Source organism: Pantherophis guttatus, chromosome 2 (assembly GCF_059756535.1).
Source record: "Pantherophis guttatus breed Tessera chromosome 2, ASM5975653v1, whole genome shotgun sequence".
In the NCBI taxonomy this organism is placed as follows: domain Eukaryota; kingdom Metazoa; phylum Chordata; class Lepidosauria; order Squamata; family Colubridae; genus Pantherophis; species Pantherophis guttatus.
The window spans coordinates 276,686,652-276,795,827 of NC_142064.1; the positions used below are offsets into that span (position 1 = coordinate 276,686,652).

A 109,176-nucleotide genomic window follows, 5' to 3' on the forward strand; every position below is an offset into this window, starting at 1 on the left:
TGAAAGGAAAAATGGTTTGCTACAAACCATGGTTAAATGTGTGTTAGATGATGCTGGCTTAAACCAGTCATTCTGGGCTGAAGCCCTTACTTATTCCAATTACACTATAAATCGCTTATGGTCCAGTACAATCAACAAGACCCCATACGAACTCATGTATGGAAGGAAACCAAAAATTGGGCATTTGCACGTATTTGGTGTATCTGCTGATGTATATGTGCCCTCACAGTTAAGGCGCAAAGGAGAGAAAGTATCCAAAAGACTGATATTTATGGGGTACGAATCAGGAACCAAGGGATATCGCTTCATTGATAAAAATAACCACTTCATTGTATCCAGATCTGCCGTGTTTCATGAACACATGAACTGGTCAAAATTACATCTCAATGAAATTTACCCAGAATCAAAAAATATTACACACACGCACGCAAAACATCACACATCAGATACGAACCCCAAATCCACGTCTACAAACAGAATCAAATGCCCAGTAATAGTTAATGATGAATGGAAAAAAGGACACCCCACTTTGAAGGTAGATCAATTAACCGAAAAAGAAGCTAAGTATATGCATAGCGATGAACATCCCCAGAATAGGCCCATTAGATCCAATAGGGGCATAATCCCTAAAAGATTAGATGATTACGTACTGTCTATCCAAGCTAAACACCTGACTCCTAACACATATGACGACATACTTAAGCTACCCCTAGAAGAAAAAAGTAAGTGGGAGGAAGCAATGAAAAAAGAGATGGACAGTTTGAGAGAACTAAATGTATATACACCAACAGACCTGCCCACTGAGAAATCCCCTATTGGCACTAGGTGGATCTATAAAATCAAGGAGCTAGAGGATGGTAAATTCCTATACAAAGCCAGGTTAGTGGCTCAAGGCTTTGCCCAAAGATTTCCGGATGACTATGAAGACACTTACTCCCCAACCGTTAGATCAGAAAGTGTGAAAACAGCACTAGTGTTAGCTTCTATCTTAAATCTGGAAGTATATCAATTTGACGTGCAGACAGCCTATCTGCACGCTGATCTAGATAAAGAAATTTATGTGAAAGCACCCCCAGGAAAGGATACAAAAAAGGGAGAAATTTGGCTATTAAATAAGAGCCTTTATGGACTAAAACAGTCCGGTAAGCGGTGGTATGAGTGCTTATCAAAGATACTTAAAAATATAGGCTTTGTGGCTACTTCATCTGATTTTTGCTTTTTCACGAAAAAAAATTCCTCTGGAAAAGGGAGGATGTAGACCATACGGTTTGCCACTTGTGGAATGCCCTCTAGAATCATCGTCTTCTATTGTTCAAGTTTTGCATTTAATCCCTCTCTTTTTTTTACTGTAAAAGTTTTTTATTTTCTAAGACAAACAAACATTTCATACATCAATCATCCCTCCCCTGTGGCATCTCGGGGTATCTTCTTCCATTCTTTTTGTTCTTCTTCTTCCAGAAGTTTCTTCTATCTTAATCGTCATCCAAACTACTATAACCGTTCATTCCTATAACCATATTCTTATCATTGAATTTTTACACCTAATTATAAAATTAATCATTTATATCTCTTTTCCAACCAACAATAAAAATAATTGTATAATAAGTAGGGGGTTGGACTAGATGACCTCCAAGGTCCTGTTATTCTGTAAGAGCCAACAATAACACAGGTCCCTAGGCAACACACACACATACACACACACACACACACTGCTCACACTTTTCCACAGCTCCTCCCACCTGCATTCCTCATTGTGAGTTCTGCTACAGAAAAACACCCCTTTCTAACCGCTTTACTTCCACACAAAAATACACACCTTCTTTCCCCACACCCTCAGTTCTTCCACAGCACAACTTTTACTGGCCATTTCGTTGTACTCTTCCTGGGGAGAGGCCTTGAAGAGACAGGACGAAAACACACAACGTAGCAACGTTCTGGACAGACGCCTCTCTCTCACCCACAGCCCTTAAGGTCCCAAAGTGATGCCTGCATTTGCAGCCTCTTTTCAGTGGTTCGTGAAATCCTTGTGCAGCTTCAGCAGCTCCTCGGCTCAAGGAAGGAGAAAGCGATTCAGCATGTTGAATCCCGTCGTGTTCCCATTGTTCTCTATTTACGTTGCCTCCAAAGTGAAAATTCAGAAAAAAGAAAAATGTTATCTTAAAATCAACTACGTCCCTTATTAATCAGTGGTGGTCTTTGGAAGGTGGAAGGAAGGAAGATAGCAGCACTCTTTGCCTCCTTAACTGAAAAGATAAATATGGAATTTATTTTATTTATTTATTTTATTTAATTAAATTTTTATACTTGACTATACCTACTGGACTCAGGGCGGTGAACAGCCAAGAATAAAAACTTCCCATACAAAATTTAAAATTTTTAAAAGAATTAAACAAATTTTGGCCCAATAAATTTAACTAAAATCAACTAAAATCAATTTACAATTAAAATATCTAAGGGAGGGTTACGCCAGCCCAGCTTGATGAATGGGAGACAATATATACCTTCTTGGCTATGAAAGCAATGCCAGGTCTTTCTTTATCATCTCCCAAATAATAAAATTGTGTGTTCTTTTCAACACAGTTGAATAAAAATAATAACATTACGGCCTCAACCTTTTACTTTTCCAAAGTTAATACGTATTAGCCAAAGGCTGTCCTGAGCTGCTTCGGCCTGTCTCCTGGCATTTGGCTCCTTTCCAAAATCCTGGCTCAGGAAGCAGCCCAGAGTCTCTTTTGCCAGGGATTCTCCAGACCCACAAAGGCCGGATTCACACAGCGGATGTAACTGGGTCAGTCATGCATCTGAGAGATTTGTTTCCATGACCTTCTCACATTGGGTTTCCTGCAACCTTGGTGAATTTTCCCTTCAGGGACTTGTGTGCATTGTGTGTGGATCCCATTTGCATGAGATGCTGCACCATAAACCGACCAGTCAGTTAAAACAGAGGAAGGTTACGCCTGCTGTGGACCCAGAGAGAAAAGGGAGGATCTGAAGGGGAGGCTCATCCTGCAGACGGCCGGTTTCCAGGGACTCACCAGGAATTGGAATCTCCCTCTAATGGCCTCGGCCTTCTTCATCAGTAGAGATACAGACGGGTGAAAGGAAGGCAGAAGGTCCCTCGGTTAGCCGGAGCCTCCATTGGGTTCTGTTTTCCCTGCAAGGTTGGCCAAGAAGTGAGGCTGGAACGAGGGAGGCAACTTTCATCTGTTTATGTCTGCAGAAATGGAGAGCCTGATCTTTGGGACAAAAGTCCAAATCTAGCATGTTGTGTAAAATACGGCTCAGATATTCACACAGAAAGTTTCTTATTTGCAAGCAATCAATGGGAATTCTTTCACAGGATTAGTGTTCACATCTGCTCAATTACATCTGTCCTTTTGGGTACAGGATTACATGTGTTGTACTTAATACAAGAGAACAAAACCTTCCTATCCTATCATCGTCAGGAATTGCCTGTCGCAGGTCTGTACTTTGTCTGTCTGTCTGTCTCACAAAGAGAAAGGGAGTTTACACAATCCAGCAGCTAATTTGATCAGTTCCATCTTTCGCTGGCTTGTTTCTATGTAATTTGATTAATTTCTGGCTGGCTTGGTGCTTAAAACAGTATTTGAGACTTTTCTTCTGATGGGATGGTTTTTCCTTCCCTCCCACTTTGCTAATTGAGAGGAGAAACTGCAAAGCCTCAAGCCAGCAGGGGGCGCCATTCTCCACCTCATCCATGTTTCCGGAAATTCTTAGGGCCCGCCTTGCTGAGACTCTCCAGATTTGAAAGATTTTTCAAAGATTTATATTCTTTTATGTTCCATATTTGATATTTTATATTCTTGAACTATCAAGCTATCCCCTCCTCTTTTCCACAAACAGGGCCTAATTTCCACTCTGTACATGCTCAGTGGAAAGGTGACTGCAGAAGAAACGAGATGATTCAAACCCTGAAAGGACCATTGGATGTTTCTCATACTATGTTCATCGTAGGAAATGTAAAATCAGCTGAATTTGGGGATCATAATAACAACCGTAATCGGAAGAGGGATTTATTATTTTAGTCCAAGGAGTCTCCAGAAGAACCGCCAAAGGAGAGAGCAGCCATCTTAGTTTATTGTGGGAAAAGAGAAGAGTTTGAAGCTTCCTAAAGATTCATGGCTTCACCAGAGAAGGAAAAGAAACGGAATTTATATACTGTATTTGATACCTTTGGCATTTTCCCATAGAAAGAAATATCTTTGCCTTGAAGATGCCACAAAAAAACCTTTCTCTTGAGGTTCCCTCTGTTGATGCAGCCCAGGACTGCACTGGCCTTTTTGGCAGCTCCACCTGATCCCCTCCCCTCGACTGCGCCCCTCCCCCCAGGCTTAGAGAGCCCCCCCTCTTTTCCGACTCCCGCAGCTCTGCCCCTCCCCCAAGAGGCGGAATGCCTGGAAGGGGATTTCCTGATGGAACTTTCGCTTTCCTTTCCCCTCCTCTCTGGCTGGTTGTGCCTGGCCATCTGCCTAGCAACAATGACGACCTGGGGATATCTTTTTTCTACTGGTTGAGCTTGTCCAATCGCCGGCTTGCTCTGGGTTGTTGCGTTGTTGATCGCCCAGGCAGCGTCTTTCTCTGCCTGCGACTTCAGAAGCCCTGAGCTGAGGTTCGCGGTCAGGATGGCTCTGCGCTCCCTGTCCCTTGTGGTGGTGATGGTGGTGGTCGTTCTGCGGGAGAGCTGCTTCGGTGAGTCCCTTTGGGGGCATCTGGGGTTCCGGCCCCTTTTTCTACTGTTGGGAATCCATCCAGGCAATCTCTCTCTCTCTCCCAAAAAGTTTCTTCCCAGAAAGAGAATCCTGATTCGGTCCTTTTCCTAATCCGCTTCCCCATCCCCCCCTCTGGCCACTCTCAGAAGGGATGGATGGGACTCTGCTGCCTATTCCCCCCCAGGAGAGCCCCCCCTGGAGCAGGACAAGGGTAGCCCCTCCAGATCTCAGTCCAGTCTACCTGGGCACCCCCAAGCACAGTTCTTTCCCAATTTCAAAGTGGAGGTTGTGGGAAAGCGGCGTTTCCACGGGATCAGGACAATTCACGAACCTCCTGGCTGCCTTCGCCCAACCCCTCCGCCTGGGTCGCCTCTCCTGTCTTCTGGGGGGCTTGGTGGCTCTTGGTGGCTTCTGGTGCTTCTGGGAGGACCCGGCTTGTTTCCGGAAGCTGTTTGGTGTATTGGCTGATGCCGAGGCTGGTGGCATTGAATAAGGCTGCCCTGTGAACGCAGCAGGAGAAGAGCCTCGAGAGAAACACTCCTTGAATAATGTTTCTGCCTTTAGGACGTTCACTTTCTCCTCCATCCTAAACCCCAACATCCCTAGGAACTTTTCTCTAGGCCAGGCAGGGATTTTACCACCCAAAATCCTCCTCGTTCCATTCCAGGATTGCTCAGCATGGGTCAGTTTGCAGAATCCAAAGTATTTAAAATGTACTATTGTTCCTTAGGAATCAGGAAGGGGCCTTGGGGTGTCCCTAGTTGTTTGCTCTGAGAAGGGAGCAGCATTTCCGAAGGCATTAAAAAAGCTGTCAGGATCTTAAGGATGAAAAAGGCTGGGTTGGAGGCAGAAGAAGAAAAGAACCTCTGGAGGGAGACCATGAATTGAATCGCTTGCTTGGACACAGACAGGCCCAAACTCACCAGCCGTTCCTGACTGGAGGCACATTCACCATTGTGAGGATGCCAAACCTATGCACACCTGTGTTATAGTCACACCTGTCATTTCTGACATGAAGAGGATTCGTGGCTGTGAGGATGCCCAACATTCACACATTTCTCCTCTCAGGCAGACTTCAGACTTCCTCATTGCTCAGCCCCACAAGGGAAAGAAGCAGGTTCTGGATCACGGAGAGTCCGATCCCCCCTCCTTCTCTTAGAGAAAAGCTCTGATCCCTTTGGATCAGATGTGATCTCCCCAGAGCAGGAAGTGGATCTGGGCCTCCCTCTCCCCAAAAGCTCTGAGAAGCCCCTGGGATTGTGGGAGGAGCAGGAAGAGGGAGGCCCAGGCCTTTCATTTCCGTGGTGTCTAAGTGCCTGGAGGCGGTACGGGTCTGGATGAGTAGAAACAGGCTCAGACTCAACCCCTCCAAGACTGAGTGGCTGTGGATACCAGCATCGCCTGATCTAGCTACCCCATCACTTTTGATGGGAGGGGAGCTACTTACTCCCTCTGAAAAGGCTCGCAATCTTGGCGTCCTCCTTGATCCACAGCTGTCCTTGGTGGACCATCTATCGGCCGCAACAAGGGGGGCCTTTGCGCAGGTTCGCCTAGTGCGCCAGTTGCGGCCTTTCCTAGACGGGGATGCCCTCCATACAGTCACTCAAGCTCTCATTGTCTCTCGGTTGGATTACTGCAATGCCCTCTACATGGGGCTGCCCTTGTGGTGCACCCGGAGGCTCCAGCTAGTCCAGAATGCGGCCGCGCGGGTTGTTACGGGAGCTTCCCGTTACTCTCGTGCAACATCTCTCCTGCGTGAGCTGCACTGGCTGTGGGTGGCCTTCCGGATCAGCTTCAAGGTGCTGGTATTGACCTCTAAAGCCCTACATGGAATGGGCCCGGGGTACTTGCAGGACCTCCTCTTACCGGCCTCCCACTGCCCTGTGCGTTCACATAGAGCTGCCCTCCTCCGGGTGCCGTCGGCCAGACAGTGTTGGCTGGCGGCTCCCAGGATGAGGGCGTTCTCTGTGGCCGCACCGACCCTTTAGAATGGGTTACCCACCGAGCTCTGGATGGCTCCCGAGCTTCACACTTTCCGCGCTGGCGTGAAGACATGGCTGTTCCAGCAAACGAGGTTTTAAATCTGGGGATTTTAATTTTGGATTGGTTTTAGATTTTATTGTTATTGTTTTTTATTTATGTGAGCCGCCCCGAGTCCTTTGGGAGACGGGCGGCATATAAATTTTAATAATAAATAAATAAATAAATAAATAAATAAATAAATAAATAAATAAATAAATAAATAAATTTGGACTGGGAAGGGCTGGGAGACCATACTGGAGGAAATGGGCAGTAGGACCACAGGTAGTCCTCGATTTACAACAATTCATTTAATGACCGTTCAAAGTTTCAATGTCATTGAAAACTTTTCACACTTATGACCATTTTAGCATCCTCATGGTCACGTGACCGAGATTTGGATGCTTGGCAATTGGTTCATATTTATGACGGTTGCAGTGTCCCCGTATCACCTGATCCCCTTTTGCAACGTTCTGACAATCAAAGTCAATGGAGAAGCCAGATTCACTTAACCAGGTTATTAATTTAACAACTCAATGATTCATTTAACAACTGTGGCAAGAAAAGTTGTAAAATGGAGCAAAAAACTCACATAACAAATGTCTCACTTAGCAACAAAAAATGTGGGCTCATTTATGGTCATAAGTCGAGGACTACCTGTATTTATTTCTCTGGGCTTTGGAGGTTCTGCCCTTTTGTATGCAGACCCAGGTTCTGCCCAAATAAGTCCCATGAACGATCCTGAAAATGATCTTCAAAATCTTTGGCGCCCTGAAATAATTTCTGATCTGAAGAGCTTTCAGAATAGACACAAACAAGGGGCCTTAGAGGTTTTCCAGTTTAATCTTATTTTCTTTTAATTCTTTTAATCCACGAATAAGATTGTTGCAATATTTTCAGGATCAGACTCAATAAATTTAGTAAGAGTTAAGAGTTCAAATATATCTCTCTTTATTTACACAAGGCATTCTATATTCACTGAATATTCACAGATAGAAGCAAAGAAAAGGGTGTATACAGCTCCTTATATATACAATGGGTGGAGCTAAGTATGGGAGTGGTGAATTATGAATACATTAAGAAGTGAAGAATAAATTAACCCCTGATACCCCGTTCATATACTATTTACACATTAGAGAATAAGGCATTTACATGTGACAAATCCCCCTCTAAATGCCGATTCGTTAAGCTACACCAATTACATTCAGATTCAGGACAATACAGGACATATAACTTGGAAGTCAAGTATTTATGCTGCTTAGAAGGTAGAGGCTTTGTCAGTATGGCAGCTAATTGTTCTGATGTTTCACAATGCACTGCTCTGATAAATCCATCTTGAGATAATTGTCTCACATGTTTAAATTTTATATCTATATGTCTGGACCTTTGTCCAATGGCGTCAGATCTAGATATTTCAATAGCTGCTTTATTGTCTTCATGCATAACAAAAGGTAAAGCAGTTTTTTTCCAAACATCTGAAATTAAATCATTAAACCATACAAGGTTATTTGCAGCTTTAGATAAACAAACATATTCTGCCTCTGTTGTTGAAGTGGCCACTAATTCTTGTTTGCCAGTGTACCAGTAAACTGGACAATCATTTAGGAGGAATACATAACCGGATGTACTTTTTCTACATGAGGTGTCTCCAGCCCAATCCGCATCTGCGTAACATGTGAGGTTTGGTTCCTTAACATTATTAGGTTCTAACATCAAACAAAAGTCTAATGTATTTTTCAAATATCTTAATATCCTTTTAACAGCTTCCCAATGGTACATTGTTGGTTTGCTGACATGTCTGGATAATAAATTGAGAGGTAAAGCGATATCAGGTCTTGTCCAGTTGGAAATATAAAGAAGTGAACCTATGACTGATCTATAAAACGTGTTATCTTTGAATTCAGGGGATGATTCATCAGCATTTCTTAGGAAGTCAGTTTGCATAGGAGTGTCACAAGGTTTGGCATCACTTAGATTACATTTGTTTAAGAGCTCTATGATCTTATCTCTCTGAGTAAGTTTGAATCCTCTTTTTGTCTTATTAATTTGAACACCAAGATACTTATTTACTTTGCCTAAAGATTTCAATGAGAAATGTTCATTTAGCTTAGTTACAAATGTTTCTCTTCTCTCTTTATGTTTACCTATGTATAAAATGTCATCCACATAGATCAATACAAATTCTATATAATCATCACCTTTTTTAACAAAGAAACAGTTATCAGCAGTAGTAGCATTGAAATCCATAGTTTTAAGTACTTTTACTAAACAATCATACCATCGTTTACCAGATTGTTTTAACCCGTATAAACTCTTGTTTAACAACCAAGTCTCATTCTTGTTTGTGTATTGACTGTGAGGTGCTCTTACATATATTTCCTTATCTAGTTTTGCGTGTAGATACGCAGTCTGTATGTCATATTGGAATACATCGAGATTGAGTGCTGATGCTACTACTACAGCTGTTTTGACACTCTCAGTTCTTACTGTGGGGGAATATGTGTCAGTATAGTCCTCCGGATATTTCTGTGCATAACCTTGTGCAACTAGTCTAGCTTTGTATAATGTATTGCCTCCCTCTAAGTTTTTAATTTTATATATCCACCTAGTACCAATAATTGTTTTGTCTTTTGGTGCAATTGCAGGTGTAAATACATTTAATCCTTGTAAACTTTCCATCTCTTTTTTCATTGCTAATTCCCATTTTTCTTTTTCTTTACGAGGAAGTTTTAACACTTCCTCATATGTATTAGGTGTCGTTGATTCACCATCCATATGCATTATGTAATCCTTGTATTTATTTGGCATTTGATTTCTGGTGCTTCTAATTGTTTTTTCAGGTTTACTATTATTATCATGCAAATATCTTGCTTCCTTTTTTGTTAGTGTGTCTGTCTTTATTTTGTGTTGGCTATTTGTCCATGTTTTGGTTTTGCTTCTATGTTTGTTGTCATTTTGCTTTTCTATAATCCCTTTTTCTTGGGATTTTGTATCTTTGTTGTTACTTGGAAATATTTCATTAAGATGTATTTTAGACCAGTTGGCCTGCTCATGGAACACAGCTGTTCTGGAAACTATAAATTTGTTATTATTATCAATGAATCTGTATCCTTTAGTGCCTGTCTCATATCCCATAAATCTGAGCCTTCTGGACACATTTTCTCCCTTTCTTCTTAATTGTTTAGGTATGTGTACGTCTGCAGTGACTCCAAATATGTGCATGTGTGCTAATTTTGGTTTCCTATTATACATCACTTCATATGGTGTCTTATTTACAATGCTGGACCAGGTTCTATTCTGTGTGTAATTGGAATAATGTAGGGCTTCTGACCAGAATTGTTTGCTTAAGCCAGCATCTTCCAATGTGCATCTAATCATGGTTTGTAACGTTGAGTTCTTCCTCTCTGCAATTCCGTTCTGAAACGCAGAAAATGGGCTAGATGTGTAATGTAACATTCCTTTGTCCTTCAGCCATTGGGAGAATTCTTTAGACATGAATTCACATCCCCTATCTGTCATGATTTGTTTTATTTTGGTATTGTGTTGTGTTTCTACGCGCTTATAAAATTCTTTAAATTTCTGAAAAGTCTCATCTTTGTGTTTTAATGTATAAACAAACCCATAGTGACTGTAATCGTCCACTATGGTCAAGAAGTAACGTTTTCTATAAGTGATTGATGGAGTTAGTGGACCAACTAAGTCCATGTGTACTAAATCAAAAATTTTGTTGGTTGACCTAGTTGATTTCCTTGGTCTGGGGCTAGTTTTTAGTTTTGTAGATTTACATACTGAGCATTCCAAATAGTTTTCACAATTTTTTATTTTAACACCTTCTGCGTGTTCAGTCATTTTTTGTACTACAGGAAAACTGGCATGTCCTAACTTCCTATGTAAAATATGAGCACACTCATCATGAATTGGCTTACCTATTTTTGGTTTTTTTTCATTATGTGCATCTTTGTGATCATGAGCTATTTTACATTCATCATTGTCACTATTGCTAATGTTTTCATCATCTACTTCAATACAATCTTCCATATTTGAATCAATGTTATGTAACCATTTTTCTTTTGTTATTAAATAAGGTAGACCCCCTTTAATCATCACAGTACCTATATCTGTTTTATTTTTCTCCAAGGTCGCTTTTCCTTTAGAAAAGACAATGTTAATATCAGAATCCCTGCTTAGTTTTATGGCACTTAGTATGTTATGAGGTATTTCGGGTATTAGTAATACCCCCTCTATTTTTCCTAGGCCAGGTAAGGTTTAGTTTAGTTTAGTTTAGTTTATTAGATTTGTATACCGCCCTACTCCCGAAGGACTCAGGGCGGTGAACAGCCATGAAATAAAACATATCAATACAAAATTTAAAATAGAAATAAAACAAGTTAGATAAATTTGGCTGAACCATATTTAAAACCCCAATAATTTAAAACCAAATTTAAAATTCCCATTTAAAAGAGGAGAAGTTTAGGTCAGGCCGGCTTGCTGGAATAGGAACGTCTTCAGCGTGCGACGGAAGGTACGCAGATCCGGAATCCTCCGTATCTCGGGGGGGAGCTCGTTCCAGATAGTAGGTGCCCCCACAGAGAAGGCTCTCCCCCTGGGGGCCGCCAGTCGACATTGTTTGGCCGACGGCACCCGGAGGAGCCCCTCTCTATGGGAGCGTACTGGTTGGTGGGAGGCTATTGGTGGTAGCAGGCGGTCCCGTAGATAACCAGGTCCTGAGCCATGGAGCGCTCTAAAGGTGATGACCAAAACCTTGAAGCGCACTCGGAAGACCACCGGGAGCCAGTGCAGCTCGCGCAGGAGAGGCGTTACATGGGAGCGCCACGTCGCTCCCATCACCACCCGCGCGGCCGCACTCTGCGCCAGTTGGAGCCTCCGAGTGCTCCTCAAGGGGAGCCCCATGTAGGTTATATTCCCTCTACCTAATACTTGAACTTTTTCTTGGTTAGCTACCTTTATTACAAATTTATCTTCTACAAATGAAGATAGTATATTTTTGTTATTGGTGGTGTGATTAGTTGCTCCAGAATCAATAAGCCAATTATTGTTCTCAGATTGTTGTATGTTAGTGTTGTCTTGTTTATTTAATCCATTCAGTGAACCAGATTTTCTATCCTTTGAATTATCTCTGCCCCCTCTATTCTCTTTGTAATTTGGCGGGCTTCTATATCTATGTCTATCAATGGAAGACTGTCTGTAATTGTATTTGTTTCTGTATTCTGACCTATGTCTTTCTTTTGAAATTTTGGGGCAATCTCTTCTATTGTGTTCCCTAGATCCACAGTTGTGGCATCTAAATGTTTCATTATATTTTTCTTGAAAAGCTACTTTTCTATATGGTTTGTGTTCTATGTGATTGTTAGAGCGACTCCTCCTTGAATTGTCTTCAGCTATTAACTTATTGGATAGACTTTCTATGGATAAGTATCCTAGATTGATTGTGTCTAAATGTGACATATAATTATCCCATGATGGGTCAAGTGAGTTGATGATAACACTTTTCATTGTTTGATCTGAAATCACCTCCCCCCTTAAATGCAGTTCAGCTCTTATTTTGTTTAAAGATATTAAGTGCTCACTTATGGAAACCCCTGGCTTTATCCTAGATGAAAAGAAATCTTTAGACATCCTTGTGGTAGTAGCTACACTGTCACTGTGAAATAGATTGAACATGCATTGAATAATTTCTGAAACAGTCAGATTTTGCTTAATGCTGTGGTACATAGCAGGAGATACACTAGAAATTAATAAGAAAAATGCTCTATGGTGTAAACAGTCTAATTTTAGAGTCCAAGGTCTTTTTGGGGGACTAGTGATAAAAAACAGTAAGTTTTCTTTCATAAAGACAACCTGGAGCTGCTGATACCATTCTTGTAAATTAATGCCATCTATCCTCAGCTTTGGGAAGTCACTGGGCAAATTTCCGACATTATTAGGTCCATTACTTACAACCTGAGGTAGTCCGTGGTCTCGTAAATGCAAAAAGTTACAAAACGGCGTGGGGATGCTCGCAACGAGCCTGCACGGTCTTCTCAGCAATTCATGTCTTCCTGGGCCGTTTGCGTAGTCTCGCGCATGCGCGTTGTCCATTTCGTCCCTGGAGTCGTCGTGAGAGGTTCTCGTCGTTGCGGCTCGCTCGTTCTGCTCTTCCTCAGACGAATCGGTCTCTGGCTCGATCTTGGGAGTCCTGACGATGTCGGCTGTCCTTTTTCTTCTTTTGAGAGCGTTGGTGCTTGCATCGGTCTGTGGCGTGGGGCGGTATCGGCAGGGCTCTCTGGGTTCGGGCGTCGTCGCTCTCGTATTCAGGATGGGAGCGGGTAGATTTTGAGGCATTGGCTTGCTCGCTTGCTTCTTAGTTAGCTTTTTGGTAATTTTTAGTTTTGGCCCAAATGCAGCAAAAAGCGTTTTCATTGCAGATTTTATCTGATTATCTGTTGAATCACTTTCACTTTCCGATTCTGATTCTTCTGAGGTGTTTGAATTTTCTTTTTCGTTTTCGTTGTCTGGTAATGTTTTTCGCGCCAGAAATTTTGAATCGAGCTTTCTGATTGGCTCTGCTTCGCTCACCCTGGAGGTCTGTTGAAACCAAGATGGCTGCCATTCAAAATTTCGCGCGGGGTCACCGTTTTTCTTCTTCATAGTATTTTTTTCTGCAGTCATATCACTCACTATTTTTGGGTCTTTTGGTTTTTCAGTAGTGATGTGCTTCTCTCTCGCTGCTCCGCTGTTTTTCAGCATATCTTGGAGGTTCGCGATGAGGCTTTCATCATTCTTCTGGCTCTTTAATAGTTTTAATATCTCTGACCTGAGTTCGTTGTTTTCTATTTTGATTTCCTCCCGATCATCATTTTCATCTATTATTTCTTCGTCTTCAGTGGTGTATTCTTCAGATTCTCTCGAAATCGCGTTTGTGGATTCGTCAATTATTTCTTGATCCGTTTCCATTTCTTTGCTGTATGCCCTGGTGTTGGGCCTATCTCTCTTAGACATTTTTTTTAATAGATTTTTTTTTTATTGAGTCAATTAACCATCCTCTGCTACCAGCTTGTTGCAATATTTTCAGGATCAGACTCAATAAATTTAGTAAGAGTTAAGAGTTCAAATATATCTCTCTTTATTTACACAAGGCATTCTATATTCACTGAATATTCACAGATAGAAGCAAAGAAAAGGGTGTATACAGCTCCTTATATATACAATGGGTGGAGCTAAGTATGGGAGTGGTGAATTATGAATACATTAAGAAGTGAAGAATAAATTAACCCCTGATACCCCGTTCATATACTATTTACACATTAGAGAATAAGGCATTTACATGTGACAAAGATGTTGTTTTTCTGTTCATTGGGCAGCCTTAGAGTCTCTTCCGTGTTTCTATTTTGACGATAAGAACTAAACAGTGACTTAATGTGATTTTTTTGGTCATTGTTAGTAAAGTTTAGCATAGTTTTATGTCTTGTGAATTGAGCCTGTCCTCCAAAGAAGGGCTGAAAAAACTTTGATGCTCCTCATTCCGGAGTTTGCATGATAGAAACTGACATAATTTTGTATCTTTATCTTGGATTCCCCAGAGGGGCTTTAAAGATGACAGGACCCTCCAGACAGAGAGTCTGAATTTAGGGAGAGGACCCCAGCTGAGCCCCCTCCCCGAAATATGGGTGATGGCAGCAGAAACTCCCACCATCCTCCTTGGGGGCAGGGGGTGGGGCCAGGGTGGAGGGGCCAATGGTTTTCTGGGGGTGAGGAGAATTCTGGGAGTTGAAGTCCAAGTGTTGGAGTCTGAGAAACTCTTAATTTAGGCCTTTACGTTGAGAGTAACACTGATCATGTGAAGAGTTGGGTAGCCAGGATCTCAGTCCCCTCCAAGGTGGCTGAGGGGCATTTCTGCCTTTCTTTGTGCTGACCAAGTGCAGGATCAGCCCCAGAGGAGGAGAAGGGTCAGAGCAGCTTCTGGGGAAAGTGAAGGGGGAGATTCAGAGGAAATCTGGTGCATTGCAAAGGTCTTTGAAGGAGAGTTTGAGGGCCCTAATTGGGTTGCTGAAAGGAAGAAATCTTGGTTTAATCAGACTGAGATATTCTGTGGAAGGAGGAGGAGCCCCTCTGAGTCCTGGGTTCAAAAGCCGATTCTTGCTCAGATGGCTGAACTCTGGGAGGGGAGGGGGGATTTTCCAGCCAGGAAGGGGGGGGGAAACAGGGATGAGGAGGAAGATCTGGGGGGCTAAGTCACTTCATTGCTGCTCCCTTCCCTCCCCCCTTTGCCCTTCCCCATTTGGGTTTCCCCCAAAGGATCCCATGGCCTCTGGTCTCACCCGGATTCCCCCTCCCCCATTTTATGAAATCCCTCCTCAAATCTGCACCTATTAACAGTCCAGGTTGGCCTTCAGTGAAGTCAGAATGGGGTTTTTTTCCCCTGTGAATGGAAAGGAGGGGGGACCAGGGGGGGTTTCCTGCTGCTTTTGAGCTTCTGGGAGGGTGGAATCCCCCCTTTTACCTGTGCAGCCATTGCAGCTTCCTTGGGGCAGAGGCTGAGCAACCCAGAAGGGGGTTTGAGGGAGGCCTTGCTGGAAGGGGGGAGGGCACAATTGGGGCAGGTAAAGTTTGGGGGACCCTCCCCTCCCCTCCCCTCTCACCCCCCACCTTCCCTTCCCTCCAACCCTTCAGGCCCTCCAGAAAATGCTTTTTTTCCCTCTCAGTCGCTCCCTCATTTCCATCTCCTGCCTCTTCTTCCACCATCTCCCCCTTCCTTCCCCCCTTCCTCCTCTGCCCCCCAACTCTCCTCCTCCTCTTCCTCTTCTTCCTTGTTCCTCCCCAGAGCCTCAGATGGGAGCCTCCATGGGATCAGGGTCCTTGGCTGAAGCCCCCTAACTTTTCCCCTCTGGCTCCCTTCCAGGCGCCTCCTCCCACTCCATGAAGTTTTTCTCCACCGGCATCTCGGACCCCAGTCAGGGGCAGCCCCACTTTGTCATTGTGGGGTACGTGGACGGTCAGGTCTTTGTTCACTACGACAGCCACACCCGGAAAGTGCAGCCTCGAGTCTCCTGGATGGAGAAGGTGGGGAAGGAGGATCCCCAGTACTGGGACAGAGAGAGTCGGAAACAATGGAATGTTGAGGAGACGTTAAGAGAAAACCTGGAGAACCTGAGGAGTCGCTACAATCAGAGCGAAGGTGAGTGATGGGTCTGGTGGCTCCTCCGGCCCCATAATCCCCTCCCCAGGAACCAGAGGGGGGAGAAATGGGTCCCTTCAAAGGGAAAGGCTGCCTCCACACCTTTTAAAAAGTCTTTTTTTATATGTTTATTCTTTTTTAAAAAAATCAATGAAAGATTCTCCTTCCCTCCATAGCTGACATTTTCTGCCAAGTGCAGTTAATAAAAAGATGTTTAAATTTATCCTTCTGTCTTTCTGAACGTTGATATGGATATTGATATAAACTGAGGTAAAAAGAGACCGAAATCTCCCCTCCCCCCATGAAAGATGGAGGATCTGGTCTTGGGGGATCTCCTGCTGTGGGGGAGGAAGGGAATCACAGATCCCCCCCACAAAAAAAAACAGGCAGGTGGATCCTAAGGAGATCCTGGGGGAAGCAGGTCCTCGTCCTTCTGTCTGTTTCCACCCCAGAGAAATGAGGGATCGAGTGCAGATCCACCTGGGGAGACTAGATCCCTTTCCTTCTCCCCCTTTTTGGAGGGGCGAGTGGGGCCCAAATGCCAGGAGCTTCTTCTCACCCTCCAGTTGGAAGAAGAGGCCAGGAGGACCAAATGGGGGGCTGGGGGGCTTTTGTGGGGGGGGGGATCTCAGGGCCAGGATCCTCCCAATCTTCATGGGGAAGAGACGGAAAAGAAAGAAACCTCCATTTGGGGCCCTTCCAGAGTCTCTCGGAGCCTTCATGGCTTCCCATCCTTGGTCCCTCAGGCTGAACTCCTGCACAGCCCTCTTGGTGGGGCTGCCCTGGAGGGGGGGAGACTCTTTCTTCAGCAGCCCCCCCTTCTGCCATCTTTGGGGGACAAGATTCACCTCCAAGGAACCTTATTTGGGGAGGGTCTGCAAGCAAATGTGTGTGTAAAGAGAGGCTGCTTTTGGCTGAAGAAAAGCTTCTCCACAAACAGGAGCCATTTTCCCTCCTTTCATCCCAAGGAGCTGCAGCCCCCCAATTCTTCCACCCTTTCCTTGCCCCTCCCCCTCTACAGGTGACCCCCCCAGAGCTCTGCCAGTTCTGCCCCTGATCCCTGAGGGTCTCCCCAGATCCCTCCAGGCCCCCTGCTGGCCTCCCAGGGGAGCAGAGCTGGACCCAGAGGGCTCCCCCTGGTGGAGGAAGGAGGAAGGAGACCGGCCAGAGTGGAGGGGAGCCTCCTTTCCAGGCTCAACAGCCCCAAATGTCCCCACCTTTCCTCAAAGGGAGGCTGCTTCCTCCCTCCCATCACCTGAGTCGCCTCCTCTGGACCTTCCCCGGCTCCCTCCTCTCCTTTCGGAGGTCTTTTGACCAGAAACTGCTCACAATATTCCAGATGTGGCTGCACCCTTGATTTTTTTTTTTAATTTGATTTATATGCAGCTCTTCTCCGGAGACTCAGGGCAGCTTACAAGGCGTTAAGAAATAGCCTTCATACTTTTGTATATTTATACAAAGTCAACTTATTGGCCCCACAAACTGGGTCCTCAATTTACCTACCTTAGAAAGGATGGAAGGCTGAGTCAACCTTGAGCCTGGTGAGATTCGAACTTACAGTAATTGCAGACAGCTGGTGTTAATCACAATGCTATCAGTCTGCTGAGCCACCAGGCCCGTTTGCTCTAAGGCTTTGTGATATTAGCCTGTGTTTTCAATACCATTTTAATGATCGCTGACATCCTGTTGGTCTTTTTAATTTTTTAATATAATTTGTATTAAACCTTCTAAACAAAAGATAAAAACTAATAGAAGGTAACATAAGGTAAAGATGATAAAGAAATCAAAGAAAAATAAAAAAAAGTACAAGAAAAAAAAACAATTGAAGAAAATAAAGAAAAAAGACATAAAGAAGTAGCTTCTGATATTCTTCACAGCGGTTCTAAATATTACTACATTTTAGCCCCTCTAAAGCAGCTTTTCTTAATCTTTTGGTCCTGAAGGAACCCTTGAACTATTTTTCAGATCTCAGGAAACCCCTGAAGATCCAGGCTCAGAGATCGGCTGAAATTGTTTCATGCATAGACCTTTGAGGTGCATTAATAGTGTTCTTACACTAACAATAAAAAAATGAAACTTGCCTTTTCAATGTGATCCCTGTGCTTTCTTTTTACTGCACAAATATTCAGTTCTGTACCAAACTTGAAATAAGAACACATTTCATCTTCAAGTGAAATAAGACAATTTCTGTCTTAGCTTTTGATGCTTCTGAAGTACGACAGAGCTTGTTCTCAGAAGTTGAAAACTGCTGCCACATGTTCAGGGCCTTCCTGTGAATGGCAGGAGATTAATCTTGGGCAGAAATCCAGAACTATTTTTCCCACGGGGAGATCAGGGAATCTCCTCTCGAGAGCAGGATCAGATTGCAGCTCACGAGGTTCTTCCTCTTCCTCCAGAGGGAAGTTTTCTGGCTGAGCAGAAGATGCAGAGAAAGGATCCTTCACCCATCATTCCTGGGTGTGGAAAGGGAGGGAAAGGACTGGTCAGTTTAGTTCAACTGTCCTTACAGGAGGTTTTCCATTAGATTTGAGAATTCCTGGCATCCTTCCTCCCTCTCAAGCCCAGACAGGAGTAGAAACATTTCAAGATTTCCTTTTGGTTTTTTCAAACATTCAGTTTTCGTTTAAATCCAAGAATCTGTTCACTCGAAGTTGAAATATCTTCTCCAGGGCCTTGCAGACAATATAAACTTCAAGCTCATTTCCAAGCTCAATAACCCTTTGGGTGTCCAGATGAGGCTGGGCCACTTGCTGCTGTTGCTAAGAAAAATATTCCTTTGTGGCCCTTTGAGGCTTCATTCCCACATTGCACTAAACCATGGTTTGTTTCTGGTTAGCCCAAAGTGGGAACCAGCCTTTGTGACTTGGTGCTATTTGTGAACGTACACCAAGATTTATGGTCACAGGGATCCCTGCAAGCTTTTATGTAGATCAATCAGATTCTCTTTGAGGCCATGAGATTCTCAGTCCCTCTTTGCAGCCGCAGATTCAGGCAACTGTTCCCTCTCTGGGATCCCTTCCTTTCCGCCCCCCCCCCCCCCCGAGAAATGGTAGAAGGAAAGATGGAAGGGATTTCTGTCCCTCCGTTTCTTCTGTGACTCCTTCTTTTCTCGGTCTCCCTTGGGATCCTCTGCTGGCTTCTCCAGCTTTGCTTTTTCCTGGGGAGGTTCAGGGGCTCCATCCTGGGAGGGAAAATGTAGGGAGGTGGGTTGAGGGAGGGGAGAAGGGTGGGTAGTGATGGGGGCTTTCTTTCCCTTGATTGTTAGGGAGGAAATGGGGGAATCAGTGCCTCCCTCCAGTGTCAAAGTCCCTGCAGGGAGGGAGATCTCTGTTTATCTTGAGGACTCCCCAAACCATCATCTTGTCTTTTATTTCAGGCTTTCACACATGGCAGTGGATGTATGGCTGTGAGTTCCAGCGAGAGGGAAGCAAAAGAGGGTTTGCGCAGTATGGATATGATGGGAGGACCTTCATCACCTTCGACAAGGAGACCCCCACCTGGGTAGCTCCCGATCCCCTGGCCCAAATCACCCAGAGGAAATGGAATGATATTCCAGGAGAGAATGAGAGGTTTAAGTCCTACCTCGAGAATATCTGCATTGAGTGGCTGGAGAAGTACCTGTCCTATGGGAATGAGACCCTGCTCAGGAGAGGTGAGTATCTCAATCCAGGCTACACTTTCCACCTTTACGGTTGGATTTCTTGTGCACATTCAGCCCTTTTGGGTCCCTTGTGCGGAGTCTGTTTGCCCTGGTGGGAATCCTCCTCCTCCCCCCCAGCACCTCTCCAGGACATGGGAAGAACTGATTGGTTCCTATTGCCAGGCAGCCGTTCAATGCACCAGGAAATGCAGCCTCTGCCTTGCAGGCATCTATATGGATCAGGCAGAAAAGGATTTAAGGGTATCCTGTTCACTGCCCACAGTGAGGCCACCATTTGGGGTTCTTCAATGAAATAACCCAAACTGTAGCCAAGAGTGGTGGGCAACCTTAATTTCCTCCCACTAACTCTCCTTCCCCCCACATCTCACAGAAGGCTCCCTCCCAGTCTCGTCCCTGATGGTGCACCTCCCACGCCCATCACTGGGGGGCTCCACTTCTACCATTAATAAGACACTAGCAGTGCCCCCACTTGGGCAAAAAGGCCCATGAATGAGGGGTTCTTTTCTTTCTGAGGGAGGAGCAAAGTTTCTGTCAATCTTTCTCTTAAACCTCAAACAGGTTCCCACAATTCTTAGTCCGCCTTTCCTAAAAACAACCCCCTCCCCACCTTCAGGAGCACTGCCTCACCCCACAGGGGGGCTCACATTATAATCTTTTCCTAGAAATTTTTATTAATGTACCATCTAGAACACCCCTCTCACCTAGATCTACCCCTTCCCCTCTGGGACCCTTGATCCCTCCAGGATCAGCTGGATGACATTAGGATCAGTGGGGAACTCCACACACACCCCACTGATGATTGCCAACAGGCAGCTCCTCCCTTCCCAGGGAGGACCTTCTCTCTCTTCCATTGGCATCACCTCTCTCTGCCCCCCCCTTTCAGAGATCAAATCTCTTTTCCAAATTGATCAGTGTGAGATTCCCTTTGAGCTCTCTTCCTCTTAAAATTGTGGTTGTGTTGCTTGGAAAGAGGCCTGGAGCAGCCTCAGATTCAGGGGAGCAGAAGAGGATGCAAAAAGTAGGGTGAAACTTCTGTGTTGTTGTTGTTTTGAAAGGGAACTTAAAAGAGCATCTCCACTATCCCACCCCTGAAGGGAGCAGCCCAAGATCAGTCAGAGTTCAAAACAATCAGAGTGAAATTTTCTTGGACCTTCAATTTGCTGCTGGAGGTTTTTCAGGCTGAGTCTCTGGGAAGGACTCAAAATCAGGAGTTCTTGTGGTTGAGGATTTTTGAGATTGAGAGCATTTCCCAAAACTCTTGGAGATGCAGCATGTGTGGAGTGGGAAGTAGTGGGAGATTTTCCTGCCCCTCCAGGTTTCCCATCCACCTTCCAGGCTCTGGAGGGGCTCAGAGTTAATTCCTGTGTTTCTGCAGAGCCTCCGATGGTGACGATGAGCAGCAGATCAGAGACTGAGGATGGGATGGAGACGCATGTCTGCCGTGTGGATGGCTTCTACCCAAGGGAGATCGATGCTTCCTGGAAGAGGGACGGGGAGGAATGGCTGGTTGACACCCACCATGGGTTTCTGGCCCCCAACGCGGATGGGACCTACCACTACTGGCTCAGCATCCAGATCGATCCCAAAGAGAGGGACCGCTATCGGTGCCACGTGGAGCACGACAGCCTGCAGGAACCTCTGGACTTGGAACTGAAGGGTGAGAGGCTGCAGGGAGGGAAAGGCTGGGCTCTTTGGCAGCCTGGAGGGTTGTGGGAGAGAAATCTGGCCCCAGCTGTATCCGGATATGAACAAACCTGAATTTTAAGCCATTGGTTTTTCCAGTGTTTGAGGTTGGTGAAGCTACAGAGACCCAATCATAGAACTGACTTCAGGTGATGGAAACTACAGAATCCCATCACAATACTTGGCCGATCCTGATGAAATGTCCTTAGATCCTCTCTGAGGCCTTCCCTGTTTCTTGCCCACAGCAGAAAAGCAGCAGTTATGCCGAGCACCAGAAAGAGATTTGGTTTTCAAAGTAAAAGAATCAGGAGGAGTCTGGTAGCCCCTTTTCTGAAGGCAAATTCTGATTAAACCGGATGAACTGCAGCTGAGTTCAGGAAATGCAGAGAGTAGCTGGACTGATGCTTCAGGAGTCAGAAAAGAAAGTACCAAAGTCTGAGTTTTTTTTCCCATTAGAGAGTAACAGGATTTCTTGCTTTAAAGGTCAAAAGGTCACCCTGTGTTGTTGCTCTAAGAAAGAAGTTGTACATTATTTTATGACATGATATGTGAATTCCCGAGGCTCAGCATAAAACCCAAGGAAAAAAATCCCGCTCTCAAAGAGTTCTGCATATGCTCATAAGTGTCCCTAATGTTTTTTACATGGACATCCAAATTTGCAAAATTAAAATTCTAATTTTTTTTATTGATGATTGTCAGTATGATACAAGAAATATTCAAATGTAATTGTTATGCTGATATCCCAGGGAAAATAAAATATTTGTTTTATTTTTCTGGTTGTTTATAGCAAACATCAATTCACAAGTGGCATGATTGCTATTCAATGGGAATCCTGAATTTTGTGCAAGAGAAATTTAAATTTGAAGTTCCCTCCTCAAACCTGCCCCCCCTCCCCCTCCAAGCAATACCAATTTATGATGCTTTGCTAAGACCATACTTGGAATTCTTCATCCAGTTTTGGTCGCCACAATATAGAAAAGATGTGGAGACTCTGGAAAGAGTGCAGAGAAGAGCAAGAAAGAGGATTAGGAGCCTGGAGGCTAAAATATATGAAGAGCAGTTGCAGGAATTGGGCATTTCTATGAAAATTCATGAAAAGAAGGACTAGGGGAGACATGATACGTTCCAATATCTCAGGGGCTGCCCCAAAGAAGAGGGAGTCAAGCTATTCTCCAAAGCACCTGAGGGCAGGACAAGAAGCAGTGGGTGGAAACTAAACAAGGAGAGAAGCAACCTAGAACTGAGGAGAAATTTCCTGACAGGGAGAACAATTCATCGGTGGAATGGCTTCCCTTCAGAAGTTGTGGCTGCTCCATCACCAGAAACGTTTCAGAAGAGACTGGAGAGCCACTTGTCTGGGGCCTCTGGAATGAGCAGGGGGTTGGACTGGAAGACCTCCAAGGTCCCTTCCAACTCTGTGACTCCGTTGTTCTATTTCTGCCATTTGTGGGACCATCCAGAAGTCGGATATCACCATATTCCATTTTTCATGCTAAAGTTCTGGAAGCACAAATTATAATTTTTTGTTATTCCTGGACTGGCCAAGGAAAATGAAAGTATATATTTTTTAAAAAAAGTCTAGGAGATATGAACTATTTTACTTTAAATAATAAAATGCAAACACTCAAACTGAAGAAAAAAGCATACAGAGCTGCCCATTTCCACTCAGAATCATGGCTTATTGGAGCAGCCTATAAAAACAACAAAAATGTTTTTGTTTTAACAAATTTTGTTTATATTATTGTGTTGGTGACGTTTTTGTTTTGTAACCTGCAAAGAGTCACAAGGTGGCAAACGGCTGTTTTTGAGTGGAAAAACCAAAGATGAATTCAGTTGCCTTCATGCTGGGCTGGGGTGAGAAGGAGGCAGCGTCATGAGGACACGTCCTCTAACAACGGTTAGCAAGGCGCCTTCGTGTTACCTTGAGAAGGACAGAAAAATGAGCCCATGGAGTTTTGAATTTGGGGAAATTCCAGCTTTCACTTCTTTAGGTCTCTTCTGTGATTGGGAGGATTGTTTGGGGTTCTCCGTCAATGATCTGCTCTTTCTCCCAATTTAGAACCAACCAATTCAAAATCCAATCTCGGGCTCATCATCGGCTGCGTTGTGGCTGCTCTTGTCCTGGTGGGTGTGATTGCTGGGATCCTGGTATTCTTCAGTAAGTATCATTTTGGGGGAGGAGGGGTGATGGAAGGAAGATGGGGAGATTCCCCCCTAAGTCTCTCCCTTTGGGGAGCTTCTTCTGGGCTTCCTTCTGTTTTCTCAGCCCTCTTGGGGAGCATCTGAGATCTCAGCCTCTTGCTGGGACTCCAGTCATTTGTATTTTGAAGATCATTCTCTTTTTATAAATGGGAAAAAAGTGTCTGTGAAATATCTCCTGGGGTTCTTCCTCCTACAGAGGGAGAAATTGGGTGATCTCTCGTGGATTCTGTTGAACTTTCACTGATTTTTATCTTTGCAGGAAGACGTCAAGATGACTACAATGCAGCACCAAGTGAGTGAATTGTCCTCTTTCCATGTAATTTCTAACTTAGAACAGGCTTCAGAGGCATCATCACTTGAGGATTGTTTGTGTGTGTGTGTGTGTGTGTGTGTGTGTGTGTGTGTGTGTGTGTGTGTGTTTAAAAACAAAAGAAACTCATGAAGCTGCAGAGTTGTGCTATTTCCTCCTCAGAACTAAGCTGGGGAAGGAGGCCCCCTTTTCATAACAGCCAGGCTGTTCTTGGGAGTGAAGATCTAGGACAAGAAACCCTCAAGAGGATGAGAAGATCCATGTGGGTGAAATATTTCCTCTGAGTGAGAAGCTGCTGTTTTCCAAGTAGGAGGAACTTACAAAATTCAATTTACTTGCACTGGTTTGTTCCTGCGGAGGAGAAGGGAAACTCTCCCTGTTGGATTTCCAGGCACTTTCATTCAGGCAGGGAAGGCAGCCCACAGTCTGCGTGGTGGAGCCTGGCCCCCTTTGGAGGAAAGAGCCCTTCACTCCTTAGGGAAATAGGAAAACCTCCACAATGCCGTGATCCCCAGTGGTTGGAGACTCTTCTGGTGGGATAGCTGAGACCTGGCTGAATCTGGAAAGGAGGATGTTCTCCTCTCAGAGACATGTCCAGCTGGGTTTAGGTTTGGCACCAGCTGATACCCCAGGACGCAGCGCAGGTGGGATGGTAGTGGTCATCTGAGAATCTCCTTTGGCTTTCAAGGGGCCTTGTGCCCCAAATTTCTGGTTGTTACTCCCTGTTTTGGAGCTAAGTTCATGAAATCAGTTGGGCTTGTTCCTACTGTACCAGCCTCCCTACCTGAGTGCTGTAGATTATTTGGGGTTGGCAGTGGAGTTCCCCAGGATCATGGTCTTGCGAGAGGGGTCCTTGGTGCTCTCTGAGCTTGCTTGACTAGCACTGAGGATGTTACCTAGTTATGGTAATGAAACATCTGCAAGAAAACAAACAAGCTCACAGAACATCAAGGACCCCTCATTTCAACCCTGAGCTACAAATATTCTCCTTTATTGGTCTTGGGAGACTGCAATCTGCCATCCTTGGTTTTGGCCTTGGAAGCAGCCCAGGATTTCATGGCCGCCCTGTTGGCCATGGGCCTCCCCCAGATCATCTTGGACCTGACCCAAGGCAATAGTCAATCAACACCGGATATGATCTTCTTTTTTTCAAGTTTTAAAAAGTTTTTATTAAATATAAAAAAATCCATTTCTACATAAATAGTGTGTTGTCTAAGTACAATTAATTTTGAGAAATAGTAATAATAATAACAATAATATTCATAATATTGATCACATATTTGCTTATCCATTTTGATAAACCTTCCTTGTGTAATTAATCATCCTCTTATGCTTCAAAATTTCTTAATTCTGTTTCTGCTAGTTAGCCATAGATAAAATAAGTCCCATGTTAAAAAGTATTCAGTTTCTTCCTTCTCCTTCATTTTAAGTGTTAATCTATCCACTTCTGCGCATTCTAGTATTTTTTTAATTACATTTTCCACTGCAGGGATCTCTTCACTTTTCCAATGTTGTGCAAACACGATTCTAGCTGCTGTTAAGACATGTAAAATTAAGTATATGTTCTCTTTATTGTATTTTTCTAGTAAAATGCCCAAAAAGAATATTTCTGGTTTTAGATCTATATGTTGCTTTACCATTTTTTCTAACCATGTATGTATTTTTGTCCTTTTTTTATTTGCCTTTGGGCATGTCCACCACATATGATAATACGAACCCGGTGCCTGATTACATTTCCAACATTTAGTGGACATGTCCTTAAATATGTTTGCCAATCTTGTCAGCGAAAAGTGCCATGTATAAAACATTTTACATAGATTTGCTTTGTATGCAGTTGATATTGTTAATTTATAATTCCTATCCCACAATTTCTGCCATTTATCTAACTCTATAGTATAACCAACATTTTTAGCCCATACTGTCGTTGTTTCCTTTACTTGATCTTCTTCCATTTTAATACTCAGTAAATAGCTATATAGATTTTTAATTCCTTTTTCATCCGTCCCTGTTAATATCTGATCTAGTTCTGTTGATTCTTTATAAAAGCCATACATTTTAGCATCTTTCTCATATCATGAGTCCCTTGGGAGTTGGGCGGCATAGAAATGTGATAAATTAAATTAAATTAAATCATGAGATGATCTTTTCGTTGAAGTAAATGTCAACGTGATCTGGTGGGTAAAATCTGGCTTTTAATTTATTATTTTAAATGGCATTTTATTGTAAGCTTCCTAGGGTTACCTTGAACAGATGGATGGCATAGAAGTTTAATAATAAATAAATAAATAAATAGGCTGGTCTCCTCTGGGAGGTTCATGAAGCTGCAGAGGTTTAATGGTGAAGAGAGAGAAGATTAGGACAAAGCTATTCCTGTCCCTGTCCCTGTCCCTGTCCCTGTCCCTGTCCCTGTCCCTGTCCCTGTCCCTATCCTATCCTATCCTATCCTATCCTATCCTATCCTATCCTATCCTATCCTATCCTATCCTCTCACTCTGTGTCTCTCTCCAATGCAGGGAGGAACCAGGCCATTTAGCAGCCTCCTCGCAGGTGAGTGGCCCCACGGGGGTCTGTGTGGGGAGGAGGGAGGGAGGGAAAGGAGGGCTTTGAGGGGAATGATGAAGGTGCTTTGGGAAATCCCTCTTCTCTCTCCTATTCATCTCAAAGGCTGGAAGGGAAGGAATTTGGGGGAGATCCAGAGGGGCTCTGGGAAGGGGGGGGCTCTGCCTGCCCCCAAACTCTTCTCCTGCAAGGCCAGACTGTGGCTCCTTTGGGGATCTGACTGTCTTGGATCAGGAGGCTCAGAGAGCTGCAGAGAGGAGATTTGTCAAGGAAGGACGTAGCAGCTGTCCAGCTGAAGTCAAAAGACACTGAGACAAACTTGTAGGTTAGATATATAAAAGTATTTAACATTTATAGTTGCAGCAGACAAGATAGTCAGGAAGACAGGAACATCTTGAGGTAAATCAAAAGGCACACAGAACACACAGACGAAAAAGGCGGGAAAAAGGGAAACTCCCCCTTTATACCCACAGCAACCAATCACAGCATGGATTGCTTCATGCAGAAGCCAGCTCAACCAATCAACTACTGCCCATTGTACACTTACCTGTTCCAGCTCCTAAATTTAATATCCTAACAGGACTGGGGGGTCCCCAGTGCAGGAGGGAAATAGGGGCAGATGAGGGGCTTCTTGTGGGTCTTGCAGTCATGGATGGAGAAGGGGCTTCTCTCCACTCCTTCCAGCCCTCTGGGGATCCCTCCCTCCAGATGCTGAAGGAAGACATAGGGGGAAGATAAGGATCCATAGGTCTCCGGGAGCAACACAGACTAGTATTGGATTCCTATATTTGAGGGGGGACATTAATTTTATGTAACTTGTGGGGCAGGTTCTCAGCCGCCTCAGGAGCCAGTCCCAGCCCTGCCTCTCCCTTCTTTCTACCTTGGAAAATCCCACCCAGCAGATCCCTCTTGAGGAAGCAGCAGTTCTCAGGAGTGGGATCAGATGGGCAGATTGGTGCTGATCCCTCAGCCTGGGTGGTGGGATTCTTCCTCTGGGCTCCCTCCCAGACTGACCCTGCCTGCTTCTTCCCTCTCTTTGCAGCACGAGTGGACAGTCCCAGCATGAGGAGAGAGGAGAGAAGATGGGACCAACCTTCTCCTGAATTAGGCCGGACTCTCAGGCCCATCCTGCATGCTTGGAACCAGGATGCATTTGGGGTCTTTTATCATCGCTTTTATCATTGGATCAGTAACCTTTTGTATTAGGATTGAGAGACGGAGGAGAAAAGAACATCTTACGTGTTTATAATTGTGGAATCAAAAGGATTCAAACTGGAATTAGTAGATATTATTTTATTTTTTATTTATTTGTATCCTGCTGAAGGCATTGAAGATATCTAACACACTTTCTCCTCCTATTTCCCCCACAACAACCACCCTGGGAAGTGGGTTGGGATGAGAGAGAATGACTGGCCCACCCAAGCCGTCTTTCGTGGCTAAGGCGGGATTTAAACTCACAGTCTCTTTCTAGCCTGGTAACCACTACAGCAAATTGTCTTGTGTAGCTTGTAAATAGCTTTGTAATATAGCTTTTAGCAACTACGTTGTTATTTTTGGTGACCTTTAATAAGCTTCTGCTGATTAACAGGTTTTAGAGAAGGGCCCATAGCGAATGGAGTGAGGAATAGAATGCAGAGGTTTACTTTAAGGAAGAGTGATAAACTGTTAATCTCCATCATAATTGCTTGGATTTAAAGTGGAGGTTTTTTTCTCTCTCTTATTGTTCTTTGTATAAGTTGTATAATGAATAGTATGTACCATGTACTGCCATTTATGGATTTTCACAGTTTAGGAAAATGAAACAGAAACCTTCCCCCATCAGGATGTGCTGAACGGACATAATTTTTTACTGCTGCCAACGAACAGCTGATTTTGCCACCAAAACTGGTTATTTGGTGGCTTTGCTCCCTGTTTTTTAAAGGGGTGACTAGGAGCAACCCAAGATGATCTTCGGACAATCATGCACAGACAGAGAAGAGAGGGGGCTGGATGCCTGCAGTTCTTGGTAAGGAGTGAACAGAAGGTCTAATCTCTTGCCATCCTTTCCCTTCAGCTGCTCAGCTTTCTTAAGCGCACCTGGGTTTTAACTGCACCTTCTGAAGCTTTACAATCTCTTGATTTATGACTAGTTCACTTCTGACCCTTTTTTACAACCTGGACTTTTACAACTTTTTTTTTCTCCTCTTTCATTGTTTACCATTAAATTCAAATTATTATTTTTTTAATAGTAAGAAAGTTGCAATGGACTTTAGGCTTACATTTACACAGTATTATACTATAAACCTTGCTCTTTCTAGCTTTTTTCTTTCTTTCTTTTTAAGAGCCTCGATATTTAACTCTTAATTTTTTATGGAAAAATTCCCTCCTTTTTAACCCTGGGGGGTGGGAATCCTTTTCCCCTGTGGAAGCTGTTGCTTATCTGCTTCTCTTGTCCTTGGAGAGAAAACAAAAAGTGTTTTTCATGTCTTCCAAAGGTGATAAATTATTTGAGGGGACACCGGAAAAAAGAATGCTCTCCAACGTACAGATTTTATTTGAAAATATAAACACAAAAAATTCCAGGGGTCAAAAACGGTTGTGGAAAATCAAGGCGATATGCAAAAGCAGGAAATATCAGCTGGACCTGATTTGCAATTTGAAGAATTGGTGTTTAATTGGTCACTGTCACCCCCAAAGAAGTACTTGGTTTGTCAGAAAAGATAAAAAACATTATGAATAGAAGAAACTCTTGAGATAACAGATATGACGAAGGATGGACTGGATTTTCCTGGCAAGAGGAATGCTGTGTTGTTGAGGAGAATTATTTAACAATGAATCTGGCAGAGATAGTTGCAACAGAGACTTATGAACTGCAATTGTTGGTAAAGTTTCTAATTAAAAACCTAAGGAAAAGTTTCACAATTAAGAACCAAAACACAAGTATTTAACACTGGACTCAGAGATAACGATGGAAGCGGTTTGTGAGAAATAAGAAATTGGGTAGACTTTCTATGAATAAATTATAATAACAGACTGTTAAGAGAGTGCTTTGAATTTTAACTTTGCTGTTGTTCAACTGTTAACTATTTTTCCTTTCACATATGTAATCTACGACAGGTCAGTTAGGCTGCAAATAGATCTACAAGATTATAAATTTTGGACCTCTTTTGCAAGGCGGGGAAGCTATTATTGTTGCAATAGATTTCTCAGCGTTCAACTGGGGGGGGGCATAATATGTCTTCCTGTTTTTTCATTAATTTTTTTCCATGTTTTTGTTTAGTTTTGTTCTGTCTCTGTTCAATCCTTTTCTTTTGGATTTTAATCTTTTACACAAAATACAGTAAAATAAAATGGTCAATTCTAAGAGAAATGGAACAGGAGATTCACAATTTGGCCTGGCTCCTTTCCCCCTAACTGGTGCACATATACTATAAGAATACAAAAATAGTTTGCTGAAAATAAATGGTTTTGCCTTCTTCTTACCTGAGTTGCTTCCTATTATTGGAAGTTGGAAATAACAAGGATTTTCTCCTCCTGGCTGTTCAGAGACCCTGAGTTCCCTTTGAGTGGCAGGAAGGGGAGGAACCAAGGCAAAAACTGGGGGGCTCCTGGGGGCTCCTTGGGGAGGAGGCAGCCATTTTGCTCCTGTGTCCAGATGTTTCTCTTCCCTCAGGCTGTTGGCCAAGTGGCTGGACTCTGAGCCTCATCTGTGTCTGCCTTGTTGGGTTGCAGAACTTATGGGAAAGATGGGCCCCATATTACAGATACTCCTCATTTGATGATTATAATTGAGCCCAAAATTTATGTTCCTAAGTGAGAAATTTATTAAGTGGGTTTTGCCCCCTTTTACGACCATTCTTACCACAATTGTTAAGTTAATAACACAGTTATTAAATGAGTCTGGCTTCCCCATTGACTTTGTTTCGCAAAAGGTCGCAAAAGGGGACCACATGACCCTGGGACTCTGCAACCGTCATAAATATGAGGCAGTTGCCAAGCGTCCTAATGTAAATCACATGAGCCATGAAGATGCTGAAACGGTCATAAGTGTGAAAAATGGTCATATCTCCTTTTTTCAGTACCGTAACTTTGAAAGGTCAATAAATGAACTGTTGTAAGTCGAGGACTACCTGTATAGTGGACGCTTTTTGGGAGAGGAGTGAAAAGGGGGGGTCTTTCACCCCAATTCCTTTTGGGCTCCCCAGATGCCCTCGAGCTCCCATCTTTGACAGCCTAAAAAGGGGACAGTTTCCACCTGCAACACAAGAGTCACATTCAGCCTTGGGCAGCTAATAATGTAACCCACCAAACTCTTAATATTATAATAAACAATGTAAAAAAATAATAGAAGGGTTTACTGACTATATTATCTAATTTATATGCAGCCCAAGAGAATCCCTTTTCACTCAGTGCTGCCCAGGGAAGCCAAAAGGTTGGACATGGCTGCTTTAAAGCATTTGGTGAGAATTCAATCCGTATTTCAGCATCTTCTACCAATTCAAAGGTTTTAGAAACGTATTTATTCATTAGACTCCTCTGACTGACCAGCTCTGTCTTGAAAATGCCACTAGAGCTTTTGAGCATTTTCATCCTCAGCGAAGATCAGTCGGAGTTTCTGACCTGCAACACAGAATTGTATGGCCGGGAGGGACCTCAGAGGTCTTCTAGTCCAACCTCTGTCTTAAGGCAGGAGAGCTTATAGCATCCTGGTCCAAAGGTTGTCCTGTCTGTTTTTGAAAACCTCCAGTGATGGAGCAGCCACAACTCCAAGAGGCAAACTATTCCTTTGAGTAAACGTTTTCACTGTTAGAAATTTTCTCCTTACTTCTAGGTTGGATCTCTCTTTAAGAAGCTTCCACCCTTTTTTTTCTTTTGTCCTGCCCTCTGCAGCTTTGGAGAAGAAGCCGATCCCCTCTTCTTTGTGGCAGCCCCCCCCCTAAGTACTGGAAGGCAGTTATCATGCCTCCCCTCCTCCTCCTCTGCCAGAGGTTAGAAATCCCTCCCTCCTTCAGTCTCTTCACCATACAAGATTTGGCCTCCAGATCCTTTATGATCTTTTGTTGCTCTTCTCTGCACAGGCTCTTCCCTTTCTAGGGTCTCACTCTCAGCGTCCTTTTCGTATGGTGGACATTATCGCTTCTCCTGATCTTGATCTTCTCCCTCTGTTGATGCAGCCCAAGACTTCCTTGGCTTTTTTGGCAGCTCCCCCTGATCCCCGGCTGGGAGGGGCTGTGCGGGGTCTCCCCTCCCCCTCCGCTACGCCCCTCCCTCCCAGGCCCAGAGGATAGCGCCTGGACGTCTGCCTAGCAACAATGACGACACGGGGAGGCTGTTTTTCTACTGGTTGAGTTCGCCCAATCGCCAGCGGGCTGTACATTGCTGCGCTGTTCACCCCCCCACCCCAGCTGAAGAATACTAAGATCCCGAGACTGCGCAATGACTGACTGAGGCGAGACCACCGCACAACTGGTCAGTTTATTCTAGTCAACTGTTAACCATACATAGCAACAACGGGGAACTCCTTTTATACTCGCTGTCAACGTCTTAACCAATCAGAACTGTTAGAACTTTGCTGCCCTCCACTAGGGGGAGCAGACCGCGGGTAGAACTTAGTACACAACAGCAGCTCCTCTCGGTTTGCGCGAGGCTTCAGGAGAGGTTGAGGATCGGGGCCAGGATGGCTCTACGCTCTGCGCCCTTCCTGCTCCTGGTGTTGGTGGCGGTCGCCCTACGAGAGAGCTGCTTCGGTGAGTCCCTTTGGGGGCCTTGGGGGGAGTGTTCTCCCTTTTTATCTGCCAGGGAATCTCTCTCTCTCCTCCCCCCCAAAATATTTATTCCCAAAAGGAGAATCCTCTGGGATTAGGTCCCCCTCCAGGACAGCCCCTTTGGGAACAGGACAAGGGTGGACCCTCCAGATGTCAGTCAAGTCTACCTGGGCGCCCCCAAGCGCAGTTCTTTCCCTCCCCCAAAGTGGAGGTTGTCGGAAAGCGGCCTTTGCACGTAACCAGGTCAATTCCCAAACTTCCAGGCTGCCTCCGCCTGGGTGGTCTTTCCTGCCTTTGGCGAGGGGCTTTTTTGCTCTTTCTGGTGCTGGTGAGGACCGTCCCGTTTCTCCACTTGGTTCCACGGGGTATTTTCCACAGGGACGCAGTGCTATTGAGCGATTGGGGTAAAGCTGCCGATTGAATGGAGCAGGAGGATTGTCTACATTAGAGAAAGGCTCCTTTCCTCCTTGATTGTCACTTTCTCCTCCCTCCCCATCCCCACCCCCATCCTAAACCACAATATCCCCAGAATATCAAGATCAGGAGAAGCCATAATGTCGGTTTATATTGTACTAGCGAAGCCACCCTTGGAATCCTGGGTACAACTCTGGTGACCACGATACGAAAAAGGAGCTGAGATCCTAGAAAGTGGGCAGAGAAGAGCAAGAAAAGATGACAAAGGATCTGGAGGCCAAATCTTATATGGTGAAGAGAGTGAAGGAGGGAGGGGTCTCTAGCCTCTGGCAGAGAAGAATGGGGGGGGGCATGAAAATTGCCTTCCATACTTAGATATTTAGTACTTTTTTTCTAGGACAGGCAGGAGTTTTTCCACCCAAAATCTTCCTCCTTTCATTTCAGAAGCCCCCAGGAATGGGACAGTTTGCAGGATCCAAAATATTTAAAAGTTCCTATTATTCCTTAGTGATCAGATAGGGGTGTTCCTGGCTGTTCCTCAGAGAAAATGTCAGTGCAGCAGCTTTTCAGAAGGCATCAAAAAAGCTGTCAGGATCTTAAGGATTAAATCGGCTGGGTTGGAGGCGGAAGAAGAGAAGAAGCTCTGGATGGGCGACCATGAAATGAAATGAAAGGCTTGTTTGGACACAGACAGTCCTGACTTGAGGAGGATTCACGATTGTGAGGACACCCAACCTGTGTTAGATTCACACGTTTCTCCTCTCAGGCAGCCTTCAGACTTCCTCATTGCTCATTGCAAAGAAGCGGCTTCTGGATCACAGAGAATCCGATTCCCCCCTCCTTCCATTGGAGGAAAGCTCTGATCCCTTTGGATTCTGAAATCTCCCCAGAGCAGGAAATGGATCTGGGGCTCCGTCTCCCCCAAAGCTCTGAGAAACCCCTGGGATTGTGGGGAGGATCAAGAAAAAGGAGGCCGAGGCCTTTGCCTTGGGACTGGGAAGGACTGGGAAACCATACTGGAGGGAATGGGCAGTGGGGCTATTTCTTTCTCTGGGCTGTGCAGGTCCTGCCCTTTTCTGTGTAGACGTAGGTTCTGCCCAAATAAATTCTGTGAATGATGCTGAAAATGATCTTTAAAATCTTTGGTGCCCTGGAAGAATTTCTGATCTGAAGAGCTTTCACAATGGACACCCACAAGGGGCCTTGGAGATTTTCCAGCTTAATCTATTTCCCTGGAAGATTTTCTTTTCTTTTGTGGATTCTTTTAATCCACTTACAAACTGGTTTTTTTTTTCCCCTGTTCACTGGGCAGCCTTAGAATCTGTCCCGTGTTTGTATTTTGACGATTAAAACTAAACAGTGACTCCTGCTCAGATACCTGAACTCTGGGACCGGAGAGGGAATTTCCCAGCCTTTTGGGGGGGGGGGCTATGTGGCTTCATTGCTGCTCCTTTCCCCCACCCCCACCCTTTCCCTTCCCACATCTCCCAGGCAAGCAGTCTGGGTTTCCCCTAAGGATCCCATGGCCTCTGGTCTCACCCTGGTTCCCCCTTCCTTCCCCTCCCCCATTTTATAAAAACTGCAGCTATGAACCATCCATGTTGGCCCCCAGTGAAGTTAGAATGGGTTTTTTCCCCTGAGAATGGAGACTTGGAGGGACCAGGTGGGGTTTCCTGATGGTTTTGAGCTTCTGGGGTGGAATCCTCTCTTCTTCCTGTTATAAACAGTACAAGTTCACATATAGAACTACTGGAGACAGTAACTTGAAAGCAACTAAAGAATTTATTCACGTATTTGCAAACAAGGGTGGACAAACAAAATGTTTATTCACCTTTTTATTTATATATTTATAATATATATACATATATACATAATACAAATTATATATTTATAAATAAATATTTTGTATAGATTATTTATATCAACTTTTTATTCCCTTACACAAGCTCAACCTCCCCCCTCCCCTTGTTAAAAATACCTCCCTAATATGGTCTATATTTCCCTTCCCCTTCTAAGAAGCCCCCTCACCTATGTCGTCTCTTAACCACGACTAGCATTTGCTAGCATAGCATAAGCCTCATTTTTTTGTACTTCCTCTGCCTGTGAATTCAGCTGATATTTAGGTATTATCTGCCTACCTGTCAGAACAGCTCAGAAATTTCCATTTAGCAAATACGTTAAATATGTTTACCTTTTCTTTAGAAACAATAGCAACTCCATTTTTATAAATGACATTCCTGTGTGGCCACTGAAACTTCCTTGGGGCAGAGACTGAGCCATCCAGAAGAAGGTTGGACGGAGGCCTTGCTGGAAGTCGGGAGGGCACAATTGGAGGGGACCACAAAACTTTTGGGGATCCTGCTCTCTCTTTGCCCTTGCTTTCCCTTCCCTTCCTCTCTCTCCCCTAACCTCTCTGCCCTCCAAGTCTTCAGGCCCTCCAGAAGATGCCGCTTTGTCTCTCGGTCATTTCACCTTCCGCTCCTCTTCCATTATCTCCCCTTTCATTTCCTCCTTCCTCCTCTGCCCCCCAGGTTCCTCTTTTCCCTTCCAGACCTGAAAAGGGGGGCAGCTGTTCCCCATAGCACCAGGGTCCCCCAGCAGAAGCCCCCTAAGTCTGTCCTTCTGGGTTGCTTCCAGGTTTCTCCTCCCACTCCCTGAAGTATTTCTCCACCGCCATCTCAAAGCCCAGTCAGGGGCTGCCCCAGTATATCACTCTGGGGTTTGTGGACAGTCAGGTCTTCCTTCACTACGACTGCAAGAGCCGGAAGATGCAACCTCGAGTCTCCTGGATAGAGAAGGTGGGGAAAGAGGACCCCCAGTACTGGGACAGAAAGACCCACAGAGAACGTGGCCATGAGGAGGCCTTCAGAAATCACCTGGAGTTTCTGAGGACTCTCTACAATCAGAGCGAAGGTGAGTGATGGGTCGGGTTGCTCCTCCGGCCCCATATTCTCCTCTCCGTAAGTGACGTTTTGTGCCAATTGCAGTTAATAAAAGTTACAGATAGTAAATCTATCTGTCCGTATATTGATAGGATGTCGATATTGATATAAATTGAGTAAAAAGACAACGAAATCTCCCCCCCGCCCCTCAATGAAAGGGCTTTCATTGCGGGGGGAGGGTTTCTGACCTTGGTGGACCTCCTGTTGTGTGGGAGGAAGGATCAACCCCCGCTTCCTGCCTTTTCCTTGCCCCCCCTCCAGGCAGATCCCAGAGCTCTGCCAGTTCTGCCCCTGATCCTCCAGGGTCTCCCCAGAACCCTCCAGGGGAGCAGAGCTGGACCCAGAGGGCTCCCCCTGGTGGAGAAAGGAGGAAGGAGACCGGCCAGAGTGGAGGGGAGCCTCCTTTCCAGGCTCAACAGCCCCAAATGTCCCAACCTTTCCTCAAAGGGAGGCTGCTTCCACCCTCCCATTGCCTGAGTCGCCTCCTCTGGACCTTCTCCAGCTCCCTCCGGTCCTTTCGGAGGTCTGGTGACCCGAAACGTCTCACAATATTGTGTGCATGTGGTTGCTCTACCTTGATTTATGTCACAAGGCTTTGTGACAGCAGCCTCTCTGTGTTTTCAATACCATTTTAATGATCGCTGACATCCTGTTGGCCTTTTTAATTTTTTACATGAAGAGAAAAATGCATAGAAAGTAATAAAAACTAAAGGAGAGAAGGGAAATAAATCAAAATAAAATGAAAAAGTACAAGAAAAGAAAAGCGGTGGAAGAAAATTAGTAAAGAAAGAAGATATTAAAAAATGGCTTCTGATATTCTTCACGGCAGTTCTAAAGATAAACAGATTTCAGCCTCTCTAAAGCAGCCTTTCTTAACCTTTTGACCCTGGAGGAACCCTTGAACTATTATTATTCAGACCTCAGGAAACCCCTGAAGATCCAAGCTCAGAGAGAGGCCACGAGTCTTTCATGCCGAGACCTGTGGAGATGCATTAACACTGTTCCGACGCTAATAATGAAAAATGAAACTTTTCAGTGTGATCCCTCTGCTTATTTTTTGCTGCACACACAGCCAGTCGGTGCCAAACCTGAGATAAGAACACACAGATTCAACTGAAATAAGACAATTTCTGTCTTAGCTTTTGAGGCTTGAGCGATAAGACAGAGCTTGTTCTCATCTGTCAGAAGTCAAAAAGTGCAGCCCAATCAGTGGTGGGTTCCTCCCGGTTTGGCCCGGTTCTCCCGAGCTGGTAGCGGTGATGATATGACATCACCGAACCGGTTCTGCCCCCCGCCCCTGCGCCCACCCCCCCACCCCCCCACCCCCCCACCCCCGAGTTATTCTTACCTTTTATTTGGCCCCACCCCCAATCTATGGCTGCTTCCTGAGTCCCAGCTGATGGCTAGAGGGAAAAAACCTGTTTAAACTCTTGCCGCGGGGCTTCAAAGGGCCGCCCTACAGCTGATCAGTGTTAAAAGAAAACAAATGAGTAGACCGGTGCCTGCAAAAATAAATGGGTAGACCAGTGCCTGCAAAAAATAAATGGGTAGCTCGGTACAGCTCTGCAAGCAGTTAAAAGCCTGGTAGACCAGTACCTCTGCTAAATCCTAAATAATTGTCACATGACCATCAAGCCACACCCACAAAATAAGCCACACCCACAGGACCGGTAGTAAAAATTTTAGAACCCACCCCTGAGCCCAATGTTCAGGGCTGAGCAGAAGATGCAGAGAAAGAGAACCTGTCATTCATGGGTGTGGAAAGGGAGGGAAAACACTGGTGAATTTAGTTTTGCAAGTGGTTTTCCATTAGATTTGAGACTTCCTGGCCTCCTTCCTCCCTCTCAAGCCCAAACAGGAGTAGAAACATTTCAGGATTTCCTTTTGGTTTCTTCAAACATTCCGTTTTCTTTGAAATCCAAGAATTTGGATTTCATGAAGTTGAAACATCTTCTCCAGGGCCTTCCAGAGCCTGTGAACTTCAAACTCATTTCAAAGGTCAATAATCCTTTGAGTGTCCAGATCAGACTGGGCCTCTTGCTCCTGTTGCTAAGGATTCCTTCGTGGCCCTTCAAGGCTTCATTCCCACATTGGACTAAACCATCGTTTGTTTCTGGTTAGCCCAAGGCGGGAACCATTCCTTTTGACCTGGTGATATTTCTGAATGTAGATCAAGATTTATGTTCACAGGGATCCCTGCATACTTCTTTGCAGATCAACCGGATCCTCTTTGTGGCCACGAGGTTCTCAATCCCTTTTTGGAAATGCAGATTCAGGCAACTTTTCCAATGGTGGGATTAAAAATTTTTTACTACCGGTTCTGTGGGCATGGCTTGGTGGGCGTGGCTTGGTGGGAGGTCATGTGACTGAGTGGGAGGCACTTTGCTGTGAGTGGCATCAAGTTGGCCACACCCACTCAATCACATGACCGCCCCCCCCCCATACACACCAAGCCACACACATCAAGCAACGCCCACAGAACCGGCAGAAAAGTTCAGCCACCTCTTCTAGCTGGCTGCTTCTCTCCTCCTTCTCGGCCTCATACACATAAAACAAACAGGCACACATCTCACGGTGCCGGAGGGACTCCCCCATGCGCCGTCTCCTCGCAGAAAGTCCCAGCGCCGTGAGATGTGCGCACGCTCTGTGTATATGCCCGAGAAGGAGGAGAAGACTTGGCCGAACTTTTCTGCCTCCCTTCGCAGCAGAGCTGCTGGGGAGGCAGTTCCTGCAGCCTGTTCCTGTCCCTTTATGGTCCCAACCTCCCCTCCGCATTGAAGTACCTTAAAGGGACAGACTGCGGTGACTGCCTTCCAAGCAGCTCCAAGCCTCCACTGCGAAGGGAGGCAGAAAAGTTCTACTCCCTGAGTCTCGCCGTTCTCCTCACCCCCCCCTTCAAGCGGCAGCAGGCTCTGTGGGACAACAGGGCCTCTCGCATTGTACACTTGCTACCTCTGCTTATCTGCTTGCAAGCGGCGATCTTCTCTGCTTCTCTCAGGACGTAGGTGAGGGCAGCATGCATCGCTTCTCAGGGCCAAGCGGCGAAGCCTCTGTCACGCCACTCCCCCAGCTCAAGGGGGGGGCGCAGCAAGCTCCGGGGATGGTGGGGGGCTAGGGTGACTCTCAGGCTTACCGGTAAGCAGGCAGATCAGACTGCTCAGTTGTGGGGGGGTGCAGGCACCGGATGGGAAGGCAGTTTAGGAAGGTAAGCCACAGAACAGAGATTGTGCGAATGCGCAAGTGAGGATCCAGTGTGCTACATAGGTGAGGAGTGACTGGACGGAATGACTGGCGGGACTGGGCCAACCAGAGGTGGTATTTACTGGTTTTCCGAACCAGGTCAAATTTCCGCTACCGATTCTCCTGAAATGTCCAAACCGGCTGAATACCACTGTCAGCCTCCGCCTTTATATTACTTGCTTGCTCGGCTGCCATTGTAACGGGGGGAGGGGGAGCTGTCTGGATATTTGGGAGGGGGGAATTAAGCTGGTGGAGTAAATTGGAGAAAGTTTTCCTCAGCGTTTCTCAGCAGCTGATAACGAGTCAAGGTCAACCGTCGTGGCATACCAGGAGGATGGAGCCATCGGAAGCTGCACCCCACATGATCCCTTGGGGGAATGTGGATTGGATAATCCTGACTGGACCATTGGGGGGAGGGTCTTAAGGATGCTTTCTATACAGTATGTGATTTTCTCGCCTATTGCCTCAGACCTTGCTTTTCTTTGGTTGCATTCAGTTCAAACCACCATCTTGTCTCTATTTCAGATTTTCACACATTTCAGTTGATGTCTGGCTGTGAGCTCCGGGGGGACGGGAGCAAAGGAGGGTTTGAGCAGTATGGCTACGACGGGAGGACCTTCGTCACCTTCGACAAGGAGACCCTCACCTGGGTGGCTCCCGACCCCCAAGCCCAGATCACCAAGAGAAAATGGGATGCTATTCCAGGATGGAATCAGGGAAGGAAGGCCTACCTGGAGGGGGAATGCATTGAGTGGCTGCGGAGGTACCTGTCTTATGGGAAGGAAACCCTGCTGAGGACAGGTGAGCATCTGGATCCAGACGTTCGTCCTTTATGACCAGATTTGTTTGACACAGAGACTGGTTGCCCATGAGGGAATCCTTCTCCCCTTCCAGCCGCTCTCCAAAACACGGGAAGCCCTATTTGGTTCCCATTGCCAGGCTGCCATTCAATGAACCAGGAAATGCAGCCTCTGCCTGGCGGCTGTCTATGTGGATCAGGCAGCAAAAGCACTTGGGGGTGTCCTGTTCACTGCCCATGAAGAGGCAACAGGATCACTTGGGGCTATTCCACCGTTAGTCAAACTGTAGCCAAGTGTGAGGGGCTCCCTTAATTCCCTCCCATTATCTCTCCTTCTCCCCCACATCCCAAAGGGGGCTCCCTCCCTGCCTTGCATCTGATGGTGTACCTCCCACCCGCACCACTAGGGGGCTCCATCTCTACCATTAATAGGACATTATCAGTGCCCTCACTTGGGCAAAAAAAGGCCAAGGTTGAGGGGTTCTTTCCTTCCCAGGGGAAACCCCCCCTCCCAAAGTTTCTGTGGATCTTTCTCTTAAACTTCAAACAGGTTCCCACAATTCTGACTTAGTGAACCTTTCCTCAAAGCAAACCCCCTTCCCACCTTCAGGAACACCCTCTCACCGCACAGGGGTGCTCACATTATAAACCTTTCCTGTGATTTGTTATTAATTTACCATCTAGACCAGCCCTCTCTTCCCCAGGTCTATCCCTTCCCCTCTGGGGTCCTTCATCCCTCCAGGATAAAATGGATGAGATTAGGATCAATGGGGGAATCCCTCCCTCCCCCACACACACAATTGCCAACAGCCTCTCCTGGCCCAGGGAGGACCCTTTCTCTCTTCCATCGGCATCACCTCTCTCTGTTCCCCTCCTTTTGGGAGACAAAAATCTATTTTACAAATTGATCAATGTGAGATTTCAAAAGCTCTCAGCCCCTTGCTTTGATTCTGGCTCTCCTCCTCCTAAACTGTGGTTGTGTCCCTTGGAAAGAGGCCGGGAGCAACCTCAGATTCAGGGGAGAAGAAGAGAATGCAAAATGTAGGGAGAAACTTCTATGTTTTTGTTAGGGAATTCGCAGAGCAACCCTTGAGTAGCAAGGGTGTGAGCATAAAAGTGATTGAGAGTAGTTACGAATAAACACAGCCAACACACAGATACACTGAGTTGTGTTTACTTTCAGGAAATAGTAAGGCACAGTCCAATAAACAGTCCAGGTCATACACAGATAAAGCAGTAGATAGTAAAACAATAGTCCAGGGATAATCCAATAACAAAGTCTTCTTACCAGTCATCGTAGTCATACACAATAAACAGTTCTTACAGTTGCAAACAGTAGCAAACACAGCAAAGAGCAGTAAAGATCAGCAAAGAGAAACAAACCAGGTTTCTAGCTCCCTCTTAAGGACATTGGCTACAGAGCTAACCAATCAGGACACAGTATGATGCAGTCGTAAAGCTATATTGAGGGTTTATATATTGCCAACCCAACAAGTTAGGTAAAATCATTTCCTAACAGTTTTGTTGTTGCTTTGAAAGGGAACTTAAAAGACCATCTGCTCTATCCCTCCCCTGAAGGGAGCAGCCCAAGATCAATCAGAGTTCAAAGCAGTCAGAGAGGAACTTTGTTGGACCCTCAATTTGCTGCCGGAGGTTTTTCAGGCTGAGTCCCTGGGAAGGACTCAAAATCAGGAGTCCTTGTGGTTGAGCATTTTCCAGATTTGGAGCATTTCTAAAACTCTTGGAGACGTTGCCGGTGTGGAGTGGGAAATCCCTGCCTTAAACCTAAGCAGTGGGAGATTTTTCTGCCCCTCCAAGTTTCTCACCCACCTTCCAGGCTCTTGAGGGGCTCAGATTTGATTCTGGTATATATGCAGATCCCCCAGTGGTGACAGTGATCAGAAGGACAGAGGCCAAGGATGGGATGGAGACGCACATCTGCCGCATGGATAGCTTCTACCCCAGGGATATCGATGCCTCCTGGACAAGGGACGGAGAGGTGTGGCTGCAGGACACCCTCCATGGATCTGTGGTCCCCAATGCGGATGGGACCTACCACTACTGGCTCAGCATCCAGATCGATCCCAAAGAGAAAGGCCGCTATCGGTGCCACGTGGAGCATGACGGCCTGCAGGAGCCTCTGGACGTGGCCATAAAGGGTGAGAGGCTGCAGGGAGGGAAAGGCTGGGCTCTTGGGCAAGCTGGAGGGTGGTGGGGGAGAAATCTGACCACAGATGTGTCCAGATGTGACCAAACCTGAGCTTTGATCTATTGGTTTCTCCCATGTTTGAATTTGGTGCACCTACCTACAGGGACCTTACATGGAATTGGCTTCAGGTGATTTAAGGGAAGCACCAGAATCCCATCCCAAGAGTTGGCCGATCCCTATGAAATGCCCTTAGATCCTCTTAGCTTCTGCCCCTGCCCTGTTTCCTGCCTCCAGCCATGGAGCAACAGTTATGCTGAACACCCCAAAAAAGAGTTTATTTTCTTGAGAATTCCCGAAGTACAAAAGTCAGGAGGAGTCTCGTCGTCCCTTTTCTTAAGGACAAATTTCATTAAAATCCTTGAACTGCAGCTGACTTCAGGAGATGCAGAGTGGCTGGACTGATGCCTCCGTAGTCAGAAAAGGGACTAGTGAAAAAAAAAATTCCTTTGGGTTTTTAAAAATCAAGCATCAATCAATCAGTGCTGTGGCTGCTATTCAGCGAGAGCCCTGAGTTTTGTGCAACAGAAATGGAAAGTTCCCTTCCTCAAACCTGCCCCCCTGGAGCCCCCACCAAATCTGTTTCTGTCATTTGAGGGACCTCCAGAAATTAGAAATCATCATATTCCATTTTTCAACCTGAAATTCTGGAAGTAAAAATACCATTTATTCCATTTCTGGACTGACCACAACTCCCCACCTCCCATGCAGAAATCCGGGGAGGAAGTGGCATGCTATAAATTAGACGTTATAAATTAGACATTAGTCATTCCTGCCCCCATATACGGCCCCCTCAAATGCTACCATGAAGGCTCCAGATCAGCAGGATTTTGTGTTTCTTATTTGTAGTTGATCAGAATCAAATAGAAAATAGATCAAGGGATCTTTAAAAGATGACAAGGTCATTTGGATGTTCCATGGTATTAAAGTTTTATGGTAAATCGGGCTCATAAAAGCTCCAATGGAGTCAGTCAAAGGCCTCTTCCGCTAATCGAAGAAGGCCAAATGGCCGGACAGTGAAAGGGGATCCAGAGCTGGCTCGAAAATTTTCCTCCAGGAGCCTCCATTGATGGGTCCTCATCAGGTTGAAGATATCAAGTTGATGCCAGGAAAAATTCTTCAATATTCCCTTTAGAGACTTGGAGGAATCGAGAGAACAAATAGCTATCCAATTTGAAGAGGATGTAAAACTGGCCGAGTGAGCTAATATCCTCAAAGAAGGAAGTGAAATTCAGAACGGGCTGAGAGGGAGAGAATGAAATGGCAAGAAGGACTCAAAAGAAAACAATGTCCAGGAAGGATGAGACTCTCAAATGAGCTACTAAAGACACAATCACATCTGGCTGAATACTTTAATGGAACCTGTACAAGGAGATGATAAGACTAGATGACCTCTTCGTCTTCCTCATCTTCGGCGGCGGCGGTGCCTTTTGAAGCTCCGCCAGCCCCGCCGCTTGTAGAGCCGCTTCGCGACTAAGAAGCGGCTCAAAAACTTCAAAATCCTTAGGATTTTTGAAGAGAGATCGCAGGGCACAGGTTGAGCCCCTGCAACCCCCCCAGGGAATAGTTTCTGGGGAGGGAACAGGAGTGGCTCCCGTTTAACCTGCTGGAACTCCGGGCGGCGTGGGACAAGTCTGCTTTTGCAGAACAAGCCGGCTACAGGAAACTTCAAACTGAAAGGAAAGGAATCAGCCTTAATAAGCAGCATATTTTTACTTGAACCCTGAAACTCGGAATCGCAAGTATTAGAGTTTTCTTGGCTTTCTAATCTGAGTGAAAAAATGCGGATGAGTGAAAGTGAACTGTAAAAACATGGCGCTTAGCCTCAGAGTTAACGAGCTGGCGAGTGTGGATTGCTGAACTCATCTTGCTTTGTCACAAAGTTTCTAAACTGTTAAACTGCTTCGCTTGTAACAAGAGAAATAAGAGAGAAATTTCTCCTTTTTTAATATTGGACTTTGCTTTACTTTAGTTTTTATTTGATTAAATCTGGGGGACTTTTTCAGAAGTCTTTGTGGAGGTGGGAGAGGAAGAAGAACTTCCCTTTTTAGTAAAACCAGCCTACGTGGCAGGATGGCCTCAAAGAAGCAGGAAGCGAAGGCAACAGGAGGTGGATCTCCCACACATAAAACACAGCCTCCCCCTGCACAACAGACACAGACTCAGAAAAAAGATTTTGATGTGGGAGATTTAAAAGAATTCATTTCTAAAATTTTGGATGATAAATTTCAAAAATCTCAACAGGAGATAGATGACAAACTTCAAAAGTCACATCAGGAATTTATGCAGGAAATTAATGAAGTTAAAGATATGGTGAAACAGAATCAAAACAAGGTGACCAAAAAAATATCAGAAGTGGCGTCTGGCCTGGCAGAATTTATTATTAAAGTTGATTCTAAAGTTGAAGAATTTAAATCAGAAGTTAATGTTAAGATGAAAGATAATGATTATAAAATTGCTAATGTTGACAATAAAATGCAGAGAGTTGAAGACGAAATTGTGATGGTACAATTCAGGGCAATGGAGTTTGCAATACGGCTTCGAGGAATCCGAGAAGAGGATAGACAGGATTTGAGACAGGTTTGTTCTGAGGCTCTGGCTAAGATTTTAAAACTTAATTCTGATGTGGTTTTTCACAAAATAGATAAAATTTACAGAGTGAATTGTTGGGTGGCCAGACAAAGACAATTGCCCAGAGATGTGGTCATATATTTTACAGACAGAGAAATAAGAAATGACATCCTGCAAAAATCCTTTTACACCTCTGTGCAAGTGGGGGGCTCACAAATTGGAGTTTTTAAAGAATTACCTCCTAAAATGTTGAAAACTAGAAAAGACTTTGGCTTTCTTGTTAAAGAATTGCGAAATCAACAGATACCATTTCGGTGGGACGCCCCAGTTGGTATAATTTTGAGATACAAGGGAGAAAGATATCGTTTGAATACCGTGGAGAAGGCAGAGCACTTCTACACTACTACTCTTAAGGAAAGAACACCATCCCCACAAACATCTACAGCTTTGGAGATTAAGGAGAGTGATGAGAAGCAACCTCAACGAGAATTGCAAGAACAGTCTAAGCAGGAACCAGAGGAAATGCAAGGCGCAGAAGGAGGTTTTCTGGATGAGCCTCTGCTGGAATCTTCTCCAATCTTGGACCCGGTTCGGATGATCGAAGTTAAGGATCAACGTATAACTCGAGCTCAATCTAAGTTACTTAAACAAAAGCAACAACAACAACAGGAAAGACAAGACAAGAAGGGAGCTAAGACTACTATACAAGAGACTGGAGCCATGGGGGGAGCGACTCCGAAGATTTTGGATGATATTCGGTTATTCTGCTCTTTGCTCCAGAAAGATGAAGATGACGCTTAAGTGTTTATCTTGGAATGTGAATGGGTTGAATTCAGCACAGAAAAGGAAGAAATTATTTATATATTTGAAACAATTTAATAATGATATAATTTGTCTACAAGAAACGCATATTACAGTTCAAGATCAAAAATACTTGATAAACTCCAAACTAGGAATACACTTTATATCTTCAATGTTGCAAAAAAAGAATGGTGTGGTTATCTATGTAAATAAGAAATTTACGGCTAAAGTTATAGAAACAGATGAAGATGGTAGGTTTGTAGCAATTGAATTACTTACAACATATGGCCAAATTCTTTTGATAGGAATTTATGCTCCCAACCAACAACAGGATTATTTCTATAAAATGTTACATACTAAAATACTACAATGGGACTATAGATCTATTTTAATCATGGGAGACTGGAATGGAGTAATAGACTCTAAATTAGACAAAAGGAGTTCAGCGAAATCTAGGATTAGGTTACCTCAGACCTTTTTTGATATGAAAGAAGATTTGGAACTAAAAGATATTTGGAGAATACATAACCCAAAAGAACTGGACTATACTTTTTTTTCAGATAGACATAGATCCTTCTCTAGGATTGATTTCATTTTGTTGTCAGATGATTTACTTGTCAAAACAAAAAGAACAAAGATTTTTCCAAGAACTTTGACTGACCATAGCCCAGTATGGATAGAAATTGAGATGAATAAGATTGAGAGACGTTCTTGGAGATTAAATGAGAACTTGTTCAGATATGAAAAAAACATAACAGAACTTAAAAAGCACTTGAAAGATTTTTGGAAATAAATTTGAATAAAGGTACCCCAATAGAAATTGTGTGGGATGCAAGTAAAGCTTATATGAGAGGGGTGCTTATCTACATGAACTCTAAACATAGAATGATTCGACAAAAGAAAAGAACTGAATTGGAAATAGAAATAAAGAATAAAGAACAGTTACTTATTAAAAATCCAAAGATGAAAGAATATGTGGTGCTATAAAACTTTTGAAAGATCAATTTCAAATGCTTATGGCGGAACAAGTTGCAACAAACATACAATATGCGAAGCACAATACATTTTGTAACGCTAATAAACCGGGCAGATGGTTGGCTTACACATTGAGGAAAAAACAGAGTATACGGACTATTGATAGTATTGATATTGGAGGGAAAGAAATTTTTCAACAAAAAATTAATTAAAGAAGCTTTTGTGGACTATTATACCAAACTATATGCCAAAGAGGAGGTGCAGAATGGACTTATAGAAAAATATTTAAACGATAAAAGAGTTACAAAAATTACTGATCAACAAAAGGAAAGAATGAATTATCCTATAACAGAGGAGGAGATAATAGTAGCAATTAAACAGTTAAAAACAGCCAAAGCTCCTGGCACGGATGGTTTGACTGCAGTGTATTACAAAACTTTGCAAGCTGAAATGGTGGAACAACTTAGAGATTTATTTTGCAACATTCAGCAAGGGGGTAAAATACCCCCATCATGGACAACAGCTTACATATCTTTGATACCAAAAGAACAAATCGGTCCTAAAAAACCAGAGAACTATAGACCAATATCTCTTTTGAATACAGATTATAAAATCTATGCGAAAGTATTAGCCAACAGGTTGATGCCAGTAATCCAAAAGGTGATTCATGATGATCAAGCGGGATTTATCGAGGGCAGATACATGAAGGATAATGCAAGGCAAGTAATAGATTTATTGGAATATCTTGAGAAGAATAAACAGATTCCTGCAGTGCTGGTCTTTTTGGATGCAGAGAAGGCCTTTGATAGAGTGGATTGGAATTTTGTACTAAAGACTTTTAAAAAGATGGACTTTGGGGATCAATTTATACAGGCGATTTCAGCAATTTACCAAGAGCAAAAGGCACAGATCATTATTAATGGAAGTTTGATGACAGAGTTCAAAATTGAAAAAGGAACAAGACAGGGATGTCCGCTGTCCCCACTTTTATTTATTTTAACACTAGAAGTCTTGCTAAATACAATACGGGACTCTAATATCCTGAAAGGTATAAAGATTAGGCAAGAGGATTACAGAATAAAGGCATTTGCAGATGATCTGGTTGTTACCCTATCACAGCCAATGGAATCAATAATCCTGATGAAGGACATTATACAAGACTATGGTAAAGTTTCAGGTTTTAGACTGAATCCAAAAAAGACTAAAATGATAGCTAAAAACATGACACAAGATCGTAAACATGAGCTTGAAAGGAGGGCAGGTTTTGAGATTGTACCAAAGGTAAAATATCTAGGAGTTCAGGTTGCAGAATCAAACATGAAATTGTTTCAAAATAATTATGAGGTGTTGTGGCGAGAGGTGCAGAAAGACATGGAGACTTGGAAAAAACTGCAGCTGTCTCTACTTGGAAGAATAGCAGCAGTTAAGATGAACATTTTGCCAAGATTTCTTTTTTTGTTTCAAATGATTCCGGTGCTTAAAAGTGATAAACAATTGAAAGTCTGGCAAACTGGAGTGAATAAGTTCGTCTGGAACGAGAAAAAGCCGAGAGTGAAATTGAAAATTATGCAAGATGTTCCAGAAAGAGGAGGTCTTAAACTTCCAAACCTACAGTTATATTATGATGCAGCAGCTTTAACTTTAACAAGTGATTGGTTTGGAAGGAAAAAGGCTGGAATATTGAATGCAGAAAGTTTTGATCTTGAATTTGGATGGCATGCCTACTTATTTTATGATGACAAAGTTGATAAAGTATTTAAAAGCCATATACTTAGAGACTCTTTGATGAGAGTTTGGAAGAAGCACCGATTCAAATGGGATTATAAAATACCGCTATGGCTGGATCTTGGTCATATTTTGTGGAATACAAATATAATGTCACTCGGGGGGGTTTTATACAAAGAGGTTCTTTTTACAGATGCGGGCAGATGGCAGCTGAAGACATTGCAGACACTGTTAGACGAAGGGATTAATCTAACTTGGTTACAATATAATCAATTACAATTGAGATGGAAAGAGGACCAAAAAACTGGTATTATGTTGCACGAGGAAGAATTGGTTAGACATATAAAAGAGAAAGGTCCAATGCATATCAAAAGGCTTTATAATGTTTTGTTAGAAAGGGATTCAGAAACTGAATTAGTTAAAGATTGTATGATTAAGTGGGCACAAAATTTTGAAGAACCAGTGATGTTGGAAACATGGGAAAAAATCTGGGTTCAGAATGTTAAATTTACTCAGTCGCAGAATTTGAGGGAAAATTTCTATAAAATGTTTTATAGATGGCATTTAGATCCCAAAAAGTTGTCATGTATGTACCCTAATGTTCAGCCAAAATGTTGGAGATGTGAATGTTTGGATGCTACGTATTATCATGTTTGGTGGACCTATAGGAAAGTTAAGGCTTTTTGGATAAAAATCTGGTGGGTCATGCAGAATGTTTTGAAGAAAAAAATTCAATTCTCTCCACAATTGTTTTTATTGGGTATAGTTAAGGGTTTTACATTGGGTGAAACAAAACTGATATTGTATATGATAACAGCAGCAAGATTGTTGATAGGTAAATATTGGAAAAATGAAGCTTTGCCCACTATTGAGGAATGGACTTTGAAGATGGCCAGTTTTGCAGAGATGGTGAAGATTTCAGCATACTTAAAAGATTGTTCACAAGAGACTTATGAATGGGAATGGAAAAAGTGGATAGAATATGTTCAGAACAAATATCAAACTAGAAAATATCAAATAGCTTTTATTTGAAAATAATATATTAGAAATATTTTAATGTAATGAGGGTAAATAGAAAAATTATAAAGGGGAGGGCGGGGTTCAAGTTTTTATACAAGTTTTATATTAAGGGTTTTTTTTTATTTTTTTTACCAGATATGAGTATAATATAGGGAAGTCTGGGGGGAGGGGAGGGTTAGGGAGGGTTAGGGAGGTTGGGAAGTTTGGGGTGGGTGGTGGGGGGGGAAAAAGGGGTGAAAATGTAATTGTAAAACTTTTGCAATAAAAAAAAAAAGACTAGATGACCTCTTAAATTCCTTCTTCCTAACTCTGTATTTCTAAATGTGACATTCTTCACTTAAGAAGCAAACATAAAAAATGCAAGTAGGGGTCCCAACCTGTGGGCCACAGTTTCACTTACCTTTGCTACCGGTTCGCTCGCACATGCGCAGATCATATTTGATGATGTCCGGGTGGGTGGGCGGAGCCTCCCACCACTACTGCTACCTGTTCACCCGAACCGGTAGCAACCCACCACTGCTTCTTTCCCCCCTCCCCCCAGTCTGAGCCTCCATCCCCAAAAGATTGGGGAACTCTGCTCTAAACGATGGCTAGCAAATGTCTTCATGCTACGGTTAGAGGGACACGAAGAGGAGCCCCTTAAACTTTTTAATTTTCGGAATTCCCAATCCTTTGGTTTGATTAGGTCTCTCTCCCCTGACTGGGATGATTGTTAGGGGTTCTCCTTCAATTATCCTCTCTTTCCCCCAATTCTGTTCCAGAATCCAACCTGGGCCTCATCATCGGCTGCATTGTGGCTGCTCTTGCCCTGGTGTGTGTGATTGTTGGGACTTTGATATTCTTCAGTAAGTATCTTCTTCTGGGTGATGGAAGGAAGATGGGAAGATTCCTGTCTCATCTCTCCTTTGGGGAGCTTCTGGGCTTCCTTCTTCCCTCTTTTCCCTGCCCTCTTGGGGAGCATCTGAGATCTCGGCCATTTGCTGGGACTCCAGTCTCGATGCAGCTGAATCTGAGATCCTGTCTTCTTCTGAGTTGGGAAGAGGCATCCCAGTTCTGTCCCTTTCAAAGGCTTTGGTCAAAGAGCAGCAGAGAAGGATTTCCATGAAAATCCTCCTCCCCTCCCAGTTGCTTCTGCTGCTTCTCCCAATTCCCCTCCATCCCTCTCAGAGGCAAATCAGGTGGTGTGTTTGTAGTCTGAAGATCTTCCTGTGTCTCTTAATAGGAGCAGCCTGGAGTGGTTGTGGCTAAACAAGTGTGAAAACCTCTTCTGGGGCTCTTCCCTCTACACAGGGGGGAAATTTGATGATCTCTGGTGGATTCTTTTGAGTTTTCACTGATTTTTCTTTTTGCAGAGAAACATCAAAATAGACGCAGAGCAGCATCAAGTGAGTGATTTGTCCTTTTTACACGGTAGCTCCAAGTCAGAGCGAGAATCAGAGGCAACTTCAGTTGAGGTGTGTGTGCGTGTGTGTGTGTGCAAACGCAAAAGAAACTCCTGAAGAGTTGTGCTAACTTCTTCTCCCTCTCAAGATTTACGCTGTGGAAGGAGAGCCCCTTTTCATTTCAGCCAGGCTGTTCCTGGGAGTGGAGACCCCAAGGAGAAACATCTGGGACAAGGAACCCTCAAGAAGGTGAGAAGACCCTGCTGGGTGGAAGATCCCTCTGATTGAGAAAATGCTCTGTTTTCCAAGAAGGTGGAAAGGAGATGCCTGGCCATCACCTGATCAGCGGGAGGCATTTTGTTGTGGTCCACCAGCGGCCTGCACGGATTGTTGCTGATCCTGACGACGAGGAGGCTGGTGCGGTGCTGTGGCAGCAGCCTGTGCAGCCGGCGCTCGAGTCGGACAGTGAGGAGGCTGAAGAAGATGTGGTGCCAGAGGCGGGGATTCAGCCAGGGCCTTCAGAACCTCCAAAGGCTCCTTTAAGTGAAGAGGATGAAGAGGAGGAGCCTCTTCTCAATGCACGGGCACACAGAGCTGCCAAAAGGCAGGAGTGGTTCCTCAGGAGGAGGTCTCCTCAATAGTAAGGCTTGGGGCTAATTGGCCACCCCCTTAGCCTATTTAAGAAAGAACGCCGCTTGCAACAAGCTGTAGAGAACAACTTTGGTTCAATCTCTTTCGTGTCTGCAAAACTGCTTCTGGACTTTCTGCCAACTCTCGTTAAGACTGTGATTTCCTTATCTCAGAACTCTGGTAGGCTGTTAAGACAGTTCATTAACACCCTTTGAATGATAAAGACTAAGTTATTTTGAGTAAATAAGCTTTGTATAGAGTTTGTGTGTGTTGCGTTCTTTGGGGTCCGTAGCTGGGGCAGAACACATTTTGAGTAGAAAGTAGGTTTGGTAGATGCCATCTGGATCTCCTCTTGCTCTGCCACCACAAGGCTTTCCAACTATGAAGTGATTGGAAAAAGAGACTTTGGAGCCATCTGTAGCTTATGCTCCTTCTGTGTCTGGTTCTGGTGAAACCAGAATCTATTTGGGTAGTTTGGGACAATTTTGTACGGAACCCAAGGAGCAACCATTCAGATCTGCTCAAAGAGACAAGAGACCTGCGGAAGTCAGGAGGTGATGACAGATTTTGTCTTCCCAGGAGATGTGGGATGAATTTAGTCTTGGGCCTCCTGAGCATTTTAACGGGATATGCTGACTTTTTATATCCACTGTAATCTGGTTCCCACATTGACTTTCCTTGTTGGAAGTCCCCTGGGAGGGTCACATGACCTCAGGGATGCTCCAAAGGTCACAAGTGCAGGGACCAGTTCCTTTTTTCAGCAGTGCTGCAACTTAGAACGGTCTTTAATTCAAGGACTACTTGTAACCGCAGGGAAATTCAGGCAATGTTCAATTTACCTTCACTCATTTGGCGACTGTTCCAGATTATGGCAGCACTGAAAACTCTGACTGGTCCTCGCACTTACAACCATCACAGTGTCCCCACTGTCACATCATTGTGGTTCAGGTGCTTGGCAACCGTGATCACTTATAATGGACTCATCCTGCTGTTACACAACTGCTGTTTGTGACTTTCCCTTCCAGCTTCTGACAAGCAAAGTCAATGGGGAAGCTGGCAGAGAAAGTCATAGTCATGTGATCTCTTGCTTAACGACCAGGGATTCACCTCATGAGCTCACATGACGTTTCACTTAATCACCAGACTGCTTAATGACAAATTTTCCAGTCTCTAGGGTTAAACATGGAGGACGATGTGCAGGAAGGGTTCGGGATGCAAGCAAAGCTTTTAGGAGAGGATAGTTTAACAATTAAGCTTCCACAGAGGCCATTATCTATGAAAATAGATAATTAAATAGCTAACACACGAAGTGTTATAAGAGAAATGCAAATCAAGATGAATTATGCGGGGAAAAAAGAAATCTGGAATTTGCAAATACACTGAGAAAATGGTTGGCATATAAATTGGGCAGAGAAAAATAAAATAAAACCAGTCAAAAAGAGAACAGAAGAGAGACCCAATTGGTCATTGCCTAGCAACAGAGTAAACATTCCGATGAGTGACAGTTGGATGCAGCCTATAATAAGAGGTTGGGCTGGCTTCCTTCTCTTTGCTGGAAACAGCATTTTGCTCTGTTGTGTCTGAATTTCACTCCTGAATCTCGGCCCTTTGGAGCTGCTGAGAACCTCGAAGTGGAGCTTGGACCAACTTTAGAGGATTCTTGGAAGCTTCTCTTTGAAAAACATATTTTGCAGGCAAAGCTTCGCTTTGGTTGAGCTTCCTGGGGACATTTCTGTTACCTGAGAAGGAAACCTGATATTCTCTTACGGGACTAAAATTAAATACAGGCAGCACTTTGCCTGGGATTTTAGGCTGCATTATTAGCATTTTAAAAGGTGACATTTGCACTTTTAACATAGCAGGCTGGGTCTCTTTTTTTTTTAACTTTAAGGAAGTGTGTTTTTCTCTCCTTGGCCAAGGCTGTTTCTTTGGATACGTTTCTTTTTCAGTAACTGCACAACAGAAAGTGTCTCCTGGAAGGCCTTGGATACACTTCCAAGTATTAAGCAAGACACAAATTTATCTAGAGAACATTGGGTACCCCATACGTTTCCCACTTGTGGAATGCCACCTAAAACCATTCATTTCTGTTATTCAAACTTTCCATCTAATCCATCTCTTGTATTGTTTGATCTCTTGCTTTCTGACATATCAGATATACCAAAGGTTTGTATTTGTTTCTGGTCCCTATGTAAAGACTTGGCACACACGCCATATACTTCTTTTAACTATACCCAGTTTGGTGGATTCAAGACACACAAGGACCAACAACAACCTAAGTCTCTAGACAACACACAAACACAGTCCCATACTATTACTACTCACGCTTTCCCACAGCTACTCCCACCTGTATTATGCATTGGGAGTACCGTTAGGGAAAAACATCCCTTTCTAACTGCTTGACTTTTGCACCCCAAAAACCCCCACACCTCCTTCCCCCCCCCCTCAGTTGTTTCACAGCACAGCTTTCACTGGCAATTTTGCTGCACTGTCCCCGGGGAGAGGCCTTGAAGAGACAGGACGAAAGCAGCACAGCTGGTAGCAACTTTCAGGCAGATTGCTGTCTGTCTCACACCCCTTAATAAAGGCTTTTTTCCTTTGCCTGAATTTCTTGGCATTTCCTATTTCCAGGTGGGCAAAGAAGCCCCTTTGCAAAAGAAAAAGCGTCTCAAATTCAGAGTCAAGTTCTTATCCGCTCCAGGCCGAAGTCGGGGTGCCTGAGTTTGGAGGCCGCAGCAGTGCCTGCCTAAAGTGTCTCTCATTAACGGACGATGCAGAGTTACAAATGGGCTGCCTGCAGTCCCTAAAATGGTGGAAGGCTGCCTACAGTCTACTTAAAATGGCAGATGTCTGACCGCCAATGGGATCTGAACCAGTAGTAACGAATTTTACATTTCACCCCTGCAATATACCTTCTTGGCTATGAAAGCAATGCTGGTTCTTTGTTTATCACAAATTATCCCAAATAATAAAATTGTGTGTTCTTTTCAGCACAGTTTAATACAAACAATAACCTTGCAGCCGCAGCCTTTTACTTTTACAAACTTAATAAGAATTAGCCAAGAAACTTTTTCATATCAACAAATCCCAAAGTCAACGTATCATATTTCTCTACCTCAACCCCAAAATCCAGAAGCGGTTTCCAGCTACAAACAAAACTGGATGTATTCTTTTCTTTAATCAAAGCACTTAATCTGGCCATTCTCACTGCTGTCAACATGGATAACAATGGAGTTATCTTTGTTTTAAAAAGATCGGTGTTAAAAGAAAGGTATTTTTTCAAGTTCTTTGTCCATTACTCCTAAAAGAAAAGTTTCTGGTTTAATTTTTATATTCAGTTTGTGATTCTTGCGAATTAAAACATGAATCTTACCCCAATATTTTAAAAACGTTGTGCAATTTTTAATGAGTCGTTTTATTATTAATCGAGTAGAAGATTTTACGTGATCAGCAATGCAGCCAATTCCTTGAGATCCCCAAGTCTGTCCACAAAATGATATTTTAAGAGACTTCTGGGAGGATATCAAGGATGGCTACCACAGCAGAAAAGCCCCTTTTCCTGGACCTCTATATGCGACTCCTTAACAGCCAAGACCCTCCACATACCTCTTCTGCTAGAGCTGATGGGGTGGGCAGATGTAATCAGAAGAGAGGATCTCATTCCATGAAGGACTTCGGAGGTCAAAAACAGCCCCCTCTATTGGACCCGGAAGCAAACTGGCAATGAATGCATCTTATGGAGCAGAGGTGTAAGGGGTGCCATTCTTGGGGTGCATATAACTGCCCACACCACCCCATTTTGTAACATCCGAAACCTTCCAGATGCTCTTCAAGAGCAGCCCCATATAGAGTACATTAGAGTAGCGCATCCAGGATGGCTGCATACATTTGACTAATAAATCAATAAACTCTGGGCATCCCTAAGGAAGCAGTCTGGAGAGGCGGGGGAGGTGGTGGTGTGAGTATCTGGGTCGACCAGCAACGTGGAGAAAGAGGCCCCAGAACAATTGGGCAGGGCAGCTACCTCTCCTTCCTCTGATTTCCGCAGGCAAAGGCTGTCCTGGGCTGCTTCGGCCTGTCTCGTGTTTGGCTCCTTTTCAAAATCCTGGCTCAGGAAGCAGCCAAGCTTTTCAATTGCTAGGAATTCTGCAGACCCACAATTGCCAGAGTCACACAGCGGATTTAACTGGGTCAGTCATGCACCCGGGAGGTTCCTTTGCACAATCTCACTTTGGGTTAACGGCAACCACTTTGGTGAATTGTGTGTGGATCCCATTTGCAGGAGATGCTGCACCATAAACGGACCAGTCAGTTGAAACAGAGGAAGGTTACGCCTGCTGTGGACCCAGAGAGACAAGAGAGGATCTGAAGGGGAGGCTCATCCTGCAGACGGCCGGTTTCCAGGGACTCCCCAGGAATTGGAAGCTCCCTCTAATGGCCTCGGCCTTCTTCATCGGTAGAGATACAGACGGGTGAAAGGGAGGAGAAGGTCCCTCGGTTAGCCGGAGCCTCCATTGGGTTCTGGTTTCCCTGCAAGGCTGGCCAGGAAGTCAGGCTGGAACAGGGGAGGCAACTGTCAGCTGTTTATTTCTGCAGAAATGGAGAGCCTGACTCTTGGAATAGAGGTCCAAATCTAGCATGCTGTGTAAAATACGGCTCAGATATTCATACATAAAGTTTGTTATTTACAAGCCAATCAATGGGAATTCTTTCACAGGATTAGTATTCACATCTGGTCAATTACATCTGTCCTTTTGGGTACAAGATTACATGTGTAAAAACTTCCCATCCTGTCATTGTCAGGAATCGCCTGTCGCAGGTCTGTAGTTTGCCTGCCTGCCTGTCTCACAAAGAGAAAGGGAGTTTACATAATCCAGCAGCTAATTGGATCAGTTCCATCTTTCGCTGGCTTGTTTCTACGTAATTTGATTAATTTCTGTCTGGCTTGGTGCTTAAAACAGTATTTGAGACTTTTCTTCTGATGGGATGGTTTTCCCTTCCCCCCCACTTTGCTAATTGAGAGGAGAAACTGCAAAGCCTCAAGCCAGCAGGGGGCGCCATTCTCCACCTCATCCCTGTTTCCGGAAATTCTTAGGGCCTTGCTGAGACTCTGGGATCTGAAAGATTTTTCAAAGATTGATATTCTTTTGTGTTCTATATTTTATATTCTTGAACTATCAAGCTATCCCCTCCTCTTTTCCACAGACAGGGCCTAATTTCCACTCTGTACATGCTCAGTGGAAAGGTGACTGCAGAAGAAAGGAGATGATTCAAGCCCTGAAAAGACCATTGGAAGTTTCTCATATTTTGTTCATCATAGGAAATGTAAAATCAGCTGAATTTCGGGATCTTAGTAACAACTGTAATCGGAAGAGGGATTTATTATTTTAGTTCAAGGAGTCTCCAGAAGAACCGCCAAAGGAGAGAGCAGCCATCTAAGTTTATTGTGGGAAAAGAGAAGAGTTTGAAGCTTCCTAAAGATTCATGGCTTCACCAGAGAAGAAAAGGAAACAGGGAATTTATATACTGTATTTGATACCTTTGGCATTTTCCCATAGAAAGAAATATCTTCGCCTTGAAGATGCCGCAAAAAAGCCTTTGAGCATTTTTATCCAGAGCGAAGATCATTTGGAGTTTCTGACGTAAAACACGGAATCATAGGACTGGAAAGGACCCCAGAGGTCTCCTAGTCCAACCCTCAGATCCAGGCAGGAGACCTAATACCATCCAAGCCTAACTGTTCTCCAGTCTATTTTTGGAAACTTCCAGTGAGGGAGCACTCACAATTCCAAGATGTAATTTATTCCACTGATTAATTGTTCTCATTTAAAAAAAAAATTCTCCTTCTAGATTGGATCTCTGTTTAACAAGCTTCCAACCCAATGACTTCTTGTCCTGCCCTCTGGGGCTTTGGAGAAGAGGTCAATCCCTTCTTCTCTGGGATAGTCCCTCAAGTGCTGGAAGACAGTTATCCTGATACCCCACTGCCCAGTTCTTCTGTTCCATAGGCTGGGCATTTCTTTCTCTCTCTCTCAATGGTTCATTTAATCTTCCTTGATCACCTTTGTTGCTCCTCTCTGCCCTCTTTCCAGGGTCTCAGCATCTTTTTTGAACCGTGGAGACCAGAAGTGGATCCAGCATTTCAAGGGGGGCCTCACTAGGGCAGGATAAACCGGTATTATCATTTCTCGGGTTCTCTTGATGTTCTCCCTCTGTTGATGCAGCTCAGGACTGCACTGGCCTTTTTGATCCCCTCCCCCTCGCCTGCACCCCTCCCCCCAGGCTTAGGGAGCCCCCCTCTTTTCTGACTCCCTCAGTTCTGCCCCTCCCCCAAGAGGCGGAATGCCTGGAAGGGGATTTCCTGCTGGAACTTTCGCTTTCCTTTCCCCTCCTCTCTGGCCGGTTGCGCCTGGACATCTGCCTAGCAACAATGACGACACGGGGATATCTTTTTTCTACTGGTTGAGCCTGCCCAATCACCGGCTTGCTCTGGGTTGTTCCTTGTCGGTGACCCGGGGCGCGTCTTTCTCTGCCTGCGACTTCAGAAGCCCTGAGCGGAGGCTGAGGATGGCGGCCAGGATGGCTCTGCGCTTCCTGTCTCTTCTGCTGGTGGGGGTCGTTCTTCGGGAGAGCTGCTTCGGTGAGTCCCTTTGGGGGCGTCTGGGGTTCCGGCCCCTTTTTCTACTGTTGGGAATCCATCCAGGGAATCTCTCTCTCCCCTCCAAAAGTTTCTTCCCAGAAACAGAATCCTGATTTGGTCCTCTTTCTAGTCCGATCTCCCTCTGGCCACTCTCAGAAGGGACCCCAAAGCGTGGATGGGACTCTGCTGCCTATCCTTACCCTCCTAGAGCCCCCCCTGGGAGCAGGACAAGAGTGGCCCCTCCAGATCTCAGTCCAGTCTACCTGAGTTTCCCTCCCCCCAGCGCAGTTCTTTCCCAATTTCAAAGTGGAGGTTGTGGGAAAGCGGCGTTTCCATGGGATCAGGACAATTCATGAACCTCCTGGCTGCCTTCGCCCAACCCCTCCGCCTGGGTGGCCTCTCCTGCCTTTTGGGGGGCTTGGTGGCTCTAGGAAGCCTTGGGGTGTTCCTAGTTGTTTGCTCTGAGAAACGACCGTTTGAAGGGAGCAGCATTTCCGAAGGCATTAAAAAAGCTGTCAGGATCTTAACGATGAAAAAGGCTGGGTTGGAGGCAGAAGAAGAGAAGAACCTCTGGAGGGAGACCATGAATTGAATCGCTTGCTTGGACACAGACAGGCCCAAACTCACCAGCCGTTCCTGACTGGAGGCACTTTCACCATTGTGAGGATGCCAAACCTATGCACACCTGTGTTATAGTCACACCTGTCATTTCTGACATGAAGAGGATTCGTGGCTGTGAGGACTCCCAACCTGTGTTACATTCACACATTTCTCCTCTCAGGCAGACTTCAGACTTCCTCATTGCTCAGCCCCACAAGGGAAAGAAGCAAGTTCTGGGTCACGGAGAGTCCGATTCCCCCTCCTTCTCTTAGAGAAAAGCTCTGATCCCTTTGGATTCTGAAATCTCCCCAGAGCAGGAAGTGGATCTGGGCCTCCCTCTCCCCAAAAGCTCTGAGAAGCCCCTGGGATTGTGGGAGGAGCAGGAAGAAGGAGGCCCAGGCCTTTCATTTCCGTGGTGTCTAAGTTCCTGGAGGCTGTATGGGTCTGGATGGGTAGAAACAGGCTCAGACTCAACCCCTCCAAGACTGAGTGGCTGTGGATACCAGCATCGCCTGATCTAGCTACCCCATTACTTTTGATGGGAGGGGAGCTACTTACTCCCTCTGAAAAGGCTCTCAATCTTGGCGTCCTCCTTGATCCATGGCTGTCCTTGGTGGACCATCTATCGGCCGCGACAAGGGGGGCCTTTGCACAGGTTCGCCTAGTGCGCCAGTTGCGGCCTTTCCTAGACAGGGATGCCCTCCGTACAGTCACTCAAGCTCTCATTGTCTCTCGGTTGGATTACTGCAATGCCCTCTACATGAGGCTGCCCTTGTGGCGGCTGCGTGGGTTGTTACGGGAGCTTCCCGTTACTCTCGTGCAACATCTCTCCTGCGTGAGCTGCACTGGCTGCCGGTGGCCTTCCGGATCAGCTTCAAGGTGCTGGTATTGACCTATAAAGCCCTACATGGCATGGGCCCGGGGTACTTGCAGGACCTCCTCCTACCTCCCTCCCACTGCCCTGTGCGTTCACACAGAGCTGCCCGCCTCCGGGTGCCGTCGGCCAGACAGTGTTGGCTGGCGGCTCCCAGGATGAGGGCGTTCTCTGTGGCCGCACCGACCCTTTGGAATGGGTTACCCACCGAGCTCCGGACGGCTCCCGATCTCCGCCCTTTCCGTGCTGGCCTGAAGACATGGCTGTTCCAGCAAACTCCCTGATCATTCTACGAGGCTTTAAATCTGGGGATTTTAATTTTGGATTGGTTTTAAATTTTATTGTTATTGTTTTTTATTTATGTGAGCCGCCCCGAGTCCTTCGGGAGAAGGGCGGCATATAAATTTTAATAATAAATAAATAAATAAATAAATAAATTTGGACTGGGAAGGGCTGGGAAACCATATTGGAGGGAATGGGCAGTAGGACCACAGGTAGTCCTCGATTTACAATAATTCATTTAATGACCGTTCAAAGTTTCAATGTCATTGAAAACTTTTCACACTTATGACCATTTTAGCGTCCTCATGGTCACGTGACCGAGATTTGGATGCTTGGCAACTGGTTCATATTTATGACGGTTGCAGTGTCCCCGTATCACCTGATCCCCTTTTGCAATGTTCTGACAATCAAAGTCAATGGACAAGCCAGATTCACTTAATCAGGTTATTAATTTAACAACTGCAATGATTCATTTAACAACTGTGGCAAGAAAAGTTGTAAATGGAGCAAAAAACTCACATAACAAATGTCTCACTTAGCAACAAAAAATGTGGGCTCAATTATGGTCATAAGTCAAGGACTACCTGTATTTATTTCTCTGGACTTTGGAGGTTCTGCCCTTTTATATGCAGACCCAGGTTCTGCCCAAATAAGTCCCATGAACGATCCTGAAAATGATCTTCAAAATCTTTGGTGCCCTGAAATAATTTCTGATCTGAAGAGCTTTCAGAATGGACACAAACAAGGGGCCTTGGAGATTTTCCAGTTTCATCTTATTTTCTTTTAATTCTTTTAATCCACAAATAAACTGTTGTTTTTCTGTTCATTGGGCAGCCTTAGAGTCTCTTCCGTGTTTGTATTTTGACGATAAAAACTAAACAGTGACTTAATGTGATTTTTTTTGGGTCATTGTTAGTAAAGTTTAGCATAGTTTTCTGTCTTGTGAATTGAGCCTGTCCTCCAAAGAAGGGCTGAAAAAACTTTGTTGCTCCTCATTCCGGAGTTTGCATGATAGAAACTGACATAATTTTGTATCTTTATCTTGGATTCCCCAGAGGGGCTTTAAAGATGACAGGACCCTCCAGACAGAGACTGAATTTAGGGAGAGGATCCCAGCTGAGCCCCCCACCCCCAAATATGGGCGATGGCAGCAGAAGCTCCCAACATCCTCCTTGGGGGCAGGGGGTGGGGCCAGGATGGAGGGGCCAATGGTTTTCTGGGGGTGAGGAGAATTCTGGGAGTTGAAGTCCAAGTGTCGGAGTCTGAGAAACTCTTAATTTAGGCCTTTACGTTAAGAGTAACACTGATCATGTGAAGAGTTGGGTAGCCAGGATCTCAATCCCCTCCAAGGTGGCTGAGGGGCATTTCTGCCTTTCTTTGTGCTGACCAAGTGCAGGATCAGCCCCAGAGGAGGAGAAGGGTCAGAGCAGCTTCTGGGGAAAGTGAAGGGGGAGATTCAGGGGAAATCTGGTGCATTGCAAAGGTCTTTGAAGGAGAGTTTGAGGGCCCTAATTGGGTTGCTGAAAGGAAGGAATCTTGGTTTAATCAGACTGAGATTTTCTGTGGAAGGAGGAGGAGCCCCTCTGAGTCCTGGGTTCAAAAGCCGATTCTTGCTCAGATGGCTGAACTCTGGGAGGGGAGGGGGGATTTTCCAGCCAGGAAGGGGGGGGGGGGAACAGGGATGAGGAGGAAGATCTGGGGGACTAAGTCACTTCATTGATGCTCCCTTCCCTCCCCCCTTTGCCCTTCCCCATTTGGGTTTCCCCCAAAGGATCCCATGGCCTCTGGTCTCCCCCGGATTCCCCCTCCCCCATTTTATAAAATCCCTCCTCAATTCTGCACCTATTAACAGTCCAGGTTGGCCTTCAGTGAAGTCAGGATGGGGTTTTTTTCCCCTGTGAATGGAAAGGAGGGGGGACCAGGGGGGGTTTCCTGCTGCTTTTGAGCTTCTGGGAGGGTGGAATCCCCCCTTTTACCTGTGCAGCCATTGCAGCTTCCTTGGGGCAGAGGCTGAGCCACCCAGAAGGGGGTTTGAGGGAGGCCTTGATGGAAGGGGGGAGGGCACAATTGGGGCAGGTAAAGTTTGGGGGACCCTCCCCTCCCCTCCTCTCTCACCCCACCCACCTTCCCTTCCCTCCAACCCTTCAGTCCCTCCAGAAGCTCCTTTTTTTCCCTCTCAGTCACTCCCTCATTTCCACCATCTCCCCCTTCCTTCCCCCCTTCCTCCTCTGCCCCCCAACTCTCCTCCTCCTCCTCCTCCTCCTCTTCCTTCTTCCTCCCCAGAGCCTCAGATGGGAGCCTCCATGGGATCAGGGTCCTTGGCTGAAGCCCCCTAACTTCTCCCCTCTGGCTCCCTTCCAGGCGCCTCCTCCCACTCCATGAAGTATTTCTCCACCGCCATCTCGGACCCCAGTCAGGGGCAGCCCCACTATGTCACTCTGGGGTATGTGGACGGTCAGGTCTTTGTTCACTACGACAGCCACAGCCGGAGGATGAAGCCTCGAGTCTCCTGGATGGAGGAGGTGGGGAAGGAGGATCCCAAATACTGGGACAGAAACACCCAGAGAGAACGTGCCCAAGAGGTGGTGTTCAGAGAAAACCTGGAGATTGCAAGGAATCGTTACAATCAGAGTGAAGGTGAGTGATGGGCCGGGGGGCTCCTCCAGCCCCATAATCCCCTCCTCAGGAACCAGAGGGGGGAGAAAGCAAAAGTTCAAAGCGAAAGGCGGCCTCCACATCTTTTAAAAAGTCTTTTTTATATGTTTATTCTTTTTTTTAATAATATAAGATTGTCCTTCCCTCCATAACTGACGTTTTCTGCCAACTGCAGTTAATAAAAAGATGTTTAGAGAATATTGATATGGATAAGGATATAAACTGAGGTAAAAAGAGACTGAAATCTCCCCTCCGCCCATGAAAGATGGAGGATCTGGCCTTGGTGGATCTCCTGCTGTGGGGGAGGAAGGGAATCACAGATCCCCCCCCCAAAAAAACCAGGCAGGTGGATCCTAATTAGATCTTGGGGGAAGCAGATCCTCGTCCTTCTGTCTGTTTCCACCCCAGAGAAATGAGGGATCGAGTGCAGATCCACCTGGGGAGACTAGATCCCTTTCCTTCTCCCCCTGTTTGGAGGGGCGAGTGGGGCCCAAATGCCAGGAGCTTCTTCTCACCCTCCAGTTGGAAGGAGAGGCCGGGAGGACCAAATGGGGGGCTGGGGGCTTTTGTGGGGGGGGATCTCAGGGCCAGGATCCTCCCAATCTTCATGGGGAAGAGACGGAAAAGAAAGAAACCTCCATTTGGGGCCCTTCCAGAGTCTCTCGGAGCCTTCATGGCTTCCCATCCTTGGTCCCTCAGGCTGAACTCCTGCACGGCCCTCTTGGTGGGGCTGCCCTGGAGGGGGGGAGACTCTTTCTTCAGCAGCCCCCCCTTCTGCCATCTTTGGGGGACAAGATTCACCTGCAAGGAACCTTATTTGGGGAGGGTCTGCAAGGAAATGTGTGTGTAAAGAGAGGCTGCTTTTGGCTGAGGAAAAGCTTCTCCACAAACAGGAGCCATTTTCCCTCCTTTCATCCCAAGGAGCTGCAGCCCCCCCAATTCTTCCACCCTTTCCTTGCCCCTCCCCCTCTACCGGTGACCCCCCCAGAGCTCTGCCAGTTCTGCCCCTGATCCCCCAGGATCTCCCCAGATCCCTCCAGGCCCCCTGCTGGCCTCTCAGGGGAGCAGAGCTGGACCCAGAGGGCTCCCCCTGGTGGAGGAAGGGGGAAGGAGACCGGCCAGAGTGGAGGGGAGCCTCCTTTCCAGGCTCAACAGCCCCAAATGTCCCAACCTTTCCTCAAAGGGAGGCTGCTTCCTCCCTCCCATCGCCTGAGTCACCTCCTCTGGACCTTCTCGGGCTCCCTCCTCTCCTTTCGGAGGTCTGGTGACCAGAAATATTCCAGATGTGGCTGCACCCTTGATTTTTTTTGTTTAATTTGATTTATATGCCGCCCTTCTCCGGAGACTCAGGGCAGCTTACAATGCATTAAGCAATAGCCTTCATACTTTTGTATATTTATACAAAGTCAGCTTATTGCCCCCACAAACTGGGTCCTCAATTTACCTACCTTAGAAAGGATGGAAGGCTGAGTCAACCTTGAGCCTGGTGAGATTCGCACTTACAGTAATTGCAGACAGCTGGTGTTAATCACAATGCTATCAGTCTGCTGAGCCACCAGGCCCGTTTGCTCTAAGGCTTTGTGATATTAGCCTGTGTTTTCAATGCCATTTTAATGATCGCTGACATCCTGTTGGTCTTTTTAATTTTTTAATATAATTTGTATTAAACCTTTTAAACAAAAGATAAAAACTAAAAGAAGGTAACAGAAAGAAAAGTGATAAAAAAATCAAAGAAAAATAAAAAAAAGTACAAGAAAAGAAAACAATTGAAGAAAATAAAGAAAAAAGACATAAAGAAGTGGCTTCTGATATTCTTCACAGCAGTTCTAAATATTACTACATTTTAGCCCCTCTAAAGCAGCTTTTCTTAATCTTTTGGCCCTGAAGGAACCCTTGAACTATTTTTCAGACCTCAGGAAACCCCTGAAGATCCAGGCTCAGAGAAAGGCTGAAATTGTTTCATGCATAGACTTTTTTTTTTTTTTTTTAATTTGATTTATATGCCGCCCTTCTCCGGAGACTCAGGGCGGCTTACAATGCGTTAAGCAATAGCCTTCATTCTTTTGTATATTTTATACAAAGTCAGCTTATTGCCCCCACAAACTGGGTCCTCATTTCACCTACCTTAGAAAGGATGGAAGGCTGAGTCAACCTTGAGCCTTGGAGAGATTCGAACCAGCAGAAATTGCAGGCAGCTGTGTTAATAACAGGGTGCACTAAACCACTGTACTATCAAGGCACCTTTGAGATGCATTAATAGTGTTCTTACACGAACAATAAAAAAAATGAAACTTGCCTTTTCAATGTGATCCCTGTGCTTTCTTTTTACTGCACAAATATTCAGTTCTGTGCCAAACTTGAAATAAGAACACATTTCATCTTCAAGTGAAATAAGACAATTTCTGTCTTGGCTTTTGATGCTTCTGAAGTACGACAGAGCTTGTTCCCAGAAGTTGAAAACTGCTGCCACATGTTCAGGGCCTTCCTATGAATGGCAGGAGATTAATCTTGGGCAGAAATCCAGAACTATTTTTCCCACGGGGAGATCAGGGAATCTCCTCTCGAGAGCAGGATCAGATTGCAGCTCACGAGGTTCTTCCTCTTCCTCCAAAGGGAAGTTTTCTGGCTGAGCAGAAGATGCAGAGAAAGGATCCTTCACCCGTCATTCCTGGGTGTGGAAAGGGAGGGAAAGGACTGGTCAGTTTAGTTCAGCTGTACTTACAGGAGGTTTTCCATTAGATTTGAGAATTCCTGGCATCCTTCCTCCCTCTCAAGCCCAGACAGGAGTAGAAACATTTCAAGATTTCCTTTTGGTTTTTTCAAACGTTCAGTTTTCGTTTAAATCCAAGAATCTGTTCACTCGAAGTTGAAATATCTTCTCCAGGGCCTTGTAGAGACTGTGAACTTCAAACTTCATTTCAAAGGTCAATAACCCTTTGGGTCTCCAGATGAGACTGAGCCACTTGCTGCTGTTGCTAAGGAAAATATTCCTTTGTGGCCCTTCGAGGCTTCATTCCCACATTGCACTAAACCATGGTTTGTTTCTGGTTAGCCCAAAGTGGGAACCAGCCTTTGTGACTTGGTGCTATTTGTGAAGGTAGACCAAGATTTATGCTCACAGAGATCCCTGCAAGCTTTTGTGTAGATTAACCAGATCCTCTTTGAGGCCATGAGATTCTCAGTCCCTTTTTGCAGCCGCAGATTCAGGCAACTGTTCCCTCTCTGGGATCCCTTCCTTCCCTCCCAGAGAAAACAGCAAAAAAAAAGATGGAAGGATCTCCGTCCCTCTGTTTCTTTTACCAGTCCTTTTTTCGGTCTCCCTTGGGTTCCTCTGTTGGCTTTTCCAGATTCCCTTTTTCTGGGGAGATTCAGGGACTCCATCCTGGAGGTGGAAGCAAAATGTAGGGACGCAGGGAGAGGGAGGGGAGAAGGGCAGTTAGTGATGGAGGCTTTCTTTTCCTTGAATGCTAGAGAGGAAACAGTCCCTGTGTCAAAGTCCCTGTAGGGAAGGGGAGTAGCTCTGTCTATCTTCGGGACTCCTGAAACCATCCTCCTGACTGTCTTTTAGGCCTGCACACATTGCAGCTGATGTATGGCTGTGAGCTCCAGAGAGATGGGAGCAAAGGAGGATTTCGTCAGTATGGCTATGAAGGGAGGACCTTCATCGCCTTCGACAAGGAGATCCTCACCTGGGTGGCTCCTGAACCCCAAGCCCAGATCACCCAGAGGAAATGGGATGCTCTCCCAGGAATGAATCAGGGACAGAAAGCCTACCTGGAGGAAATCTGCATTGAGTGGCTGGAGAAGTACTTGTCCTACGGGAAGGAGACATTGCTGAGGACAGGTGAGCATCTGAATGCAGACTGGACTTTCCTCCTTTATGGCTGGATCTCTTGTACACATTCAGCCCCTTTGGCCCCCGGTCTGGAGCTTGTTTGCCCTGGTGGGAATCCTCCCCCTTTCAGCCTCTCTCCAAGACATAGGAAGCCCTCTTTGGTTCCCATTGCCAGGCAGCCATTCAATGGACCAGGAAATGCAGCCTCTCCCTGGCAGGTGTCTGGGTGGATCAGGCAGGAAAATCACTTAAGGGTGCCCTGTTCACACCCACAATGAGGCAACCATTTGGGGCTATTCAATGAAACCCCCATTAGCCAAACTGTAGTTGGGAGTGGTGGGCACCCTTAATTTCCCCCCATTAACTCTGCTTCTCCTCACATCCCATAGGCGGCTCCCTCCCTGCCTTGCACCTGATGATGCACCTCCCACCCCCACCACTAGAGGGCTCCACTTCTACCATTATTAAGACATCAGTGCCCCCACTTGGGCTAAGAAGGCCATGGATGAAGGGTTCTTTTCTTTCCAGGGCAGTGGTGGGGGAGCAAAGTTTCTGTCAACCTTTCTCTTAAACTTCAAACGGGTTCCCACAATTCTCAGTGATCTTTCTCAAAACAACCCTCTCCCTACCTTCAGGAACACCCCCTCATGCCCCAGGGGAGCTCACATTATAATCATTTCCTAGAATTTTTAAAATTAATTTACTATGTAGACCACCCCCTCTCTCCTAGGTCTATCTCTTCCCCCCTGGGGTCCTTGATCCCTCCAGGATCAGATGGATGAGATTAGGATCAATGGAGGAATCCCCTCCCCCGATGATTGCCAACAGCCCCTCCCTGCCTGGGGAAGACCCTCTCCTTTTTCCATTGGCATCAATCTCTCTCTGCCCCCCCCCCCCTTTTCAGAGACAAAACCTCTTTTCCAAATTGATCAGTGTGAGATTCCCTTTGATCTCTCTTCCTCTTAAAATTGTGGTTGTGTCCCTTGGAAAGTTGTCTGGAGCAGCCTCAGATTCAGGGGAGCAGAAGAGGATGGAAAAAGTAGGGAGAATCTTCTGTGTTGCTGTTTTGAAAGGGAACTTAAGAGACCATCTCCACTATCCCTCCCCTGAAGGGAGCAGCCCAGGATCAGTCAGAGTTCAAAGCAGTCAGAGTGGAACTTTCTTGGACCTTTAATTTGCTGCTGGAGGTTTTTCAGGCTGAGTCCCTGGGAAGGACTCAAAATCAGGAGTTCTTGTGGTTGAGCATTTTCCAGATTTGGAGCATTTCCTAAATCTATTGGAGATGCTGCAGGTGTGGAATGTGGATTAAAACTAAGTGGTGGGAGATTTCCTGTCCCTCCAAGTTTCTCATCTACCTTCCAGGCTCTGGAGGGGCTCAGAGTTAATTCTGGGGGTGCCATTTCTGCAGAGACCCCAAAGGTGACGATGAGCAGCAGGACGGAGGCTGAGGATGGGATGGAGATGCACGTCTGCCGCCTGGATGGCTTCTACCCCAGGGACATCGATGCCTCCTGGAAGAGGGATGGGGAGGTTTGGCTACAGGACACCTTCCATGGGTCTCTGGCCCCCGATGCAGATGGGACCTACCACTACTGGCTCAGTGTCCGGATCGATCCCAAAGAGAGAGACCGCTATCACTGCCATGTGGATCACGATGGTCTGCAGGATCCTCTGGACGTGGCCCTGAAGGGTGAGAGGCTGCAGGGAGGGAAAGGCTGGGCTCTTTGGCAGACTGGAGGGTTGTGGGAGAGAAATCTGACCCCAGCTGTGTCCAGATGTGAGCAAAGCTAACCTCTGAGTCATTGATTTTTCCAGTGTTTGAGGTTGGTGAAGCTGCAGGGACCAGACCATAGAATTGGCTTCAGGTGATGGAAACTACAGAATCCCATCACAATATTGGATCGATCCTGATGAAATGCCCTTAGATCCTCTCTTAGGCTTCCCTGTTTCTTGCTGTCAGCAGAAAAGCAGCAGTTACGCTGAGCACCAGAAAGAGATTTGATTTTGTTTACAATTCCTAAGGTTCAAACATCAGGAGTCTCTGGTAGCCTTTTTCTGAAGGCAAATTTTGACTTAAAATTGATGAACTGCAGCTGCCTCCAGGAAATGCAGAGAGGCTGGACTGATGCATCAGGAGTCAGAAAAGAAGCTACCAAATCTGATTTTTTTCCCATCAGAGACTAACAGGGTTTCCTGCTTTAAAGGTCAAAAGGTCACCCTGTGTGGCTGCTCTAAGAAAGAAGTTGCACATTATTGTATGATATGATGTGTGAATTCCTGAGGCTCAGCATAAAACCCAAGGAAAAAATCCCTCTCTCAAGGGGTTCTGTATATGCTCATAAGAGAAAGAGCCCATGGACTTTTTAATTTTGGGTATTTCCAGCTTTCATTTCTGTAGGTCTCTTCTTCCCTGATTGGGAAGATTGTTTGGGGTTCTTCTTCAATGATCTGCTCTTTCTCCCAATTCAGAACCAACCAATTCAAAATCCAACCTGGGGCTCATCATTGGCTGTGTAATGGCTGTACTTGCCGTGATTGTGATTGTTGGGATTTTGGCTTTTATTTACTTTCGCAGTAAGTATTCTTTTTTGGATGATTGGGGGAAGATGGGGAGCTTCCTCCTAAGTCTCTCCCTTTGGGGAGATTCTTCTGGGCTTCCTTCTGTCCTGTTTTCCCAGCCCTCTTGGGGAGCATCTGAGATCTCAGCCTCTTGCTGGGACTCCAGTCTCGACTCAGACTGAATCTGAGATTCAGGCAGTCCTGTCTTCTCCTGACCTGGGAAGGGGCATCGCAGTTCCGTCCTTTTCAAAGGCTTTGTTCAAAGAGCAGCAGAGAAGGATTTCCATGAAAATCTTCCTCCCCTCCCAGTTGCTTCTGCTGCTTCCCCCAATTCCCCTCCATCCACCTCAGAGGCAGCAGCTCTCTCTTTTGGGCAAATCAGGAGATACATTTGTATTTTGAAGATCTTTCTGTCTTTGTTGATGGGACAAAGTGACTGTGAAGTATCTCCTGGGGTTCTTCCTCCTATGGAGGGAGAGTTTGGATGATCTCCGGTGGATTCTTTTGAGCTTTCACTGATTTTTATCCTTGCAGAGAGACGTCAAGATGGCTACAATGCAGCACCCAGTGAGTGTTTTGTCCTCTTTCCATGTAATCTCCAATTTAGAGCAGGAACCACAGAGTCAGTATTGGTTGAGAGGGATGTGTGTATGTATGTTTCTGTGTGCTATCTTCCTCTTCACCCTAAGAACCAGGCTGGGGAAGATGGGCTCCCTTTTCATTACAGCCAGATTGTTCTTGGAAGTGGAGTCTTCAGGGAGAAACATCTGGGAGAAGGAACCTTCAAGAAGATGAGAAGATCTGGCTGGTGGAAAGTCCCTCTGACTGAGAAATTGCTCTGTTTCCCAAGTAGGCAGAAACGAAAGGCCTGGCCAAAAAAGAATCAGAAGTTCCATAAAATTAGGGATGACAAGGGGCCATTTTGAGAGAAGAGGAGCTTTGTGGGATGCCAGCTGGATCTCCCCATGGCTCACTAAGCACAAACTGGTTACAAAAAGAAACTTTGGCTCCATCTGTAGCTTTTTAGGTCAGCTGTGCCTTCTGGTTTTGTGTGATATAAATATAAATTTTAAGAATTTATTATGCCTTTCTTATGGCTTTTAGCCAAAGCAGTTTGGTTCAAACTCTCTCCATGTTATTTGTGGGTCTTTTTTTTTCTTATAAAGTTTTTATTTTTATTTTTCATAAACACATTTACATGTACAGTCATTTCCATCATTTTTCATTCATCTTTTCTTTTGACTTTCATTTTTCATTTTTACTTTTACGGGGCTGCTCTTTTACCTCTTTTATTTGTGGGTCTTTGAAGGTGTGCGAGAGAGAAAGGGAGGGAGGGAGGGAGCTGGAGTCAGAAAGAGCTGAGCTGCCCCACCTATAAGCTTAGAGAGAGACCTCCTCACCCCCTTTTTCTTTCTTTCTTTTCCAGCAAGAGACAAAGGATCCAACAGTTCAGACCAAGGTGAGTCGGAGGGAGCTGCTGCTCCTGCTGCTGCATGAGCCATTCTGCCCCTTTGCAAGACTTTGGAGAGATGGATGCGGAAATGAAAAGAGGGAAAGGCTCCTATTTTTTTAAGCAGCCCCCCCCCCCCCAATTCATCCTCCCTATGTCAGCACTGACATAGAAAAGGGAGGAGAAGCCTGAACTTTTGCCTGCTAAATCCCTTTGAAGATTCGGTCTCCTCGGAGATGGGGAGGGGGGAGACATTCCTGTGATCTGACGAATAAGGAATCAGGAGAGTGACTTGGAAGATAGCCAATGAGAAGCAGAGAATTGGGGATCAGAAAGGGAGGGATTGGGGGGCAAAGGTCAGTACTGACCGCGAAGAGTCAGGATCAGGTTGCTGTGCTCGAATAAAGAGAAAATTTCCTTAAAGATCGGCAGTTTGGAAGTTCATTTATTTTGAGATAGCATCGAAACCTGACACCCTATGTGTCTGGTTCTGGTGGAATAATAAGAATAATTGCACCCACTTTGGCCTAGTGGTGAGGGCACCAGGCGAGACCATGAGTTCTGGTCCCGCCTTAGGCATGAAAGCCGGCCGGGTGTCACAAAATTCACTTTCCTTGCACTGGTTCATCCTGCAGAGGAGAAGGGAAACTCTCCCTGTTGGATTCAGGCAGAGGAGGCAGCCCAGAGTCTGCATGGTGGAGCCTTGACCCCCTTTGGAGGGAATTGCCCTCAATTCTTTGAAGCGAAATAGGGAAACTTCCAGCAATGTCATGATCCCCAGAGACGCTTCTGCTGGCATAGCTGAGACCTGACTGATTGTGGAAGGGGGTGGGGGGAGATTCCCTCTTTCAGAGATGTGCCCAGCTGGGTTTAGGGTTTGGCCCCAACGAGATCCCAGCCAGGATTGGTGGGTTTACAGTGGTCATCTGAGAATCTCTTCTGGCACTCAGGATGCTCCCACCTCACGATTCTGGTTATGACTCCCTGTTTCTGACTCTGGGCTGACATGATGGGCTTGTTGCTACTGTACCAGCCTCCCTGCTGCATGGCCACCTCCCTGCCTCAGTTTCTGGGGGCCACCTCAGGATTGCCATGGACTTGCCCAGGATTCTGGTCCTGGGAGACTTCAATCTGCCATCCCTGGGTTTGGCCTCGGAAGCAGCCCAGGGGTTCATGGCCTCCATGGGGTCTGTGAGCCTCTCCCAGATCGTCCTGGGTCCGACTTGAGACAGCAGTCACACACTGGACGTGATCTTCTTGTTGGAGCAATGGCAACATAATCTGATGGGGGAATCTGGTTTTTATTGATTGTTTTAAATATTCTACATGCCATTTTATTGAATTTTACTGTGAGCTGCCTAGAGTCACCTTAATGAGATAGGTGGGATGGAAGTTTAATTACTAAATTAATAAAAAGCTTTATGTCCTCTGAGAAGTTTGTGAAGCTGAAGAGGTTTAATGGTGAAGAGAGAGAGGATCAGGACAAAGCTATTCCTGTCCCTGTCCCTGTCCCTGTCCCTGTCCCTGTCCCTATCCTATCCTATCCTATCCTATCCTATCCTATCCTATCCTATCCTATCCTATCCTATCCTATCCTATCCTATCCTCTCACTCTGTGTCTGTCTCTCCAATGCAGGGAGGAACCAGGCCATTTAGCAGCCTCCTCGCAGGTGAGTGGCCCCACTGGGGTCTGTGTGGGGAGGAGGGAGGCAGGGAAAGGAGGGCTTTGAGGTCCAAGGACCAACGGATGGTGAAGATGCTTTGGGAAATCCCTCTTCTCTCTCCTATTCATCTCAAAGGCTGGAAGGGAGGGAATTTGGGGGAGATCCAGAGGGGCTCTGGGAAGTGGGGGGCTCTGCCTGCCCCCAAACTCTTCTCCTGCAAGGCCAGACTGTGGCTCCTTTTGGGATCTGACTGTCTTGGATCAGGAGGCTCAGAGAGCTGCAGAGAGGAGATTTGTCAAGGAAGGACGTAGCAGCTGTCCAGCTGAAGTCAAAAGACACTGAGACAAACTTGTGGGTTAGATATATAAAAGTATTTAAGATTTATAGTTGCAGCAGACAAGATAGTCAGGAAGACAGGAACATCTTGAGGTAAATCAAAAGGCACACGGAACACACAGACGAAAAAGGCGGGAAAAAGGGAAACTCCCCCTTTATACCCACAGCAACCAATCACAGCGTGGATTGCCTCATGCAGAAGCCAGTTCAACCAATCAACTACTGCCCATTGCACACTTAACCTGTTCCAGCTCCTAAATTTAATATCCTAACAAGCCTGGGGGGTCCCCAGTGCAGGAGGGAAATAGGGGCAGATGAGGGGCTTCTTGTGGGTCTTGCAGTCATGGATGGAGAAGGGGCTTCTCTCCACTCCTTCCAGCCCTCTGGGGATCCCTCCCTCCAGATGCTGAAGGAAGACATAGGGGGAAGATAAGGATCCGTAGATCTCCGGGAGCAACACAGACTAGTATTGGATTCCTATATTTGAGGGGGGACATTGATTTTATGTAACTTGTGGGGCAGGTTCTCAGCTGTCTCAGAGCCAGTCCCAGCCCTGCCTCTCCCTTCTTTCTACCTTGGAATATCCCACCCAGCAGATCCCTCTCTTGAGGAAGCAGCAGTTCTCAGGAGTGGGATCAGATGGGCAGATTGGTGCTGATCCCTCAGCCTGGGTGGTGGGATTCTTCCTCTGGGCTCCCTCCCAGACTGACCCTGCCTGCTTCTTCCCTCTCTTTGCAGCACGAGTGGACAGTCCCAGCATGAGGAGAGACGAGAGAAGATGGGACCGACCTTCCCCTGAATTAGGCCGGACTCTCAGGCCCATCCTGCATGCTTGGAACCAGGATGCATTTGGGGTCTTTCACCATCGCTTTTATCATTGGATCAGTAACCTTTTGTATTAGGATTGAGGAACCGAGGAGAAAAGAACATCTTACGTGTTTATAATTGTGGAATCAAAAGGATTCAAACTGGAATTAGTAGATATTATTTTATTTTTTATTTATTTGTATCCTGCTGAAGGCATTGAAGATATCTAACACACCTTCTCCTCCTATTTCCCCCACAACAACCACCCTGGGAAGTGGGTTGGGGTCAGAGAGAATGACTGGCCCACCCAAGCCGTCTTTCGTGGCTAAGGCGGGATTTAAACTCACAGTCTCTTTCTAGCCTGGTAACCACTACAACAAATTGCCTTGTATAGCTTGTAAATAGCTTTGTAATATAGCTTGTAGCAACTATGTTGTTATTTTTGGTGACCTTTAATAGGCTTCTGCTGATTAACAGGTTTTAGAGAAGGGCCCATAGCCCATAGTTGGTAAAGTTCCTAATTAAAAACCTAAGGAAAAGTTTCACAATTAAGAACCAAAACACAAGTATTTAACAGTGGACTCAGAGATAACGATGGAAGCGGTTTGTGAGAAATAAGAAATTGGGTAGACTTTCTATGAATAAATTATAATAACAGACTGTTAACAGAGTGCTTTGAATTTTAACTTTGCTGTTGTTCAACTGTTAACTATTTTTCCTTTCACATATGTAATCTACGACAGGTCAGTTAGGCTGCAAATAGATCTACAAGATTATAAATTTTGGACCTCTTTTGCAAGGCGGGGAAGCTAATATTGTTGCAATAGATTTCTCAGTGTTCAACTGGGGGGGGGGCATAATATGTCTTCCTGTTTTTTCATTAATTTTTTTTCATGTTTTTGTTTAGTTTTGTTCTGTCTCTGTTCAATCCTTTTCTTTTGGATTTTAATCTTTTACACAAAATACAATAAAATAAAATGGTCAATTCTAAGAGAAATGGAACAGGAGATTCACAATTTGGCCTGGCTCCTTTCCCCCTAACTGTTGCACATACCATAAGAATACGAAAATAGTTTATGGAAAATAAATGGTTTTGCCTTCGTCTTACCTGAGTTGCTGCCTGTTATTGGAAGTTGGAAATAACAAGGATTTCCCCCTCCTGGCTGTTCAGGGACCCTGAGTTCCCTTTGAGTGGCAGGAAGGGGAGGAACCAAGGCAAAAACTGGGGGGCTCCTTGGGGAGGAGGCAGCCATTTTCCTCCTGTGTCCAGATGTTTCTCTTCCCTCAGGCTGTTGGCCAAGTGGCTGGTCTCTGAGCCTCATCTGTGTCTGCCTTGTTGGGTTGCAGAACTTATGGGAAAGATGTCCCCCATATTACAGATACTCCTCATTTGATGATTATAATTGAGCCCAAACTTTATGTTCCTAAGTGAGAAATTTATTAAGTGGGTTTTGCCCCATTTTACGACCATTCTTACCACAATTGTTAAGTTAATAACACAGTTATTAAGTGAGTCTGGAAGGGTAGAGGGCCTCTGGAATGAGCAGGGGGTTGGACTGGAAGACCTCCAAGGTCCCTTCCAACTCTCTTACTCCGTTATTCTATTTCTGCCATTTGTGGGACCATCCAGAAGTCGGATATCACCATATTCCATTTTTCATGCTGAAGTTCTGGAAGCACAAATTATAATTTTTGCTATTCCTGGACTGGCCAAAGAAAATGAAAGTGTATATATAAAAAAAAGGCTAGGTGATATGAACTATTTTACCTGAAATAATAAAATGCAAACACTCAAACTGAAAAAGAAAAGCATACAGATCTGCCCATTTCCACTCAGAGTCATGGCTTATTGGAGCAGCCTATAAAAACAACAAAAATGTTTTTGTTTTAACAATTTTTGTTTATATTATTGTGTTGGTGAAGCTTTTGTTTTGCAAGCTGCTATGAGTCACAAGGTGGCAAACGGCTGTTTTTGAGTCGAAAAGCCAAAGGTGAATTCAGTTGCCTTCATGCTGGGCTGGGGTGAGAAGGAGGCAGCGTCATGAGGACACGTCCTCTAACAACGGTTAGCCAGGCGCCTTCATGTTACCTTGAGAAGGACACAAAAATGAGCCCATGGAGTTTTTCATTTGGGGAAATTCCAGCTTTCACTTCTTTAGGTCTCTTCCCTGATTGGGAGGATTGTTTGGGGTTCTCCGTCAATGATCTGCTCTTTCTCTGTGGGAGCCCCTGCCCTTTGGAATGAACTGCCCCGGGACATACGCAAGATTTCCGCTGTGCTCTTAAGACCCTGCTCTTCCGACAGGCAGGGCTAGCTTCATAAATTGAGTTTTAAATTTGGAGTTCTTAAATTTTTGGGTTTTTTAGTTAATTGGTCTTAAATGTAATACTTTTAATAATTTTTAAATTTAAATTGTGATATTTGTATTGTGTTTTTACCTGGCTGTACACCGCCCCGAGTCCTTCGGGAGAGGGGCGGTATAGAAATAAAATTATCTATCTATCTATCTTTCTCCCAATTCGGAACCAACAGATTCAAAATCCAACCCGTGGCTCATCATCGGCTACGTTGCGGCTGCTCTTGTCCCGGTGGGTGTGATTGCTGGGATCCTCCTGGTATTCTTCAGTAAGTATCTTTTCAGGGGGGGGGTGATGGAAGGAAGATGGGGAGATTTCTCCCAAGTCTCTCCCTTTGGGAAACTTATTGGCTTCAGAAGTCCTGTTTTCCCAGCCCTCTTGGGGAGCATCTGAGATCTCAGGCTCACGCTGGGACTCCAGTCTCAATTCAGCTAAGTCTGAGACTCAGGCAGTCCTGTCTTCTTCTAAGCTGGGAAGAGGCATCCCAGTTCTGTCCCTCTTAAAGGGACAGAACTGATCAAAGAGCAGCAGAGAAGGATTTCCATGGAAACCTTCCTCCCCTCCCAGCTGCTGCTGCTGCTTCCCCCAATTCCCCTCCATCCATCTCAGAGGGAGCAGGTCTCTCTTGGGGCAAATCAGGAGATACATTTGTATTTTGAAGGTCTTTCTGTCTTTGTTCATGGGACAAAGTGACTGTGAAATATCTCCTGGGGTTCTTCCTCCTACGGAGGGAGAGTTTGGATGATCTCTGGTGGCTTCTTTTGAGCTTTCACTGATTTTTATCCTTGCAGAGAGACGTCAGGATGGCTACAAAGCAACGCCAAGTGAGTGACTTGTCCTCTTTACATGTAATCTCCGATTTAGAGCAGGGACCAGAGGCACCGTTAATTGAGAGGGGAGTGTGCATGTATGTTTGTGTGTGCTTTCTTCCTCTTCCTTCGAAGATCCAGGCTGGGGAAGATGGGCCCCCTTTTCATTACAGCTAGGCCAGGGGTGGGTTCCACTTACTTTCATTATTGTTTTGCATTGGGAGCACGTGCAGTCCTTCTGCGTGCATGCAGCGCTTCTGCGCATGCACTGAATGTCTGTGATGACGGGTGGGCAGAGCCTCCCACCGCCGCTACTACCGGTTCGCAAGATCTGGAGCGTTAGGAACCCACCACTGAGCTAGGATGTTAGTGGGAGTGGAGTCCTCCAGGAGAAACATCTGGGAGAAGGAACCTTCAAGACGATAAGAAGACCCGGCTGGTGGAAGGTCCCTCTGACTGAGAACATGCTCTGCTTCCCAAGTAGGCAGCAAGGGAAGGCTTGGCCAAAGGAGAGTCAGAAGCTCCATAAAATTAGGGGTCAAAGGGGGGCATTTTGAGAGAAAAGGAGCTTTGGGGGATGCCACCTGATCTCCTCTTGGTCTCCCATCACAAGGCTCACTAAGTACGAACTGGTAAGAAAAAGAAACTTTGGATCCATCTGCATCTTTTTAAGTCAGCCCTGCCTTCTGGCTTTGTGTGATCTACACATACATTTTAAGAATTCTTTCCGATGCCTTTTAGCCAAAGCTGTTTGATCCAAACTCTCTCCATGTGTTTCTGAGTCTTTGATTGTGTGCGAGAGAGAGAGAGGGAGGGAGGGAGGGAGGGAGGGAGCTGGAGCCAGAAAAAGCTGAGCTTCTCCACCTATAAGCCAAGAGAGCAACTTTCTCACCCTCTTTTTCTTTCTTTCTTTTCCAGCAAGTGACAAAGGATCCAACAGTTCAGGCCAGTGTAAGTCAGAGGGAGCTGCTCCTGCTCCTACATGAGCCATTCTCTCCCTTTGCAAGACTTTGGGTGGATGAGGGGATGAAAAGAGGGAGAGGCCCCCCTTTTTAAAGCCCCCCCCCAATTCATCCTCCCTGGGTTCTCTCTATGTCCAGTTCTAGTGAAATAATTAAAAGAGTCAGTTTGGTTTAGTGTTGAGGGCACCAAGTGAGTCTAACTGGGTTGACAGTGAGTTCTAGTCCTGCCATAGGCATGAAAGCTGGCCGGCTGTCACAAAATTCACTTTCCTTGCACTGGTTCATTCTGCAGAGGAGAAGGGAAACTCTCCCTGTTGGATTCAGGCAGAGGAGGCAGCCCAGGGTCTGCATGGTGGAGCCTTGGCTCCCATTGGAGGAAATTACATTGGAGGATTATAAATGCTTCTCTGAGTGAGGGTGTCTTTCCCGCCACCTTGAAAGAGGCGGTTGTGAAGCCCCTCCTCAAGAAGCCTTCCCTGGACCCGGCTATATTATCAAATTATCGTCCAGTCTCCAATCTTCGCTTTGTTGCGAAGGTTGTTGAGAGTGTGGTGGCGTGACAACTACCCCAATACCTGGATGAAGTTATCTATCTGGATCCGTTCCAGTCGGGCTTCAGGTCACGATACAGCACAGAAACAGCATTGGTCGCGTTGGTGGATGATCTCTGGAGGGCTCAGGACAGAGGTTGCTCCTCTATCCTGGTCCTATTAGATCTCTCACCATCGACCATGGTATCTTACTGCACCGGCTGGAGGGGTTAGGAATAGGGGGCACCGTGCTTCGGTGGTTCTCCTCCTTCCTCTCTGACCGTTCGCAGTTTGCGTTGGCAGGGGGACAGAGGTGGACCTCGAGGCACCTTATTTGTGGGGTGCCGCAAGGGTCAGTTCTCTCACCCCTTCTGTTCAACATTTATGTAAAACCGCTAGGCGAGATCATCCGTGGTTTCGGGGTGAGTGTTCATCAGTATGCTGATGACACACAGCTATACATCTCCACCCCAGACCACCCCAATGATGCCCTTGCTGTGATGTCCCGTTGCCTGGAGGCCGTGCGGATCTGGACGGGGAGAAACAAGCTCAGACTCAACCCCTCCAAGACCGAGTGGCTGTGGCTTCCGGCGTCCCGGTATAGTCAGCTGGTACCATCACTGACAATAGGAGATGAGATCTTGCTCCCCACAGAGAGGGCCCGCAACTTGGGTGTCCTCCTGGATTCACGGCTATCTTTAGAAGATCATTTGACGGCCGTGGCCAGGGGTGCCTTTTATCAGGTTCGCCTGATCCGCCAGTTGCGTCCCTTTCTGGATCGGGACGCCTTGCGCACGATGACTCATGCCCTAGTTACCTCCCTTATGGACTACTGTAATGCTGTCTACATGGGGCTCCCCTTGAAAAGCACCTGGAGGCTCCAACTGGTCCAGAATGTAGCCGTGCGGGTGATTATGGGCGCAGCTCGTTACGCCCATGTAACACCTCTCCTACGCGAGCTGCACTGGCTCCCGGTGGTCTTCCGGGTGCGATTCAAGTTGTTAGTTATCACCTTTAAAGCGCTCCATGGCTTAGGACCTGGGTACCTACGAGACCGTCTTTTGCCACCAATAGCCTCCCACCGACCAGTTCGTTCTCACAGGGAGGGACTACTCAGGGTACCGTCAGTCAAATTATGCTGACTGGCGACTCCCAGGGGGAGGGCCTTCTCTGTGAGGGCTCCAACCCTTTGGAATGAACTGCCCCCGGAGATACGGAATATCCCTGATCTCCGTGCTTTCCGCCGTGCCCTCAAGACCCATGATGTTCCAACAGGCGGGGCTAAACATATGAACATGTGAATGATTTTTAAAATGTTATCTAATTCTGGGTTTTATTTAATTGGCCAAACTAAGTAATAATTTTAATTAGCAATTTTATGATGTTTGTGTGTCTATATTTTTCTTGACTGTACACCGCCTTGAGTCCTACGGGAGAAAGGCGGTATAGAAATATAATAAATAAATAAATAAATAAATAAATAAATAAATAAATTTGCCCTCAATTTTTTGAGGGGCAATGGGGAAACCACCATTGATCCCTAGTGGTTAGAGACTCTTCTGGTGGCATAGCTGAGACCTGACTGACGGTGGAAAGGGAAGAGGTTCCCTTTCTCAGAGGTGTGCCCAGCTGGGTTTAGGGTTTGGCCCCAACCAAGATCCCAGCCAGGATTGGTGGGTTTACAGGGGTCATCTGAGAATCTCTTCTGGCACTCAGGATGCTCCCACCCCACGATTCTGGTTGTGACTCCCTGTTTCTGACTCTGGGCTCACTGGACCAGTTGGGCTTGTTGCTACATACCAGCCTCCCTGCTGCATGGCCACCTCCCTGCCTCAGTTGCTGGGGGCCATCTCAGGGTTGGCATGGACTTGCCCAGGATTCTGGTCCTGGGAGACTTCAGTCTGCCACCCCTGGGTTTGGCCTCGGAAGCAGCCCAGGGGTTCGTGGCTTCCATGGCAGACATGGGCCTCTCCCAGACCATCCTGGACCCGCCTCAAGGCAGTGGTCAATAAACTCCGGATATGATCTTCTTGTCAGACAAAGGCAACATGATCTGATGGGGGAATCTGGTTTTTATTTATTGTTTTAAATATTCTACATGGCATTTTATTGAATTTTACTGTAAGCTTCCTAGAGTTACCTGGGCGAGATGGGTGACACAGATGTTTAATAATAAATAAATAAATATAAAGTCTGACTTCCTCTGAGAAGTTCATGAAGCTGCAGAGGTTGAATGGTGAAGGGAGAGATTTGTCCTCCTCAGAGGATCCAGACAAGGCAGAGACTCACTCGGTGTCTTTCTCTCCAATGCAGGAAGCAACCAGGTCATTTAGCTGACCCCTCGCAGGTGAGTTTCCCCCTCTGGAGGCTGTATGGGGGGAGAGGGAGGAAGGGAGGGGGGGGCTTGACATCAAATGACCAGTGGATGAGGAACATAGATTGGGAAATTCCTCTTCTCTCTCCTGTTCATCTCAACCACTGCAAGGGGAGGAATTGGGGGGGGGATTGGGACTATGGGGAGGGGTCTGCCTGCCCCCAAACTCTTATCCAGCAAGGCCAGACTGTGGCCAGATCCCTCTCACGATCTGACTGTCTTGGCTCAGGACTCAGGAGGCTGAGAGACCTGCAAAGAGGAGATCAGAGGGTTCCCACTGCAAGGAGGGAAAGAGGGACAAAAGAAGGACTTCCTGAGGGTCCTCCAGTCATGGATGGAGAGGGGGATTCTCTCCCCTCCTTGATCCCATCTGGGAATCCCTCCCTCCAGATGCTGAAGGGAAGACCTGGACTCTCTGGAAGCCATGAATCCATTTCCACTTGTATTTGAGGGGGGATATTGATACGTGTTATATAACTTGTGGGGCAGTCCCAGCCCTCCCCTTCCCCTCTTGCAACTCTGGAAATCCCACCCAGCTGATCCCTCTCTTGAGGCGGCTCCTCCTGCTTCTTCAAAGGGCTGATCTTGGCTGATCCCTCAGCCTGGACTATGTGATCCTTCCTCTGGGCTCCCTCCCAGACTGACCCTGCCTGCTTTTTCCCTCCTCTTGGCAGAAGGAGTGGACAGTCCCTGCATGAGGAGAGAGGAGAGAAGATGGGATCAGCCTTCCTCTGAATTAGGCCGGACTCTCAGGAGGAGCCTTCAGGGCCTCCCAACATGCAGGAACCCGGATGTATTTTGGGTCTTTCGTGATGGCTTTTATCTCCGAATCAGTAACCGTTTTTATTTTGATTGAGGAAGAGAAGAAGAAGAAAGAAAATCTTACGTGTTTATAATTGTGGGATCAAAAGGATTCAACTTGGGTTTAGTAGATATTTTTTATTTATTTGTATGCCGACGAAGATATTGAACATGTCCAACACACCTTCCTCCTCCTCCTCTTTTCCCCACAACGACAACCCTGTGAGGTGAGCTGGGCTGAGAGGGAGGGACTGGCCCAAGGTCACCCAGCTGGCTTCCATGGCTGACGCAGGACTTGAACTCACAGTCCCTTTCTAGCTTGGTGCTTTAACCACTAGACCAAAGTGGCTTGTGGGGCTCGTAATAGCTCTGCAATAGAGCTTGTATCAGCTACGTTGTTATTTCTGATGACCTTTAATGGGCTCCTGCTGATCAACAGGTTTTAGAGAAAGGTTTGTAGCTAATGAGGTGAGGAATAGGATGAAGAGTTGCTGCTTTTACTTTAAGGGAGAGTGAAAAGTTGTTAATCTTCATCATACTTGCTTGGGTTGAAAGGGAAGATTTTTCCCCCATCTCTTACGGCCTGTCAAACTGGCGTCCCACGGGCCGGATGCGTCCCACGCAGGCCATGCCCACCCCAGCTCCGCAAAGGCAAGAAACTTTGCGATCTGTCACGATCCGACCCCCAACACGATCGCGTTTGACACCCCTGGTATAACGTATAGTAGAATCTTCCCCAAAATTATTTCTTTTAAGAAGTGTGCGTTCTGAGATTTATGCCGTTAAAGTAGTTAATGTATTTCAATGTTTTTAAAGATTAAAGTTGACCGTATATTTGATCCTCCAAAGTTTGATACATAATTAATATACTGTACCAAGTGTAGCTTTCAAACACTAAATTTTTCCAGATCGTCATTTATGGATTTTCATGCTATAGAAAAAGGGAACATGAGATTGATTGCACAACCAGGCTGCTACCTCCTTAATTATTGTACATATATTGTAAATTTGCTGTAACTGTTGGCTGAAAATAAATGCTTTTGTTTTCTTCCCACTTGAGTTGCTGCCTGTTGTGGGAGGTTGAAGAAAGGAGGGATTTTACCCCCCTTGTTGATCAGAGACCCGTGGGAGGAACGGGAGGAACCAGGGGTGAAATCCAGCAGGTTCTGACAGGTTCTGGAGAACCGGTAGCGGAAATTTTGAGCAGTTCGGAGAACCGGTAAATACCACCCCGGCTGGCCCCAGAGTGAGGTGGGAATGGAGATTTTGCAGTATCCTTCCCCTGCCACGCCCACCAAGCCACGCCCACAGAACCAGTAGTAACAAAGTTCGGATTTCACCACTGGGAGGAACCAAGGCAAAACCTGGAAGGAGCAAGAACTGGGGAGGCTCCTGTGTGCTCCTTTGGGAAGGAGGCAGCCATTTTGTTCCTGTGTCCAGAGGTTTAGCATCACCAGCTGATCTTCTGTAAAATGGCCATTTGGTCTTGGCTTGGTGGCGGCAGCAACAGAGGCTGTTTTTCCCTCAGATCCACCTTTGCCTCAGGCTGTTGGCCAAGTGGCTGATCTCTGAGCCTCATCCAGTGGCCCTTCGGGAGACAGGAGTTCAGTGACTGGCCAGAGCCATCCTGTCCCCTTGCAGAAGGGCAGCTTCTCCTCTTCTGAGAGATCCTCTCTGGGCTCTTCAGGCGCCCAATATGGCCCAAGAGTGGGGAGACCCTTGACTGATGGGAAAGAAGTCCCCATGTTACAGCGGTTCTTTCTGGACAAGGAGGAGTGAAAATCATTGGAACTTTCACCCCAATTCCTTTTGGGCCTCCCAGATGCCTTCAAGAGCTGGCCTTCTTTGAGAGCCTAAAATGTAGACTTCAGGTGTGCCCAATCTGCGGCTCATAGACCACATTCAACCCTTGAAAACTAGTAATGTGGCCCCGCAAAACTTTTGATATTATAATAAGAAATAGACAATTCCTTTTCATTCAATGCTGCCCAGGCAAGCCGAAAGGTTGGACACGGCTGCTTTAAAGCGTTTTGTGAGGATTCAAAATTAGCGTCTTCTACTGATTCGAAAGTTTTAGAAATGCGTTTATTTATTAGACAACTACGACTGGCCAGCTCACACAAGCTGTTTGGGCCAACACAATAAAAAAAATATCAGTAGAAGAACAGGAGACCATAAATACAATACACAAAAGTCAAATGAGCACCAAGACTTTGGGAGCTGCTGATGACCTTGAGCTGGCTCTTGGACCGTGGACCAACTAAACAACTCTTTTGTATGCTCTTCTTTTAAATAAACACACACTCACACTTGGAAGGCAAGGCTTTACTTTGGTTGAGGTTCCTGGGGACATTGCTAATTCCATGACCTGAAAATCAAACTGATACTATAGGACTACAATTAATTACAGCCAGGGCTTCCTGGGATTTTAAGCTTCATTACTAGCACTTTAAAAGGGGATATTTGTGCTTTTAACTAGAGATGCTGGGTCTCTTTTTTTTTAACTTTAAGGAAGCATAATGTCTATGGAGATTCTCAGTCATCCGGGTCATGGTTGTCCCAAAGGTGCTTTTTCAAGAGGCAGCTGGACTTTCTGTTTTTTCTTTGAAGATGTTTTGCTTCTCACCTAAGAAGCTTCTTCAGCTCTGACTGGATGGTGGGGAATGGAAGGATTTGGAAGGAGAAAACGGAAGGAGGGTTATGACATCATCTATCTCCAATCTACAACACAGTCCTTTCAACAGTTCCAAGAAGGTTCCACACCCACTTGCACCACTCAGGTGACCCTGATGACACACAGATAAATCTCCAGGTGACCTTAAGAACTCAGTAGAAGAATGCAAATGTCCAGCTCTCTGCAAGGAGTTTAAATCCTTCCATTCCTCCTCATCCAGTCAGAACTGAAGAAGCTTCTTGGATGAGAAGTGAAATGTCTTCAAAGAAAATCCAGAAAGTCCTGTTTAAGGAAGCAGGTTTTCATCTCCTTAGCCAAGGCCTTTTCTTTTGGTATCAGAACTTTCTTTCTCAGCAACTACACAACAGAAAATGTCTTCTGGAAGCCCTTGGATACACCTGCAAGCATTAATTGCCACTTGTGGATTGCCCTCTAGAATCATTTGCCTTTAGAATCATAATTGCCCTCTGTAAGCTGATGCCTCTGTTGGGTTCTGTTTTCCCTGCAAGGCTGGCCAAGAAGTCAGGCTGGAACGAGGGAGGCAACTGTCAGCTGTTTATTTCTGCAGAAATAGAGAGCCTGACTCTTGGAATAGAGGTCCAAATCTAGCATGTTGTGTAAAATACCGCTCAGATATTCACACATAAAGTTTGTTATTTACAAGCAATCAATGGGATTCTTTCACAGGATTAGTATTCACTTCTGGTCAATTACATTTGTCTTTTTGTGTACAAGATTACATTTGTTGTACTTAGTACAAGAGAGCAAAACCTTCCTATTCTATCATTGTCAGGAATCTCCTGTCGCAGGTTTGTCTGCCTGCCTGTCTCACAAAGAAGCCGGCAAAGAGAAAGGGAGCTTACACAATCCAGCAGCTAATTTGATTAGTTCCATCTTTAGCTGGCTTGTTTCTACGTAATTTGATTAATTTCTGGCTGGCTTGGTGCTTAAAACAGTATTTGAGACTTTTCTTCTGATGGGATGGTTTTTCTTTCCCCCCTTTGCTGAGAGGAGAAACTGCAAAGCCTCGAGCCAGCAGGGGGCGCCATTCTCCAGCTAATCCCTGTTTCCGGAAATTCTTAGGGCCTTGCTGAGACTCTGGGATCTGAAAGGTTCTTCAAACATTTATATTCTTTTATGTTCTATATTTTATATTCTTGAACTATCAAGCTATCCCCTCCTCTTTTCCACAGACAGGGCCTAATTTCCACTCTGTACATGCTCAGTGGAAAAATGACTGCAGAAGAAAGGAGATGATTCAAGCCCTGAAAAGACCATTGGAAGTTTCTCATACTTTGTTCATCATAGGAAATGTAAAATCAGCTGAATTTGGGGATCTTAGTAACAACTGTAATCGGAAGAGGGATTTATTATTTTAGTTCAAGGAGTCTCCAGAAGAACCGCCAAAGGAGAGAGCAGCCATCTAAGTTTATTGTGGGAAAAGAGAAGAGTTTGAAGCTTCCTAAAGATTCATGGCTTCACCAGAGAAGAAAAGGAAACAGGGAATTTATATACTGTATTTGATACCTTTGGCATTTTCCCATAGAAAGAAATATCTTCGCCTTGAAGATGCCGCAAAAAAGCCTTTGAGCATTTTTATCCAGAGCGAAGATCATTTGGAGTTTCTGACCTAAAACACGGAATCATAGGACTGGAAAGGACCCCAGAGGTCTCCTAGTCCAACCCTCAGATCCAGGCAGGAGACCTAATACCATCCAAGCCTAACTGTTCTCCAGTCTATTTTTGGAAACTTCCAGTGAGGGAGCACTCACAATTCCAAGATGTAATTTATTCCACTGATTAATTGTTCTCATTTAAAAAAAAATTATCTTTCTGGAGATAAAAGAGATTGGATCTCTATTTAACAAGCTTCCAACCCAATGACTTCTTGTCCTGCCCTCTGGGGCTTTGGAGAAGAGGTCAATCCCTTCTTCTCTGGGATAGTCCCTCAAGTGCTGGAAGACAGTTATCCTGACACCCCACTCCCCAGTTCTTCTGTTCCATAGGCTGGGCATCTCTTTCTCTCTCTCTCAATGGTTCCTCATACCATTTAATCTTCCTTGATCACCTTTGTTGCTTCTCTCCGCATTCTTTCCAGGGTCTCAGCATCTTTTTTGAATCGTGGAGATCAGAAGTGGATCCAGCATTTCAAGGGGGGCCTCACTTGTGCAGGAGAAACCGGAAGTATCATTTCTCGGGTTCTCTGTATGTTCTCCTTCTGTTGATGCAGCCCAGGACTGCACTGGCCTTTTTGATCCCCTCCCCCTCGCCCCTCCCCCAAGGCTTAGAGAACCCCCCCTCTCTTTTCCGACTCCCGCAGCTCTGCCCCTCCCCCAAGAGGCGGAATGCCTGGAAGGGGATTTCCTGCTGGAACTTTCGCTTTCCTTTCCCCTCCTCTCTGGCCGGTTGCGCCTGGACATCTGCCTAGCAACAATGACAACACGGGGATATCTTTTTTCTACTGGTTGAGCTTGGCCAATCACCGCCTTGCCCTGGGTTGTTCCTTGTCGGTGACCCGGGGCGCGTCTTTCTCTGCCTGCGACTTCAGAAGCCCTGAGCGGAGGCTGAGGATGGCGGCCAGGATGGCTCTGCGCTTCCTGTCCCTTCTGGGGGTGATGGTCGCCCTAATGGAGAGCTGCTCCGGTGAGTCCCTTTGGGGGCGTCTGGCGTTCTGGCCCCTTTTTCTACTGTTGGGAATCTTCTCTCTCTCTCCCCTCCCAAAAGTTTCTTCCCAGAAAGAGAATTCTGATTCAGTCCTCTTCCTAGTCCGCTCCCCCCCCCCCCGCCACTCTCAGAAGGGATGGATGGGATTCTGCTGTCTATCCACCACCCCCCCCAACTCAGGAGAGGCCCCTCTGGGAACAGGATAAAGGTGGCCCCTCCAGATGTCAGTCCAGTCTACCTCAGTTCCCCCCCCCCAGCGCAGTTCTTTCCCAATTTCAAAGTGGAGGTTGTGGGAAAGCAGTGTTTGCACAGGATCAGGATAATTCACGAATCTCTTGGCTGCCTTCGCCCAACCCCTCCGCCTGGGTGGCCTCTCCTGCCTTTTGGGGGACTTGGTGGGTCTTGGTGGCTTCTGGTGCTGGGAGGACCCGGCTTGTTCCTGGAAGCAGTTCGGTGTATTGGCCGATGCCGAGGCTGGTGCCATTGAAGTGTCGGGATAAGGCTGCCCTGTGAATGCAGCAGGAGAAGAGCCTTGAGAGAAACACTCTTTCAATAATGTTTCCGCCTTTAGGACGTTCACTTTCTCCTCCATCCTAAACCCCAACATCCCCAGGAACTTTTCTCTAAGCCAGGCAGGGATTTTACCACCCAAAATCCTCCTCCTTCCATTCCAGGATTGCTCAGCGTGGGTCAGTTTGCAGAATCCAAAGTATTTAAAAAGTACAATTGTTCCTTAGGAATCAGGAAGGGGCCTTGGGGTGTTCCCAGTTGTTTGCTCTGAGAAACGACCGTTTGAAGGGAGCAGCATTTCCGAAGGCATTAAAAAAGCTGTCAGGATCTTAAGGATGAAAAAGGCTGGGTTGGAGGCAGAAGAAGGGAAGAACCTCTGGAGGGTGACCATGAATTGAATCGCTTGCTTGGACACAGACAGGCCCAAACTCACCAGCCGTTCCTGACTGGAGGCACATTCACCATTGTGAGGATGCCAAACCTATGCACACCCGTGTTATAGGCACACGTGTCATTTCTGACATGAAGAGGATTCGTGGCTGTGAGGATGCCCAACCTGTGTTACATTCACACATTCCTCCTCTCAGGCAGACTTCAGACTTCCTCATTGCTCAGCCCCACAAGGGAAAGAAGCAGGTTCTGGATCACGGAGAGTCTGATTCCCCCTCCTTCTCTTAGAGAAAAGCTCTGATCCCTTTGGATTCTGAAATCTCCCCAGAGCAGGAAGTGGATCTGGGGCTCCCTCTCCCCAAAAGCTCTGAAAAGCTCCTGGGATTGTGGGGAGGAGCAGGAAGGAGGAGGCCCAGGCCTTTGCCTTGGACTGGGAAGGGCTGAGAGACCATACTGGAGGGAATGGGCAGTACGACTACAGGTAGTCCTCGACTTACAACAGTTCATTTAGTGACCGTTCAAAGTTTCAATGTCATTGAAAACTTTTCACACTTATGACCATTTTAGCGTCCTCATGGTCACGTGACCAAGAATTGGATGCTTGGCAACTGGTTCATGTTTATTACGGTTGCAGTGTCCCCGTATCACCTGATCCCCTTTTGCAATGTTCTGACAATCAAAGTCAATGGAGAAGCCAGATTCACTTAACCAGGTTATTAATTTAACAACTGCAATGATTCATTTAACAACTGTGGCAAGAAAAGTTGTAAAATGGAGCAAAAAACTCACATAACAAATGGCTCACTTAGCAACAAAAATGTGGGCTCAATTATGGTCATAAGTCAAGGACTACCTGCATTTATTTCTCTGGGCTTTGGAGGTTCTGCCCTTTTGTATGCAGACCCAGGTTCTGCCCAAATAAGTCCCATGAACGATCCTGAAAATGATCTTCAAAATCTTTGGCGCCCTGAAATAATTTCTGATCTGAAGAGACTTCAGAATGGACACAAACAAGGGGCCTTGGGGATTTTCCAGTTTAATCTTATTTTCTTTTAATTCTTCTCATCTCATCCACTTTCAAGCTGTTGTTTTTCTGTTCATTGGGCAGCCTTAGAGTCTCTTCGGTGTTTGTATTTTGACGGTAAAACCTAAACACTGACTTAATGTGATTTTTTTTTGGTCATTGTTAGTAAAGTTTAGCATAGTTTTCTGTCTTGTGAATTGAGCGTGTCCTCCAAAGAAGGGCTGAAAAAACTTTGATGCTCCTCATTCAGGAGTTTGCATGATAGAAACTGACATAATTTTGTATCTTTATCTTGGATTCCCCAGAGGGGCTTTAAAGATGACAGGACCCTCCAGACAAAGACTGAATTTAGGGAGAGGATCCCAGCTGAGCCCCCTCCCCGAAATATGGGCGAGGGCAGCAGAAGCTCCCAACCTCCTCCTTGGGGGCAGGGGGTGGGGCCAGGGTGGAGGGGCCAATGGTTTTCTGGGGGTGAGGAGAATTCTGGGAGTTGAAGTCCAAGTGTCGGAGTCTGAGAAACTCTTAATTTAGGCCTTTACATTGACAGTAACACTGATCACGTGAAGAGTTGGGTAGCCAGGATCACAATCCCCTCCAAGGTGGCTGAGGGGCATTTCCGCCTTTCTTTGTGCTGACCAAGTGCAGGATCAGCCCCAGAGGAGGAGAAGGGTCAGAGCAGCTTCTGGGGAAAGTGAAGGGGGAGATTCAGAGGAAATCTGGTGCATTGCAAAGGTCCTTGAAGGAGAGTTTGAGAGCCCTAATTGGGTTGCTGAAAGGAAGAAATCTTGGTTTAATCAGAGATTTTCTGTGGAATGAGGAGGAGCCCCTCTGAGTCCTGGGTTCAAAATCCGATTCTTGCTCAGATGGCTGAACTCTGGGAGGGGAGGGGGGATTTTCCAGCCAGGAAGGGGGGGGAACAGGGAAGAGGAGGAAGATCTGGGGGGCTAAGTCACTTCATTGCTCCTTCCTTCCCTCCCCCCTTTGCCCTTCCCCATTTGGGTTTCCCCCTAAGGATCCCATGGCCTCTGGTCTCACCCGGATTCCCCCTCCCCCATTTTATAAAACCCTTCCTCAAATCTGCACCTATTAACAGTCCAGGTTGGCCTTCAGTGAAGTCAGGATGGGGTTTTTTTTTGTTCTGTGAATGGAAAGGAGGGGGGACCAGGGGGGGTTTCCTGCTGCTTTTGAGCTTCTGGGAGGGTGGAATCCCCCCTTTTACCTGTGCAGCCATTGCAGCTTCCTTGGGGCAGAGGCTGAGCAACCCAGAAGGGGGTTTGAGGGAGGCCTTGCTGGAAGGGGGGAGGGCACAATTGGGGCAGGTAAAGTTTGGGGGACCCTCCCCTCCCCTCCTCTCTCACCCCCCCCCCACCTTCCCTTCCCTCCAACCCTTCAGGCCCTCCAGAAGCTCCTTTTTTCCCCTCAGTCGCTCCCTCATTTCCATCTCCTGCCTCTTCTTCCACCATCTCCCCCTTCCTTCCTTCCCTCCTTCCTCCTCTGCCCCCCAACTCTCCTCTTCCTTCTTTCTCCCCAGAGCCTCAGATGGGAGCCTCCATGGGATCAGGGTCCTTGGCTGAAGCCCCCTAACTTTTCCCCTCTGGCTCCCTTCCAGGCGCCTCCTCCCACTCCCTGAAGTATTTCTATTCCTCCATCTCGGAGCCCAGTCAGGGGCAGCCCTACTTTGTCATTGTGGGGTACGTGGATGGTCAGGTCTTTGTTCACTACGACAGCCACAGCCGGAGGATGAAGCCTCGAGTCTCCTGGATAGAGAAGGTGGGGAAGGAGGATCCCCAGTATTGGGACACAGAGAGTCGGAAACAATGGAATGTTGAGGAGACGGTCAGAGGAAACCTGGAGATTCTGAGGAGTCGCTACAATCAGAGTGAAGGTGAGTGATGGGTCAGGTGGCTCCTCCGGCCCCATAATCCCCTCCCCAGGAACCAGAGGGGGGAGAAATGGGTCTCTTCAAAGGGAAAGGCTGCTTCCACACCTCTTAAAAAGTCTTTTTTTATATGTTTATTCTTTTTTAAAAAATCAATATAAGTTTCTCCTTCCCTCCATAGCTGACATTTTCTGCCAATTGCAGTTAATAAAAAGATGTTTAAATTTATCCTTCTGTCTTTCTGAATGTTGATATGGATATGGATATAAACTGAGGTAAAAAGAGACCGAAATCTCCCCTCCCCCCATGAAAGATGGAGGATCTGGCCTTGGTGGATCTCCTGCTGTGGGGGAGGAAGGGAATCACAGATCCCCCCCCAAAAAAAATAACAGGCAGGTGGATCCTAAAGAGATCCTGGGGGAAGCAGGTCCTCCTCCTTCTGTCTGTTTCCACCCCAGAGAAATGAGGGATCGAGTGCAGATCCACCTGGGGAGACTAGATCCCTTTCCTTCTCCCCCTTTTTGGAGGGGCGAGTGGGGCCCAAATGCCAGGAGCTTCTTCTCACCCTCCAGTTGGAAGGAGAGGCCGGGAGGACCAAATGGGGGGCGGGGGGCTTTTGTGGGGGGGGGGATCTCAGGGCCAGGATCCTCCCAATCTTCATGGGGAAGAGACGGAAAAGAAAGAAACCTCCATTTGGGGCCCTTCCAGAGTCTCTCGGAGCCTTCATGGCTTCCCATCCTTGGTCCCTCAGGCTGAACTCCTGCACGGCCCTCTTGGTGGGGCTGCCCTGGAGGGAGGGAGACTCTTTCTTCTGCAGCCCCCCCCCTTCTGCCATCTTTGGGGGAGAAGATTCACCTCCAAGGAACCTTATTTGGGGAGGGTCTGCAAGGAAATGTGTGTGTAAAGAGAGGCTGCTTTTGGCTGAAGAAAAGCTTCTCCACAAACAGGAGCCATTTTCCCTCCTTTCATCCCAAGGAGCTGCAGCCCCCCCAATTCTTCCCCCCTTTCCTTGCCCCTCCCCCTCTACAGGTGACCCCCAGAGCTCTGCCAGTTCTGCCCCTGATCCCTGAGGGTCTCCCCAGATCCCTCCAGGCCCCCTGCTGGCCTCCCAGGGGAGCAGAGCTGGACCCAGAGGGCTCCCCCTGGTGGAGGAAGGGGGAAGGAGACCGGCCAGAGTGGAGGGGAGCCTCCTTTCCAGGCTCAACAGCCCCAAATGTCCCAACCTTTCCTCAAAGGGAGGCTGCTTCAACTCTTCCATTGCCTGAGTCGCCTCCTCTGGACCTTCTCGGGCTCCCTCCTCTCCTTTTGGAGGTCTGGTGACCAGAAACTGCACACAATATTCCTGATGTGGCTGCACCCTTGATTTTTATTTTTATTTTTTTATTGGATTTATATGCCGCCCTTCTCCGGAGACTCAGGGCGGCTTACAATGCGTTAAGCAATAGCCTTCATACTTTTGTATATTTATACAAAGTCAGCTTATTGCCCCCACAAACTGGGTCCTCAATTTACCTACCTTAGAAAGGATGGAAGGCTGAGTCAACCTTGAGCCTGGTGAGATTCGAACTAGCAGTAATTGCAGACAGCTGGTGTTAATCACAATGCTATCAGTCTGCTGAGCCACCAGGCCCGTTTGCTCTAAGGCTTTGTGATATTAGCCTGTGTTTTCAATACCATTTTAATGATCGCTGACATCCTGTTGGTCTTTTCAATTTTTTAATATCATTTGTATTAAACCTTTTAAACAAAAGATAAAAACTAATAGAAGGTAACATAAAGAAAAGGTGATAAAGAAAGCAAAGAAAAATTTAAAAAGTACAAGAAAAGAAAACAATTGAAGAAAATAAAGAAAAAAGACATAAAGAAGTGGCTTCTGATATTCTTCACAGGGGTTCTAAATATTACTACATTTTAGCCCCTCTAAAGCAGCTTTTCTTAATCTTTTGGCCCTGAAGGAACCCTTGAACTATTTTTCAGACCTCAGGAAACCCCTGAAGATCCAGGCTCAGAGATCGGCTGAAATTGTTTCATGCATAGACCTTTGAGGTGCATTAATAGTGTTCTTACACGAACAATAAAAAAATGAAACTTGCCTTTTCAGCGTGATCCCTGTGCTTTCTTTTTACTGCACAAATATTCAGTTCTGTGCCCAACTTGAGATAAGAACACATTTCATCTTCAAGTGAAATAAGACAATTTCTGTCTTAGCTTTTGATGCTTCTGAAGTACGACAGAGCTTGTTCCCAGAAGTTGAAAACTGCTGCCACATGTTCAGGGCCTTCCTGTGAATGGCAGGAGATTAATCTTGGGCAGAAATCCACAACTATTTTTCCCATGGGGAGATCAGGGAATCTCCTCTCGAGAGCAGGATCAGATTGCAGCTCACGAGGTTCTTCCTCTTCCTCCAAAGGGAAGTTTTCTGGCTGAGCAGAAGATGCAGAGAAAGGATCCTTCACCCATCATTCCTGGGTGTGGAAAGGGAGGGAAAGGACTGGTCGGTTTAGTTCAACTGTACTTACAGGAGGTTTTCCCTTAGATTTGAGAATTCCTGGCATCCTTCCTCCCTCTCAAGCCCAGACAGGAGTAGAAACATTTCAAGATTTCCTTTTGGTTTTTTCAAACATTCAGTTTTCGTTTAAATCCAAGAATCTGTTCACTTGAAGTTGAAATATCTTCTCCAGGGCCTTGTAGAGACTGTGAACTTCAAACTTCATTTCAAAGGTTAATAACCCTTTGGGTCTCCAGATGAGACTGAGCCACTGGCTGCTGTTGCTAAGGAAAAGATTTCTTTGTGGCCCTTCGAGGCTTCATTCCCACATTGCACTAAACCATGGTTTGTTTCTGGTTAGCCCAAAGTGGGAACCAGCCTTTGTGACTTGGTGCTATTTTTGAAGGTAGACCAATTTATTTATTTATTTATTTTATTGAATTTCTATACCGCCCTACTCCCGAAGGACTCAGGGCGGTGCACAGCCATGAAATAAAACACATAGATATACAAAATTTAAAATCGAATAAAATGAATTAAATAAATTTGGCTGAATTAATACCCATAATTTAAGATACCCATATTTTAAAATACATTAAAAAATTTAAAATTTACACTTAAAAGGGAGAAGATTTAGGCGAGGCCAGTTTGATGAAATAAAAGCGTCTTCAACTCGCGGCAGAAGGTGCACAGATCCGGAATCCTCCGTATCTCTGGGGGGAGCTCATTCCAGATCGTCGGTGCCCCCACAGAGAAGGCTCTCCCCCTAGGGGCCGACAGCCGACATTGTTTGGCCGACGGCACCTGGAGGAGCCCCTCTCTGTGGGAGCGTACTGGTCGGTGGGAGGCTGTTGATGGTAGTAGGCGGTCCCGTAAGTAACCAGGTCCTAAGCCATGGAGCGCTTTAAAGGTGGTAACCAGAACCTTGAAGCGCACCCGGAAGACCACCGGGAGCCAGTGCAGCTCGCGCAGGAGAGGTGTTACATGGGAGCTCCATGTTGCTCCCATAACCACCCGCGCGGCCGCACTCTGCACCAGTTGGAGCCTCCGGGTGCACCTCAAGGGGAGCCCCATGTAGAGAGCATTACAATAGTCCAGACGAGAGGTGACGAGGGCATGAGTGACTGTGCGTAACGAGTCCCGATCTAGAAAGGGACGCAACTGGCGAATCAGGCGAACCTGATGAAAAATCCTCCCGGTCACGGCCGTCAAGTGCTCTTCTAAAGACAGCCGTGAGTCCAGGAGGACGCCCAAGTTACGAGCCCTTTCCGTGGGGGCCAATGATTCGCCCCCAATAGCCAGCGATGGCGCCAGCTGACTATATCGGGACGTCGGAAACCACAGCCACTCGGTCTTGGATGGGTTGAGCCTGAGCCCGTTTCTCCCCATCCAGATCCGTACGGCCTCCAGGCACTGGGACATCACTTCAAGGGCATCGTTGGGGTGGTCCGGGGTGGAGATGTACAGCTGGGTGTCGTCAGCGTACAGATGGTACTTCACCCCGAAACCACGGATGATCTCGCCCAGCGGCTTTACATAAATGTTGAACAGAAGGGGCGAGAGAACCGATCCCTGTGGCACCCCACATATAAGGTGCCTCGGGGTCGATCTCTGCCCCCCTGTCAACACAGACTGCGACCGGTCAGAGAGAAAGGAGGAGAACCACCGCAACACGGTGCCTCCCACCCCCAACCCTTCCAGCCGGTGCAGCATGATACCATGGTCAATGGTATCAAAAGCCGCTGAGAGGTCTAACAGGACCAGGACAGAGGAACAACCCCTGTCCCGAGCCCTCCAGAGATCATCAACCAACGCGACCAATGCCGTTTCCGTGCTGTACCCAGGCCTGAAGCCCGACTGGAACGGATCTAGATACGTGACCAAGATTTATGGTCACAGAGATCCCTGCAAGCTTTTGTGTAGATGAATCAGATTCTCTTTGAGGCCATGGGATTCTCAGTCCCTCTTTGCAGCCGCAGATTCAGGCAACTGTTCCCTCTCTGGCATCCCTTCCTTTCCCTCCCCCCTCCCCGAGTCTCCCCAACAGAGAAATGGTAGAAGGAAAGATGGAAGGGATTTCCATCCCTCCGTTTCTTCTGTGACTCCTTCTTTTCTCGGTCTCCCTTGGGATCCTCTGCTGGCTTTTCCAGCTTTGCTTTTTCCTGGGGAGGTTTAGGAGCTCCATCCTAGGAGGGAAAATGTAGGGAGGCGGGTTGAGGGAGGGGAGAGGGTGGTTAGTGATGGAGGCTTTCTTTCCCTTGATTGTTAGGGAGGAAATGGGGGAATCAGTGCCTCCCTCCAGTGTCAAAAGTCCCTGCAGGGAGGGAGATCTCTGTTTATCTTGAGGACTCCCCAAACCATCATCTTGTCCCTATTTCAGGACTTCACATAATACAGTGGATGTATGGCTGTGAGCTCCGGAGAGACGGGAGCAAAGGAGGGTTTAACCAGCATGGCTACGATGGGAGGACCTTCCTCACCTTTGACAAGGAGACCCCCACCTGGGTGGCTCCCGATCCCCAGGCCCAGATCACCCAGAGGAAATGGGATGCTATTCCAGGATTGAATCAGGGACAGAAGACCTACCTGGAGGAAGTCTGCATTGAGTGGCTGGAGAAGTACTTGTCCTATGGGAATGAGACGCTGCTGAGGAGAGGTGAGCATCTGAATGCAGACTGGACTTTCCTCCTTTATGGCTGGATCTCTTGTACACATTCAGCCCCTTTGGGTCCCTGGTCTGGAGCTTGTTTGCCCTGGTAGGAATCCTTCCCCTTTCAGCCTCTCTCCAAGACATGGGAAGCCCTGTTTGGTTCTCATTGCCAGGCAGCCATTCAATGGACCAGGAAATGCAGCCTCTGCCTGGCAGCTGTCTGGGTGGATCAGGCAGGACAATCACTTAGTGGTGTCCTGTTCACTGCCCACAATGAGGCCACCATTTGGGGCTATTCAGTGAAACCTCCACTAGCCAAACTGTAGTCAAGTGTGGTGGGCACCTTTAATTTCCCCCCATTAACTCTGCTTCTCCCCACATCCCCATAGGGGGTTCCCTCACTGCCTTGCACCTGATGGCGCATCTCCCACCCCCACCGCTAGAGGGCTCCACTTCTACCATTAATAAGACATTATCAGTGCCCCCACTTGGGCAAAGAAGGCCATGGATGAGGGGTTCTTTTCTTTTCTTTCCAGGACGGTGGGGGGAGCAAAGTTTCTGTCAAACCTCACATTATAATCGTTTCCTAGAATTTTTTATTAGTTTACCATATAGACCCATGATGGCGAACCTATGACACGCGTGTTACAGGTGGCACGCAGAGCCCTTTCTGTGGGCATGCCAGCCGTCGCCCCAGCCCAGCTCCAAAGCACATGCGTGCACCTCCCACCTGCCAGTTGGTCTTTGGGTCTCTGCCACGTATGTGCACGGGGGCGGGCCTTCCCTGATTTCTGCAGATTCCACCCTCTGCAGGTGCCTCTCCGTGGCAGGAAGGCAGGAGAAAGCTAGGACGCGATGGGGGAGAAACTGCAAAGATTGGAGAAGGCAGGAAGGCAGGAGAAAGCTGGGATGTGATCTCCATGTCAACATGCAAAGCTTTCAAGTTGCCATGAGCAGGAGGGAGGGAGAACTGAAGTGAATTCCATACATTTTTCTGACCACAATCAGAAGGAGGGTGTTGGATTTCACAGCCAGCCAAAGTGGTTAATTGGAGAATGTGATTATGACATGGCCAGGGGGGAGGGGAGAGACAGGGTCATAGGGGAACATAAATCGACGTGGGATCAGTCCTGACTGCATCCGAGTATTGCCGGAATGGTGCTCCCAATAAATCACTATATTGCCTTTGAAGTTTGGATCATGGCTCATGAATTAATTAGGGCATCTTTCAGAAACTTGACACTCCACAGTTTCTCCCTCATCGAGTCCTAGCTGCCTCCCCCCCCCCGCCCCATTTTGGGCCTGAAAAGCCTCCTGCACCAACCCGGAAGCCAAAACGGGGCCCAGGGCCCATACGCGGGGAGCACTCACATTGCATTTTGGGGGTCTGTCACGGGGGCACCAAAAAGGTTAACCATCATTGATACAGACCATTCCTCTCCCCTAGGTCTACCGATTCCCCCCTGGGGTCCTTAATCCCTCCAGGATCAGTTGGATGAAATTAGGATCAATGGGGGAATCCATTCACCCCCCCCCCCACACTGATGATTGCCAACCGCCCATCCCAGCCTGGGGAGGACCTTCCCTCTCTTCCATTGGCATCAATCTCTCTCTCCTCCCCCCCCCCCTGCTTTCAGAGACAAAATCTCTTTTCCAAATTGATCTGTGTGAGATTTCCTTTGATCTCTCTTCCCTTGGAAAGAGGCTTGGAGGAGCCTCAGGTTCAGGGGAGCAGAAGAGGATGCAAAAAGTAGGGAGAAACTTCTATGTTGTTGTCGTCTTTAAGGGAACTTAAAAGAGCATCTGCGCTATCCCTCCCCTGAAGGGAGCAGCCCAAGATCAGTCAGAGTTCAAAGCAATCAGAGAGGAATTTTCTTGGACCTTCAATTTGCTTCTGGAGGTTTTTCAGGTTGAGTCCCCGGGAACAGTGGTGGGTTTCAAAAATTTTTACTACCAGTTCTGTGGGTGTGGCTTGGTGGGTGTGGCAGGGGAAGGATACTGTAAAATCTCCATTCCCACCCCATTCCAGGGGAAGGTTACTGCAAAATCCCCATTTCCTCCCAATCAGCTGGGACTTGGGAGGCAGAGAACAGGTGGGGGCAGGGCCAGTCAGAATTTTTACTACCGGTTCTCTGAATTACTCAAAATTTCCGCTACCGGTTCTCCAAAACTGCTCAGAACCTGCTGAAACCCACCTCTGCCTGGGAAGGACTCAAAATCAGGAGTTCTTGTGGTTGAGCGTTTTCCAGATTTGGAGCATTTCCTGAAACTCTTGGAGACGCTGCAAGTGTGGAATTTAAATCTTTGGGTTAAAACTAAGTGATGGGAGATTTCCTGCCCCTCTAAGTTTCTCATCCACGGAAGGAAGGGAAGGGAAATTAGAGGAGGAGAGAGGGGAAGAGAGGAGGAGAAGGAGAAGGGGAGGGGAAGTAGATAAGAGAAGAGGAGGAGGAGGAGAGAAAGTAGGAAAGAAAGAAAAGAGGGAGATGGTAGGTTGGAGGAGAAAGATTGCTGTACAGTAAAAAAGAGGAAATGGAAGAAAGGCAACCCCGAACAAATACAAATATATTAAGATAAAAATGAATTGTTAAAGAATAAAAGGGAATAAACATGAATAAATAGTAAAATTAGAATGTAAGGCCAAATGAAGATATTGTGTATGTAAGTAAACATAGAAATAGTGAGATATGATAAAAAAAGTGGGGGGGGGGAAGATTTTGGCAAGAATTGTAATTGAGTAAAATATATTTGAATTTAATTAATTGTATAAGACAAGAAACGGCCAATACTCTGTTCAAAAAAGATGTGGGGAAATGGGGGGGGGACCAATAAAACTTGTAAATGTGCAAGTTTCTCATCCACCTTCCAGGCTCTGGAGGGGCTCAGAGTTAATTCTGGGGGTGCCGTTTCTGCAGAGACCCCAAAGGTGACGGTGAGCAGCAGGACAGAGGTGGAGGATGGGATGGAGACGCACATCTGTCAAGTCCATGGCTTCTACCCCAGGGAGATCGATGCCTCCTGGACGAGGGACGGGGAGGTCTGGCTACAGGACACCCTCCATGAGCCTGTGGCCCCCAATGCGGATGGGACCTACCACTACTGGATCAGTGTCAAGATCGATCCCAAAGAGAGAGACCGCTATCGATGCCACGTGGATCATGACAGCCTGCAGGAGCCTCTGGACTTGGAACTGAAGGGTGAGAGGCTGCAGGGAGGGGAAGGCTGGGCTCTTTGGCAGCCTGGAGGGTTGTGGGAGAGAAATCTGACCCCAATTGTGTCCAGGTGTGAATATACCTGAGTTTTAAACCATTGGTTTTTCCAGTGTTTGAGGTTGGTGAAGCTGCAGGGACCAGACCACAGAACTGGCTTCAGGTGATGGAAACTACAGAATCCCATCACAATACTTGGCCGATCCTGATGAAATGCCCTTAGATCCTCTCTGAGGCCTTCCCTGTTTCTTTCCCCCAGCAGAAAAGCAGCAGTTATGCTGAGCACCAGAAAGAGATTTCCTTTTGTTTACAATACCTAAAGTAGAAGAATCAGGAGGAGTCTGGCAGCCCCTTTTCTGAAGGCAAATTCTGATTAAACCGGATGAACTGCAGCTGAGTTCAGGAAATGCAGAGAGTAGCTGGGCTGATGCTTCAGGAGTCAGAAAAGAAAGTACCAAAGTCTGAGTTTTTTCTCATTAGAGACTAACAGGATTTCCTGCTTTAAAGGTCAAAAGGTCACTGTGTTGCTGCTCTAAGAAAGAAGTTGCACATTATTTTATGATACGATACATGAATTCCCGAGGCTCAGCATAAAACCCAAGGAAAAGATCCCTCTCTCATAAGCGTCCCTAATGTTTTTTACACTGGACGTCCAAATTTGCAAAATTCAAATTCTAATTTTTTTATTGATGATTGTCACTACGATACAAGAAATATTCAAATGTAATTGTTATGCTGATATCCCAGGGAAAATAAAATATTTGTTTTATTTTTCTGGTTGTTTGTAGCAAGCATCAATTCACAAGTGGCATGATTGCTATTCAATGGGAATCCTGAATTTTGTGCAAGAGAAATTTAAATTTGAAGTTCCCTCCTCAAACCTGTCCCCCCTCCCCCAAGCAATACCAATTTATGATGCTTTGCTAAGACCATACTTGGAATTCTTCATCCAGTTTTGGTTGCCACAATATAGAAAAGATGTGGAGACTCTGGAAAGAGTGCAGAGAAGAGCAAGAAAGATGGAGACTAAAATATATGAAGAGCAGTTGCAGGAATTGGGCATTTCTAGTTTAATGAAAAGAAGGACTAGGGGAGACATGATAGGTTCCAATATCTCAGGGGCTGCCCCAAAGAAGAGGGAGTCAAGCTATTCTCCAAAGCACCTGAGGGCAGGACAAGAAGCAGTGGGTGGAAACTAAACAAGGAGAAAAGCAACCTAGAACTGAGGAGAAATTTCCTGACAGGGAGAACAATTAATCAGTGGAATGGCTTTCCTTCAGAAGTTGTGGATCCTCCATCACCAGAAACGTTTCAGAAGAGACTGGAGAGCCACTTGTCTGGGGCCTCTGGAATGAGCAGGGGGTTGGACTGGAAGACCTCCAAGGTCCCTTCCAACTCTGTGACTCCGTTATTCTATTTCTGCCATTTGTGGGACCATCCAGAAGTCGGATATCACCATATTCCATTTTTCATGCTGAAGTTCTGGAAGCACAAATTATAATTTTTTGTTATTCCTGGACTGGCCAAGGAAAATGAAAGTGTATATTTAAAAAAAAAGTCTAGGAGATATGAACTATTTTACTTTAAATAATAAAATGCAAACACTCAAACTGAAGAAAAAAGCATACAGAGCTGCCCATTTCCACTCAGAGTCATGGCTTATTCGAGCAGCCTATAAAAACAACAAAAATGTTTTTGTTTTAACAAATTTTGTTTACATTATTGCGTTGTTGAATTTTTTGTTTTGTAAGCTGCTATGAGTCACAAGGTGGCAAACGGCTGTTTTTGAGTGGAAAAGCCAAAGATGAATTCAGTTGCCTTCATGCTGGGCTGGGGTGAGAAGGAGGCAGCGTCATGAGGACACGTCCTCTAACAACAGTTAGCAAGGCGCCTTCCAGTTACCTTGAGAAGGAAACAAAAATGAGCCCATGGAGTTTTTAATTTGGGGTATTTCCAGCATTCACTTCTTTAGGTCTCTTCCCTGATTGGGAGGATTGTTTGGGGTTCTCCGTCAATGATCTGCTCTTTCTCCCAATTCAGAACCAACAGATTCAAAATCCAACCTGGGGCTCATCATTGGCTGCGTTGTGGCTGCTCTTGTCCTGGTGGGTGTGATTGCTGGGATCCTCCTGGTATTCCTCAGTAAGTATCTTTTGGGGGAGAGGATGATGGAAGGAAGATGGGGAGATTCCCCCCAAGTCTCTCCCTTTGGGAACCTTATCAGCTTCAGAAGCCCTGTTTTCCCAGCCCTCTTGGGGAGCATCTGAGATCTCAGCCTCTTGCTGGGACTCCAGTCTCGATTCAGCTGAGTTTGAGGTTGGGTCAATCATGTCTTCTTCTGAGTTGGGAAGAGGCATCTGTCCCTCTCAAAGGCTTTGATCAAAGATCCGCAGAGAAGGATTTCCATGGAAACCTTCCTCCCCTCCCAGCTGCTGCTGCTGCTTCCCCCAATTCCCCTCCATCCATCTCAGAGGCAGCAGGTCTCTCTTGGGGCAAATCAGGAGATACATTTGTATTTTGAAGGTCTTTCTGTCTTTGTTCATGGGACAAAGTGACTGTGAAGTATCTCCTGGGGTTCTTTCTCCTAAGGAGGGGGAGTTTGGATGATCTCTGGTGGCTTCTTTTGAGCTTTCACTGATTTTTATCCTTGCAGAGAGACGTCAGGATGGCTACAAAGCAACGCCAAGTGAGTGATTTGTCCTCTTTACATGTAATCTCCGATTTAGAGCAGGGACCAGAGGCACCATTAATTGAGAGGGGTGGGTGCATGTATGTTTGTGTGTGCTTTCTTCCTCTTCCTTCGAAGATCCAGGCTGGGGAAGATGGGCCCCCTTTTCATTAAAGCTAGGCCAGGGGTGGGTTCCACTTACCTTTGCTAATGGTTTGCATTGGGAGCGTGTGCAGCACTTCTGCGTGCGTGCAGTGCTTCTGCGCATGCGCAGAGTGTCCATGATGGCGGGTGGGCGGAGCCTCCCACCACCGCTACTATCAGTTCACAAGATCGGGAGCGAACTGGTAGGAACCCACCCCTGAGCTAGGGTGTTAGTGGGAGTGGAGTCCTCCAGGAGAAACATCTGGGAGAAGGAACCTTCAAGACGATGAGAAGACCTGACTGAGAACATGCTCTGCTTCCCAAGTAGGCAGCAAGGGAAGGCTTGGCCAAAGGAGAGTCAGAAGCTCCATAAAATTAGGGGTTAAAGGGGGGCATTTTGAGAGAGAAGGAGCTTTGGGGGATGCCGCCTGATCTCCTCTTGGTCTCCCATCACAAGGCTCACTAAGTACGAACTGATAAGAAAAAGAAACTTTGGATCCATCTGCATCTTTTTAAGTCAGCCCTGCCTTCTGGCTTTGTGCGATCCACACATACATTTTAAGAATTCTTTCCGATGCCTTTTAGCCAAAGCTGTTTGATCCAAACTCTCTCCATGTGTTTGTGAGTCTTTGATTGTGTGCGAGAGAGAGGGAGGGAGGGAGGGAGGGAGGGAGGGAGGGAGCTGGAGCCAGAAAAAGTTGAGCTTCTCCACCTATAAGCCAAGAGAGCAACTTTCTCACCCTCTTTTTCTTTCTTTCTTTTCCAGCAAGTGACAAAGGATCCAACAGTTCAGGCCAGGGTAAGTCAGAGGGAGCTGCTGCTGCTCCTACAAGAGCCATTCTGTCCCTTTGCAAGACTTTGAGTGGATGTGGGGATGAAAAGAGGGAGAGGCCCCCCTTTTTAAACCCCCCCCAATTCATCCTCTCTGTGTTCCCTCTATGTCCAGTTCTAGTGAAATAAAAGAGTCAGTTTGGTTTAGTGTTGAGGGCACCAAGTGAGTCTAACTGGGTTGACGGTGAGTTCTAGTCCTGCCTTAGGCATGAAAGCCGGCCGGCTGTCACAAAATTCACTTTCCTTGCACTGGTTCATCCTGCAGAGGAGAAGGGAAACTCTCCCTGTTGGATTCAGGCAGGGGAGGCAGCCCACAGACTGCATGGTGAAGCCTTGGCTCCCATTGGAGGAAATTGCCCTCAATTCTTTGAGGGGAAATAGGGTAACCACTAGCGATGCCATGATCCCTAGTGGTTAGAGACTCTTCTGGTGGCATAGCTGAGACCTGACTGACTGTGGAAGGGTGGGGGGGGGGAATTCCCTCTTTCAGAGATATGCCCAGGTGGGTTTAGGGTTTGGCCCCAACCAAGATCCCAGGCAAGATTGGTGGGGTTATAGTGGTCATCTGAGAATCTCTTCTGGCACTCAGGATGCTCCCATGTCACAATTCTGGTTGTGACTCCCTGTTTCTGAAGCTGGGCTCACTGGACCAGTTGGGCTTGTTGCTACCTTACCAGCCTCCCTGCTGCATGGCCACCTCCCTGCCTCAGTTGCTGGGGGCCACCTCAGGTTGGCATGGACTTGGACTTGCCCAGGATTCTGGTCCTGGGAGACTTCAATCTGCCCTCCCTGGGTTTGGCCCCCAGGAGTTCATGGCCTCCATGGCATCCGTGGGTCTCTCCCAGATCATCCTGGATCCGACTCGAGACAGCAGTCACCCAGTGGACATAATCTTCTTGTCGGAGCAATGGCAACATGATCTGATGGGGGAATCTGGTTTTTATTTATTGTTTTAAATATTCTACGTGGCATTTTATTGAATTTTACTGTGAGCTGCCTAGAGTCACCTTAATGAGATATTTGGGATGGAAGTTTAATTAATAAATTAATAAAATCTTTATGTCTTTGTGAGAAGTTTGAAGCTGAAGAGGTTTAATGGTGAAGAGAGAGATTTGTCCTCCTCACAGGACAAGACATTGATTCATTCTGTGTCTTTTTCTCCAATCCAGGGAGCATCCAGACTGTTTAGTAGCCCCCTTGCAGGTGAGTGGACTGGAGGGGGGGCGTATGGGGGGAGAGGGAGGGAGGGGGGGGGGCTTTGGGGTCCAAGGATCAAGTGAGGGTGAAGATGCTTTGGAAATCCCTCTTCTCTCTCCTATTCATCTCACACTGGAAGGGAAGGAATTTGGGGGAGAGGGCTCAGGGAAGGGGTCTTCCTACTCCCAAACTCTGATCCTGTGGCACTTCTCAGGCTCCCACTGTCTTGATCCAACTAACCCTTGGATACTTTCTCCCTCCTCTTTGCAGTGGACACCCCCAGAATAAAGATAGAGGAATGAGGAGGGATCAGCCTTCTTCTGAATTAGGCCGGACTCTTAGCTGGAGCCCTTCAGGCCCTTCCTGCATGCTGGAACCAGGATAGATTCTGGGTCTTTCATCACCGCTTTTATCATTGAATCAGTAATCCTTTTCTATTATGATTGAAGATATATGGAGAAAATAATACGTTATGTGTTACTAATTGTGAGATCAAAAGATTTCAAATTGGATTTCATAGATAATAGTTTATAATAGTTAGCTTGCATAACAATGGGCTTAATGGGCTTTTGCTGATTAATTTTAGTGGATGGAGATTAGAGGTTAAAGATGAAGTTTTAGAGATGGGTTTATAGAGAATGGAGAATGAGGAATAGGATGAAGAGTTCATTGGTTTTACTTTAAGAAACACTGATAAGTTGTTAATTTTCATTACGCTTGTTGCAGATAAAGGTGGGAGTTTCTTTTTCTTGTTTCCTTGTGTTAGTTTTATCTGTTTAATGTAATATTCAATGAAACTATTACTAAGAGAAGTGTGCATTTTGAGATTTTTTTCATTAAAATAGTTGATGCATTTTTAATTGATTATTGCAGTTATTTGACCATATATTTGATAACACAAAGTTTGACAAATAATATACCATTGTAACAATCAACACTGATTTTTAATAGCTTGCCATTTATGGATTTTCATGATTTAGAAAAATGGAACAGGAGATCAATTGCAGTCAGGCTGCTACCTCCTTAACAATGGGACATATTTTGTAAGTTTGCCAAAATTGTTTGCTGAAAATAAATGATTTCTTTTCCTCTTACCTGAGTTGCTGTATGTTTGGGGAGGTTGGGATTAAGAGGGATTTTACCCTTTTAATTTGTTGCTCAGAGACCCCAATTTAACTTTGAGCGGGAGGAGGAGAGGGAAGAACCAAGGCAAAACTTGGAAGGAGCAAGAACTGGTGTGGCTCCTGTGTGCTCCTTTGGGGAGGAGGCAGCCATCTTGCTCCCGTGTCCAGCTGGCATCTCCAGTTGACCACCTGTAAAATGGCTGCTTGGTTTTGGCTTGGTGGTGGCAGCAACAGAGGCTGCTTTTCCCTCAAATCCTCCTTTGCCTCAGGATGTTGGCCAAGTGGCTGGTGTTTTACAGCTGATTTTTGAGCCTCAGCCTGTGGCCCTTTTTGGAGACAGGAGTTCAGTGACCGGCCAGAGCCGTCCTGGTCCCCTTGCAGAAGGGCAGCTTCTCCTGCTTCTGGGAGATCCTCTCTGGGCTCTTCAGGTGCAGTGGCCCCAGAGTGGGGAGACCCCTGATTTATGGGGAGGAATACCCATATTACAGGGGATGCTTTGGGGGCATGGAGGAGTGAAAAGGATGGGGTCTCTCCTCCCCCTCCCTCTGGACTAGCCATCTTTGAAAGCTTAAAAAGTAAACTTGAAAGCATTTTGCAAGAATTCAGTGCATATTGCAGCCTCTTCTATGGATTCAAAACTTTTAGAAATTTATTTCTTAATTAGAATATATGACCGCCCAGTTGACGTAAGAGGCTCTGGTCAGCCAACACAATAAAAATATCAATACAAGAACAAAAGACAATAAATATAACGCATGAAAGAAAAATGAGCAAGGATAAACCAGTCAGCCACAAATTCATTCAGTTTAGTCTACAGGTAGTCCTCGACTTACAACAGTTCATTTAGTAACCATTAAATTACAACGGGATTGAAAAAAGTGATTTATGATAGTTTTTCACACTTATGCCCATTGCAGAATTCCTGTGGTCATGTGATCAAAATTTGGACACTAGGCAACTGGTTCATATTTATGATGGTTGCAGTGTCCTGGAGTCACGTGATCCCCTTCTGTGTCCTTTCAACAAGCAAAGTCAATGGAGAAGCCAGTTTCACTTAACAACCGTGTTACTAACTTAACAATTTCAGCGATTCACTTAACAATCGTGGGGAAAAAGTCATAAAATAGGGCAAAACTCACTGAACAAATGTTTCACTTAACAATAGAAACGTTGGGCGTAATTCTGGTTGTAAGTTGAAGACTACCTGTGGTACTTAAAGCACCAGGCTAGAAACCAGGAGGCAGTGAGTTCAAATCCCGCCTCAGGCACAAGAGTCAGCTGTGTGATTTTGGGCCAGTCGTCATATCTCCACAGGGTTGTTGTGAGGAAAATAAGACAAGGAAAGAGCATTATTTATGTCCTCAGCCTTGAGTTCTTTATGAAAAGGATAAAGGTGGGATATGAACAAACTCACAGGCTTAACTCTCTCCCGATCTCAAGGACGTCTGAAAGAAAAACAAAAGTCCATCGTGGTTCAGCCTGATCTAAAGTCCAAAGGAAATAATGTCCCAGTGGGTTGGTGATAGAGCCTTAGTCATGTCCTTCCTTGATAACGGCCGTGGCCAGGGGGGCTTTTTATCAGGTTCACCTGATACGCCAGTTGCACCCCTTTCTGGATCGGGACTCCCTACGCATGGTCACTCAAGCACTCGTCACTTCCCGCCTGGACTACTGCAATGCTCTCTACATGGGGCTCCCCTTGGGGTGCACCCAGAGGCTACAGTTAGTCCAGAATGCAGCCACGCGGGGGATTATGGGAGCGACAGGGCGCTCACATATGACACCTCTTCTGCGCGAGCTGCACTGGCTTCCTGTGGTCTTCCGGGTGCGCTTCAAGGTGTTGGTGACCACCTTTAAAGCGCTCCATGGCTTAGGGCCGGGGTATCTGCGAGACCGCCTTCTGCCGCCAATAGCCTCCCACCAACCGGTTCGCTCGCACAGAGAGGGCCTCCTCAGGGTGCCGTTGGCCAGACATTGCCGGCTGGCGATCCCCAGGGGGAGAGCCTTCTCTGTGGCAGCACCCGCCCTCTGGAATGACCTACCTCCTGAGATATGCACGATATCAGACCTCCGGACTTTTCGTCGGGCCCTGAAAACACACCTATTCCATCTAGCCGGGCTGGCTTGATCCCATCCTCTCAGTTTTAATTGAATTCGGTTTTAATTGGGTTGTTTTTAAATCTTGGGCCGAAATTATTTAATTGTTTTTTAAATTGTTTTTAAATTTTATATGCAATGTTTTATCTTGGCTGTACACCACCCTGAGTCCCGCAGGAGAAGGGCGGTATAGAAATAAAATAAAATAAAATAAATAAATAAATAAATAAATAACTTAAGGACCGGGGTATATACGAGACCACCTTCTGCCATCAACAATCTCCCACCAGCCAATATGCTCCCACAGAGAGGGGCTCCTCAGGGTGCTGTTGGCCAAACAATGCCGACTGGCGACCCCCAGGGGGAGAGCCTTCTCTGTGGGGGCACCAGCCCTCTGGAATGAGCTGCCCTTAGAGCTCCGTCTTAGCCCCGACCTGCGTACTTTTCGCCGTGCCCTTAAGACCCTCCTGTTCTAGCAAGCCGGACTGGCCTAATATGATTTTTATCATGGGTGTATGTGTGTTTTAAATTTGTGGGCCAATTTTATATATTGATTTTAATTTGGTTTTAAATGTTATAACCCTATGTGTTTTAATATGGCTGTACACCACCCTGAGTCCTTCGGGAGAAGGGTGGTATAGAAATCTAATAAACTTGAAACTTGATTGCAGTTCAAGAATCGGAAAATTATAAGTAGACAACTAAAAAATAAAATAAATCAATTGTGTAAAAACCTTTGCCTCCTTCCTGGAAACCCCTTCCCCCCAATTTAATGACTGTGTCAAGATGGAATCACTTTCTGCTTTCTACCTCTTGCTATTCAACTTGCCAATGAAAAGGGGGGAGGGGTGGAATGTGTAGGGAGGAAACGGGATGCTAAGATGCCATCCTCAGAGGACGAGAACTTGCAAAACGCCTAAATCACTACTGCAGGTGATTGCTGGAGAAGCGGACTGTTCCCATAACAAAAAGAAGTTTTACAACTGGACAACATGAACATCGGAGGGGTGGGAGAAAGGGAATCTATTGTTTAACTGAGCAAGCTTTCACGCGGAAAAACCAGAGCTGGTTTTGCTTTTTCAGTACTGAGATGGTGAATTCAATAAAGTTTTATTTTTGGGGATTCAACGACCCTGAGAGTTCCTTTTTTTGGGGGGGGGTCACTAGCCGGACTGCTTTGTTTAATAACTGAGTTGCCATTTCCAATTTTGGTTGTTAAATGAGATTATTTGTACCTCCTTTCAATAGTCTGTAATAATTCTTGCAGTCAATGTCCTTGACCGATATGTTCAGGATTTGATGTCTTGATAAATTCCAAATACCAGGGATGACCAAATGGCATAAATTTCTTTAACACACTCAATCAAGAAAAAAAAGAAAACTTTACAGTATACAAAGATCAGTGTATTGATGGTACAGTGTAGCCTTGATGGTACAGTGGTCTAAGCACCCTGTTATTAACACAGCTGCCTGCAATTTACTGCTGGTTCGAATCTCTCCAAGGCTCAAGGTTGACTCAGCCTTCCGTCCTTTCTAAGGTAGGTGAAATGAGGACCCAGTTTGTGGGGGCATTAAGCTGACTTTGTATAAAATATACAAAAGTAAGAAGGCTATTGCTTAACGCATTGTAAGCCGCCCTGAGTCTCCGGAGAAGGGAGGCATATAAATCAAAATTAAAAAAAAAAAGTGTATTTAATCATTCAGACTTCGAAAGATCACAGTACATTTTATCAGATTCCTTAAAACCTTTTCAGTTTGGCAGACTGGCAGAGATGGCGGTAGTGGTGGTGTGAGGGAGAAGGGATGGTTTTCCGTGTTTATGTGTTCAATGTTCTGATATTTGAGGGGCTGCCACAAAGAAGGGTGAACCCATTCTCCAAGGTACCTGCAGCCAAGACAATAAACAACGGGTGGAAACTAATCAAGGAGAGAAGAAACCTGGAACTGAGGAGAAACTTTCTGACAGAACAATAAACCATAAGCTTGCCCTCAGAAGCTGTGGGTGCTCCATCACTGGAGGCTTTTAAAAAGAGACTGGGCAACTATTTGTCTGAAATAGTATAGGGCCCTGGTGACAAACCTATGGCACATATGCCAGAGGTGGCAAGCAGAGCCCTCTTTGTGGGCAAGCGTGCTGTTGCCCCAGCACAGCGTGCCATAGGGCGAGTGTCGGCAAGACGCGGGCTCTTTCATCCCTCCACTGCGGCTCCCTGTCAGGTGATCGCACCAGTGGCTGGCCCCGCCCCTCACCCTCCCCTCCCAGTCACCCCAAAGGAGTCTTTGAGGGCTGAAAGTCGAGAGGCACGGATTTCTTCTGCCTTCTGCGTTCCCACCCCGCACTGAAGTGAACCAAACAGGCCAGTGTCTTCCTCCTCACTAAGCTTCCCCTTCACAACCCAAGTTGTTGGATTCACACGACATGTGAAGCTGGGCAGGAGAGCACGGATAGATGATAGATAGGCAGACAGACAGACGGACAGACAGATAGATAGATGATAGATAGATAGATGATGGCTGGCTGGCTGGAGGGAGAGGGATAGGTAGGTAGGTAGGTAGGTAGATAGAGATAGATGAGATGGAGAGAAGAGAGAAAGAGACAGATAGAGACAGGGAGAAAAAGAAAAAGAAAGAAAGGGGGGAAAGAGGGAGAGGGAGGGAAAGAGGAGTGAGAGAGAGAAAGGGAGAGGAAGAGAGAGAGGGAAGAGAGAGACAGAGGGAGGGAAAGGGAGAGGGAGAGGGAGGGAAAGAGAAAGAGGGAGGTAGGGAAAGAGAAAGAGGGGAAAGAGAGGCAGAAAGAAAGAGAGGGAGGGAAAGAAAGGGAGGGGAAGAGAAAGAGGGGGAAAGAAACAGAAAGGGAGGGAGGGAAAGAGAGAGGGAGAAGAGGGGGGAAAGAGAAAGAGAGGGGGAAAAAGAAAGAAAGGGAATGAGAGGGAGGGAAGGAAAGAGAATTGATATTACAAAAGCTTTTCTTTTTTATTGTTGTTAAACAATATTTCAAAAGCAGAAAAAAATGAAGGGGCATAAAAGTGCATTTATCATGTTTTTCATAGAACAATTAGCTGAATTCTGCCTTGTTTATCATTACTTTAGGTAACCCTCATTATTCGGGTTAAATTGGTGTGTTGGCACTTTGCGATAAATAAGTGGGTTTGGGGTTGCATTTTGGGCACTCGGTCTCTAAAAAGTTTGGCATCACTGGTATAGGATCTCCTGCTTGAGCAGGGGGTGGACCAGAAGACCTCCAAGTTCCCTTTCAACTCTGTTATTCTGTTAATTCTGAACAATTGCCATTGGAGCTATAGA

The 109,176-nt window shown here is 46.1% G+C and overlaps 4 protein-coding genes across 11 annotated transcripts; all 4 read left to right on the forward strand.

Annotated features, from left to right (window-relative positions):
* The first annotated feature begins 4,576 nt into the window (after nt 1-4,576).
* LOC117656577 (class I histocompatibility antigen, F10 alpha chain-like) lies at nt 4,577-30,442 on the forward strand. The gene is made up of 8 exons (XM_087884562.1): nt 4,577-4,710; nt 15,649-15,924; nt 19,301-19,576; nt 20,961-21,242; nt 23,328-23,426; nt 23,730-23,762; nt 26,294-26,327; nt 27,382-30,442. Exons 1-7 carry the CDS (start codon nt 4,644-4,646, stop codon nt 26,311-26,313), a joined length of 1,053 nt encoding a protein of 350 aa, XP_087740688.1. The 5' UTR covers nt 4,577-4,643; the 3' UTR covers nt 26,314-26,327; nt 27,382-30,442.
* Nucleotides 30,443-31,694: 1,252 nt separating this feature from the next.
* LOC117659344 (major histocompatibility complex class I-related protein 1-like) lies at nt 31,695-51,047 on the forward strand. Its single transcript, XM_087884566.1, has 6 exons — nt 31,695-32,065; nt 35,135-35,410; nt 39,205-39,480; nt 41,356-41,637; nt 49,538-49,621; nt 50,129-51,047. Exons 1-6 carry the CDS (start codon nt 31,996-31,998, stop codon nt 50,167-50,169), a joined length of 1,029 nt encoding a protein of 342 aa, XP_087740692.1. The 5' UTR covers nt 31,695-31,995; the 3' UTR covers nt 50,170-51,047.
* Nucleotides 51,048-57,103: 6,056 nt separating this feature from the next.
* On the forward strand, nt 57,104-81,375 carry LOC148115958 (class I histocompatibility antigen, F10 alpha chain-like). Of its 6 annotated transcripts, XR_015731800.1 has the most exons (13): nt 57,129-57,428; nt 61,546-61,821; nt 65,408-65,683; nt 67,083-67,364; nt 68,144-68,248; nt 68,768-68,800; nt 69,660-71,353; nt 72,422-72,854; nt 75,024-75,116; nt 75,640-75,672; nt 76,576-76,608; nt 79,463-79,496; nt 80,201-81,375. XR_015731800.1 is itself a non-coding variant. In XM_087884536.1 (9 exons), coding segments are annotated over exons 1-8 (1,305 nt in total). In that variant the 5' UTR covers nt 57,124-57,130; the 3' UTR covers nt 79,465-79,496; nt 80,201-81,375. The 6 variants fall into 6 exon arrangements, 4 of the variants coding, with proteins under 4 accessions (XP_087740662.1, XP_087740661.1, XP_087740663.1 ...); XR_015731802.1 differs by lacking the exon at nt 67,083-67,364 and having other exon boundaries at nt 57,104-57,428; XM_087884536.1 differs by lacking the exons at nt 68,768-68,800; nt 69,660-71,353; nt 72,422-72,854; nt 75,024-75,116 and having other exon boundaries at nt 57,124-57,428.
* Nucleotides 81,376-85,318: 3,943 nt separating this feature from the next.
* On the forward strand, nt 85,319-103,746 carry LOC117656593 (class I histocompatibility antigen, F10 alpha chain-like). 3 transcript variants are annotated; one of them, XM_087884539.1, is made up of 9 exons: nt 85,319-85,641; nt 89,196-89,471; nt 94,334-94,609; nt 97,519-97,800; nt 99,853-99,954; nt 100,466-100,498; nt 101,391-101,423; nt 102,625-102,658; nt 102,923-103,746. In XM_087884539.1, the coding sequence occupies exons 1-8, from the start codon at nt 85,344-85,346 to the stop codon at nt 102,642-102,644; spliced, it is 1,320 nt and encodes a 439-aa protein (XP_087740665.1). In that variant the 5' UTR covers nt 85,319-85,343; the 3' UTR covers nt 102,645-102,658; nt 102,923-103,746. The 3 variants fall into 3 exon arrangements, with proteins under 3 accessions (XP_087740665.1, XP_087740666.1, XP_087740667.1); XM_087884540.1 differs by lacking the exons at nt 102,625-102,658; nt 102,923-103,746 and adding an exon at nt 102,531-102,551 and having other exon boundaries at nt 85,465-85,641; XM_087884541.1 differs by lacking the exons at nt 101,391-101,423; nt 102,625-102,658; nt 102,923-103,746 and having other exon boundaries at nt 85,465-85,641; nt 100,466-100,506.
* The last annotated feature ends 5,430 nt before the right edge of the window (nt 103,747-109,176 follow it).

Coding starts and splice junctions, on each gene's coding strand:
- LOC117656577 (XM_087884562.1), top strand. CDS start 4,644: ATGGCTCTGCGCTCCCTGTCCCTTGTGGTGGTGATGGTGGTGGTCGTT. Junction 19,577..20,960: donor TGAGACCCTGCTCAGGAGAG/GTGAGTATCTCA, acceptor GTGTTTCTGCAG/AGCCTCCGATGGTGACGATG. Junction 23,427..23,729: donor TGGGATCCTGGTATTCTTCA/GTAAGTATCATT, acceptor TTATCTTTGCAG/GAAGACGTCAAGATGACTAC.
- LOC117656593 (XM_087884539.1), top strand. CDS start 85,344: ATGCCTGGAAGGGGATTTCCTGCTGGAACTTTCGCTTTCCTTTCCCCT. Junction 89,472..94,333: donor TCGCTACAATCAGAGTGAAG/GTGAGTGATGGG, acceptor TCCCTATTTCAG/GACTTCACATAATACAGTGG. Junction 100,499..101,390: donor TGGCTACAAAGCAACGCCAA/GTGAGTGATTTG, acceptor TTTCTTTTCCAG/CAAGTGACAAAGGATCCAAC.
- LOC148115958 (XM_087884536.1), top strand. CDS start 57,131: ATGCCTGGAAGGGGATTTCCTGCTGGAACTTTCGCTTTCCTTTCCCCT. Junction 61,822..65,407: donor TCGTTACAATCAGAGTGAAG/GTGAGTGATGGG, acceptor ACTGTCTTTTAG/GCCTGCACACATTGCAGCTG. Junction 75,673..76,575: donor TGGCTACAAAGCAACGCCAA/GTGAGTGACTTG, acceptor TTTCTTTTCCAG/CAAGTGACAAAGGATCCAAC.
- LOC117659344 (XM_087884566.1), top strand. CDS start 31,996: ATGGCTCTACGCTCTGCGCCCTTCCTGCTCCTGGTGTTGGTGGCGGTC. Junction 32,066..35,134: donor CCTACGAGAGAGCTGCTTCG/GTGAGTCCCTTT, acceptor GGTTGCTTCCAG/GTTTCTCCTCCCACTCCCTG. Junction 35,411..39,204: donor TCTCTACAATCAGAGCGAAG/GTGAGTGATGGG, acceptor TCTCTATTTCAG/ATTTTCACACATTTCAGTTG.